Source organism: Oncorhynchus nerka, linkage group LG12, assembly GCF_034236695.1.
Source record: "Oncorhynchus nerka isolate Pitt River linkage group LG12, Oner_Uvic_2.0, whole genome shotgun sequence".
NCBI classification, from domain to species: Eukaryota; Metazoa; Chordata; class Actinopteri; order Salmoniformes; family Salmonidae; genus Oncorhynchus; species Oncorhynchus nerka.
In genome coordinates, this window is record NC_088407.1 from 61,855,620 (window position 1) to 61,999,440 (window position 143,821).

General features: G+C 45.0%; 5 protein-coding genes across 9 annotated transcripts; 3 read left to right on the forward strand and 2 right to left on the reverse strand.

The window, feature by feature from the left end:
* The first annotated feature begins 10,359 nt into the window (after window positions 1–10,359).
* slc35f4 (solute carrier family 35 member F4) lies at window positions 10,360–34,616 on the forward strand. Of its 2 annotated transcripts, none has more exons than XM_029675450.2 (7): window positions 10,360–10,690; window positions 31,313–31,613; window positions 32,123–32,342; window positions 32,477–32,602; window positions 32,715–32,907; window positions 32,992–33,081; window positions 33,682–34,616. In XM_029675450.2, the coding sequence occupies exons 1-7, from the start codon at window positions 10,468–10,470 to the stop codon at window positions 33,915–33,917; spliced, it is 1,389 nt and encodes a 462-aa protein (XP_029531310.1). In that variant the 5' UTR covers window positions 10,360–10,467; the 3' UTR covers window positions 33,918–34,616. The 2 variants fall into 2 exon arrangements, with proteins under 2 accessions (XP_029531310.1, XP_029531311.1); XM_029675451.2 differs by lacking the exon at window positions 10,360–10,690 and adding an exon at window positions 25,905–26,754.
* Window positions 34,617–35,689: 1,073 nt separating this feature from the next.
* On the forward strand, window positions 35,690–40,141 carry LOC115138532 (uncharacterized). Of its 2 annotated transcripts, none has more exons than XM_029675453.2 (6): window positions 35,690–36,386; window positions 36,484–36,575; window positions 36,806–36,868; window positions 37,013–37,111; window positions 38,937–39,054; window positions 39,277–40,141. In XM_029675453.2, the coding sequence occupies exons 1-6, from the start codon at window positions 36,164–36,166 to the stop codon at window positions 39,792–39,794; spliced, it is 1,113 nt and encodes a 370-aa protein (XP_029531313.1). In that variant the 5' UTR covers window positions 35,690–36,163; the 3' UTR covers window positions 39,795–40,141. The 2 variants fall into 2 exon arrangements, with proteins under 2 accessions (XP_029531313.1, XP_029531314.1); XM_029675454.2 differs by having other exon boundaries at window positions 37,013–37,096.
* A 999-nt stretch (window positions 40,142–41,140) lies between these two features.
* Window positions 41,141–44,515, reverse strand: LOC115138533 (N-alpha-acetyltransferase 30-like). Its single transcript, XM_029675455.2, has 4 exons — window positions 43,772–44,515; window positions 43,238–43,358; window positions 42,722–42,777; window positions 41,141–41,526 (listed from the first exon to the last, which is right to left on the reverse strand). The coding sequence occupies exons 1-4, from the start codon at window positions 44,123–44,125 to the stop codon at window positions 41,389–41,391; spliced, it is 669 nt and encodes a 222-aa protein (XP_029531315.1). The 5' UTR covers window positions 44,126–44,515; the 3' UTR covers window positions 41,141–41,388.
* Window positions 44,516–46,203: 1,688 nt separating this feature from the next.
* Window positions 46,204–49,728, reverse strand: ap5m1 (adaptor related protein complex 5 subunit mu 1). Of its 2 annotated transcripts, none has more exons than XM_029675449.2 (8): window positions 49,280–49,728; window positions 48,469–49,129; window positions 48,130–48,357; window positions 47,889–48,028; window positions 47,611–47,696; window positions 47,372–47,484; window positions 47,195–47,291; window positions 46,204–47,074 (listed from the first exon to the last, which is right to left on the reverse strand). In XM_029675449.2, exons 1-8 carry the CDS (start codon window positions 49,345–49,347, stop codon window positions 46,992–46,994), a joined length of 1,476 nt encoding a protein of 491 aa, XP_029531309.1. In that variant the 5' UTR covers window positions 49,348–49,728; the 3' UTR covers window positions 46,204–46,991. The 2 variants fall into 2 exon arrangements, with proteins under 2 accessions (XP_029531309.1, XP_064881786.1); XM_065025714.1 differs by having other exon boundaries at window positions 46,987–47,074; window positions 47,183–47,291.
* Window positions 49,729–49,995: 267 nt separating this feature from the next.
* Window positions 49,996–66,761, forward strand: exoc5 (exocyst complex component 5). 2 transcript variants are annotated; one of them, XM_029675447.2, is made up of 18 exons: window positions 49,996–50,128; window positions 52,498–52,592; window positions 54,420–54,567; window positions 54,798–54,992; window positions 56,355–56,419; window positions 56,690–56,718; window positions 56,820–56,929; window positions 57,155–57,199; window positions 57,331–57,471; window positions 57,564–57,646; window positions 58,136–58,345; window positions 58,960–59,107; window positions 60,702–60,810; window positions 60,967–61,087; window positions 63,869–63,955; window positions 64,064–64,172; window positions 64,336–64,551; window positions 64,708–66,761. In XM_029675447.2, the coding sequence occupies exons 1-18, from the start codon at window positions 50,102–50,104 to the stop codon at window positions 64,894–64,896; spliced, it is 2,127 nt and encodes a 708-aa protein (XP_029531307.1). In that variant the 5' UTR covers window positions 49,996–50,101; the 3' UTR covers window positions 64,897–66,761. The 2 variants fall into 2 exon arrangements, with proteins under 2 accessions (XP_029531307.1, XP_029531308.1); XM_029675448.2 differs by lacking the exon at window positions 64,708–66,761 and having other exon boundaries at window positions 64,064–64,250; window positions 64,336–64,422.
* The last annotated feature ends 77,060 nt before the right edge of the window (window positions 66,762–143,821 follow it).

Sequence of the window (143,821 nt, forward strand, 5' to 3'; positions counted from 1 at the left end):
TGCCTGCTTTTCTTGGGTGTGTCTAGTCGCCGGTTCTGCTACTCTCTGTGTTCTGAGTCTGTCCAGTGGCAGTTCCATCTCACAACCTAGCATGAGAGATGCCGGGGAGACCTGTGTTGTTGCGTGTTTTCTTGCTCTGTAGTGCATTAGCGTTTGGTTCAAAGCCGTTTGGAACGTGCACCGCTGGACCAGGTGCGCTCTGATGCTGTTCTTCAGCGTTTGGTTGAATCATTCCACCCCTCTGTTAGCTTGTGGGTTGTAGTAGGCCGTGCGGATGGGTTTGATTCCCTTGTTGCTGAGATAGGAGGAGAACTCGACAGAGGTTAGCTGGGGCCCATTGTCTGTGGTGAGGGTGAGGGGTAGGCCCCACCTTGTGAACAGGCTGTCTAGGATGTCCACGATGGCCTGTGTTGTGACAGTTCCGACAGGAAACACTTCTGGCCACTTAGAGGGGAGGTCATACGCCACCACCAGGAAGCTCTGATGACGAGGGACTGCGTGACCATGGATCTCGCCACAGATGTCCAGCTGGGTGTACTCCCAGGGGCGGGAAGGCCACGCGAGAGGGGGCGGGGTGGACGGGGTGGACGTTCCTGTTTTCCCACTGAGGAGGCATGCAGCACAATCCCTGACCACGGCTTCAATGTCATGGTCGATGCTTGGCCACCACAGAAGTTCTCGACATCGCTGCTTGACCTTCACTGTGCCCAAGTGACCCTCGTGCGCACGCAGGCCACTCGGGACCACAGTGCAAAACCCCCGAGAGACACAGACTTCTTCCCAGCAAGAAAGTGTGTGCTTCACCTGGAGAAAGTCACCAGCTCTTCCGACACACGTGCTGGCCATCCAGTGCGTATGTAGATGCGTAGGGTAGACAGTGTTGGATCCTGTCTCGATGCTTGCTTCAGCTCCTCCAGTGAGACGGCTGGCTGATGGAGAGCGTAGCGCATTTGTATGAGCTCTGTTTCATTGTCATTTGGCAAAACGGTCAGAGTAGGAGCATCAAAGGAGCGTGAGAGGGGGTCTGCCACCACGTTATCCCTCCCGGGAGTGAACTTCAGCTGATAGTCATACTGTCTGAGGCGGTCGGCCCATCAGTACAGTCGAAGTGGCTTGTGGCCAGTTCCTGATGCTGACAGTAGCATTGTGAGGGACTGGTGGTAAGTTCGGAGCATGAACAGCCGGCCGTATAGATAGAGGTGTCACCTTTCACATCAAATCAAATCAAATGTATTTATATAGCCCTTCGTACATCAGCTGATATCTCAAAGTGCTGTACAGAAACCCAGCCTAAAACCCCAAACAGCAAGCAATGCAGGTGTAGAAGCACGGTGGCTAGGAAAAACTCCCTAGAAAGGCCAAAACCTAGGAAGAAACCTAGAGAGGAACCAGGCTATGTGGGGTGGCCAGTCCTCTTCTGGCTGTGCCGGGTGGAGATTATAACAGAACATGGCCAAAATGTTCAAATGTTTACATTTACATTTACATTTAAGTCATTTAGCAGACGCTCTTATCCAGAGCGACTTACAAATTGGTGCGTTCACCTTAAGACATCCAGTGGAACAGCCACTTTACAATAGTGCATCTAAATCTTTTAAGGGGGTGAGAAGGATTACTTTATCCTATCCTAGGTATTCCTGAAAGAGGTGGGGTTTCAGGTGTCTCCGGAAGGTGGTGATTGACTCCGCTGTCCTGGCGTCGTGAGGGAGTTTGTTCCACCATTGGGGGGCCAGAGCAGCGAACAGTTTTGACTGGGCTGCGCGGGAACTGTACTTCCTCAGTGGTAGGGAGGCGAGCAGGCCAGAGGTGGATGAACGCAGTGCCCTTGTTTGGGTGTAGGGCCTGATCAGAGCCTGGAGGTACTGAGGTGCCGTTCCCCTCACAGCTCCGTAAGCAAGCACCATGGTCTTGTAGCGGATGCGAGCTTCAACTGGAAGCCAGTGGAGAGAGCGGAGGAGCGGGGTGACGTGAGAGAACTTGGGAAGGTTGAACACCAGACGGGCTGCGGCGTTCTGGATGAGTTGTAGGGGTTTAATGGCACAGGCAGGGAGCCCAGCCAACAGCGAGTTGCAGTAATCCAGACGGGAGATGACAAGTGCCTGGATTAGGACCTGCGCTGCTTCCTGTGTGAGGCAGGGTCGTACTCTGCGGATGTTGTAGAGCATGAACCTACAAGAACGGGCCACCGCCTTGATGTTAGTTGAGAACGACAGGGTGTTGTCCAGGATCACGCCAAGGTTCTTAGCGCTCTGGGAGGAGGACACAATGGAGTTGTCAACCGTGATGGCGAGATCATGGAATGGGCAGTCCTTCCCGGGAGGAAGAGCAGCTCCGTCTTGCCGAGGTTCAGCTTGAGGTGGTGATCCGTCATCCACACTGATATGTCTGCCAGACATGCAGAGATGCGATTCGCCACCTGGTCATCAGAAGGGGGAAAGGAGAAGATTAATTGTGTGTCGTCTGCATAGCAATGATAGGAGAGACCATGTGAGGTTATGACAGAGCCAAGTGACTTGGTGTATAGCGAGAATAGGAGAGGGCCTAGAACAGAGCCCTGGGGGACGCCAGTGGTGAGAGCGCGTGGTGAGGAGACAGATTCTCGCCACGCCACCTGGTAGGAGCGACCTGTCAGGTAGGACGCAATCCAAGCGTGGGCCGCGCCGGAGATGCCCAACTCGGAGAGGGTGGAGAGGAGGATCTGATGGTTCACAGTATCGAAGGCAGCCGATAGGTCTAGAATGATGAGAGCAGAGGAGAGAGAGTTAGCTTTAGCAGTGCGGAGGGCCTCCGAGATACAGAGAAGAGCAGTCTCAGTTGAATGACTAGTCTTGAAACCTGACTGATTTGGATCAAGAAGGTCATTCTGAGAGAGATAGCGGGAGAGCTGGCCAAGGACGGCACGTTCGAGAGTTTTGGAGAGAAAAGAAAGAAGGTATACTGGTCTGTAGTTGTTGACATCGGAGGGATCGAGTGTAGGTTTTTTCAGAAGGGGTGCAACTCTCGCTCTCTTGAAGACAGAAGGGACGTAGCCAGCGGTCAGGGATGAGTTGATGAGCGAGGTGAGGTAAGGGAGAAGGTCTCCGGAAATGGTCTGGAGAAGAGAGGAGGGAATAGGGTCAAGCGGGCAGGTTGTTGGGCGGCCGGCCGTCACAAGACGCAAGATTTCATCTGGAGAGAGAGGGGAGAAAGAGGTCAGAGCACAGGGTAGGGCAGTGTGAGCAGAACCAGCGGTGTCGTTTGACTTAGCAAACGAGGATCGGATGTCGTCGACCTTCTTTTCAATGTTCAAAATGGTTGACGAAGTCATCTGCAGAGAGGGAGGAGGATTCAGGAGGGAGGAGAAGGTGGCAAAGAGCTTCCTAGGGTTAGAGGCAGATGCTTGGAATTTAGAGTGGTAGAAAGTGGCTTTAGCAGCAGAGACAGAAGAGGAAAATGTAGAGAGGAGGGAGTGAAAGGATGCCAGGTCCGCAGGGAGGCGAGTTTTCCTCCATTTCCGCTCGGCTGCCCGGAGCCCTGTTCTGTGAGCTCGCAATGAGTCGTCGAGCCACGGAGCAGGAGGGGAGGACCGAGCCGGCCTGGAGGATAGGGGACATAGAGAATCAAGGGATGCAGAAAGGGAGGAGAGGAGGGTTGAGGAGGCAGAATCAGGAGATAGGTTGGAGAAGGTTTGAGCAGAGGGAAGAGATGATAGGATGGAAGAGGAGAGAGTAGCGGGGGAGAGAGAGCGAAGATTGGGACGGCGCGATACCATCCGAGTAGGGGATGTTATGAAATGTTCATAAATGACCAGCATGGTCAAATAATAATAAGGCAGAACAGTTGAAACTGGAGCAGCAGCACAGTCAGGTGGACTGGGGACAGCAAGGAGTCATCATGCCAGGTAGTCCTGGGGCACGGTCCTAGGGCTCAGGTCCTCCGAGAGAGAGAAAGAAAGAGAGAATTAGAGAGAGCATATGTGGGGTGGCCAGTCCTCTTCTGGCTGTGCCGGGTGGAGATTATAACAGAACATGGCCAAGATGTTCAAATGTTCATAAATGACCAGCATGGTCGAATAATAATAAGGCAGAACAGTTGAAACTGGAGCAGCAGCATGGACAGGTGGACTGGGGACAGCAAGGAGTCATCATGTCAGGTAGGCCCGGGTGCATGGTCCTAGGGCTCAGGTCAGTTGAAACTGGAGCAGCAGCACAGTCAGGTGGACTGGGGACAGCAAGGAGTCATCATGTCAGGTAGTCCTGGGGCACGGTCCTAGGGCTCAGGTCCTCCGAGAGAGAGAAAGAAAGAGAGAATCAGAGAGAGCATATGTGGGGTGGCCAGTCCTCTTCTGGCTGTGCCGGGTGGAGATTATAACAGAACATGGCCAAGATGTTCAAATGTTCATAAATGACCAGCATGGTCGAATAATAATAAGGCAGAACAGTTGAAACTGGAGCAGCAGCATGGCCAGGTGGACTGGGGACAGCAATGAGTCATCATGTCAGGTAGTCCTGGGGCATGGTCCTAGGGCTCAGGTCAGTTGAAACTGGAGCAGCAGCATGGCCAGGTGGACTGGGGACAGCAAGGAGTCATCATGTCAGGTAGTCCTGGGGCATGGTCCTAGGGCTCAGGTCCTCCGAGAGAGAGAAAGAAAGAGAGAAGGAGAGAATTAGAGAACGCACACTTAGATTCACACAGGACACCGAATAGGACAGGAGAAGTACTCCAGATATAACAAACTGACCTTAGCCCCCCGACACATAAACTACTGCAGCATAAATACTGGAGGCTGAGACAGGAGGGGTCAGGAGACACTGTGGCCCCATCCGAGGACACCCCCGGACAGGGCCAAACAGGAAGGATATAACCCCACCCACTTTGCCAAAGCACAGCCCCCACACCACTAGAGGGATATCTTCAACCACCAACTTACCATCCTGAGACAAGGCTGAGTATAGCCCACAAAGATCTCCGCCACGGCACAACCCAAGGGGGGGACGCCAACCCAGACAGGATGACCACAACAGTGAATCAACCCACTCAGGTGACGCACCCCTTCCAGGGACGGCATGAGAGAGCCCCAGTAAGCCAGTGACTCAAGCCCCTGTAATAGGGTTAGAGGCAGAGAATCCCAGTGGAAAGAGGGGAACCAGCCAGGCAGAGACAGCAAGGGCGGTTCGTTGCTCCAGAGCCTTTCCGTTCACCTTCCCACTCCTGGGCCAGACTACACTCAATCATATCACATGCCCAGACACAGGCCCGTGCTTCTCGTTCACCCACAGAGTACCGTTGTTAAGTGGGGCTCAGGGCCCTTGAGGCGAAGGCGACGGGCCTCTCAATGCCATTCTGCAGCTGTTAGAGGACAGCTCCTATTGCTCCAGCTGAGGCGTCACAGGTGACAATGGTGGGGCAGACAGGGTCAAAGTGAGCCAGAATTTGGGGCTGTGGTGAGCTGGCTCTTCAGTGAGCAGACCGTGTCTGAGCAGGCTGCCGTCTAGGCCCATGGCTCATCCTTCTTGAGGAGCTGGCACAGGGTCGCTGCGATCTGAGAGAAGTGGGGCAGAAACTGGAGGTGGTAGGATGTCATGCCCAGGTACTAGGCCACTTGAGAGGCTGAGATTGGTTCCGGGATGCGGAGGACGGCTTCAATGTTCGACATGAGTGGGGCAACGCCTTTGGCCGATAGGCGGAAACCCACAAACTCAACGGCTGAAGCTGCAACGGTGCACTTTCCACCGTTCAGGATCAGGTTGTTCCACATTAGAGCACTGAATACTCTGTGGAGTCGATGGTCATGGATGTGGAGGTCAGGGACGTGGACCATGATTTCGTCCAGAAAGACTGCCACCCCGGGTATTCCGGCGAGGATGGTGCTCATCACCTTCTGGAAGCAGCTGGGGGCAGAGATAAGTCCAAAAGGCATGCATGTATATCTGAACACGCCAGCATGTGTGACAAAGGCTGTGAGGTCTCTCCTGGCTGGGTGGAGGGGCACCTGAAGATAACCCCGACGCAGGTCAAGCTTCGTGAAGACCGTGGAGCCATGAAATTGTGCGGTCAGCTCCTCGGCTGTAGGCAAGGAGTACTTATCCGGGACAAGAGCCTTGTTCACAGCACGGACATCCACACAGGTCTGGATTCCACTTGACTTTTTGGTTGCCATGACCAAGTTTGAAATCCAGGGGGCAGCGTTGACTAGCTCAATGATGCCTGCCTCCAACTGTGGCTGGAGATCTTTTGTGACATCATCACGCAGTGCAAAGGGAATGTGCCGCAGGGGCTGCATGACTGCGGTCATGTCCGGGTTCACTAGGGGCCTGTGAGTAAAAGCTGTGAGGCAGCCCAGTCCATCATACAGAGTTGGCCAGTTCTGTTGCCATGTGCCAGTAACTTGGTGGATAGCTGACCAGTGTGATCCCCAAGCCTGTGAAGAGGTCGAGGCCCAGGAGGTTGGCACCCCCCTTTGCAATGTGAAATGTGAATGATGGCAGGTGCTTGGCGCCGTAGTGCACTGGGACCTGGAGGGTGCCTGCAATGTCTGTCTTGGATCTCCCATACCCACACAGGGCAGTGGAGGGCTGTTGGAGTGTTAGGTGACTGAAAAACTTGTAGTGAGATGCAAGGTTGAGCAATGAGACCGCAGCGCCAGTATCCAGTAGCAAAAGCAAACCCACCTCGCCCAGTTGCACGGTGCATGTCATGAATGACACATTGTTAGTGGAGATGATTCGGATTTCAGTGTGTTCATGTTGAAAATAAGGGTCTGTTCTGGGTGGAGCTAGTGGCTGGGGCAGAATGACACACTTTAGCAAAGTGATTGTATTTTGAACCGTTCTTGCATATTTTCCCACGGGCTGGGCAGTTTGAAGCCCTTGAATTGTGAGAGCTAGCCCCACAGTTGCCACAGCTTATTCTGTTTGTTTGTCTGTGTGCTTGCTGCACAGGCATGTCTGTGTCCATGCAGCTATCGACGTGGGACGGCGTGTGCTGCGCGTGATCGTTGTAGTGCGCTTGCTCGGGCTGAAGATGCTGTGTGAGAATGGCTGGGGGCCAAGTGTATCCTGCAGAGCTGGAGTGCTATTTTAATAGCTCCATCAAGTTGTAAATTATCCAGTTCCAAAATCAGTTTCTCCCTTGTCTTTTCACATGACGTCCCCTCTATCAGCTGATCCCTGATGATCTAGTCCTGAAGTGTCCTGTAGTTACAAGAGCTAGCCAAATTCCTCAGATTAGCCACATAGCTTTGAAGGGACTCACCCGGGCGTTGGTGTCTTTTCCATAGATGCTTTTCCATAACCGTTAGCGTCGGAGGAGCACTAGCTCTTTCCCGGCGAAGTGGTTCCGTAGGAGGCTGACTGCAGCGGTGAATGTAGGAGCAGATCCAAGCGCTCTGAAAATCTTCTGTACCGAGGCAGTGATGGAGCAGTGCTGTCCTTGGCTTGTTGGAGATTGAAGAAAATCCATAGCTTTGAGATAAGTGTTAAAACTTTCAAGACAGTTAACCTCCTTGGGACTGGAGGTTCGCCAGGCACAGCGAGGAATTATGCTGCCGGTGGTAAGCTGAGTTCAGCCATCTTCATCACCAATGTTATATCTAGCTTCGCTGATGTGAGGCAGAGTGGTAGGCCCCATCACACAGTGACTCACACTCTGTCATCCAGACCCAGCATTAGGAAAGCAATCATGCTGCTGGCTACAGAACATGTTAGCTGTGATGTGTGTCTGTCTACGGGTGGAGTGACGTTATCTCTCCTGTACCTTGATACATTTGGGAGGGAATTGCACTGGATGTATTTTCATGTAATTATTGGGGGGTTGAAAATAAATGTGATTTGTTAAATTAAATATACTCTACACATATATTGAGAGAGTGAGATACATGGTATTTCTGTCTAAACTGTATACACTGAGTGCACAAAACATTAGGAACACCTGAGCTGGGTTCGAATACTCATACTAACCACACTAAGCCTACTATTTGTGACGTGAATTGATTATATAGTATGCTTTTTGGTCATAGTATGGATATAGTTAGTATGCCAAAAATTCCCGGATGTAGTACTAAATTCACTAAAATATGAAGTATACATGCAGTGGACATGTATGGTGTACCACCAAAGGACATCCAGCTAACTTGACACAACTGTGGGAAGCATTGGAGTCAACATGGGCCAGCATCCCTGTGGAACGCTTCCGACATCTTGTAGAGTCCATGCCCCGACGAGGGCAAAAGGGGGTGCAACTCAATAATAGGAAGATGTTCCTAATGTTTTGTACACTCAGGCTATGTCAATCTAAACTTTGATTATACAGCCGGTCTGACTGCCCTATCAAATCCAGCCTCTCTTTTAATTCCACATCTAAAACCAGAAGCTATAAATAGAAGCTTAACAGTGTAATTGGTCTATTTATAGGTATTAGCTGTCCAACTGCCTGAAAAACATGTTACTGATAATAAGCATCAACTAACACTGCTGTCATGTAACCCCCACTGATGATGACGTGACACCTCATTAGAATAGGGTGGGGGACACAGGGTCAGAATGCTAATAGATTCAATCGATCGTAGGGCTAGAAGAGTACGCCATATGACACAGAGTTCAGCTTCATTGACAAGACTCGTAAGACCAGACCCAGATGGGTTAGCTGTGCCTGAGAAACATTAACCACCGTCATCTTCACAGAGACAAGATGACAGGCTGAGAATGCTAAGAATACTGAGCAGGAGGATGTAGAAGTGTCAGAATGCATCTTCATCCCTACATCCTCATGTTCTCCTTATTACTCAGGGTATGTCACATAACAGATTCGGAAATGTATTTATTATGAATAAATAATATTATGAATAAACCAGTCCCCATCCAAACTTGTGAAGACTGGACTCCGGTGGCCAATAAAATAATCACAGAAACAAAGCTTATAAAGCCTTTGAGGGAAAACACTTCTGGGCACTGGCATCTCTATGTCGTTGCAGCCATTAAGCTTTCATGTCCCTGCCAGGTAGTGGAGAGATAACTGTTCTGGAGAAAAACAACCAGAGACAATGGAACATGAGGTGGAGATTGGTTTAGTAAGTAAGAGAGGGAGATGAAACACTGCTGGCACCCAGGGGCATCACCACAACTCAGTGAGTGTCTGCACAACAATGCCAACAGGGGTGCAAATTCTCCACACTCTAGAAATCAATTACACACGAAGTGCCGAGGACTTGGACAAAGGCGAATCAGAAAGACATTGAAATACTGCAGCTTGTGTCCTTGAATTTGGAGCCGAATAGTAATCACTTTTTGGGCAGCATCTACAAACTAGGGGATCCTGTTAAGATGAGCTCCCCCTTCTTTCCAACGTCAGCCCTGGAACCTCTGGCACCACCTCAGCCAGCAGGAGAAAATAAATTGTTAGGGGCTTTACCTCACGTTTAAAGTTATGTCCTCATATTTTAATTAAAAACGTTTTGGTTGCTTATAGTTATACTAAAGAGTATGACTACTAACTCTGTAAGCTACTATATTGTAAAGTGCATGCTTTAACTATCCCTGACCTATGTTTATGTAAAATACCTTCTCCTGATGTAGGCCTAATACCCTGACAACTACCTTTGTCCTGCCACAAATCAACAACAAGATACCCCCTTTCCCTTCAATAAACTGTATTTGCAGAATCAAAGGTAGTTGAGGATATTAGGCCTACATTATGAGAAGGTATTTTACATGAACATAAGCCAGGGATAGTTAAAGAAAATATGAGAAAAATACCAGGAATTCAGCTAAAAATGACTTAAATTTAGGAAGTCTGTTTTCAAATACAATCTCTTTTTGGGCTGAGGCTAAATGCGGTCAATTTGCAGTGTACAAATTATTATAATGAATTTTCTTCCCCCCAAATCATTTGACCATTTATACCCTAACCATAACGCCAACCTTATACCTAAACCTAACCTTAATTACAAACGAAAACATAATTTTTGTTTTCATTAATATTTACGATATAGCCCTAGCTAATTTATACTTTGTGGCTATGCTATCTAATGGAAATCTTGTAAAAGAGAGAGTTATCGAGATCCAAACCCACATCGACCCTTTTAGGTCCTATAGCTATGCACTTGTGGAGATCTGAGCTGATTTAATTTGTAGGCTATAAGAAATATGGTTAAACTACCATGTAGGCTATTAAAGGGCACAGCATGGCGCTATTACCATATTGATTGCACCTGTCAAACACTCTCAGATTTCCAAAAGGCTTTTGGGTCCATTTGGGATCGGGCCAGAGACGAGCATACTACACATGAATTTAGAAGCGATAGTGACACGCCCCCTGGTGTACGATGTCTGTCATGCTCACCAAGTTCCAATAACCTTGCGCACAGTGTGGTGGAATGGGAAATGTGAATGTCCTTTCATAGCTGTTGATTGATGCCATTGATACTATCGTTCACATGGTGAGCGCGGAACACCCGAATTCTTTCCCTCTGACTGCCCGTTTTGACTTACGATGATCAGTACCGAAGGTGCTGAAAGTGGAGGGGACCAGCCCTGCTTTCGGCTGGAACCGTTGAACACGCGCCTACCCGGCAAAGCGGGTGACAGCCACCTTCTCTTCGGGGACATGGACACCACCTCCAAAGTGACGGCCAACGGTGTGCAAGACATTGAGGATAGAATTCTGCGGATCACTGGTTATTACGGCTATTACCCGGGCTACTCCAGTCACAGAAGTAAGTCATGAAAACGACATTTATACATCTTTTTTTAAACAGTCGGAAAAGAAAGTAGCCTACAGTAGCCAGCCTAAAAGTCAACTAAACGAACACGTAAAACTAAAGGGCATTTTTCAGACAATGGCACAGATCGTAGTAGACTATGTATGACCCGCATATTATAGAGGGAAAGAGCTTCGCTTCCCCATATTACATTCATGTTAACCATTTAACCAATAGGCCAACACATTATCTTCACTCACAAAATGAAATACAGTGATTGATGTTAATTATACTGGTTTCTACTGTTCTGTCAATCACTGAGTTGTGTTTAATGTCAGAAGTGGGCATTTGTTTTTCATTCTAAGCTGACAGTCGCTGACAGCGTTAGCTATGTCGACTAAGAGGAAGTAATGTTTCTCCTCACATCCCTATTGACTTTTGGTCTGAGACACAAACAATCAACAGCAGACAGACAGACAGTCAGCCGCAATGCAATATCGTAATGTGATGCAATGCCTCAGACATATTTATTACACATTGTATAGTGACTTGATGTCTATGCAAACCATTGTGCCTGTTACCATGACTGTAGTGTTTACTTAATCATTTAACAATCTAGATGAGGAGGAGTCAAAAGATGTTGAGGAATGTATTAGATGTTGGGTGCCTATTGAATTGTTTGTTGCTGGTCATGTTAATAGTTGGCACTCTATTAAAATAGTACATATTTTTCACGTAAACCCCCACCATTGTGCATGCATTGCAGGATACATTGGATATAATGTACTTTGTTTTTTTGCCACCTCAGAGTACTAGAAGAAGCTGCAAGCAGTATGCCTGGGCCACCCTTAATTGGATTGATCTTGATTTGCTATAAATCTATGTTTGCTGTGGTGAACCCATGGTTTGAGATGAACCTAGATTTAATTATATGGGTTGTTCATGGGATCTCTGTCTAGGAGCTCTGTAAAGTGGCAAAATCACCATATACATCCCCTTTACCAATGACAGCAGGAAGAAAGAAAACCCTTTGGCACTCCACAATGCAATTACTGCCAGCAATAGATATTACGTATAGCATATAGAGAAGGCCAGTATTCTTCACGTAAAATGCTACAGTGGTCAGAAATCCTATATACTGTAATTGGTCCATTCATTGTGGTATATGTGGGTGTAAATGTAAGGAAGATCTGATACTCTTGTTGAAGATGTCAGAGGAAAAATATCAATGATTCAGTGTCCCTGAGCCTGTTGCGTTTCAAACTCTGAAAGATACCCTACTGAATTTAATTTGACGTGTCACACAAGCTCCTTTGCATTTCCTAGACGTTATATGAAAGTTCATCTACATGAATTAGTTGTGAAGTTACTCAGACCTAAAGAGCAATACAAGTCAGTGACACACAGTATCACTCAGGGTGGATAACAAGTCTTTACCAGGATTTAGTGCATCATACAAGAGGATTTGAGATCTTATTCAGTTATACGAGGTAATCAGCTTTCCAGGTAGACGGGGAAATAACTTTCAGCATAGCTAGGGAATGTCTGAATTGATAAGATATTTTCTTTCACACTGTTAAAGCCACTCTGGTAGATGAGCATACCATGATTTCTGTGGTATATCTGCTCAAGGATTGTCATTCCATGAGTGCACCATAACCTATTGTGTTGGATACCTCACTGACTCTCTGGATTCCTCTGCTGTAGCAGTAGCTGCATCTGGGGAGGAACATGTATATCTCTCTCTTATTACATGGCTTTATTATCTTTGCTTCTTGGCATCACTTATGATAGTCTAACTAGGAAGGTAATAAACCATGTTTAAATGGACATTCCCACATGTCCCATCTAATAAGATGAAAGAGAGCCTTCTCTAAACCAACAGTGGCATAACGAACTCTTTGGTAATATAGCCAAGGATAATGAATGGATAGGACACCATCTGTGATGAAATTACAGGTGTAAGGAGCAGGTGTTTTCAGTGTGGAGGGGAATAGCACCCGCAGTCACGTTCTTATTACACTTCTTATGACAAACCAGATGTGGGTCTCACAGAGAAGCTTTATCTGACATCTAGTCTCTATGATGTTGATGTCTGAGGGCTGCCTACCACTTGTTCGTAAGTATTTGTTTCAATTTTGAATTCAGAATTGAGATGTTTCTTGAAATGTTGCATATCATTTACAAAGAGGTTGCTGTTGGGATGAAGCAAAAATACCACAGATATAGAACAGTCATTTCATCTTGCCAACGCCATTAGGTCATTCTAGTTTTGGCCTTTTTCTGTTGACATTTTGCTTTTGTTGCCATCGGCAGTGAATTAATATTATGCCTCCAAGGAGGATCATGGACTACATTTTCAGAAAGGTTGTGGGTTAAAGTTCACATGGTGGCTGTGATGACAGTGATATGACCAAAAATGTAACTGTTTTGCTGACATTAAGTGATAAGATAACTGGCTGAAGTTGGAGTGTTGCTTTGAAATGGTAAAAATGATATAGCTTGCTCTTAGCCCAGCACCAGTTCTCAGATCGATTCTGGGGACTCCTCATTGGCCCTGCTCAGCCAAATTGCCCAACAGTGTCCCTTGAACAAGCATTTTCTATATATTTTTTATAATTCGTGGTGTATAGTCTCATGCCTGTGAAGTGCTGAGGTGGCTTGTTCAGTGATCCAGAGGAGCTGGCTGGCTGGCACTGGCATCCCACTGGGCAGACTGGCAGAGGAGAGAGGAAGTGAAATGAAAGGCCTTGGCAACGTCTCTCAGCACCGGGCGAGGCTGGCAGCTCACATTAACATTGACATTGGAATAAGAACTCTGTTTGGAAACTCCAGAGACTGGAGTGTTCTCAGAACAAATATGACAAGGTACACTATGATACTTATAGCACTAAAAGTCTCCCCAGACACACAGACAACACATTCACATTTCTATTGAATCATTTAAGATGTTCCCATCCCTAAACAATGCTCCATATCAGTGCTTGTTGACATCAAAATACAGTTGAAGTCGGAAGTTTACATACACATAGGTTGGCGTCATTAAAACTCATTTTTCAACCCCTCCACAAATTTCTTGTTAACAAACTATAGTTTTGGCAAGTCGGTTAGGACATCTACTTTGTGCGTGACACAAGTAATTTTCCAAACAAGACAGATTATTTCACTTATAATTCACTGTATCACAATTCCGGTGGGTCAGAAGTCTACATACACTAAGTTTACTGCCTTCAAACAGCTTGGAAAATTCCAGAAAATGATGTCATGGCTTTAGAAGCTTCTGATAGGCTAATTTACATCATTTGAGTCAATGGAGGTGTACCTGTGGATGTATTTCAAGGCCTACCTTCAAACTCAGTGCCTCTTTGCTTGACATAATGGGAAAATCATTGTAGACCTCCACAAGTCTGGTTCATCTTTGGGAGCAATTTCCAAACGCCTGAAGGTACCACGTTCATCTGTACAAACAATAGTACGCAAGTATAAACACCATGGGACCACGCAGCCGTCATACCGCTCAGGAAGAAGATGTGTTCTGTCTCGTAGAGATGAACATACTTTGGTGTGAGAAATGAAAATCAATCCCAGAACAACAACAAAGGACGTTGTGAAGATGCTGGAGGAAACAGGGACAAAAGTATTTGTAACCACCATAAAAACGAGTCATATCTCGACATTACCTGAAAGGCCACTCAGCAAGGAAGAAGCCACTGCTCCAAAACCACCATAAAAAAGCCAGACTACGGTTTGCAACTGCACATGGGGACAAAGATCGTACTTTTGGAGAAATGTCCTCTGGTCTGATGAAACAAAATTAGAACTGTTTGGCCATAATGACCATCGTTATGTTTGGAGTAAAAATGAGGAGGCTTGCAAGCCAAAGAACACCATCCCAACTGTGAAGCACAGGGGTAGCAGCATCATGTTGTGGGGGTGCTTTGCTGCAGGAGGGACTGGTGCACTTCACAAAATAGATGGCATTATGAGGGGGGAAATTATGTGGATTTATTGAAGCAACATCTCAAGACATTAGTCAGGAAGTTAAAGCTTGGTCGAAAATGTGTCTTCCAAATGAACATTGACCCAAGCATACTTCCAAATTTGTGGCAAAATGGCTTAAGGACAACAAAGTCAAGGTGTTGTTGGAGTGGCCATCACAAAGCCCTGACCTCAATCCCATAGAAATTTTGTGGGCAGAACTGAAAAAGCGTGTGCGAGCAAGGAGGCCTACAAACCTGACTCAGTTCCACCAGCTCTGTCAGGAGGAATTGGCCAAAACTCACCCAACTTATTGTGGGAAGCTTGTGGAAGGCTACCCGAAACATTTGACCCAAGTTAAACAATTTAAAGGCAATGATACCAAATACTAATTGAGTGTATGTAAACTTCTGACCCACTGGGAATGTAATGAAAGAAACAGAAGCTGAAATGAATAATTCTCTCTACTATTATTCGGACATTTCACATTCTTAAAATAAAGTGGTGATCCGAACTGATCTAAGACAGGGAATGTTTACTTAGAGTAAATGTCAGGAATTGTGAAAAACTGAGTTTAAATGTATTTGGCTAAGGTGTATGTAAACTTCCGACGTCAAATGTATGATAGAACAACCTGCTATGTTGAACATATTTGTATTGGCTGGTAGTCAAACTACAAGCAGCAGGTGAATTGAATTACATTTTCACTCAGACATTCTTCATGTAGGCCGATGTCTGCACTCACTTTCCCCTTGTCCCTCTCTCAGTCTGCTATTTTTAACTAGTGTCTGATGGGTTGTGAGCTTTCTCTTGAACCACTAGCCCTCAGCTCTCTTGAGAATGGATAGAAAACAATGATTTATACAGTACCAGTCAAAGGTTTGACACACCTACTCATTCAAGGGTTTTTCTTAATTTTCTACATTGTAGAATAATAGTGAAGACATCAAAACTATGAAATAACACAAAAAAAGTTTTAAACAAATCAAAATAAAGTTTTAAACAAGTCACTACCCTCTGTAGCGCCTTGCAATCGGAGGCCGGGCAGTTGCCATATCAGGCGATGTTGCAACTAGTCAGGATGCTCTCAATGGTGAAGCTGTAGAACCTTTTGAGGATCTGAGGACCAATACCAAATCTTTTCAGTCTCCTGAGGGGATATAGACGTTGTGGTGCCCTCTTCATAATTGTCTTGGTATGTTTGGACCATGATAGTTTGTTGGTGATGTGGACACCAAGGAACTTGAAGCTCTCAACCTGCTCCACTAAGAACTTGAAGCTCTCAACCTGCTCCACTACAGCCCCGTTGATGAGAGGGAGGGCATGCTCGGCCCTCATTTTCCTGTAGTCCACAATGATCTCCTTTGTCTTGATCACGTTGAGGGAGAGGTTGCTGTCCTGGCACCACACTTCCAGGTCTCCGACCTCCTCCCTATAGGCTGGAAACTATGCAGTATTTTGTTTTTTATGTACTATTTCTTACATTGTTACCCCAGGAAATGTTAAATCTTATTACATACATCAGGGAAGAACTATTGGATATAAGAGCAACGTGAACTTACCAACATTACGACCAGGAATACGACTTTCTCGAAGCGGATCCTCTGTTTGGACCACCACCCAGGACAATGGATCGGATCCCAGTAGGCAACCCAAAACAATGGCACCGCAGAAGGGGCAGACAGAGCGGTCTTCTGGTCAGGCTCGCTCACCGCTCCTGAGTATACCACTCGCCAATGTCCAGTCTCTTGACAACAAGGTAGACGAAATTCCAGCAAGGGTTGTCTTCCAGAGAGACATCAGAGATTGTAACATTCTCTCTTTCACGGAAACATGGCTCACTCGGGACACGTTATCAGAGTCGGTACAGCCACCCGGTTTATTCACGCATCTCGCATCTACCAAGAGAATTCTCTTCGAATTCTCTTTTATTATCACAGCCGTGTATATCCCCCCCCAAGCAGACACCTTGATGGCCCTGAAAGAACTTCATTGGACTCTATGTAAACTGGAAACGTCATATCCTGAGGCTGCATTTATTGTAGCATGGAATTTTAACAAGGCTAATCTGAAAACAAGGCACCCTAAATTTTATCAGCATATATGGAATGCGCGACCCGGGCTGGCAAAATTCTGGATCATTGCTACTCTAAATTCCGTGACGCATACAAAGCCCTCCCTCGCCCTCCTTTCGGCAAATCTGACCACGACTCCATTTTGTTGCTCTCAGCCTATAGACAGAAACTAAAACAGGAAACACCCATGCTCAGGTCTGTTCAACACTGGTCCGACCAACCTGATTCCATGCTTCAAGATAGCTTTGATCACGTGGACTGGGATATGTTCCGGATAGCCTCAGACAACAACATTGATGTATACGCTGATTCGGTGAGCGAGTTTATTAGCAAGTGCATCGGTGATGTTGTACCCACGGTGACTATTAAAACCTTCCCCAACCAGAAACCGTGGATTGATGGCAGCATTCTCGCAAAACTGAAAGTGCGAACCACTGCTTTTAATCATGGAAAGTCGACCGGAAACATGACCGAATACAAACAGTGTATCTATTCCGTCCGCAAGGCATTCAAACAAGCTAAGCGTCAGTATAGAGACAAAGTAGAGTCGCAATTCAACGGCTCAGACACGAGACATATGTGGCAGTCAATCACGGATTTCAAAAAGAAACCAACCCTGTCGCAGACACTGATGTCTTGCTCCCAGACAAACTAAACAACTTTTTTGCTAACTTTGAGGACAATACAGTGCCACTGACACGGCCACTACCAAAACCTGCGGGCTCTCCTTCATCGCAGCCAACGTGAGTAAAACATTTAAACGTGTTAACCCTCGCAAGGCTGCCAGCCCAGACTGCAACCCTAACCGCATCCTCAGAGCATGCGCAGACCAGCTGACTAGTGTGTTTACGGACATATTCAAATCAATCCCTATCCTAGTCTGCTGTTCCCACTTGCTTCAAGAAGGCCACCATTGTTCCTGTTCCCAAGAAAGCTATGGTAACTGAGCTAAACGACTATCTCCCCATAGCACTCACTTCCATCATCATGAAAGTGCTTTGAGTGACAAGTCAAGGATCATATCACCTCCACCCTACCTGACACCCTAGACCCACTCCAATTTGCTTACCGCTGCAATAGGTCCACAGACGACGCAATCACAATCACACTGCATACTGCCCTAACCCATCTGGACAAGAGGAGTGTTGATTACAGCTCAGCATTTAACACCATAGTATCCTCCAAACTCGCCATTAAGCTCAAGACACTGGGTCTCGAACCCACCCTGTGCAACTGGGTCCTGGACTTTCTGACGGGCCGCCCCCAGGTGGTGAGTGTAGGAAACAACATCTCCACCCCGCTGATCCTCAACACTGGGGCCCCACAAGGGTGCGTTCTCAGCCCTCTCCTGTACTTCCTGTTCACCCATGAGTGCGTGGCCATGCACGTCTCCAACTCAATCATCAAGTTTGCAGATGACACTACAGTGGTAGGCTTGCTTACCAACAATGACGAGACGGCCTACAGGGAAGAGGTGAGGGCCCTCGGAGTGTGGTTTCAGGAAATAACCTCACACTCAACGTAAACAAAACAAAGGAGATGATCGTGAACTTCAGGAAACAGCAGAGGGACCAACCCCCTATCCATATTGACGGGACAGTAGTGGAGAAGGTGGAAAGTTTTAAGTTCCTCAGCGTACACATCACGGACAAACTGAAATGGTCCACCCACACAGACAGTGTGATGAAGAAGGCGCAACAGTGCCTCTTCAACCTCAGGAGGCTGACGAAATTTGGCTTGTCACTAAAAACACTCACAAACTTTTACAGATGCACAATCGAGAGCATCCTGTGGGCTGTATCCCCGCCTGGTACGGCAACTTCTCCACCCTCAACTGTGAGGCACTCCAGAGGGTAGTGAGGTCTGCACAACGCATCACCGGGGGCAAACTACCTGCCCTCCAGGACACCCACACCACCCGATGTCACAGGAAGGCCAAAAAGATCATCAAGGACAACAACCACCCGAGCCACTGCCTGTTCTCCCCGCTATCACCCAGAAGGGTCAGTACAGGTGCATCACAGCTGGGACCAGCTTGGCACTACCCCACCATTGTAAAATAAAGTTATGCATTTATTAATGCCATGTTTATTCTATTACATACTTTTAAATGATATTATGTGAGCTAAACTTAACGCTGCCTTAGGAAGTCTCTGCTAATCGAAACACGTTGCAATTGTGCATCCTGATGTACTATGCTAACTGCTTCTATATGTATTGTTTTGTCATTAGTTCACTAAAGTTAATTGGAACATACTGGCTGCCTACTTGTCTTCTTTCTTGGATTACCCACCATTTAGGGGCCTACCTTCCCACTGCCCTCATTTCACCTGTGAGCTAAACATAAAAATACACAATTACTTCTTAAAGTAACATATTTTGAAAGCCCTAATGTTACTGTCCCCACTACATCAACACCAATACATCAGAAATACTGTAGAATTCCACTCATTCCTATTGAGTAGTGCCAATCTGACCGAACGGTGGCTTCAAAGCCTCTCACTGGCCAATACATAGCATCAGCAATACAGGATGTACATGCATCATTGGTAAAAGCCCTACAAAGTCATTGGTGTAATATTTCTTAAAAATGGTTTAATAAGGAATCCTGTGTGTTTGCCAGTGTAGCAAACACACAAACATGGGAGGCAAATTAGGAATCTAGGTGCTTAGGATAGGTGATTAAGGTTAACTCAGCATACACTTCTTAAAAGTGTGCTTGACCACATATTCTCAGTGTTTGTGAGACTTTAGCAACAGTATAGCACAGTATAAAACAGGTGGAGGAAATGCATATACCTGCAATACCACACAGATCTCTACTCCATTAATGGATTGACTGTTAGAGGTGGGGGTTTCCATGCATTGTCCCCTCTCTCCTCTGGTCATTATTTTCCTTAGCTTACGCCAAATAGCAGCATAGTACCTTTTCAGTATATCCAGTCCTCCAGCAGTCTCATAGTGCCCTCTTGTGGTCTATTATCTAAACCTCAGCGTCAAGTCTCCTTCAGTCCTCCAATGAAATTACAGCTAGTAAAAGGGGAGCTGTGACTGGAAGTCTACTTAGCCTTATTACTACCTGCGTGTATAAATCAACATGGAGAGCTCCTTAAACCACACCCACTCTGACATCCATTAATTCCCTAGAAGAACCACTGAATAAACATAACATGGGCATATCTATGGCATATGGTGCTCCTTATTTGCATTAGTTAACAAATACTTAAGATGACCAAAGTCCTATTGGTACACAGTTACAGTTACATCATACAGAAAATAATGGGTAATGCTTCTAACTACTGCTCCTAGTCTGCTACTCTCCCTTATGCCCACTAGATGTCCCCCTCTTAACACTTGTGATTTCTTCATCAACAGATGATGGGCATTGGTTTTAATCATCAATCTTAGCTTCACAACCTCACACTATTTTGTATAGTCCTGTAATTATTGAATATGTTTAAGAACAATGTAGATGCAAATTCTATGCTTTGGTATAATCATATGGGTAGTCAGAATACTATTATACCACTGCCTACTCTAATAGGTTATTTCAGGAACTCTCTCTCCTCTCTGTCCTCTCGTCCTTTTCCTACTCATCTCTGAGACGTACTGATTAACAGAGAGATGCATAAAGACAAAGGGCTGTAATGGTGGCAGAGGGACATGGGCTAATCTGAATGACAAAGGCCCTGAATGGGGCTACTGCGTCAGTGTACTGGGCCAGAGCACACCAGAACAACGCCGTTGCTATGGAGGAGTGCTGAGTTTTTTGGGGGACCTGTGCCCTGGTCCAAGATGCAACAGCAGCACTGTGTTGGCCACGGATAAACCCTGGTCGGGGGTCTCTGGGGTTGTGATGAGAGGGGGAAGTGTTTGGTAGGTCTGAGGTGGAGATGTGTATCATTGGGATCATTGAGAGGGCTTGTCCCAGTCCTTATGGTCATCCCATCCCAGCACTAGGACTGAGAGTCACACCAGATGTTCCATCTCACCAGCTGCTGTTGTTGCTCTACTCTACCAACCTAACATGTGGCTGAAAGCAAACATCCCTCAGATGAATGAACATGTTTCAATAAGACGTTTAATAACAATGCTGGTTAGTTTAACTGTTTTGAACTCCAAACACAGATAGGACCCATGGAAATGCATTTGCTCAGGCATTAATCATGCAAACATTTTATTTATTTATTGTGGCACAGCATCAGTGGGATTTAAACCTATGCTATTCTGTTCTCTATCTATGGAATTAGTCCACTGTGCCACCAGGATGGAGCTAGTATGCCATTTTTTTGTATTCATTCAAAGCTGTTAATTTAAGTCTATTCAAACAGACCCCATTTCAAAGGAAACAAACACTCATTAAGATCAGGTGTGGCCAATTAGTGGGCGCTGCAACACACCTGAACACACTTAACAAGACAGAGGATAGGGAGAGTTTTGTTGATGCTGAAAGGAATGTATGTTTTTTAAATAACATTTTTAAAACGTTCTCTGAACGTTACTAAAGTTTTCTTGTGGTTTCGATGGAAAGTTTTCTTAATGTTTTCTGACAAATTTGAGAACATGACTTTAAATAGAACCACGAGGAAACCTGCAGGAAGCATTATGCTGAAGTACTGAAATTCCCACAGAAGAACGCTGTTTCTTAACGTTCTCTGAACTATTTGAGAACATTCCCAATGTCAAACCAGTTGGAGAACATTCATAGAACATGACCAAATTTGAAATGAAACGTAACCATGTTTGAACTTCTAGGAAACGTTCTGTTAAAGTAATGAAATACCAAGAAAATAATTTATTTTTGTCAAGTTCCTTAAAAGTGCACTATGCACCTTTCAATTTTGTGGGGAATAGTTTGCCTTATTTCAGTTTATGTGACAAAAGAAGCAAGTATAGTGTAGAGGATCATTGGAACATGTGAAATATATTTTCCATAACCAAAAATATGGTATTTTCAGCTGTTTGAAGCTGGTGTACAAAACCGAAAGTAAAAGCAACAGAAACTGAACTTAAGAACGGGAAGCATAGAAATAGTGCACATAGAACAGCTTCCTAGACTTGCTTTCAATGAGATTTGACAGAGCTCTTTACTCACATTTTTTGTGAATTTGGTCAGGTCGCCCCAAAAAGTTACATATTGCAGCTTTAAATGTGCAGAGAATGTTCTAAAGCCTAGCAACTATCCTGCACCATTCCCAGAAAGTTGTGGGAAGATTGTATGCAAAATAACCATAGGCCAACCACACTCTCACCAAACTCTAAGAAACATATGGTTCTCTGAATGCTATGTGCTAGCTGGGAAGCCAGCTCCAGACTCCACTTTTAAGGAACAGTGAAGCACTATGATCTGCCATGCTCTCTGTAGCCTTGCCAGGATTATGACTGATAAGAATAGGAGAGGAGAGACAGGAGAGCGGGAAGGGAGGTCAGAGTGACACTGATATAGTGACAGAGAGAGGCAGGAGTACACATTTCCTGGTAACTGTAATCAATGGGAAGGTGCTGCAGCACTGGTTCACTGCACTGTTGTTCACATCTCTGGTGAAATACTGCTCACTTGAGCAATACATAACTCTCATCCCCAGCCGGCGTTGATTTTACTGGCTTGGGAGTATGCAGGGTGGGGGATTTATATTACAGGGTGCTGAACCTCTGCTCTGTGACTCAACACCTCAATGCTGTAGTATGCTATTGATGTATAGGCCGAAGTGACAGCGAGGCCCATTAGAACGTTTGATTGTGAAAACCGCTGAGAGAGGCAGGATGACCGGGAGAGATTGCACTGTTAGATGGAAACTCCTGACCACACTCACATGGGCCATGAGTATGCCCTGAGCGCACACCTCTGCTGGGGCATACTGGGATACCTACAGGTGGTGTGTCTCCTCTCCTGTGAAGGATGAGCTTAATAAAACAGTAAAGCAGTGGGCACTCTCCTCAATCACTCTCCTCAATCAGAAACAATAGCATGAACAGGGAGTAAAACATTTCATTTCTGATACCCTGTTTTCCCCTATGATAATACTTTGCAGCTACAGTTTTTGTATCTGGTCCCTGCTCTCTCCAGCCCTCCTTTCTGTGGGCTGAATGTGGGGGTGTTGGAGAGAGGATGTACAGCCAGACTCTCCTCATCTAGACTCTGGGAGATTGTACTGCAGCAGATCTCCCTGTCGTGAGGTGTATTGAGGCAGCCTGGTCACATAGACTAGACGTAACATGGTAAATGGTAATGTTATGCTTGTTATTATCACATAAGACAAATGAAGGCAAAAACAAAAGTAGGAATTTGTGACATATCATACGTTTTGCAGATTCGTAACATATTGTATGAATTACAATAGAGCCCCACAGTGTGTCACAGTTTCTGTGTTATTTGATTGTTGTTTCCTTAGCTTACCGTTGGAGGGCACCTTTACACTGTTTTCTAGTTACCAGGTTACCCTGATCATTACTTATGGGATTCACCTGTGTTTAATTACCTTCTCTGGTCACCTGGTTGCCTTGTTATTTAGATTCCTCAGTTGGCCTGTATCTTTGCTTGGGTCTCATGTTTTATTAGTGTGCTCTTGTGCGGTTGCCTTTTTCTGTTAAGACGCCAAGGAAAAGTTCTGGATTTACCCTCACCTCTCCTTGCTGTGTTTCTCTGTGCCTGGGTTCGAGTTTGTACTAGCATTATTATTAAGGTAGACCTAACACTGCTATGGACCCAGCAGAGATGTTTCAATCGTCCCAGGAACATTCCGAACTCACCCACCATGGAACTGTGATTGGTCGCCATGAGGCGCGGCAGCAGACATTGTCGGATGATTTAAGAACTCTTGTGTACGCTCTGCAGACAGGACAGACGGGAGCAACGGCTGCTGCACCTGTGGCTGTTCCTGATACTCAACTCCCTACCAGCTCAGGGTCTTCCTCCCTTCGGGAAGCCTCATCTTCCGGCACCGGAGCGATATGAGGGGCATCCTGGGAGGTGTTGTGGATTCCTGCTCCAATGCTCGCTGGCCTTCGAGCTGCAGGCATCAACGTTTCCCGCTGAGCGTTCCAGAGTGGCATACGTAATCTCCTTGCTCTCATTACGGGCTCTGGCCTGGGCTACGGCAATATGGGAGCAGCAATCAGACATTTGTTTTAATTGGCAAAGCTTCACCCAGGAGATGCTGTTTCCAGTATTTCCGCTCTGGAGAGAAGGTGCAGGATTAACAAGCAATGTTGTCTTTACTGTGGATAGTCTGGACATTTCCGTGCCTCCTGTCCCGAGCTGACGGGAAAGGGGATGACTCGTCAGTAGATGGGAGAATACTGGCGAGTCAGATACAGTCTCCAGCTGCCGACACGGTACACACCTTGCTTCCAGCCAACCTGCGGTGGGACAATGGGCAGTTGGACATTCCTGCTTTCAATGACTCTGGGGCTACCGGCTGTTTTCTGGATCGCACATTAGCTCGCCAACAGGGACTGACTCTCACTAAGCTGGACATTCCATTGTCGGTCACTTCGCTGGATGGTCAACCCCTAGGGTCTGGGAAGGTGACGCAACTCACCATGCCTATTCAGCTGCGAGTTCTGGATTATCATGTGGAGTTTATCCAGTTGCATTTGGTGGACACTCCTGAGCTTCCCTTGGTTCTTGAACATCTGTGGCTTTCTATCCATAATCCTCAAATTGACTGGCCCTCGGGAAGAGTTCTGGGATGGAATCCTTCATGCGAGTCCACCTGCCAGCAACTCTCGCCACATCTTTCCGGCCCTGCTCGTCTGGAGGCTTCCAATTCTCCTGTTTCCCCGGCTGGGGATGACAAGCCTGAGACGAGTGGAAGACAGCGTTCAACACCCCAAATGGACATTATCAGTACCGTGTCATGCCGTTTGGACTTACAAATGCTCCGGCCATTTTCCAGGCCCTGGTTATTGATGTGCTGCATGACTTCCTTCACCAGTTCAGGTTGTGTACCTGGATGACATCTTCTCCAGGTCCATGGTTGAACACATCCAACATGTTAACCAGGTTATTCAAAGCCTCCTCTCTCATCCCTTGTTTGTGAAGGCTGAGAAGTGTGAGTTTCACATTCCTCAGATCTCCTTCCTGGGGTACATCGTGTCTCAGGGCTGTGTATGTATGGACTCCCAAAAGATAGAAGCGGTGGTCAACTGGCCGTGGCCCAGCACTGTCAAGCAATTCCAGCTTTTTTGAGGTTTTGCTAATTTCTTCTGGAGATTTGTGAGACTTTAGTTCGGTGGCTGCACCATTGACAGCGCTCACCAAGGGCTCGGCATGTAAGCTGGACCCCTGCTGTTGAGAAGGCGTTCCAGGACCCTTACCTCTGCTTGCTGTGTTTCTCTGCGCCTGGGTTCGAGTTCATACTAGCATTATTGTTACATAGTGGAGGTGTCATAATACCCATAAAACTTAGCGGTCAAACAGGGAAATGATTCCAGTAGTTTTTCCTCCATACATTTTTTCCCATTGGGGATTTTAGAAACACTTAAAATAAGGGCTGTGTTTTGTGTAGGCTTACCCTGGCATGACATTTTGATAACCATGTCAATCTCTCTAAGACAGGGTGAAGTTTATCAATATATTCAGTTTTATTTTTTGAAAAATATGTAAAAATGCTAATTAGCATCAAAGTAGATATCTTCCAAGGCTATAAATCTATAACTTCCTGCACGTCCTCTCTAGCTGACACCTTTGCTAACAGGTATGGTGTCAATTTAAAACTTGCACAATCTAACCAATTTATTCATTGCTACATTTAGCTAACATTAGATAGTTATTCCAAAGATTCTTACTTTTGCCAAATCGAGGCAGTCTTGTCCAGATCATCTTTTCATTTTGTAGTTCTTTATGATAGACACATTAGCAGCCAATTAGCATTTCATTTTTTTTTGGGGGGGGGGTAAATACAGGCAAATATATGGTAAAAGTCACCTTGGCCTCGAGCGATTAATACGGTTATCAAAATGACCTGACAGTGTAAGCCTACATGGAGCACAGCCCTTATTTTAAGTGTTTCTAAAACAAAATCCTATGGGGAAAATGAATGGTGGAAAAACAATTCGAACCATTTCCCTGTTTAACCGCTAAGTTTTATGGGTATTATGAATCCCACTGTGGTACTCTATTTGTAACATATCACATGAAACGGATGATGGGCGTCCACAAATTAATATATAACATACGAAACATAACATATCATACTAATTGGAGTTTTACTATCTTACGTCTACCCCAGGTTGAGTGAGTCCAGGTTGAGTGAGGAATTAGGGGTGGTGGGGGGACATAGGTAAGTCCTTTCCCATTCTCAGTTAAATTAATTTGTGTTACAGTGGCACACGCAACAGGACAGGACCTCTATAAATAATCTAAGACTGAAGGAGTAGTGAAGTAGGAGAGAAGTGCCAGCAGAGGAGCAAGAGGGAGAGAGAGAGAGAAAGAGAGGGGGGATGCTTGGTTACCTTCCAAACAAAGCATCTGATTTGCACAGCAAACGAAGAGGAGGGGAAACCAACAGAGGAGGAATGAAAGGAAAGAGATGAAGGGAGTGATTGCACGGTGCCACACACTTGAGTCTACCTTGAAGACAGTGTAGCGTTGGATCACGGCATGACAGCTCAACAGTAGTCTCCCCTCCACAGCACTTCTACTGAGCTCCACCACTGTCCAGAGAGAAAGACAACATCTAAGTAAGAAACAGTGAGGGAGTCAGCTCAACTGATTGTGAAGGAGGGAGAGACAGAACTAAAGAAGAAGATAGAAGATGCACATCAATCGACATTTAGAAAGAAGAAGCGGATAGAGAGCTAAAGCACGCTGCCTGTGGATGAGCCAGGAGCCCGGGGATGCAGAGGGTTTGCAGGAGGAACGTAGCAGCAGCAGCAGCCTAGCCAGGCGGACAGACAACATACACACATCCCAGAGAGGAACTGTTGGCTCTGCCCCCTAGTGGAGGATGAAGAAGCATTCAGCCAGAGTGGCTCCTCTCAGCTCCTACAGCTCCCAGGTCCTCACCTGCTCCATCTCCGAAGGTAAAAAACTCCTGATTGGGGGTAGGGGACAGGGAAAAGGGATGGAGTCTCACCCTAGGTGCCATGTCTCGGACATGTGTGTACATTTGTGTTTGCGTATGCGTGTGTGTCTAAGATGGGCAGCATTGGAAACTCATCAAACCCTTCTATAAGAGCAGAGATATGCGTGGTGATTACCATATATTTGTGCATTATTAATGCCTATAGCTAAACGACTCTGGCAGTTTTTCTGTTTTTACATATTAATACTTGTGTAATGGGGCTTGGTGTTAAGTGGTCGTTACATGGCTCATTAAATCAGCCCCAAAGGGCAGAGTATGAGAGGGAGAGAGAAAGAAGGAGAGAGGGAGGGAGGGAGAGTTAAGGTAGCTAAAACAAATTAGGATGTGTCCAGTCCTAGTATAATTGTGTGCTCTGGGCTTTCTTTGATTAAGTAAAGAGCACATGATGTGCCCTCCACAGAATAGTGCATGCTGGGCTTCTTGTTAAGTCCTATTAAATGTCACAATGGCATGAACATTATATAAACAGTATAAATTATGTAAACAATATAAAGTTATCAAGGAGACTATTATCTTGTGATTATTCAAAATCATACACAATCAGATTAATGATTATATTACCAATCAACTGTTAAGATTATTTCAATATTTTCACTTGAATGACAATGTATTACAGAACTATGAGAAACTTCCATGCCTTTGCTCTTCCCCATTCTTTGGGAGGGGATACAGAACTTATCGACAGGGACTGTGTTTAGTTGTCATTTGTCACAATGTCACAATTGATATTGACAATCCAAACAGGCTGACGGCTTGGCTGTTCTCACATCTTTTCCTTCTTGCTTACCTGTCTTGTATGTGATTAGTTTTAGGCAAACCCCATTTAGATCTGGACATGGGTACCACATCCTTTAAATGGTACAGGCCTCTCCACAGCCATACACTGTTTCTAAGGATTTGAGTTCCATACCATTGCCTTTGTGTCTATTTTGCAGAGATGAACAAAATATACACTTAATCAATGAATCCATGTCTTTTCGTCTCTCCTGGGATGGAATAAATGCACTGCCTGAGTCCTGTATACCACTGCATGCCATCTAGAAACATCAGTGTTTACATTTCTCACCTTTGCTTATGAGTCAACTCAAAACATAACTTTGGGCTTCATACAGGATGTATAGGTAGCTAGGTAAACACTTACTAAACAGCATTGCTTAGAGATATTCCTGTCCTTTGCAATACCTTAGCCAAATGATGCTGTCAAGTGTCCAGACTACAGCTTGTGAGATGCTGTAGGTTTCCTTTATAGTTTTGCTAAGCTATTCTTTGCTGTGCCATACCATATTGTCTGTTACAGAATCGCAAATGTAGCCAATACTTCAGCATTAATGAGGTGGAATGTGTAATTATAGTTTTGTTTTAATATCCGCATCCTGGCAAAGGATCACAGTGTGGTGCTTTTGCCTGGGGAAACAGGATGCTAGCAAGCCTACAATGTGTTGCTCTCCGCACCTAGCACCCATTACAGTACTGTACAGTGAATTATGTCCTCTCAGTATGGGCAAGATCTTTGAGTGGTTAATGAACCTCAGAGAGAGGAGGACAAAGAAATGTAGCTCAGCATACAACATCTACATCTAGACACGCTCATAGAAATGATGTTACGTCTGGTTTTAAATCATGCAGTTCTGGATCGTCTCCCAAACTCCCCTTAAGGTCTGGCTGTCTGTCCCCATCTGGGACAAAGTGAGATAAAAGCTTTAAGAGAAAACATGTAATCAATCTTTAGTTTTAAGGCATAAAACTCTATAAAAGATGTAAGTCCATGTGCCAAGTCTTACATTTCCTGGATATATATTGGAGGGGACATTTTCATCCAAAAGTAAAACTCTGCAATATTAAACTCTGCACTGTACGCCAAGATCCCAAACCAAATTGACAGAGTTCCAATTGCCAGTGAAAGTTAGCTACTGTATCTAATTGGGTGGCAGGTAGTTTAGCAGTTAGAGCATTGAGCCAGTAATCAAAAGGTTTCTAGTTTGAATCCCGAGCTGACTAGGTAAAAAATCTGTCAATCTGCCCTTAGTCCTAATTGCTCCCGGGTTGCCGTCAATCATGGCTGATCCAATACTGTGACCCCACTCTCAGTGGGCGTGGGATATGCAAAAAACACATTTCCATTTCACCACACACTTGTTAAGGTTACACATTGGTACGTGTGTGAAACAGGACAAATATAAGCACCCCCTATTTGACATTTTGAATTGTCACAGTAACCTCAGTTGCCACAGTAACCATGGAGCAAAGTGGGGCAGATATACAGTTTCCCTATCAAAATGATCTTTTAAAAACAGAAGTCAAACATCACTGACTGGAACTGATTCTAATGCACTGTCTGTCTTCATCATCAGCATTGTCTGTTTGTCCAGCATTGTCTTTTCGTGTCTCTGGAAAGGCACTCTTTGGATAGATGCAATGCTCAACTAATATTATGTAGCAACTGTAGGTGTATGATTGCTGTTGAATAATGGTGTTACTGTTTGGTTTTGTCATCATGAAGTTTATGTAGGAAACTAGCAGCATTATTGTAACTTAGGGTCAGACAGCATAGAGTGTCTTGGGTTTCAAGGACATTATCGTTCTGGATGTGCTGCCCGACGTCTTTCTTCCTACTTCTAAGGCCTTAAAGTCTAACAGAAACCAGCACACACACTCTTAAGCATCTATGACATGTTAAGCCAGCAATTAATGTTACCCTTGAAAGAGTTTAATCTCATGCATATTCCATTTCATTACACTCTGCTTTCTGTTTTAGAGAACCTAAAGGGAAGAGTCACGGTATGAATCGTAGTGGTACTTTTATAGTCTTGATTGGATTTTTTTGGGGGGCGGGCGGAAGACTGCTCTGAACCAACAGTTTTCTCTCTGGGAGCAGAGGGTCGATACCTAGTGGTGCACATAGGGGTTTTATTGGATTACTTAGAGGCACTGATTGTACTCATCTTGTTTCGAGCATTGCTAATGGCCCTCCTCAAAGGTCCAAGTAGAGAGGATCGAGAGAGCCTGCTGCTTCCTGCTATAATGTAATGTCTATAGCCATGGTGGAAATGGCTGGGCTGAACCCAGAGTGCTGAACCAGCAGTCTGAGAGAGAGCAGCAAACACCCAGCACATGTCTATTTTATTCCTGCCCTGGTGTAGGTTGATCGCGCTGTGGAGGCCTAGATAACGGATCCTGGATCTCCGGAAACGGACTCACATCATCTCAGTGACACACACATAAAACACACACGCGTGCACACACCATTCACACCCACAGTCCATTAAGGCAATGCACCAACCAACATTATTCTGCTTTGACTGCAAAATGACTGCTGCAAGGAATAACATTCAATATAAGTCCTTACATTTCTGTTCTCGATTCCTGTTTCTCAGTAGTAGTGGGTTTGATGTGCTCACAGTTAGCTTTACGGTTCTCCTTGCTCCCAGTCTCCCTGCGCACAGTGCACCAGTCCAAAAACCACCCAGTCTGTTCTGAAGCCACTGAATGCAGAAGTGCACACTCAGAGCTTTGGTAATCTAATCTCTTTACAGTCGCAAGCAACAAAAAAAAAGGCAGATCTGCTAAACTTTCAACAATGTTTTCTTGCGGTTGTAAAGATGTCAGCAGTCTACCATAGTGGCCCATATTATGTCCACTAGAGAGTCCGAGTGAAACATCTTGCTCAGTGCTCTAAAAGGAGTTTTGAAAAGTCTTATTCTACAATAGCCAGACCTCTGAACAATCAGTCCTGTCGTTTCTTTAGAGCACAATATAAGGAATGGTAAGAAACAGGAGGCTGCCACAATTGACAAGGTTGTCATGTCTTTCTAGAGACGGATGCCACGGGATTGGGTTTACACATACATCATGTGGATTCTTTTTGGGGGTCAGATTTCTGTGCATGTCTGAATACATGTCTATGTTAGGGCCGTATCCCTCGTGTTGTATAATGACTCAATGGTGCTATTCCTGACATGGGCAACCAGCAACCAGAATGCTAAGAACACATATTTTGATCAAAGCTATGCCTTAGTGCCTTTACAGCAGGTCATTCAAACTGGAGGACTGACTCACTAAGGACGAATTATCAATACTTGTTTACATATCTCAGTGAGGCAGCCAGGATAGCGTCATAGAATGGAGCTTGGAACCCATTGGTCTTTATGGAACAATCCACTCTAATTGTCTTTGTGAAAGCTGTTCCACATCAGCTTTATTTTCAAGTGCTATGTGTTTTATTGTGGAAATGGAACATTCAAATTGACCTGTTGCTATCAACCACACACTGGAAAAACAAATACTGAAAACACATGCTTATGGCTCTTTGTCCAGAGTGTCGCTGTCCACTGTGCTGAATGGGGTGCCACTGTCCATGGTGCTGAAGGTAATGCCACTGTCCATGGTGCTGAAGCATCTTTTGTTCAGCCACACCTACACCAATGCCTTTTGTGATGCAACAAGCCTACAGTACATATCCCTCCATACTTTAACTACGGATGTGTTTACCCCCACAGGAGAGGAGGGTTCTGAGTCTCATGCGGACACACCAGGCAGTGAGGCCAGTGAAGAGGGGAAATCGTACCAGACGTGTGCTAACACAGTGCTGAAGGTGCTGGGGGGCCTCCTATTGGTCCTATGTGTCTCCTCCTCTTGGGTGGGCACCACTCAGCTGGTCCAGCTCACCTTCAAGTCCTTCTCCTGCCCCTTCTTCATCTCCTGGTTCAGCACCAACTGGACCATCCTCCTCTTCCCTCTCTACTACGGAGGCCACGTGGTCACCACCAGGGACAAGCAGACGCCTATACAGAAATTCAGGTGATTGATCATGACAGTGGGGAAGGGCTTTTACAAGGTTGCACAGGCTAGGTACTGTAGCTCCTTGAGAAACCATAGACTCCATAGGCTGTAATTCCAGGGTATTGAATCAGTTGTAACACCCAGAAGTGTTTATGGGAGCTGCAGTAGTAGCTGCAGCAGATTTGTCAAATGCTTTCTGTTCAGTATTCGGGGGGTTTGATCTCCTCCAGTGCTGTGAGACGTTGTTTATATGACACACCCCTCCTCTAATTACCATGGGCACAGGCATGTGAAAGGGATATTAACTGCAACCATGAGAAATGGCCAGTATAATAATTTCAATGAAGCATTGCCTCTCAGCCGGAAGAACGGTTTTGACTTCCATCCAAAGTTTTGGAATTCCCATTTCCTCGTGGGTATAGGACTAATCCCATTGATAAGTTCTCTTACCAACAACAAATTTGAGAAGTAAATAACCTCTTCCTTTTCTCTATCCACTATTCCCTCTCTATAATTCCATTCGTCAGAGAGTGCAGCAGGCTTTTTGGGGAGGATGGGATGACCCTCAAGCTGTTCCTGAAGAGGACAGCTCCCTTCTCCATCCTGTGGACCCTGACTAACTACCTGTACCTGCTGGCCCTGAGGAAGCTGACCGCCACTGATGTCTCAGCCCTCTACTGCTGCCACAAGGCCTTCGTCTTCCTGCTGTCATGGATCGTCCTGAAGGACCGCTTCATGGGTGTACGGGTCAGTACTCTACCACTACTATTACTTCATTGGGCTTGGTCACACCGCTATCCAATGAATCATACAGGGGAGGGAAGGTAGGCAGGCACAAGTATTAATGTTGATTGGTTTACTTCCCTCATTCCTACCTGCAGATTGTGGCGGCCATAATGGCCATCACAGGCATCGTCATGATGGCTTACGCAGATGGTTTCCATGGGGACTCCATCATAGGCGTGGCCTTGGCTGTAGGCTCCGCGTCCACATCGGCTCTCTACAAGGTTAGTTTACTAAGCAGGTGCCTGTTTATACTGAAATAATTAGAATTCTTAATTAGTTTTACATAGAGTTCCATCAGTATAACATATCTAGACATTGTTTCCTCTGCTGCAGGTGCTGTTTAAGATGTTCCTGGGCAGTGCCAACCTGGGTGAGGTGGCTCACTTCCTCTCTACCATGGGTGTCTTCAATCTCATCTTCATCTCCTTCATCCCCCTCATCCTCTACTTCACCAAAGTGGAGCATTGGGGCTCTCTGTCCTCGCTGCCCTGGGGATACCTATGTGGCCTGGCTGGGCTCTGGCTGGGTGAGTGGAAACACACACACACACACACACTATTTGATCTTACTAGAAACAATATTTGTGTTAACATTGTCATTTCTCTTCCAGTGTTCAATATCCTGGTTAATGTTGGCGTGGTGCTTACCTACCCCATCCTCATCTCTATAGGGACATTGCTCAGTGTGCCCGGCAATGCAGGTAAGTGTCTGTGTGTGTGCGTGCATGTGTATCTCTGAAAAATGTGTAAAGGCCTCTTTATTCTAATGCATGCAGAGGTATTGTATTCAGACGTCAGCACTTGAGACCCCGGCAACAAACAGATTACACAGCAGGTCTCACTCTCTCACCTCGGAAACCCAATCATCATTGTGCCTTCAGACGCAGCAACTATCCGTCACAAAGGGAGGATCAGGTTGCTAAGGCGACAGTAAATGCCCACAGTTATTTTCCTTAACCACAGTGGCCTGTATGAAGGTCAGTGGGTTACTACAGCTTGGCGTGGTGCAGTGGTGTAGACCTTTAGAGCAGAGAGGACATAGTGGCCCACTTGTGCTGATTGTAAGCTGCATTGTTAAGCTACATACTGTATATCCCCCCATGCAGTTCAGTTCACCCCCCCACCTTTGTCCTGCAGTTTCTGTTACTTTACGTAATCATTCAGAACATCTCTCTCTTCTATTACCTTACTTCTGCTTAATTAATCAAAACATCTCTCTCGCGCCCTCCCTCTCTCCCTCTCTCTCCCTCCCTCTCTCCCTCCCCTCTCTCCCTCCGTCCCTCTCTCCCTCCCATCCATAGTGGTAGATGTGTTGAAACATGAGGTGATCTTCAGTGTGGTGCGTCTGGCTGCCACCTGCATCATCTGCCTTGGCTTCCTGCTGCTGCTGCTTCCTGAGGAGTGGGACTCCGTCACGCTGCGCTTCCTCGCTGCATTCAAGAAGTCTGAGGAGCATGGAGAGGAGCTGACTGATTCCAGCATCCACACACGCAGCCGCAGCCAAGCCAATGGCGCCGTCTCAATCCCTATGGCATGACTCCCGACCCTGTCAGCTCCCATGATCCTCCAAAGGCCCATCGAATCACCAACCCCTATCCTTGCACGGTTCTCTACATGTCCCATCTGGGAAGCATGGCAGGATGACTCCTGTGCTGACTACAGACCAGGAAGTCCAAAATCAGGAGAACAGGAAGTGTTTCTATGGCTGAGAGAAACTGTTGTGGAGTTGAATCTTCTCTGTCACTTTCTCCAGGAACTAATGGGGAGTTAAAAGAGAACCTTGCTGCTAATTTTACTGAGCGTAAAGTTGGAAAGTCTTGAACTCCTTGCCACACCCAGTCTTGCCCCTAGACCACATAAGCCCAACCTTGAACCTGCTCCACGGACTGTATTCTGTGAATATAAATATTGACAGGGCCAGTTTGGCTCAATCTTATGTGCATTTATTCAATTTACTCAGAGGTGTATCAATAGAGTATTTACATTTGACTTCTTATATAGTATTATATACAGGAATGGGTTGGGAAACATATGCTGAACATACAGGCTTTTTCTTTTTTAATAAAAGTCAAATAAAGACCAATAGCTTCTTGATCAGATCGTCTCATAAACACAACCTTTAAAAACATGCTATGTTCAAGACAGGAAAATTATTGAAATGGCTGTAAATGGATATTTCAGTTATCAATAGCCACTGAAGTGGATCAGGTCCACATTCGACAAAGCAGAGCTTCTGAGGTCTCTCTCCATAAAGCCAGGGCCTTCATATCATCCTATTACATCACCTCTGCATAAGCCACGTGCGTGGCACACAGACAGCAGGTTCATGTTTATATGTATAACTAACTGTTCAGTAGATCTGCTCACATATGTCACTACCATGTCTTCGGACCTGATTCATCTTAGTCCCAAACATATCCAGCAGTATGGAGTGTGATTCATCCAGTCTTAGTAATGATGTATTTAAGTAATTCTGCAGGGATGACAGACATTCCTCTCTCTACTCCCCCTGCTCACTTACAGAGATCTCTGGTAATTAGGTGATGAAGGCTTTTATGGCCCAGCAGCAGCCTAGCACTGATTCAGCTGCACGTAGCACACAGCTCCTCCTCAGCCAGTCTGTGACAGCTACCAGGCAAAACAGCCTTTCAGTGGGATAGAAATAGAATGAAACCAAAATGAAAGATGGAATAACTAAATTCATTTCAGGGCACTTGAATTACTTTATTCCTGGAGACGAAGTGCAGTGTGTTTGTTGGGAGTAATCTGTTCTCCTCTGAGGCTGTGAGACAGAGCTCAGTCCCCAGTCAGTGCTGTGATGACTGGTGTGCTGTCAGTGAGACATGACCTCTAATGAAGCGTTTGCTGAACTGACAGATTCAGACACTCTGTTGTGGATGCTGCCTCATTAAACCAAATGAGCGAGAAAAGAGGAGGTGAACGAATGTAGGGAGGGGTTTAAATCCTCATTACTGATGATTTTCACATCCACACACTGAGACAGAATAAAGTACAGCATCTCCATGTTATGCTGGTAGTCCGAACTCTCTTCATCATTTGAAAAGTCATTCTCAAAACTTTTACCTTTACTTCTATGTCCTGCTGTGAAGGACTTCCTTGTTGGAAACTGAAAGTATAGTGTATGTTGTCGAGGCAGATTCTGTAAATGATCTATTATTATGCCTGAACAGTTTGGAGCGTGGAGGGGAAGAGGTATGGGGCTAGAAAAAAAGCATGGTCTTTCAAGCATTAACTTGGAGTTACAAAGTAACCTGTAGGGAGAGTTGTCATAGAAACAGCTCATTATAATGAAAAGTATAAAGACAGGGATGGGGGCACAGACCTTCCATTTTAACCACAACTAAAACTGTTACCTCACTTGTACAGCTGCAACATACAGAATGGAGACCTGAGATGTATGCCACCACGACTGACTAGGGGAGTTATTGTGTAACTAAGGGTGTCATACCAACGGGCTATGCTAATTTATCAAGAAAGAAAAATAAACTACAGTACATCAAGAACCATAGCAGCTGGTGGCGGAGCATTAAACACCACATACAGCCAAACGAATGAGAGAACATGAGCGGAGGACTCAAAACAAGTGAGGTGAGACAAGTTCTTCTGATTTCAACACTGAAAGTAACTGAAAGACCGTCCGGATTTCATAATATTAACAAACCCAAATTAGAGTGTGATTGCTTGACTCATCAACAGACCTTCGCTAAAAGCATAGCATAGCATAGCAGCCTAACGGCCATAGCAGAGGGCTAGTGGTGGACTATGGGCTCTACAGGATCCAGGTCCAGGCTGAGTCAGGTGGCCCCATGTCACAGTCAGCCAGAGGGAGACCTGGACCAGCAGGCCAGTCATCCCACCTCACAATGGACCATCTCTGCTGTGCCAACCCCACTGGAGCCACAACATGGGCCCCTAGGACATAGGACTATCCAGCTGCCCCCACTGAAACTGGAAAACTCTGCAAGCTTCCCCCCACTATCTACAGGTCAGTAGACAGATTATTTTGTCTCCAAATGTGGTTGTCATCATCACGAAGGCTTAACTGACTTGTGTGTCTATGTGTGTATATGCATGTGTGTAAGAATCATCATATGTAGCAAGCAGCCTTCCACAGAGTCAAAGCAACATTTGTGGACCAAGCATCATTCATTCTCATCCACCACGAAGACTACAGGTCAGAACAGTATAGCTTTCGCTACCATTTTACTACAAACTGTCACAAACATTCTTGTTCAAGTGTTCCTAAATTCCTACTTTATTTTCCTATCTCTGTGAAATAAATTGTATTTCAATTTAGTGTCTCGGACTTCACATTGGGGGAAGAGTGGCTGTGTTATTGCATTGACTGTTGTGATGTACTGTACTGTGTACCCATGCAGACCTCCCATCATTCTCTCTCCTCAGGCGTTGCAACCACTGGCCCCTCTTAGTGCAGGCCTCAAGGTTACTGCCAATCACATGGCCATGGTAAAAAAAAAACATACAAAAACATCAGTGGCATTTTGTCTCTGTTTGTGCTGTGTTGACATGTATACAAAGCCTTTGTCAATTTTGAAGCTGTTTATATGACCTTATGCTTGTGTTTGGTTTGTTATTTTTCTCTTGTCACAGGGCAGAGACTGGAGAGATGGGGGTGTCCTCCACTTTTCTACCCCCAGCCAGGGTGCACACGATGGCACCGGCCGCCATCCGCAGGTGCAGATAGAGAATGTAATGGACTTACAGTGCCTTCAGAAAGTATTCACACCCCTCTACCTTTTCCACATTTAGTTGTGTTACAAAGTGAGATTATAATGGATTTCATTGTAATTCATTGTCCACAATCTACACAAAATACTCTGCAATGTCAAAGTGGAAGAAAAATTCAACAACAAAAAATATACTAAATGGAAAAAATAAAACATGAATATATCTTGATTAGATAAGTAATCACCTTTGGCAGTGATGATATTTGTGTCTTTCTGGGTAAGTCTTGAAGAGCTTTGCAAACCTGGATTGTACAATATTTTCCCATTATTCTTTTAAAACAATTATTCAAGCACTGTCAAGTTGGTTTGCTAGACAGCCATTTTCAAGTCTTGCCATAGATTTTCATGCCGATTTAAGTCAAAACTAACTAGGCCACTCAGGGACATTCAATGTTGTCTTGGTAACTAACTCCAGTGTATAATTGGCCTTGTGTTTTAGGTTAAGGTGGATTTGTCTCCCAGTGTCTGTTGAAAAGCAGACTCAACCATGTTTTCCTCTAGGATTCTGCCTGTGCTTGGCTCTATTCATTTTCTTTCTATCCATAAAATCTCCCTAGTCTTTGCCGATGACCAGCATACCCATAACATAATGCAGCCACCACCATGTTTGAAAATATGAAGAGGGGTCTCTGTAGTGACTGGGTGTATTGATACACCATCCAAAGTGTAATTAATAACTTCACCATGCTCAAAAGGATATTCAATGTCTGCTTTTTTATTTAAAATGTGCAAACCCATCTACCAGTATGTGCCCTTCTTTGCGAGGCATTGGAAAACCTCCCTGGTCTTTGTCTTTAAATCTGTGCTTGAAATTCACTGCTGGACTGAGGGACATTACAGATAATTGTATTTGTGAGCTACGGAGATAAGGTAGTTATTCACAAATCATGTTCAACACTATTATTGCACACAGTCCATGCAACTTGTGTGTATATGCACATTTTTACTCCTGAACTTATTTAGGCCTGCCATAACAAAGGGGTTGAATACTTACTGACTCAAGACATTTCAGCTTTTCATTTATTTGTTTTTACATAATTCCACTTTGACATTATGGGGTATTGTATGTAAATCAGAGACACATAAGTCAGAGCACAATTGGCCCAGCGTTGCCCAGTTTAGGGGAGGGTTTGGCCGGGGTAGGCCTTCATTGTAAAATTAAGAATTTGTTCTTAACTGACTTGCCTAGTTAAATAAAGGTGAAATAAAAAAAAACACAAAATCGAAATGATCAATTTTAAATTCAGGCTGTAATACAACAAAATGTGGAAAATGTCAAGGGGTATGAATACTTTTTGAATGCACTATACATGCTTATGTTCCTCAGTCTCCAAAACAATTACATGGGATTTGATTTAGTCAGGAATGTTGTTATGAGAGGTAATTTACCAGAGAGCGAGAGCAGCTGGTGAGCTGTGAGGCTGGGCCCCTTCTGTCCCAGTGGGCCTGATTAAAGCGCTGGTGGAGTGGAAAGTGGGGTGGTCTACAGCTCTGACTGGCCCTCAATGGGATGCGCTTTCAGGGTACAGGGAACAGGAAAAACCCCACTACCAGGCAAAAACACACGTGCGCGCACACACTCCCTCAAAAACCAACATACTGTATATAACAATTTGTACATTTTCATGTTTCATTGCATAGGACAGGATCTAGGGATCAACATTTTATCTGTAGCATACCATTGATGCGTTGTGTATTCCATGACATGTGACTATATTATATTTTAAACTACCATTTGGTGGTGACTCATGCATGGTCTCTCTGGCTGTGTGGGTTGGGTTGTGTAGGGAGGACTCCTGGAGGCACAGATGGTCCTCAGTCAACAGGCCCAGCGAAGAAGGAGAGCCCACCAGAGACGAGTCCGAGAGCAGCGGGTCCACGAGAGGACAATCTACATAGATAATGGTGAGACTGGAGACATTTTGTTAATCTGGCTGACACCAAACTCAAAGTCTTCCTGACTGCAGTGTCACAGCTCTCCCTCGCTGTGTACTACATGGGTCGCATCAGCCAGGCTAAAAAAAATGTACCACCAACTTGAACATGTTCTAAGTGATGCGTACAATCCATAGGGCTGCAGTACTTAAATAGATTGTGTACTTTGTCTTGCTCCCTTGGCCTCTGTAGTTGAAGCACCAAGCAGCAAAGGGATACAGAGACTGCATCTGCTAAACAGGCCAACCCAAAGGGACATATTTTGGGATGAGATGACAGGAGAGAGTCTCGACCTCAAGGAGATCCTCCAACCAAGCCCCCTTCCCCTGGAGCAGGGAGAGAGACAGCAGTCCCAGCCTGGACCACCACAGTGCCTGTGTAGGGATGAAGAGCTGATCAACAGAGACTTGGCATGGGGAGGCCTCAGGAGTCCTCACCGGAAAACAAATACTCTCACAGACAGAGTGGAAGGGGAGACAGACGGTGGACTGACCATGAGGAAAACCTTACCTTCGATGCTGGACTGGAAGACAGAGAAACAAAGAGATACAATTCCCAAACACTTGAGCTCTTTCGGGGATAGTGAGAGGGCTAGTAGGAGGCCTCTGAGAGGCTGGCAGAGAGAGGGCATTAGAGGTCTATGTCATGGGGAGAGAGGGATTTGGGAACCTGACCTGGAGCTGTTTGAGAGGTTTACTAATCTGGATTAGATCGGATCTTCAATCTCAGTTTGCGAAATGCTAATGGTGTATAGGTGGTCACTTCATTTTGAAAAGCAGAAATTGTAGCTCATGTCTTTTAAACTGTTAGCATTTTTACTGTATGATCACATGGCAAACTAAATATTGGTTTGTCATAACCAAAGTATTTCAGAGAATGTGTCCACCACCAGTATTAAACTATCACCTGAATGTATTCATAGGATTGCTTTATTAAAATAGCAGCTGTGGTTAAAGTCTAGGATTGCTTCATTAGAATAGCAGATGTGGTTAAAGTAAGTCTCATTGTGGGAACAAATCTGTTTTCCATAACAAATAAATGTGTTTATGAAAGTGAATCAGTGTGTTTTTATTCCAGCCTGTTTGAAGGCAGTGTGTGGCGCCCTCTAGGGATGATAGTGATACTACAGGTGTGGAAAGGTCTAAAATTAGCTTGATGTAACACCAGCTTAATGTTCAGAAGGTGAGAAAGCACATTTAAAAAATAATACATTTGGCTTTTTGATCTTATTTCCATCATGATTAACAATACATGGTACTTATATAGCGCTTTTCAAGGACCAAAAGTTACTTTAATTTTGTTACTCAATCTTAATCTCTAAAACAATGGAAAATGGACAGACAAAATCCTACCACCAAAAAGTACAAAATCCCAGCAATGAATTACCAAATACATTACTTTGTCCATCTTAAATTGAAAGGTGTCTTGCGATACACTTTTGAACGAAGACCCATAAAAGATATCTGACCATATTTTGTTTCACGTCTTCAAGACCTCTAGACACAATGGTACAGAGACAAAAATGGGTACGTACAAATGGTACTAAATAATTTCCCTCAATGACCGTTTAATTTAGCTTCAAAGATAATGTATTTTCTAAATTATCTTTGAGGCTGAGTTTTTGTTTAATGAGAAGCACACTGAAGACCTCTTGTGCTCCACAATTCCCTTCAACATTGAAAAGATATATTGCACTTCAGGGCTCCTTTTACCCTAACAGGAAATTGCTTATTGCAGCAATCCTCTCCACCTTTATGAAAATCCTGATGGAAGCTCTTAGCAGGATTAGAGAGAGAGTAGAACTGGCCAGCTACCACACACCTGGGGCTACAGTGAACACACAACAAGACAAGGGACAGCTGCATTTAGTTCTTGAATCAAGTGAGAGGTATCCTCTTTTCTTATGACGTCTGAAGCATTTAGGCTGTATAGCTCTTATAAATGGCTTTATGAAAACATTCAGTTTCAATAGTCTTACTCTTCTTCCCAACTTGTGTTTTCGCCATGTTTTTTTGTCCTCTAAATAAAAATAAATAAAAAGGACAGAGGCAAGCTGTTGTTTTGTTTGTAATTGATTTAGTTTGGTCGAGGTCAAGGGCGTGGTTATTTTCAGTTCATTTCCACTGGCCACTAAAATGCCACAAGTACTCCCAATTCAACAAAGAAAACTGTGGTACCGGTCTCCAATTTTCCTTCCTGATCTTTCTGGATTTGATGTGGCTTTGATGTTTCCCTCGTAGGGAAGACGTTTGTTCCTGAGACTGGGAGAAAGAGGTCTCAGAGCCAGACACACTGACTGTATTGCTACCGAAGCCACAGTTTGAGCCGTAGAGCATCCACTCCATTTAAATAGTATTGGAAGAGCCTCTTGTCCCTTACAAAGCCCAGGTTCTCATACAGTTTCTGGGCTGATTGGTTGGTGATCTCAGTCTCCAGCACCACCTGTTTAAAGTTAACAAAACCAAGTAATTTGTAAGAGATTGTTACCTCTATCTCCATACTGAATACTATACAAAATGGTATTCAATGGCATTTTCAGATTCAAATGTGCATTGGTGTAATGAGATTAGAATCAAGCTTAAACTTGTCACTATTTATGGTAAAGAGTATGGCCTGTTATCTTCTAGCTAAAATGTGGCCTAATGTAAGGTGACCAGAAATTATTTTGTTTTTGCGTGGGGAGGGTGGGGGGGGTACTGTTTGAAAATAAAAATGCCATGGAACTATATTTAACTATCAATTTTCGCTATTGTCCTTTAAAAATACTTCAAACACAGAAATGGAATAACCCTCCACAGTTCTTAAAAGCCTAGCTAGTCATCTTTTAATCACCCAGGTTTGGTAGCCTATGCTGTTGCATGTACTTTCTGGCCATGGTGTCTTCATGTTTTTATTTTTATTTAACCAGCCCATTGAAACCCAGTCTCTTTTTCAAGGGAAACCTGGCCAAGAAGACAGCAACATTCAATATATTACAGAATTAAAACATACAATTCAACAACATGATCCAGCCTAAAAAAGCATTTTACACTCCTCCATAACAGAGTCTCCCACCAACATTTTAAATTAATTCAGTGGTATGCCATGCCTCTGGTGTACAAGACGAGAAAGGCAGTCTTGCCTAATACTGTAAATGTCCTGGGGACTTTAAGTAGCAACCACCGAGCAGACCGGGTATGGTAACTGCTGGTGGTGAAGGAGACCAGACTACAGAGGTAAAGAGGGAGTTTACCAAAAAGGGCCTTGCAGATGAACACATACACATGTACGTAGCTTCCTGCACATATAAAGTGAGGTCCAACCCACCATTTGGTATAAGGTGCAATGGTGGGTGAGTGACTTGGCATTTGTAATAAAGTGCAAGGATGCATGATAAACAAAGTCCTGTCTCTGTATCACTGGTCAAACGTTCTCATAAAAGGTCCATGGCAAAGCCTCGGGAGAAAACGAGTTTGGCAAAGGGATTGATATATGCAAATCTGATTGGACAGCATTTGATTATTTAACGATCAGCCCCAATTTAACTTCAATATTACTTTTTTCTTTCTAATGGCTAATCAGGGACATTTTCGGGGACGTCTGGCCACTCTTGTCTAATGTCTTCCAGGGTAGATATGATTATGTAAAAGAAACATACCTCATCACAGTCCTCATCCATCATAGCATAGATAGCCTTTTTGACTAGATATGTACCTGAAATGACAGGAGTGATGACATGTTAGAAGTAAACATGAAACTTTATAACACAGTCTTGCAGGGGTGGGTATAATTTGTGGAATGTTCCAACAGGACTCTGTTCCAAAATCTTCGTAAAGTACAAGGTTGCCAACAAACATCGCATACAAAGTAACATGATCAATACACCTAGCTAACTAGCTGCCGAATAGGCATCAACTCACCATGTAGCTTATTCTTAATGTTTGTCGATGGGCTACCAGTGTGAGGACAGACATTTTCAGGAATAAACATGGTGAGTGAAGACGTAATTAAATAGCCTACTCCCTACCTGGTACCTTATTCTGCCGCTATACAACTTTGTATGGGTTGTTTGATGGCAACCTTGTTATTTACAAAGTTTTTGGAACAGATACCTTTTGGAATGTTCCACTCATTTTACCCACCCATCTTGGAGATCCTCCTAATGCCCACTTACCAATTCCTTTCCTCCTGTATCTGGAGTCCACAGCCAACATGGCAATGTAGCCACGGTGAATCTTCTTGTGCATATCCAGTTTGCACACAATGGCACCAACACAATCCTTGTCCACCATCGCCTGTGGCACAGAGAGGTAAAACATTTTATTATCTACTGGCTGGCAGGTGTGTAGGCTTTTCTCCAGCCCGAACGCACCATATTCAGCCCTGAGCATAGGCTGGTAGTGGCAAACTACAAAACATGATCAGTTCCTAAAATGCATACAACTTTATATCCGATTAAACGCAACTCCACGATTTACGATGGAGTTGAGTTTGCGACTACTGTGGGCGTACTGGAGATCCGACGCCACATATAAACGTCATTTTTTGTGTTTTTTTTACTCTCGATTTCAGCACCCAAAATAAATAATTGCCGGCAAATTACACACGACATTGTTATTTTATGTGATGTTGGCGCTCCAGTCCGCCCACACGCAACTCCACCATAAATCGTTGAGTTTAGTCAGCTAGCTAACAACTTTAGACGTACCAGGAAGCAGAGTTGAGGCCAGTTATGAATGAAATACCTATATGTATAAATCGAATAAGGCTCTGACAAGTCCTTGGTAATAAGCCTTTTGATGTCTGACATTTGCAGTTCAGACTCGTATGGTACGTATTCCACGTCTCCCTCTATGTTTGAACATAACCCAAGCCTTCTCAGTTCTTCCACAATAACTTGAGAGGTGATAGTGGCAGCAAGCGCGGATGCCACCAAATCTTCTTCAGCGCACAGCGTCCCGAGGTCTTCCCTGTCTCGGTCCATCACCACCACTTCTTTGCTGCATGTTAGCACCCCGTCGACACTGCTGGAATCTATTTCAGCCATTCCCATGGTTGGCATGTTGTTGTTGATTTCGTTATTGTTCGCATGCAGACAGTGCGTTTAACCAGCTAATGTCCGCTAAAACGGAAGAAAAAAAAGTCGCTTGCACGGTTAAAGTTGCCACCAGTTGCGAATCAGTTTTTAAATTATATAATGTATTTTCTGTAGCTAACCCAACTAATGTACTGTAGCTAACTAATAACTTCTAAAGTTTGTTGCTAGGCTAGCTTCTGCCTGTCAAAATTATTGCTACCGTAAAGCATTTACTGTGCGAAAAACAACTTTACGACACTCAAAGTCGATTAAAATCTTAGGAACAGTGTTGTTGTAATATCAAGAACAACAAGTTTTAAAAAATGATGAAATAATTTAATGAAGAATATGACATCTATAAATCCAATTTAAGCTGTTTTTATAGTGCGACAACACCGACAGAACTCAACATGTTCTCTAGCCCTACCACTGGATGTCGTAGTATGCTTGACAGTGTGAGGGAAAGGACATATGTCGATCAGTCTTGGTCCCTGGGCCAATGATTATTCATGTATACATATATATTATACCATTATATATTGGTCATTGATCACAAATTGATTTTTTTGTGAGCAAATCAATGTGGGGCTCCTTTTCTTGTGTTCTGTTTAGTATTATGTGGGTTCCACAGGTGAACACAAAGATGATCAAAAGACAAAAACCATGGTTGTTCATAAACCTAGTAGACTTACTATTCGATAAACAAGTCAATGTAGCAAATCAATTGCTTCAAAACATCTCCCGAAATTCAGCATCTCAATTTAGTTGTATGATATGTGGGTTCAAGGCATTCTAGCAGAGGCTCGTTAAACGTGCCCATTCATTTAGCAAGCCTTATTTAACAAACAATGCCACGTCTGCCAGTACAAACCCAGTGACTGCACTGACTCCAGGAGCCAGGCTGACAACAGGCCGGGATGCTCAAGAGCTTTGGAGCAGTCTGCCCCTTCCAGTTCAGTACACACACACTGGGTCTTAAAACCAAATCAATGTGGAGGGTGGGTGTCTGCCACAGCATACTGCTACATAAAAAGGTGAAGGATGCCGTGTGAGCAATTGGTTCCAATTGACAGAGGATTGGTCATGGTCAGTGGATTGGTCATGGTCAGTCTTCTGGGTGGAAATCCACATTAGAACGATTGCACCAGCAAGGAGGGCAAGAGAGGCCAGTACTGGACAATAGAACACTCAGAAGAATCTGGCTGCAGTGGAACACACTCAAAGTGGATCACAATCTCTACCTGCTTTAACACTTCAACTACCAGATGTTCACATACTTAGCAGTGTATATATGACCAATATACTGTATTCCTTTCTTACTAAAGACAGGCTGTTGTATGTCTTGGAAAACACAGCTTGGTTAACGTGAGGACACTTAGAAATATCATCCAGATGTCTGTGCCGGGAAATAGTCTAGGCTAGGGCTCTTAAAATGTGTTTTGTAGACACTTACATGCATACCTATGCATTTTCTTTTAATTGACAGGACTTTCTTATCATGGTCATGTGTGGATGAGCTGTACTCTAACCAAATTGCATTTATTTGAATCTGACCCTTATGCTGAACCAATTTTTGTCATGCAATATTTAAGGTGGCCACCACACCGTTTCTCTTTACAAGTTTTTCTCCACATAGCCAGTCATCTGGCCAGCTGGGGGTGGTGGAGGCCTCAACTTTTTAGAGGGTTGTTCAGTGCTCCATCTCAGGCTGGAGAGGCTGGGTATTTGAAGAGGCCACTGGCTGACAGGCAGTGGAGTCAGAGGGGGGGGACCAGGGAGACCTGCCAGTTCTCCTGAGAGGCTCTTTGTGGCACAGACGCTGCCCGGATCAGCCTACCCTTTCACTTCCCAAGCCCCATCTCCCACAGGACCTCAGCTCCAGCCGACAACAAGGCCCCAGCTGCTAATTATCTGGCTGATGGAGAGGCACTGAAGTGGGACTGTCAGACTAGGGGTGGCCCCTCTCTCTAAAGAGATGTGGCCAGTGGAGTGGGATGTCCAAACATTTCCAAAATATAGGAACTGGCAGCATCAATAAATAAACATGTATACAAATGCAGACATTATTGTATTAGTCAATATTTAATTGCAATAATTCAATATTTTCTCTTTCCAGTACTAATACTCTTGAGTAAGATTCAGTTGAATAACCATTATCTGTATTTAAAGCTAGAATCCTTAGTAGCTACATCCATTTTTGGACATACATTAAGGATATATACATTTATACCCATTGATTCTTGAAGAATATAACTTATAAATGACTTAATTCAACAGTCATACCCCATTAGAACCAAAAATATAAGATTGTTTTACTCCAATGTTTGTGAACAATGTAAAACAAAAAGCACTGTATAGCCTCAAAACATAGTTAAAACTATAATGTTGATATCATGGATAGTCAGTCCTTGCAACCATAGCTATGTCTATGATTTTGGGAGTGGTTACATTTCTAAAGACCCATCCCTCAGCTTTATACCAAAACAGAGGTGGGGTGGACACTTTGTTGTTGTTTCAATGAAGGATTCTAGCTTGAAGGCATATTATTTCACTGAAAATTGATTGGTCTGTTCAGTACGGATAAGAAATTGCATTTTGCGTCTTAGATGAGACCAAGGCTGTCAGAAGAACAGCATATACAAGCCATTCAGTTACAGCACTTTGACCATTGTGTTCATAATGTTGGATGCTGTTTGTTACACAGATTCAAACCTTGTCAACAGAATCAAAAGCAGTGTCTGTTGTCCAGCAATGATCTTATGCTCTGGAGATCCATCATGTGTTTGGCCCATCCCAGATATGGATGAAGTAGTAATTTCCTTGATGCTGGTCTATACTGTAGAGTTCCATCCTACAGCATCATGTGTCCGGAGGACACGGGTGCAGTTCCAGTTGAGTTCCAGATAAAGTATTCTGAGGATAACAACTCCCGGGCTGCAGAGAGAAGAGAGAGCAGAGCGCACATTCAGGCTTCACAAATACATATTTTTCATAAATATATTTTCATAGAAAATAATTAAACCAGCATTAGAACCCACTCACTCTCTCACTCACATGTGACTATACGAGGTTTTGCAGAGGAATAGACCTGCACTGAATGCTGGTCCACACAGCATCCAGACAGAGTCAAGTCTGGCACTCGGAAGTACAACTGAAAAACATGAAGGAATGGTTTTTCTGGTATGTTTAGTTTTAGATGCATCTCCAATGTCTAGAAAGAATCTGACTTACTTTGATGTAGGCTGTAAGGTCTGTGCAGAGAGGATCTGTAGGTCCTGGGAGCTCCCCTGAAAAACTCACACTGCCCTCTAGTGACACCTCGCGGGACTTGGGGAACTTCTGGCCTAAAGAGTGGCAAGGCAGAATATGCACGTTGTTTTTCCATAAACAAAGGGTATTTGAAACTTAAATATGTGGTAAACTGGGTCATTGCACAGTGTAAATGTTGTCCCCAGACCAATGAGACGTACCGAGGACCCAGACCAGCAGGTTCTTCTCCTTGGACACTTCCAGCTGTCCTGCGCTCACTTTCACATCCACACTACCCATCTGGTCCCTGCAACAACACAGAGGTTCAGAGGTTAAACGTAACCTCAAGTCGAGATGTGTTTCTTTACAAGATTCCAGAAACACTGCATTTCAAGCAACACTAGAAGGGATGATTATGTGTAATAAGCTACTATATTGACATCAGGAAGTGCATCATCAATGTGAGATGTTATGTATTGTTTATATGTGCATAGGTTACCTGTTAAAGAACGGCAGATGTGCCTCACAGTACTCGAAGCTGTTCCTCACACTCTCGTGAAGTTTCAGACTCACAGTAATACGCAACTGGTTGTCATCATCCTTCAGCTGATAGGTGCCTAGGATAGGAGGCACGGGAACCTGAGAAAATACATAATTCAATCTGACGAGATGAAGACAGCAATGTATGAAGGAGTGAATGCATGTATTTAGCTATTTTTACAAGCTCTGGACTTGTGTACCTGAGATGTGTAGCTGCAGAGCCTGAAAGGCTCAAGAGGAGGGGAGAAGGGGAACTTGTAGGGGCCAGAGAAGGCAGAGCTGTCACAGTCCTCAACACTCATGGCAGTCAGAACACTGGCATCCAGTGAAGACACACAAGGGTGGACCAGGACATCCATCAGTGGTGAGCCATTGGGTGGCAGTGTGAGAGTGACCGTCACATTGGGAAGGACCCCTTCCACTTCACACTGATGACACAAAGGGAAAAAGCACAAATGGGTTAGAGAGAATGAGTAGACAGCAGAAGGTAACAAGAAACTTCAGTATTACATTACCATAGACAGTATCACTGTGCTCACCTTGCAAGTCACTGTGCCATAGACATCCCAGAGGTCCTGCCTGTTTCGGTTTCCATACTGCATGGAGCGCACCATCTCCGTTAGAGCTACATTCACCAGAGCCCGACCACGGTGCACCCCTGTTTTCCAGGCTGGCTGTTTCTGGGTCCCTGCAGGAGTGGGCATTGCTGATGCCGATGAGGCCCCTGGCTGAGGGATGTCCAGTGGGGTCCCGAGGGGGCAGATCTGCAGGAGGATAGAGGGCATCATGGCCAGGCGAGAGGTCAGCCCCTCTCTGTCAGGCTTAGTCCCAGACCCACAGAGGAAAGCCTGCAGGCCCGCCAACAGTGTGAGACCCTGGGAGACAGAGAACAAGCTAGCCAGAGGAGGCCGGGGATCAGCGGGGGCATCCACCACGGCCAGACAGGCCAGGATCAGAGTCCCCTGGGAGATGACCAACATTGGCCAAAGAACCCCTCCACTGGGGCCTTCTACATGGAGCTCCAAGGCTGGTGAGCGCTGCTGGTGGAGACAGTCATCTCGTAGAGCCATGTAGGGTTTGTCAGAGTCAGAGAGGCCCAGCTCAGTGAGTAGGAGCTGGAGCACAGTGCCATCCTCTGGGACAGACGCATACAATGAGCCGGCCATACACTTAGCACGCTGCTCCACTGTTGGGTATCGCCTGTGTGAGGAGCCAACACTTTTACCAACTATGCACATAGCCAAAACAGCAATACGGGACAGGTGTGAATTAACATACATACATACATTCATATACACACACGATTACATTACATTTTACACAAACAATGGAAGGAAAAACATTACAAACCTGGAAAAGCGCACTGCTACAGACTCTCCCCTCTCGTAAGATATAATCCACAATGCCCTCACACTCATTTTATCCAGAACAAAATGCCTGTGATTGACAGGTTATGCATACATATAATAACCACGTTTCTTCTGTGATAGATCTATGAGGGAAATCTTAAAGTAGTCCAACAAAGGGGGACATAACATTTTGCCTCATTTTAAACTTGCACGACTGAGTTTTCATCGATATTCTGTTCTGTTTTCGTTGCAAAATTAACTTCCTATTTTTACAATCATGTGACAGCCTGAACCAATCAGGATACTTTTGCGCGTGTGTGTTTACGCAGTGTACCTTCCGGGGTGTCACTAGTTACCACAGCCACAAAGTCAACATTATTTTTTATTTATTTTTTACATTTTGGTATTCATTTAAGGTTAGGCATAAGTTTTGCAGTGTGGTTAAGGTTAGGTTTAAAATCAGATTTTGATAAGAGAAATTGTAGGCGGGGTTTAGTCATAATAATGGACACGCTCGACATTGCAGCCGACTTTAAATGCGAGTCGAGACTGACTGATTTACAAATTCCCTTGCATCCTAAATAACTGCTCAATATTATTGATCGATTAGTCAGTCAGTCACAATTAACCCATGATACACCACGGTTTTGACGTTCTCGAATACGGCCTAAGGCTATGGAAACTAGTGACGACCCGGAAGTAGAGCTGTTAAATGTATCAACAAAGGGCAAAACATAAATCCAGCTGATCAGTTAGTCGGCTGTCATACCCGAATGTTAGTTTGCCTAAACTGCAATTTGTACATTGCAGATATAAGTAGAACATGGCAACGACTCCTCAACTATTCGAGGTAAAATAAACTGTATGTTCCCTTGGCCTAGCTGACTGCTAACTTTAGTGGTAGCTTAATAGCTAGCTAGGAGGATAAGTATGAGCTAGATAACCCCCTGTTTAAACGTTAGATGAGTAGCGTTAGTTGAAATGTCTTAATTTAGGCTAACTAGCTAGCCAGATATAGCTATAAGGATTGGAAATTGTGCCTCAGCTAGGAAGTTGCCTTGTCAGCAGATCCGACCCGCTTGCTTACAGCTGCACTAGGGTCGGATAGGCTTCCTCTGTAGGTTAAGACCCCACTGAGCCAGCGCGAGGTAAGGCTCGGAAAACGTACTTCAAAACAGGGATGAGAAATGCGGTGTACTCCGAATTGTCCCAACAGTTACACCGAAAAAATTCGGGAGTACAACGCATTTCCCAGGATTGAGGTACGTTTTCCGAGCCATATCTCGCGCCGGCTCCGTGGTGTCTTAATCAACACAGGAATCCTATCCGAACCCTGTCCTAGCGCAGCTGTAAGCAAGCGGGTCAGATCTGCTGGTTAGGAAGTTGACCGGCTGTCCATTAGCTAGCTACGTTACCATTTGCTAGCTATTTTGCACTGACAGCTAGCTAACAAAGCTAGTTACTGTAGTGTTTACCCAGGCAGATGTTGACGATGTGATCATTTGTCAATTATGTAAGTTGACTAGAGGGTTATACTACAAAGTAGGTTCAGTGAGTTAGCCAGCTAACTTGATAAACAACCAGAAATAGCCGATTTTTGTTGGTTAATTAAGAAAGCTAAACTCATGTGTTTTAAAATGCTGAGCCCATTTCAAGTTATTTTAGAGCATTTAGACAAGTTAGCTGGTTAACTCATTGAACCTGATTTGTAGTATACCCCCCAGCTGTACCTTAACGATTTGTGATTGTTATCAAAGTTACTTCTATCTTGGGGGGCAAAGTGTATCCATCCCACTGGGCACTTCAATCTAGCCCGCAAGACGTATTACATTTTATGATATATTTATTTTTTGTTAAAAAAAATTATCCCCAATTTCATGGTATCCAATTGGTAGGTAGTCTTGTCCCATTGCTGCAACTCCCGTAGGGATTTGGCCCAGCCCGCCACAGGACATCTCGGCCTGTCAAACCTTCTCCTAACCCGGATGATGCTGGGCCAATTGTGCGCCGCCTCATGGGTCTCCCAGTCACGGCCTGCTGTGACACAGCCTGGGATTGAACCCGGGTCTGTAGTGACGCCTTAAACCGCTGCGCCACTCGGGAGGGCTCCGCAAATTGATTGCATCCCTCCGTTGAATTTCAAAATCCCGATGTGTTCCTCGAGCCAAAACGTTTGCCCACCCCTGCTCTGTCTTATGTTATTGCCTAAGTTACTGGTTTACAGTAGCATTGGCTAGGTAGCTTGTCACGCCCCTAGATATCAGTGTTTGGGAGTAGTGAACTAGCTACATTGTTCAACTAGTGACTAGTCATTTAATGACTTTTTGCAATAGCTTGGTGGTGGTTGAACTAAATTCAAATCTTGGTAGTTAATTATTTTTTGCCATGTTTTGGTGTAGCTAACTACTAACTGCACGCTACGTTTTGGCAAAAAGAAAAGATGGGTGAGGGAAAGAATTTCCTTGATTTTTTGGCATCAAACCTAGCTAATTCTCACTTGAAACACGTTGTGTGCCTAATTCTAATTATTTGTTAAATAGGCTAAATCATACATTCTGTTAACATCTGACTATAGGGATCTGTTCTTGCAATTTGTTGTATATGACATTTCAGATTTAGATGTTATTTTTTTCACTAAGTAGTTTGGAAGAAGTTAACTTCTTGGTAAACTTTGCAGCGGTCTAAGGCACTGCATCTCAGTGCAGTCCCATAGGGCGGCCCACAATTGGCCCAGCGTCGTCCAGGTTTGGCCGGAAAGGCCATCATTGTAAACAAGAATTGTTCTTAACGGACTTGCCTAGTTAAATTTTAAAAAAATAGCAACTATATTTTCAGAGTAGCTTCCCCAAAACTGCCAAAAAAGCATTGAAACCATGTAGCCAGCTAGCTACTTGAGTGCACCTGTAATCAATCATTGACAATTTGACACAATAAGGGTTAATGTATGCCATGGTCTAGTCAACTAAACTCAACGATTTACGATGGAGTTGAGCAGCGCCTAGTGTGGGCGGATTGGAACTCCGACATCACATAAAATGAAGTTTTTATTTTAAAAAACTACCGATTTCAGCACCCAAAGATTAGCCCACAATTATACAGTCGTTGAGTTTAGTCGGCTAGCCAGGTTCCAGTATTGCTCATGTCACATCCCATGCTCACCATTTATCTAAGACAGTCTTGACAGGACAGAGATTGACACTGTGTGTGCTTGATCCACAGGAGCCCTTTGATGCAGATGAGTACATAGAGAGGTTGGCCTGGAGAACCCCTGGAGGAGGGTCCAAAGGCGGAGCTGAGGCATTCGACCCCAAAAGGTAGTCTTGTTCTAAAGACATGGCTTTACTGAAAGTTACCGTAATCATGACTCTTGACCTCTTTTCAAAAGACTAACTAACCCTAACACCTACCACCAGCCTAATCTTGATCAACCAGCAGCCAATCCCCTGTCTTATTGCAGGTCCTTGTGCTTCCCCTTTTAAGACCCTTACCTTTGTTTCAGCCTTATCCCCCTTTCTTAAAGCTCTAGTCCCAAACATACAACAAGTTCTATTTAAACCTCCATTGAAGATAACTCAGAGGCAGTGTGTAATGGGAGGCCACCGAGCTCTGAGTCATACAGTAACTGACAGCGAGGAAATGAATGTGCATTGGGAAGGGATGGGAGATGTCCCTAAGCTGAAGCCACTGCTGCGGGAATTAGAGATTAAATACTCATCATTTTGGGACGTTTCCTAGTCTGTTAAATATGGTGCTGACTTACAACATTTGCTCCACAGTCCTCACTTTAAATGCAGCTGACGTAGCTCCCAGTTTGTAGAGCTTCGTAAATGTGGGGACCCAATGATTAAGCCCTCAATACTATGTATAAATATTAACTGAATGAGTGTAAGGTTAGTACAGTGGTCACCAACCGGTCGATCTCAATCTGCAAGGCATTCCTAGTCGATCACCAAACATTTCTGAAGAAAAGTCAATGATAAAACCTTGCACTCCTATATATATATATTTTTTTTTTAATTTAGAAGGCTGAAGGCATCTTGCTCTGTTGGCAGTAGGTTCATTTGACTCAGAAGTTCTGCATGTTCCCACTTTGAACTACATTTCATTGTCTGGCGGGACAAACTCTGCCTACCCGGCAGACCAGGAAAGTTAAATCAAGTGTGCCCCTGTCCAGTCTGTTAGCTAAAATCACTGTGCATACAGCTTCCACAACCCCACAGCAAAGTTTGATATTAGCCTAGGTGAGATTTCATAGCTTTTAAAACCTCGACCAGAGAGAGACTGTCAAAGAATATAGAAAAGAGCTGGTGTTTTTATGAGTGAGTTCATGTTTCTGTTTTTATTCAACCCCTTTTCAAAACATAAATGTGCTTTTCCCTACTTCCACTCGCGCTGCAACTCCAAGGAATGAGTATTGATAGACCTGCGTCTTTTATTAATTGCTCATTGTGTCAAGGAATATTTCACTTTTTCTGGTCATATGCACAAATTCATGTTGTTCCTGAGGCAGAAATCTCTCTGGTCAGTCTCACCGGAGGAAAGGAGAGAGCAGGGACCATGAGAGGCAGACCCCTCTGCTGTGCTCTCCCTCTGCTGAGACTGACCATCGGATGCAGGGACCATCACTCTAGTAAAATAAAAAAGCCAATTATTTAAATGTATTCTCAGCTGTACCTCGAAAGTGATAGAACTTATCTATCTTGTTATCAAACCTCAAGTTTTGAAATACAATATGGTCTGAGAAGAACAATATTGGCAGGCCAGTCATATAGCCAAATGCTGTGATTATGTACTAGGCCTACGGCACAAACCTCATTCCTACAGAAGTTTTTTTTTTATTGCATACAGACTTTTTAAATCATGTTTTTTTTTTAAATCTGAGTGGTAGATCTTGGCTTGCATTTTGACCCCGAATGTGATCTTGACTCGTGACGACTGAGTTAGTAGGACAAATCCAACCCTAAATGACTCACCCATGCTAGTATACTAAAGCATTTTGTCTACCCTTTGTTTGCTGTGAACTTATGGCTGTAGCTCAAGTTGAAGGCCAGCTTGTAAGTGAACTCATGGCTATGGAGAGTCTAGACCAATGTGAGGTAGGCCTGCAGTCTTTTAAAGCCCTTGTCCTGCTTGCCTCCTAGGCTGCTGGAGGAGTTTGAGAACCACATAGAGGAGCTGAAGCAGCTAGATGAGAAGATCCAGCGGCGGGTGGAGAAGCTGGAGCACCAGTGTCACAGAGAGGCCAAGGAGTTTGCCCACAAAGTGCAGGACTTACAGAGGAGCAACCAGGTCAGTTTCACAACCCACTGGACCCACCACAACCTCAGATCCCCAGCCTTTTACCCTGTAGACAGGCACGTTTTGAAGAGAATGTCAGAATCCAGTGTAATATAAAAGCATTATGACCCTTGCTACATTTTGAAAGCCCTGCCATCATGCAAGATTATGTTTATCCCCATTCATTAATCATGTCACACAATGTGCAATTTCTTTTTGCACAACTCTCTGTTTCCATACAGGTAGCCTTCCAGCACTTCCAGGAGTTGGACGAGCACATCAGCTATGTGGCCACCAAGGTGTGTCACCTTGGCGACCAGCTGGAGGGCGTGAACACGCCCAGACAGAGGGCGGTGGAGGCACAGCGTCTCATGACCTACTTCAATGAGTTCCTAGATGGGGACCTGCGCAGTGATGTCTTCAACCACCCAGAGAAGGTCATGATACACACATTACCATCCACCCTCGTGTATTCTTAGAGATTGACCTTTTTTATGTTTTTCAAAAATGAAAAAGATTGACCCTTGAAAATAACACCACTACAGCAGTGAAAGATGTTCAGAACTGAAAAAAGTCAATGAACAGGATTGAGTTAACCACACATTGTAATTTGTGGAATTGATCCCTTTAGTTGGATCCCTGAGCTAATTTGGATTAATCAACTGGCCTTTACTTTTTGACAATAGCTAGAGGATTGACTACCATGGATGTCAACATGCTCATGTCTGTCTTAATCGCATTAATTGCAAGGTGTGAGAGAGAGACTTTTTTTGTTGTTGCTTTTGACGGTCTTGGTCATCACCATTTTCTCCTACTACAGCTAAATGTGGCATGGGAAAGCACATCAAAATATATTTCTTATGGGAGAAAACTGGGCCTAATTAATCTACGTTTCTGATAAGAGTTCAAAGCCATTTGAGTGACCTCACTATCAACCCTCAAAAGTTTGATTGGGGATTGTCAAAACAGTTTAAGAGCGAGTGGGGAAACCGTAATCAAAGCGGGCGGAGAGTCTGGAGGTCAATCTCAGAGACGGGACCTGGAGATGGGATGGGAATGCTTCCGGAGAGGCATGGTGGGAATATCGGACGGATCCCTTTTCCTGAGCATACCTCCAGATGAGGGGGAAAGAGGAAAGCTGCGAGTGAATAGCTGAAGGGGGGATGGCTTTGCTAATCCTTCTGAAAGGGAGGGCTGGGCCGCCAGCGAGGAGACAAGTGCTGCTAAACCCTGACTGCAGAGAGACGGCTACATTACTTACATGGGATTTAGCTAATCTTAGCTGGGGGACAGATACTTAGAAAACCTTTGCCGCGCAGAAAGGCTGGATCCTCCTCATGGGAGCGGAGTAATGATGTTAGCTGAGGCAGGCATCTGCGGGAACAGAAGAGTTGCGGACGGCGGGCCTTTACTAGGTCTGGGGTTTTCAGCCAGCATGTATGTCAGGGGGAGGGGAGTGGCGGGTTCTCGACAGGGCCCATTTTTTAAGAGATATCCCTGGCCGGACAGATTATTGAAGGCGATTTAGGCTGCAGTGGGATTAGAGCCCATTCAGAGGAGGCATGCCAATAAAGAGTTAGATATGCTGCTAACCCAGGGCTGCTGCTGCGGATGCTGTTAGCCAGGTGAGCGGCGGCTGCTTGTTATCAGCTCCATGGTGTACAGGGAAGAGGAGGGCTGGTTTAACATGATCTCCTAAGTGGAGATGCTGCTACTGTTGGTCTGCTCTCTGTTTGGGTGTCCATTTCTAATGTTTCTCTCCCTCCCGACTCCTTCCCCCCTATTTCTCCCTTTCCCAGATTAAGGAAGCTGCTGATATCATTCAGAAGTTGCATCTCATAGCGCAGGAGCTGCCGTTTGACAGGTGAGTCGTCCTGCAGGCAGCTTTACACGAGCTCTGTGGTACAATGTAAACAGTATCGGTGCTGCTACTCTGTGCCTCCAACCCAACCAGACTAGTTTTGTAAATGTTATGTTGCATTAACTAGTGTTTCTGAGTGAGAGAATACATTTCACTTCAAGAGGGACTACAAATGTCACACGTGCAAGTTTACATTGACATCATTTTGAGTTTGAGTCTTTTTAATCTCCGATATCCTCTTTGGTGAATGCCTCTATTCTTGTCCTCTTACAGGTTTGCAGATGTCAAGGCCAAGATTGCAAGTGAGTGGTTGCACTCAAAATGACCTTTGTTGCTGATTGATCAACAAATGATTGCACAGCCATGCTAAGAAAGGCAACTCAATCTGAATGTGTCTCTCTAGGTAAATACCACGACCTGGAGCGCCAGCTGGTCCAGGAGTTCACGGCGGCCCAGCGTAGGGGCGAGATTGGCCGCATGCGGGAGGTCGCCGCAGTCCTCTTACATTTCAAGGTGACCCACAAACACTGGACTGTTTTGATACGTCTCCATATTAAAGAAAGATTAGTGTTATTGTTTGAGCGGTGTATGTGTAGTAGTAGTGCATATTGTAACTTACAAATATGCACTTGTATCTCATTTAGCGTCTATACAACCATGATTCCAGTTTGTTCTTTGGAGATGTTGGATTGTGGTAATGATGCAGGTGTGATTGTGACATGTCTTTGTTTCCTGCAGGGCTATGCGCACTGTGTAGATGTTTATATCAAGCAGTGTCAGGAGGTGAGTGTGCAGTGTTCAGTTGAACATGAACCCTTTCATAACAGTTTAGTATAGAGTACCTTTCCGCTTCTGTTGTAGTCTCACCACAAGTTGTAGTCCTGAGGTCTGTAATTAACTCTGTGTGTGTTCAGGGAGCGTACATGCGTAGTGATGTGTTTGAAGACACGGCCCTCCTCTGCCAGCGAGTCAACAAGCAGGTGGGAGAGGTCTTCCAGAGCCCCGAGACCGTCATGGCCAAACTCATCCAGAACATATTTGAGAACAAACTACAGGTATAGTGAACAATATCTGCCACTAGATTTGTCAGACAATACCTTCTCTGACCCAGTTCTGTTGGACTGACTGAGCAGCTTTGTGTTTCCAGGCTCACGTGAAAGAGAAGCTGGATGAGACCCGCCGCTCTGACATAGAACAATACCTCAAAAACCTCTACGACCTCTACACCAGGTAATGTCTGTTCACCTTTGAACTCTCACTCTTAAAGGTCCAATGCAGGCTTATTTTTTTTTATCTCGATACCAAATAATTTCTGGCTAACAATATGTACCTTACTGTGATTGCTTTAAATTAAAGCAATTTCTCAATCAATAATTTTGCTAGGTCTGTCTGGGAGTGGACTGAGTGGGGAGGGGAAAACTGAAAACTAGCTGATATTGGCAGAGAGGTTTGGAACTCTAATTGGTCTATTATCTTATTTACCACCTGGTGATGTCAACAGGCAAAACTCCATCCCACCACAACAGGTTGACATTTCAGTCAATCTTTTCAAACAGCTCTTACTAAAAGGGAATTATCATTTTCACAGTATTTTTGCAACATCATAGTGTGGAAATATATATAAAATACAGGAGATCAAGTTTTTGACTGCACTGGGCCTTTAATACCTCATACCCTCCAGTCTGACCATTGGTAATCTTGGCAACCCTGTGTCTCCAGGACGACAGCCTTGGCTGCCAAGCTAACAGAGTTCAACCTGGGCTCAGACAAACACACGTTCCTGTCCAAGCTCATCAAGAACATCTTCTCCACCTATCTGGAGAGCTACATTGAAATGGAGAAAGATTACCTCCGCACACGCAGCGCCATGATCCTGCAACGCTACTACGACTCCAAGAACCACCAGAAACGCCCACTGGGTGGGGGCAGGTAGGAAGTGACTGACCACCTCTACCCTAGAGCCCCCATGACCCTCCCCTCTCTACTCCGTCTTCTCCCTTTACCCTGAACTTCCTTCTCCACCTTGGTGTCAGACCTGAGTTGGATTAAATAGTTAAATGGCTTTAAATAGTACATCCCTCATCTCTCCACTCCTCATATCAAGGTCCTGTCTTTGAGTTCAGACTCCTCCCTTTTCCTTAATGGTGTAATGGTGAGGGAGTTCTGTTAATGACCCGGGTATGGTGAAGCCGGTTAGTGTTGAATGCATTCGTTTTAGAACCGTGCTGCCTCCCGGGTGTGAGCCAGGTGCCCTGTTTTGGCTCAAAACAAAAGTGGCGTAGTTTAGGCACTTGGAGTAGTGAGTAGGATTCTGTGTTTTCAAGTGCAAACATGATTGCTTTTGATGAAAAGGCTTTATCTGCCTTCCCAATGAATTTTTTGAAAATTGAAGCATTTTATGGAGAAATAAGAAAGTGGTGTTTTTCTGAATGATGCACCATGCTGCTTTGTTGACGACATGACAGAGGTGCAGATTTCGGGCACTCCTCCGTTCACGTCACGGGCCATAGCCCGGTGCACTTAATCAACCCCCCCCCCTTCAGTATCCAGGAGCTGAAGGAGCGGATCAGACAGCGCACCAACCTGCCATTGGGGCCCAGCATCGACACCCACGGGGAGACCTTCCTGTCCCAGGAGGTGGTGGTCAACCTGCTGCAGGAGACACGCCACGCCTTCGAGAGGTGCAACAGGGTGAGGCTGCTATGCTGCCCCCTACAGGAGAGACAATAACACTGACTGCAGTGATGTCACAGTCTGTACTGAATTATCATAACAGGATCCTTTGTCACAGTGATCATACAGTTGAAATCGGAAGTTTACATACACTTAGGTTGGAGTCATTAAAACTTGTTTTTCAACCACTCCATACATTTCTTGATAACAAACTGTAGTTTTGGCAAATCGTTTAGGACATCTACTTTGTGTATGACACAAGTCATTTTTACAACAATTGTTTACAGACAGATTATTTCACTTATAATTCACTGTATCACAATTCCAGTGGGTCAGAAGTTTACATACACTAAGTTGACTGTGCCTTTAAACAGCTTGGAAAATACCAGAAAATGATGTCATGGCTTTAGAAGCTTCTGATAGGCTATTCATCTGTACAAACAATAGTACGCAAGTATAAACACCATGGTACCACGTCATACCGCTCAGGAAGGAGACGCATTCTGTCTCCTAGAGATGACCGTTCTTTGGTGCGAAAAGTGCAAATCAATCCCAGAACAACAGCAAATGACTTTGTGAAGATGCTGGAGGAAACGGGTACAAAGGTATCTATATCCACAGTAAAACGAGTCCTATATCAACATAACCTGAAGGCCGCTCAGCAAGGAAGAAGTCACTGCTCCAAAACCGTCATTAAAAAAAGCCGGACAACAGTTTGCAACTGCACATGGGGACAAAGATCGTACTTTTGGGAGAAAAATACTCTGGTCTGATGAAACAAAAATTGAACTGTTTGGCTGTAATGACCATCATTATGTTTGGAGGAAAAAGGGGGAGGCTTGCAAGCTGAAGAACACCATCCCAACCGTGAAGCACGGGGGTGGCAGCATCATGTTGTGGGGGTGCTTTGCTGCAGGAGGGACTGGTACACTTCACAAAATAGATGGCTTCATGAGGAATACAAAATTCTGTGAATATTTTGAAGCAACGTCTCAAGACTCAAGTTAGGAAGTCGCAAATGAGTCGTCCAAAAGGACATTGACTCCAAGCATACTTCCAAAGTTGTGGCAAAATGGCTTAAAGACAACAAATTCAAGGTATTGAAGTGGCCATCACAAAGCCCTGACCTCAATCCTATAGAAACTTTGATGGCAGAACTGAAAAGGCGTGTGTAAGCAAGGAGGCCTACAAACCTGACTCAGTTACACCAGCTCTGTCAGGAGGAACGGGCCAAAATTCACCCAACTTATTGTGGGAAGCTTGTGGAAGGCTACCTGAAACGTTTGACCCAAGTCAAACAATTTAAAGGCAATGCTACCAAATACTAATTGAGTGTATGTAAACTTCTGACACACTGGGAATGTGATGAAAGAAATAAAAAGCTGAAAGAAATAATTCTCTCTACTATTATTCGGATATTTCACATTCTTAAAATGAAGTGATTATCCTAACTGACCTAAAATAGGGAATTTTTACAAGGATTAAATGTCAGGAATTGTGAAACTGAGTTTAAATATATTTGGCTACGGTGTATGTAAATGAGGCCTTTGCAGTAGATCCCTGTAGAGTGCTGCGAGGAAATCAGGTCCTGTCTCTGTGTGTTGTGAACCAGCTCTCAGATCCCTCGGACCTGCCCAAGAACGCCTTCTCCATCTTCCTGCTGCTGGTGGAGCACCTGTGTGTGGACCACATTGACTACGCACTGGAGATCGGCCTTTCCGGTACACTCAACTCTCACTAACTGTCACTAACACAGTAAAGGTCGAAAAACCTTTTAGAAACATTGAGTAAATCCTTTTTACGTGTGGGTGTAAAATTAATCTTCTCTTGTGCCTTTTTAAATGGAAAGTGTTTGTTTCTCTCGCCTCTCTCTACAGCCATTCCATCAGCTGATGCCAAGAATGCCAACCTTTACTTCCTGGATGTAGTTCAGCAGGCCAACACCATCTTCCACCTGTTTGATAAGCAGTTCAATGACCACCTCATGCCTCTTATCAGGTTAGCATAGGGCGTGTCCTGTCAATCACACCTATCCCCCCCTGTCCCATACTGCAGTCAATTGCTAGCACAGACTGGATTATTTTCCGAGATGTCTCCGATGGCGTTGAGTACACCACATCAGTCATTGGCTTCATCAATAAGTGCATCGACGACATCGTCCCCACAGTGACCGTACGTACATACCCCAACCAGAAGCCATGGACTACAGGCAACATCCGCTGTGGTGGAATTATTGTAATCAAAGGGAGACTTTTTGATTTCTTCAAAACAATAAAACTGTATTATTTAATTACTGCATTAATGGAGCTGGTCGGTAATCACACCTGGAGGTGATCACTGAGAAACCAATGAGCGGATTTGAGCCACAGCATTTTATAGCAAAGTCCATCCTCCTGGATGTTCATGACAAAAAACAGATGTATGGAATGGGTCACAAGGTTAAGATTTGTATGAAAGATACTGTCTGCTGTTAATTATAAGTATCTCATTATGTAGAGACCAGGGTCTGGCTCTGGAGTCGTCTCTCCCTGGTACCTTATCGAACTCATGTTCTGGAATGCGGTATCCCCAAGGACATCCTATATCTCCTGGCAGTGTTATCTCCCAGAGGCCCACTTTCAATTCACACAGACACAATAGAGTTATAAGAACCCTCTATTTTGTTGCATAAAACAACCGTTTGATGCAATAAAAGTATTATAACAATCTTGCAATTTTGCTCTCACACTGCACTGAGCTAAAGGTTAGACCTGTCGCTTTCAGCTTTCGCTTTCAAGGAGCTGTCTTTAAACAGGTCAACATTCACAAGGCCGCAGGGCTTACCAGGACGTGTACTGCGAACATGCGCTGACCAACTGGCAAGTGTCTTCACTGACACTTTCCACTTCTCCCTATCCGAGTCTGTAATACCAACGTGTTTTAAGCAGACCACCATAATGCCTGTGCCCAAGAACACTAAGGTAACCTGCCTAAATGACTACCGACCCGTAGCACTCATGTCTGTAGCCATGAAGTGCTTTGAAAGGCTGGTCATGGCTCACATCAACAACAGTATCCCAGAAACCCTAGATCCACTCCAATTTGCATACCCAACACCAGGCAATCTCTATTGCACTCCACACTGCCCTTTCCCACCTGGACAAAAGGAACACCTATGTGAGAATGCTATTCATTGACTACAGCTCAGCGTTCAACACCATAGAGCCCTCAAAGCTCATCAATAAGCTAAGGACCCTGGGAATAAACACCCCCCTCTGCAACTGGATCCTGGATTTCCTGACAGTCCATCCCCAGGTGGTAAGGGTAGGTAACAACACATCTGCCACGCTGATCCTCAACACAGGGGCCCCTCAGGGATGCGTGCTCAGTCCCCTCCTGTCCTCCCTGTTCACTCATGACTGCACGACTCCAGCACATTCATTAAGTTTTCCGATGACACAACTGTGGGAGGCCTGATCACCGACAATGACGAGACAGCCTATAGGGAGGAGGTCAGAGACCTGGCAGTGTGGTGCCAGGACAACAACCTCTCCCTCAACGTGATCAAGACAAAGGAGATGATTGTGGACTACAGGAAAAGAGGACCGAGCACGCCCCCATTCTCATCAACGGGGCTGTCCAGGCACACCAAGACAGATATGAAGAGGGCACGACAAAACCTATTCCCCCTCAGGAGACTGAAAAGATTTGGCATGGGTCCTCAGATCCTCAAAAGGTTATACAGCTGCACCATCGACAGCACTGGTTGCGTCACGGCCTGGTATGGCAATTGCTCAGCCTCCAACCACTAGGCACTATAGAGGGTAGTGTGAACGGCCCAGTACATCACTGGGGCCAAGCTTCCTGCCATCCAAGACCTCTATATCAAGTGGTGTGAAAGGAAGGCCCTAAAAATTGTCAGACTCCAGCCACCCTAGTCATAGACTGTTCTCTCTGCTACCACACGGCAAGCAGTTCCGGAGTGCCAAGTCTAGGTCTAAGAGGCTTCTAAACAGCTTCTACCCCCAAGCCATAAGACTCCTGAATATCTAATCAAATGGCTACCCAGACTATTTGCATTGCCCCCCCCACCCCTCTTTTACACCACTGCTACTCTCTGTTATTATCATCTATGCATAGTCACTTTAATAACTCTACCTACATGTACATATTACCTCAACTAACCGGTGCCCCCGCACATGGACTCTGTACCGGTACCCCCTGTATATAGTCTCGCTACTGCTGCTATTTAATTACTTGTTACTTTTATTTCTTATTCTTATCCGTATTTTTTTTTAAACTGCATTGTTGGTTAGGGGCTCGTAAGTAAGCATTTCACTGTAAGGTCTACCTGTTGTATTTAACATTTCACTGTAAGGTCTACCTGTTGTATTTAACATTTCACTGTAAGGTCTACCTGTTGTATTTAACATTTCACTGTAAGGTCTACAGAAATATATTTATTATATGAAAATACAGCCTTTGTGAAAAGTGTGTGTTTGAGCTTGTTCACGCTTAACAGTCCAGTAGGCTGCTGAGCCAGCTGTGGTCAAATGTCTTAACTTTCCACAGTTCCCTCTCTTGGGCTGTTGTATTCAGCTCATGTGACAAATAAGATTTGATTTGTACTGTACACTATTACTGCCTCTTACGGTTTGATAGCCTCCCGTTGTTGTTGTTATTATTATTGTTATTCACTAACAGGTAGCGACTCTGTAGCAAGCTTCATGTTTTCCAGATAGTTGTTCTGTGCTACTTTGTATTACCGTTGACCTTTTATGGACCTTCTCTCTCCACCAGCTCTTCTCCCAAACTGACAGAGTGCCTGCACAAGAAGAAGGAGGTGATTGAACAGATGGAGGTGAAACTGGACACCGGCATAGACAGGTCAGTAAACCACTGTTTTTTTATGTTCTCAACAACATCATGGGAAATTAGTGAATGTATTATATTAGTGTGTGAGGGGTGGTTGTCATGGTGTTGTCCTCTCTGCAGAACGCTGAACTGCATGGTGGGACAGATGAAGCACATCCTGGCTACGGAACAGAAGAAGACAGACTTCAGGCCTGAAGACGAGAACAACGTTATGATCCAGTGCACCGCAGTAAGGAGTGAACTGCACCCAGCCTCCACCCCTTGTCTCATATGCCAAGAGAAACTGTAGTCGGATGAGTTTTAAAAAGTAAAAAACAAATCAGTGCCATTTCACTCGACCTGTGACTCCCAACCAGACGGTCTGATGTCCCCTTCCTGCCTGTGCTCCCCAGGCCTGCTCCAAGGTGTGTGTGTACGTAAGTCGGCAGGTGGAGCGTGTGCGGAATTCCATGGACGGTAAGAACGTGGACACAGTGCTGACGGAGCTGGGCGTGCGTTTCCACCGCCTCGTCCACGAGCATCTGCAGCAGTACAGCTACAGCTCCATGGGAGGCATGCTGGCCATCTGCGACGTGGCCGAGTACCGCAAAAGTGCCAAGGACTTCCGGGTGAGAGGTCACACCAGAGTTAGCATTACAGCTGTAGCAACAATTTACATCATAATATTAAGCGCTAGTAATGCTACCGAGTTAATGCTAGCTAGCATACTGGCTTGGGTTGGATGTCGTAAAAGTTCTGTGTATGGTTGACTGTCTGTCCCGCAGGTTCCTTTGGTGCTGCAGCTCTTTGACACGTTCCACGCCTTGTGTAACCTCCTGGTGGTTGCCCCCGACAACCTCAAACAGGTTTGCTCTGGCGAGCAGCTTACCAACCTGGACCGGAACCTTCTGCACGCCTTCGTCCAGCTGAGAGTGGACTACCGCCAGGCCAGACTGGGACGCCACTTCAGCTAATGGACCCGGTCTATGGGTCACTGTCCAGCCCTCTGTCTGTCTGTCCATCCATCCAATCACCAGGCCCTATGATTTCACAAGATTCACCATGGAAACAGAATTCAGCCAACCTGGATGTTAGTCTTTCATTCTCATCTGCAGTAGCACCTTTTGCTTGTTTGTCCGTCTTAGAGGCCAAGAAAGACCACCGCCTTTCACAGTTGGGCTACCTGCATTTTGCCCTTGATTTCTGCAATGCAAAGATATATTGACTGAGCTCTCTTGTTTCTAAACACTAATCAACCAAACCACCGTAGAAGATTTTGTCATATTGCCGGTAATATGGACCTTGATTTCCAAGATTTCTACTTTAAAATAAAGAGACGTTTTGTTTTGATTGTGCCAAATATATGTTCTGTGGCTGCACTTGTCCACAGGAACAAACTCTAAAGCTGCAGTATAGAGAAGGTTGAACTCTGCATAGCTCAGGCATGTCATGGCAATGACTGACTGGAAACAGCCACCCCTCATAGAGAACTCCCAGAGGAATCTAATTTACTCTCACCACCACTACCATCTCTCTCATATCGCTCTCCCTTATCTCTCTCATACACTATATGCACCAAAGTAAGTGGACACCCCTTCAAATTAGTGAATTCTGCCATTTCAGCCACACCCGTGGCTGACAGGTGTATAAAGTTGAGCACACAGCCATGCAATCTCCATAGACAAACATTGGCAGTAGAATGGACTTACTGACAAGCTCATTGACATTCAATGTGGCACTGTCATAGGATGCCACCTTTCCAACAAGTCAGTTTATAAAATCTCTGCCCTGCTAGAGCTACCCCCAGTCAACTGTAAGTGCTTTTAGTGGGAAGTGGAAATGTCTAGGAGCAATAACGGCTCAGCCGTGAAGTGGTAGGCCTCTAGACTATTCTGTGCTTCCAACTTTGTGGCAACAGTTTGGGGAAGGCCCTTTCCTGTTTCAGTATGACAATGCCCCTGTGCACAAAGCGAACTCCACACACAAATCGTGTCTTGATATCGGTGTGGAAGAACTTGACTGACTTGCACAGAGCCCTGACCTTAACCCTAGCGAACACCTTTGGGATGAATTGGAACGCCGACTGCCAGCCAGGCCTAATCGCCCAACATCAGTGCCTGACCTCACTATTGCTATTTTGGCTGAATGAAAGAAAGTCCCCGCAGCAATGTTCCAACATCTAGTGGAAAGCCTTCCCAGAAGAGTGGAGGCTGTTATAGCAGCAAAGGGGGGACCAACTCCATGTTAATGCCCTTGATTTTGTAATGAGATGTTTGATAAACAGGTGTCCACATACTTATGGTAATTTAATGTATCTCTCCATATCTATATCTAACCAAGCCTGGTATAGAGCTCCGCTGTGCCTGGCAGATAGTCACATGACCACCTCTCTCTGACCCCTGACCTCAGGGCAGAGGTGAGGGGTCATCACACTGAGCTGTGATCCCAGCCGTAAGCATGTCTGAGAACCACTCAGAGGTCCTGGGTGGTCTGTCTGTGGCTGGGATGATGGGTAATTGCCTAGATCGACACCTGTCCACAGGGGCTTACGATCCAATCCATCCTTTGTGGCCTGGATCAGTCCTGAATCAGGGTCAGGACACAGTGAAATGTTGCTCTTCAGTGCTTAAGGAGATAATGAGTGAAAGTTAAGTGGACTTCACAGGGAATACGGGAGGCCAGGGAGGGTCAAGATCATTGTGCCTCGGCTCTCACATGGTGGTCATTGACTGTCAGTGTCAGTTAAGATCAAACCTGAAGTTCTATTGTCTTATGATGCTGTTCCCAGTGTACTGCTCTTGACCTTAATCAATGATTCATAAAAAAACGTTTTGTTTAATTAGCGTCTTTACTTCTAGCACAACCTTACTGGTTCATTTTCATAAACAGTCAGTTGAGTTTGAGATGTTAGTACTGTTATTTATTTGTACTATTTTCTACATTGTAGAATAATAGTGAAGACATCAGAACTATGAAATAACACATATGAAACCAAAAAAAGTGTTAAACAAATCAAAATATATTTTATATTCTTCAACGTAGCAATCCTTTACCTTGATAGCTTTGCACACTCTTGGCATTCTCTCAACCAGCTTCACCTGGAATGCTTTTCCAACTGTCTTGAAATATACATATGCTGAGCACTTGTTGGCTGCGTTTCCTTCATTCTACAGTCCAACTCACCTCAAACCATCTCTATTGGGTTGAGGTAGGGTGATTGTGGAGGCCAGGTCATCTGATGCAGCACTCCATCACTCGCCTTCCTGGTCACATAGACCTTACACAGCCTGGAGGTGGGTATGGGTCATTGTCCTGTTGAAAAACAAAAGATTGTCCCACTAAGTGCGAACCAGATGGGATGGCGTATCGCTGCAGAATGCTGTGTTAGCCTTGCTGGTTAAGTGTGCCTTGAATTGAAATCACACCTCCTCCATGCTTCACGGTGGGAACCACACATGCGGAGATCATCTGTTCACCTACTCTGAGTCTCACAAAGACACAGTGGTTGGAATCAAAAATCGAACATTTGTACTCATCAGACCAAAGGACAGATTTCCACCGGTCTAATATCCATTGCTTGTGTTTCTTGGCCCAAGCAAGTCTCTTCTTATTATTGGTGTCCTTTAGTAGTGGTTTCTTTGCAGCAATTCCACCAGGAAGGCCTGATTCACGCAGTCGCCTCTGAACAGTTGATGTTAAGATGTGTCTTCCTTGAACTCTGAAGCATTTATTCGGGCTGTAATTTGAGGTGCAGTTAACTCGAATGAACTTATCCTCTGTGGCAGAGGTAACTCTGGGTCTTCCTTTCCTGTGGCGGTCCTCATAAGTGACAGTTTCATCATAGTGCTTGATGGTTTTTACGGCTGCACTTGAAGAAACTTGACATTTTCCCGATTGACTAACCTTCATGTCTTCAAGTAATAATGGACTGTCGTTTCTCTTTGCTTTTTGAGCTGTTCTTGCCATGATATGGACTTGGGTCTTTTACCAAATAGGGCTATCGTCTCTATACCCCCCCTACCTTGACACAACACAACTGATTGGCTCAAACGCATTAAGGAAAGAAATTCCACAAATTAACAAGGCACACCTGTTCATTAAAATGCATTCCTAGGTGACTACCTCATGAAGCTGGTTGAGAGAATGCCAAGAGTGTCCAAAGCTGTCAAGGAAAAGGGTGGCGGCTTTGAAGAATCTCAAATATAAAATATATTTTGATTTGTTTAGCAAGTTTTTGGTTACTACATGATTCCACATGTTATTTCAGTGTTTATGTCTTCACTATTATTCTACAATGTAGAAAATTGTTTTGTTTTTTAAGAATGAAGAAAAACCCTTGAATTGAGTAGGTGTGTCCAAACGTTTGACTGGTACTGTACCTCTATGAGTCATTGGGTATTCTTAACATGCCAGACTTTCTTCCTGAAAGAGTACAGTTCTCCTCTAGTCTACAGGAACAGAATTTGTTCGAGGGATTAGACATCTAGCGGTTCATGAAATGTGTGCAGTTGTCATGGACTGGAGAGACAGGGCGAGATAGAGATGGTTGAGAGCTCAGCCACAGCTCCGGCTGGCTAGTGTTGTGTAGAAAGGTACACAGGGTGCTGAGTAAAGTCAAACAACACAATTAATTAGGCTAATATTAATATTATCAATGTCACTGAAATTCAATTCTCCCAGCCCTAATCACAACTACGTAGCTTGTAAAAATGATTTTGTTAGGCCACGGCGCAAACACTGGGCCTTTTCCAAACATTTGAAAACTATTTGTTTTTGTGGCGATTAATACATGCTGCCTGGGGAAGGGTTGGGGTAATGGGCCCCAGCCGGGGACGATAACTGGAGAGGAGTTGAAGGGAGAGGCACAGGCTGCCCCCAGGGATGCCCCGCCTGGGCAGATGGGAGGGAGGGATGTTGTTTTGGGGGAGTGTTTGAGCAGGTGGAGGGGATTAGTAACACTGTCAATACTGGAGAGCTGGATAAGACTGTTCCCTCTAACTCATCAGCTGCCACAGTTTGAGCAGTTCCTGCATAGACACACACATCCAGACATGTTTACACACACAGGGTTATCTGTCTGGAGAGGGAGACAAAACACGCTTGTTCTTCTACGTTGTCAAACCTCTGGTTGAGGAAAATATATTTCCTGCTGCTTTTTCTTGTGCCTATTACAAGGCAGTCCAGGATCTGGATGTAGAGTACCGTATGTAACTTCTGAAGACCTAACACTGCCCATGTTTTTTTTTTCTATCAATCATCTTACCTTCCAACAAGGAAATCCAAAATATTTATCCAAACCCATTCACTTTCCCTCCACTCTTTCCACCTCTCTCCCTCTCCTCTCCTCCCCCTTGAGCTAGATGCTCACCCAGCAGGCTCAGGTAGAGCTCAGCCAGCTAGTACACCTGTATTAGTGCCCGACTACCAAACCTTCCAACCTGCAGTGTCACCAGGATAATTATCTGTCACACCCTCAGGAAGGGGGATGTCTCCTTGTCAGTCAATTTGTTTGCGGAGTGCGTTATTGTATTCAAATTCTGTTTCAGACTCTAGACTCTCGAGTGCTCCACTTTCTATGTACAACTGCAACAACTCTTAAAACTCCTTTCATTGTCTGTTCTGTTAAGAGGAAGTTTGATTCCTCCAGTCCTCTGCTCTGTCCGTCAATATCATCCTTCTCTCCTCAAGTCATATTCTCCCCCCTCATCCACACTTAAGCACCAGTCTTCCAGCCACCCCCTTCTCCACCCTCCGATGTCATAGCACTTTCAGTTTGTCCGCTCTGTCTACGCTACGAGCCCAACTAGTCCTCCAGCATCCCACAAATCCCTGCTTTCGGCGTCTCCGTAACACGCCGGTCCTCCCTCTGCCTCCTGGAGCACTGACAAGTAAAGCATTACGGCAGTCAATCCATGTCAACAACAGCTTCGCTTAATTCCTGCTAAACACAATTTAAGCTAAATCTTCAGCTAATGATCCATAGTGATTAGCACTTGCTCTTTCGTCTGCCGGCAGCTTGTATCAATTTCACTTATATATTTGATTTTCCTGCCATCATCAGAGAGATGACTCAGGTGTGGGAGTTGTGGCAACCAGGCTTGGGAGGGGGTTAAGGATTCCCCTTCAAATTAGTCACCAAGTAATTAACACTTTGTGTTCATGCAACACCCCTCATTAGAATATTTTACGTGGGAATCAAGAGTAATGATGCCAGAGCCAGCAATAACTGGTGCTATTCAACTGCCTGTTGTCACCAACTACATTTCATATCAGACATGTGTCACTTGGCATTTAAGGCTTAGAAGGAGGGAGTGGAGATATACAAAAGGAGTCATAGTGCATAGTAGTCAAACGGGAAGTTGGATACAGCTATGATAGGGGTTGTAAATAGGGTGCTATGATAGGGGTTGTAAATAGGGTGCTATGATAGGGGTTGTAAATAGAGTGCTATGATAGGGGTTGTAAATAGAGTGCTATGATAGGGGTTGTAAATAGAGTGCTATGATAGGGGTTGTAAATAGGGTGCTATGATAGGGGTTGTAAATAGGGTGCTATGATAGGGGTTGTAAATAGGGTGCTATGATAGGGGTTGTAAATAGAGTGCTATGATAGGGGTTGTAAATAGGGTGCTATGATAGGGGTTGTAAATAGGGTGCTATGATAGGGGTTGTAAATAGGGTGCTATGATAGGGGTTGTAAATAGGGTGCTATGATAGGGGTTGTAAATAGGGTGCTATGATAGGGGTTGTAAATAGGGTGCTATGATAGGGGTTGTAAATAGAGTGCTATGATAGGGGTTGTAAATAGGGTGCTATGATAGGGGTTGTAAATAGGGTGCTATGATAGGGGTTGTAAATAGGGTGCTATGATAGGGGTTGTAAATAGGGTGCTATGATAGGGGTTGTAAATAGAGTGCTATGATAGGGGTTGTAAATAGGGTGCTATGATAGGGGTTGTAAATAGGGTGCTTTCCATTTGAAAGAATGGGTTGTTGTTCATGTGCTGACCCTTCCAAAAGCTATTCTCTAGGATGTCACTATGTGAGGGGCTTAGAACAGGAGTCGGGAGGTGGGCATCGTGCCATACCCCCACTTACCCGCCAGGCTCTCGATGTGCTGCAGATGTTGCCCCGGCCTTGACCTGCTGCCCAGAGTGTACCAGCCAGGCCCGACATGGCACAGGTTTCATGCCACCTTCAGTCTTGGGCAGCCTGGAGCAGCACTAGGCATGGTGCCATTGGTCTCCTCCTTCCCTCTGTCTTGTTATACCAAAGGCTGAGTCCACTGTGGCCCAATTGAGCCCTCCCTTAAATCATTTAGTCATACCATCCTTTTGATAATATTAAACCAATGTGCCATAGTGTGCTTCGTTCTCCCCGCTCCTTCCCTCTATTCCATAAAAAACTCTATTAATACTATGTTATTGTGGAGGGTTTTCTGGAGCTGCTGCCTGGCTTGGTGCCTGGGCTGTGCACGCTCTTGGCTGGACTCGTCTGTTTGACTGCTCCACAGGAACAGACTGGCGCTCTGACTGAGGGCTCTGTCTCCTAGGCCTGCACACACAATCAGCTAAGCATGGCTCTGTCTCTGTCTGTGATAAACAGGTTTGTCTTCTTACAAGAAATCCCAATATGAATTGTCTCATTGCAAAGGGCTTGCGCTTGTCAATAGATAAGAGTTTTCGTAGCTAATCTGCGTCCCTTAGAGACACGCGCACACACACACAAAGCAATAGCTAGGTTTAATAGCGCTCATCCTACCCAGGGATGTGAGCAGTTAGGTGTCTGGATCATGGGATTGGGTTCTTTTCAAATAGAAACATCTGCAACATGCTCCTGAATGTGGCGCAGTGGTGTAAGGCACTGCATCTCAGTGCAAGTGGTGTCACTACAGTCCCTGGTTCAAATCCAGCCTGTATCACATCTGGCCGTGATTGGGAATCCCATGGGGCGGCGCACAATTGGCCCGTGTCGTCTGGGTTTGGCCGGGTTAGGCTGTCATTGTAAATAAGAATTTGGTCTTAACTGACTTGCCTAGTTAAATAAAGGTTAAATAAATCTGTGTGGCCTGTGCTGTGCCAGCACACTTGGCAGAGAGAAACAATTGAGCTACATCTCCTCGACTGAGGATGAAACACTACGTCAACACATGCTTTTGTTTCATTAAACATTTGCCTCCAGGGTAGATCAAATGTAAATTAATGTGTTCTGTGCTCACCTCGTATTTTTCTATGTGGAATGAGTATCCGTGCTGCTGTAGTAGAATGGTTCACTACCTCTAAAAGACAAGCAGGGGGCAGTAGTGCACCAGTATTACTCTCCTCCCTTGACAAACCCTCTCTTTCTCAGAGCTACTCACAATGGGGATCTGCCTGAGGAGGGAAATGTTGCTTTTTTAGGTCTGTAAGCCCATATCCCTTAATCCTCAACCATGATTGACAATCATGATTTAGGGTATATGGTATCCCATTCTAATCCACAAGCAATGATTTCATTTGCATACCTTCTGTGCGTGGCCTCATTTTGGAGGAGGAATCCGTTGCCTTTGTAAGTGATACAGAGAGAGAGAGAGAGAGAAAGCGGAGGAGACAGTGTATGAGAGGGAGAGAAAATGAAGAAGAGAGCATGGATGGGGGAATGTTTGTGATTTTTGCCAGAAGGGGAGATGATAGCAGTCTCCATGCCTAACAATACCTTCCCTTTGCAGTCTCCATGCCTAACAATACCTTCCCTTTGCAGTCTCCATGCCTAACAATACCTCCCCTTTGCAGTCTCCATGCCTAACAATACCTTCCCTTTGCAGTCTCCATGCCTAACAATACCTTCCCTTTGCAGTCTCCATGCCTAACAATACCTTCCCTTTGCAGTCTCCATGCCTAACAATACCTTCCCTTTGCAGTCTCCATGCCTAACAATACCTTCCCTTTGCAGTCTCCATGCCTAACAATACCTTCCCTTTGCAGTCTCCATGCCTAACAATACCTTCCCTTTGCAGTCTCCATGCCTAACAATACCTTCCCTTTGCAGTCTCCATGCCTAACAATACCTTCCCTTTGCAGTCTCCATGCCTAACAATACCTTCCCTTTGCAGTCTCCATGCCTAACAATACCTTCCCTTTGCAGTCTCCATGCCTAACAATACCTTCCCTTTGCAGTCTCCATGCCTAACAATACTGTCACGCCCTGGTCTAAGTATTTTGTGTTTTCTTCATGTATTGGGTCAGGCCAGGGTGTGGCATAGAGTTTTTGTATTGTGGTGTGTTTTGTCTTGGGATTTTGGAATGTGTGTATAGTGGGATTGTAGCTTAGTGGGGTGTTCTAGGAGAGTCTATGGCTGTCTGAAGTGGTTCTCAATCAGAGGCAGGTGTTTACCGTTGTCTCTGATTGGGAACCATATTTAGGCAGCCATATTCTTTGGTTGTATGGTGGGTGATTCTGTAACGGCTTTCTAATGGTGAAGGAGAGTCGGACCAAACTGCAGCGTGTCTATTGTGATTCATCTTTAATAAACCAACGTAACACACAACAAAACACTAACACTACAAAACGAAAACCGAAAACAGCCTGTCCTGTGTGTCTTGATGTCCTGGTTAGAGGTTAGTAGACACTTGTATAGGCTGTTTTCGGTTTTCGTTTTGTAGTGTTAGTGTTTTGTTGTGTGTTACGTTGGTTTATTAAAGATGAATCACAATAGACACGCTGCAGTTTGGTCCGACTCTCCTTCACCATTAGAAAGCCGTTACAAATACCTTCCCTTTGCAGTCTCCATGCCTAACAATACCTTCCCTTTGCAGTCTCCCTCTCCAGCAGCATGTTCCTCTGACACAAGCATACACACACAGGCAAACAGAAACACGCACAACGCGGAGACACACCACAAACATAACAGAAACAAACAGACACCAGAGCATAGAGACACAAGGGGACACAGAGGAACACACAGAGATGCTCCCTCACACGTTGCAAAACTAAATTGGTATTTGCTCATTTTACATCCAAGTCAGGCTTAATTATAATCATGGGAGTTTGGGAGTTACCGTATAATCTCTGGAAGGTATTAAGAATTACCCAGAACACACCACAGCAAAAAAATAAACAAATACAAATACTTACAATTATTTTCCAGTTATAATACCAGAGGGACTCGACATGAAGTAACACACTCTGTTTGGCATACCTTCAGAGAGTAGTCATCCACACGGTATCAATGAGAGTGTTGTACAGAGGGAGATTACCTGATCAAGGGGTTGAGGGTCAATGCCTAGGCTTACTGTACTACATGTGTATCAAAATGACAATTGGTTTGTTTATCTAAATATCCCGTGAATGTATAGGATGCGATGAGGAATACATGTTTTTTTATGTTAAAATGAGAATATCTCACTGTCTCATATGAAACACTGACTGTTGTTTCATGTTCATGATGTATGGATGAGGATGCTTTTGATATACACTGATTTGAAGTGGATTAAACAAGTGACATCAATAAGGGGTGATAGACCGACCTGGTGAATCCAGGTGAACGCTGTCATGGGAAGAGCAGGTGTTCCTACTGTTTTGTTTTATTTCATATAATTGTGTAATTACAGCATTCGAGCACGTTCAATATTCTACCATTATAGTAATTATTGTAATTGTAGATAAATGAACATAAGAAATGCCTATGTGGAAGCAATATTTGTTTGCGATGTTAGTGCTACACATGCAACTACTTACACATAACACACTTAGACATGGAGAAATTACAGTAGAAATATCTATATTCTAAAATACTTATTCATGTTATTATCATATTGTATTAGTAGATGTCTTATAGTGCATACGAGGCAAGCTTTTTCTTATGGGACATTTTCACTGCAGTTCAAACATTTTCAATATTACAGCAGAGGAGGCTGGTGGGAGGAGTGATATTAGGATGGGCTCATTGTAATGACTGGAATTGAATAAATGAAGTCAAAACACATCAAACCCATGTTTGACTATGTTCTACGAATGCCATTGCAGGCACACAATAAGCCCGTCCTCCTATAACTCCCCCCACCAGCCTCCTCTGTATTACCGTATACATTTATTTTGAAAAGAAACCTGTAAAGTGACCTTGAACATATCATTCTCACACTTTCATAATGGTTTATTAATCTTTGACTCAATCCCTGAGAGACCCAAGTTATCTAGGTTATCAAGTCTCAATAGGATTGAATAGATGTTCAGGTATCTCTTCCCCTAATGAATCTACCTTTTAGCGAGACCACCACATTTAGCTATTAACTTCCTTACACTCTTGACTGACTGAGCCTGGCCAAGCCTTTGTGACAGACTACTTCCCTTTGAGGTGGTAACTGTGTGATAATCGTCTCTTATCTCCAGTAGTATAATGTCTGTCTGGTTAACAGGCGGTCTGTCGACAGGTGTAGATGTTTCCATCCTGTAGCGTCAGTGTTTGTACTAGCCTGGAGAAGATGGGACATAGTGAGACACACTGACTACAGCAGATAATCTGGACACGACAGTTCACACAAATACAGGAACATATTGTTTAAATACAAGGATGAACATATTGTTTAAGTGGCTTAAAATTATCCTATTTTTATTTGTAAAAATAACCGAAAATAAATGCAGTAACATAAAGTAATTAAAAATATTCCATATTAAATGATCAACTTCCCTTCCATAGACTGGCTCATTGCAGTGAACAGCAGCAAACATACCTGACAGTCCTAGTCAGTGCTACTTACTGTATCCACCATTGGTGCCTGCTGGCTACCCAGCCCCAGCCTCACCCCAAACCCAGCCCCACCTTATCCTCAACCTTAGCCTGACCTAGACTGTCAATGTGGGAGGTGCAGTGTGATTAGCACGCCTGCAGCAGGGCTGTGTGTATTTTAACATAGTGCCCCCATCCCACCTCCTTGTGCCATCCTAACATCCCAACCCCTCTGCAATCAACACTATTTACTGGCTTAATTGATTCCTTTGCTTTATCTCTGTACCTCGTTAGTGTTGTGAGTGAGTGAGTGAGTGAGTGAGTGAGTGAGAAAAGCTCCTCTTTTACCCCATTTTGAGAAATTATACTCTTGTACTTGATCCAGCTAACAGGATTTTCTTAAATTACTTTATAAAAGACCATCTTTTAACTTCTCTTTCTCGCTCTATCCATTCATTAGCAGGTCTGCCTCAAGGCCTGTTCACATCAATTGGTTGGGTTAAAGTTACAAAGTTAGGCAGCTCAGCTCAGCGTTCACGGTGGTTTGTGGATGAGAGGGGGTGGTTGGGGTGGGGTAGAATTAATCATTTCTGAAGTATAAAAAAAATAAAGAGATTGAATTAAGAGTATTGGCCCTCTGTTATCCAGCACGGGGAGCCTCAGGGACCTAATGTGGTGGAGGACATTATGTTAATGCTCTCTCCCGTTCCCCGCTATCTCTCTCTCTTTCCATTTCTCTCTCTCTCCTCTCCCACAACCTCTCTCAGTCAATCTCTTCTCCCTCTCTCTATAATCTCTTCCTCTGCCCCCCTGTCCTGTCCCCGTCTCTCCCATCTCTCTCACTTTATAATCTTCATCAGTCTGCAGAGGCAGAGAGTCTGGGGAAAAGACAAGCTGTCAGAGTCTCCTGTCATTACACTTCCCTCTCTTTCCCTCTCGCTCGTTAAGTGCTGATTGCATTACAAAGATTTCCAAGAGCAAACCAGAGGGGTTCTGTCTCTCTGTCGCGACAGCAATGTCTCTTTATTCCCTCATTGTGATGTGTATGATAGTAGTAGTCAGAAGATGGAGATCTTTATTCAAGGGGATCTTCGCTCATTTACAGACACTGTTCACACTCTGGTGATCCTCCTGCCCAGATCATTCCTCCTATCAGGTCATCATATACTGCAACTGCAGAAACTATACATAAACAGCAGTTATCCCCGAGCCTTCACTGTTTCCTTTTCAGTGGCCAAACATTGCTATGCCACACTGATGAGCCCTGGTCCAGTTAATTAAGACTCCATTAGGAGATGATGGAACGGTGTGGGTGATAAGGCGAGGATGGCCAAGGGGGAGGAGAGTAGGAGGGGGAGGAGAGTAGGAGGAGGAGGAGGGCAGGGAGACGAGGAGTCAGTAACAGTGCCAGTAATCTCACAGCAGGAGGAGAGAGACTCCCAGCAGCACCAGTGACACGGGAGCCACAATAGACAGGTTTGAGGTTTGCAAATATTAGCTTTGTGCAAGATGTATGGGTTTCTCTTCCTTTACAAACTCATTACATATTCAGAAGCAGATGTTGAAACGGGAGTAGAGAGGATGAGGATGAGGAGGGCGGGTGGCCAAATGAAAGGATGGGACGGCAGAGTTGCTGTCGGAGAAGCAAGTAATTGGCCCCTTGGCGATGGCGGTGGCAGAGAGGCACTTGCACCCCCTGCTCTCTCATCTCCTTTTCCTCTCCCCAGATCTGATAAAGGTAAACGTGGAGCAAATGTGTCATTTGATGAGGGAGGATTTCTACAAACAGAGCTGACATGATGAGCCTGTGATCTGCCTGTATGAGTGTCAGCAGGGGCCCAGGCAGAGATCTCAATCCTCCCTCCTCTCTTTCTGCCTCTCACACACACACAGCTCTGTGTGCATGGAGCCTCAGTAATTGCTGCCTGCCATCCATATCTTGCTCTCTCTCTCTCACTATCTCTCGCTCTCTCTGGCTCTTGTTCACTCTCTTTCCTCCTCAGAGATTTCCTCTCCTCTACTCCTCCTTTCCCATCAAATAAAAACCTTGGCAGTCACTTCTGCACCTCATTCAATGTCTGACTCTCACACTAATCTCTAGTCTCCATGTCTTGAACAGAGAACTGTATGTGAAATCTGTAGCATGCACCTTTCTCACATTTAAGCATATCATCTTGAAATATTCCAGGCCCACAAGACCACAGACACACAGGACAGACCAGAAAGATAAAGTTAAAACAATTAAAATGATAAATACCAACTTTAAAGAACAACATGGGTGTGTATCTGAAGCCCAGGACCAGAATGATCCAAGACCAGCTAAACGTATGGGGACTATACCAATTTTTGGGGATTTAAACCTGCACTTCTCTGGTCAACAGTTCATTTATCTCACCATCAAATCCAAAAGAGATTTCATCTTCTAAAGAGTTCATCAATGACCCTTCAAAAACCGATCATGAGTCTCTCAGACCAGCAGAAATACATCTTCCTCATTCTGCTCCACTTACAGTAATTTGTTCATCTGTTCAACTGCTGCAGGCTTCATTCTATCAGGCAGTCTTTTCCTTTCCATCTGAGAGAGAGTGAGTCCTTCGGTTTGAGCTCCTTTACTCAGGGGTAATGGTCCTGCCTGGTCCCATGACTGGTCCCATGAATAAAAATAAATTCATGAACTTCTTTGAGGAAAAGATCATGATTATTAGAAAGCAAATTACGGACTCCTCTTTAAATCTGCGTATTCCTTCAAAGCTCAGTTGTCCTGAGTCTGCACAACTCTGCCAGAACCTAGGATCAAGAGAGACACTCAAGTGTTTTAGTACTATATCTCTTGACACAATGATGAAAATAATCATGGCCTCTAAACCTTCAAGCTGCATACTGGACCCTATTGCAACTAAACTACTGAAAGAGCTGCTTCCTGTGCTTGGCCCTCCTATGTTGAACATAATAAACATCTCTCTATCAACCGGATGTGTACCAAACTCACTAAAAGTGGCAGTAATAAAGCCTCTCTTGAAAAAGCCAAACCTTGACCCAGAAAATATAAAAAACTATCGGCCTATATCGAATCTTCCATTCCTCTCAAAAAATTTAGAAAAGGCTGTTGCGCAGCAACTCACTGCCTTCCTGAAGACAAACAATGTATACGAAATGCTTCAGTCTGGTTTTAGACCCCATCATAGCACTGAAACTGTACTTGTGAAGGTGGTAAATGACCTTTTAATGGCATCAGACCGAGGCTCTGCATCTGTCCTCGTGCTCCTAGACCTTAGTGCTGCTTTTGATACCATCGATCACCACATTCTTTTGGAGAGATTGGAAACCCAAATTGGTCCACAGGGACAAGTTCTGGCCTGGTTTGGATCTTATCTGTCAGAAAGATATCAGTTTGTCTCTGTGAATGGTTTGTCCTCTGACAAATCAACTGTACATTTCGGTGTTCCTCAAGGTTTCGTATTAGGACCACTATTGTTTTCACTAGATGTTTTACCTCTTGGGGATGTCATATGAAAACATAATGTTAACTTTCACTGCTATGCGGATGACACACAGCTGTACATTTCAATGAAACATGGCGAAGCCCCAAAATTGCCCTCGCTAGAAGCCTGTGTTTCAGACATAAAGAAGTGGATGGCTGCAAACTTTCTACTTTTAAACTCGGACAAAACAGAGATGCTTGTTCTAGGTCCCAAGAAACAAATAGATATTCTGTTGAATCTGACAATTAATCTTAATGGTTGTACAGTCGTCTCAAATATAACTGTTACTCTGGACCCTGATCTCTCTTTTGACGAACATATCAAGACTGTTTCAAGGACAGCTTTTTTCCATCTACGTAACATTGCAAAAATCAGAAACTTTCTGTCCAAAAACGATGCAGAAAAAGAAATCCATGCTTTTGTTACTTCTAGGTTAGACTACTGCAATGCTCTACTTTCCGGCTACCCGGATAAAGCACTAACTAAACATCAGTTAGTGCTAAATACGGCTGCTAGAATCCTGACTAGAACCCCAAAATTTGATCATATTACTCCAGTGCTAGCCTCCCTACACTGGCTTCCTGTCAAGGCAAGGGCTGATTTCAAGGTTTTACTGCTAACCTACAAAGTATTACATGGGGTTGCTCCTACCTATCTCTCTGATTTGGTACTGCCGTACATACCTACACGTACGCTACGGTCGCAAGACGCAGGCCTCCTAATTGTCTCTAGAATTTCTAAGCAAACAGCTGGAGGCATGGCTTTCCATTTTTATGGAATGGTCTGCTTACCCATGTGAGAGACGCAAACTCGGTCTCAACCTTTAAGTCTTTACTGAAGACTCATCTCTTCAGAGGGTCATATGATTGAGTGTAGTCTGTTCCAGGAGTGTGAAGGTGAATGGAAAGGCTCTGGAGCAACGAACCGCCCTTGCTGTCTCTGCCTGGCCAGTTCCCCTCTTTCCACTGGGATTCTCTGCCTCTAACCCTATTACAAGGTCTGAGTCACTGGCTTACTGTTGCTCTTTCATGCCGTCCCTACGAGGGGTGCGTCACTTGAGTGGGTTGAGTCACTGATGTGATCTCCCTGTCTGGGTTGGCGCCCCCCCTTGGGTTGTGCCGTGGCGGAGATCTTTGTGGGCTATACTTTGCCTTGTCTCAGGATGGTAAGTTGGTGGTTGAAGATATCCCTCTAGTGGTGTGGGGGCTGTGCTTTGGCAAAGTGGGTGGGGTTATATCCTTCCTGTTTGGCCCTGTCTGGGTTATCATCGGAAGGGGGCACAGTGACCCCCACCCCTCCTGTCTCAGCCTCCAGTATTTATGCTGCAGTAGTTTATGTGTCGTGGGGCTAGGGTCAGTTTGTTATATCTGGAGTACTTCTCCTGTCTTATCCGGTGTCCTGTGTGAATTTAAGTATGCTCTCTCTAATTCTCTCTTTCTCTCTTTCTTTCTCTCTCTCGGAGGACCTGAGCCCTAGGACCATGCCTCAGGACTACCTGGCATGATGACTCCTTGCTGTCCCCAGTCCACCTGACCATGCTGATGCTCCAGCTTCAACTGTTCTGCCTGTGGCTATGGAATCCTGACCTGTTCACCGGACGTGCTACCTGTCCCAGACCTATTATTTGACCATGCTGGTCATTTATGAACATTTGAACATCTTGGCCATGTTCTGTTATAATCTCCACCCGGCACAGCCTGGTTCCTCTCTAGGTTTCTTCCTAGGTTTTGGCCTTTCTAGGGAGTTTTTCCTAGCCAACGTGCTTCAACACCTGCATTGCTTGCTGTTTGGGGTTTTTGGCTGCATTTCTTACAGCACTTTGAGATATCAGCTGATGTACGAAGGGCTATATAAATACATTTGATTTGATGACTCTCTAATCCAGGGAAACAGTGGCTGAGCTACTGCTCTGTGCTGCTCAGTACCCTCTGTGTATGGGCAATGGTCTCTCTCCCCCTTTCAACCTATAATCAACCCCTGGAACTATTGTTTTGATTGCAACACCTGAAAAATCCCCCCCCCCTGTAATAAAGCACCTTATTTAAGCCAATGCAAATGCTTTACTGAATCAGTAGTCATCGTAGTCAGGACTGTAACTCTGGCCCTATATTCACCACACTCAGATTCTGCTCTACTGGGAACAGGTCCCCAGCCTGTTTGTCAAAGCACAGCTCCCTGGGACGTCATTAGAAAGAGATGGCCTGCCTCTTATGAGAAGGCTGGTGTGGAGGGAGAGGAGGTTGGTGTAAGTGAGGAGGAGGGAGGCGGGCACTGAGGAGACCTGAACCTTTGTTAATGGACTGTTTCTGTGTGCGAGTCACCCAGCTTTGAAAGCCAAGCCCCCTGGGTGAGGGCTCTGAAGCGCCAGAATCAAACATGCACAATCAGTTCCACTCTTTAAATCTCCTTTAGAAGCATATCTATTTGAACAGCCTTTCCTTAATTTGTTTCTCTATCAGTTAGTGGGTTGTGATCTGGCGGAGTGCTTCGGCAATATGAGGCACGGTTGAATGGTGAATATGGAGATGGTTCTCTCTAACCTCTCTTTTTTTCTGCTGTCTCTCGTTTCCTCTCTCACCAAACGTCTGACAGAAGGATGCTGATTCGTGTCGTATTAAGTGTGTTTGTGTGTAGCACATGGGGATGTGTGAAATTACTCTGTTAAATAGCTAGCCTTTCGCGTGGCGCTGATGGTAAGATGCTTCAGGAGGGTGGTCAAGTGTGGTAGCAAGGCAGAGTTCTTGGGTTTGAGCCTCATGTGAGCCGAATCAGGAGGAATTGGTGATAAGCAAGCAGTGTTGCATCCTTTACATATGTGCCTTTTCAAGACCATTAATCATCTGTTTAGTTTGTCCAACCCAGAGCAATAGATGTCATTAGGTGGAAATAGTGAAAGGTACTTGTCTTCCAAAACATACCTTTGGCATCCAGAAAACATTAGGCATCCTATGGACTAGGACCCTTGGATAACTAACTAAGATTGGCCAAGGGGCCATGGACTGTGCCTTGGCTAGCATGGCTGTGGGTGTGTGGGTGCCGCGTGCATGCATCCACGTGGCCTAGCTGGAAGCGGAGCGGGAGCATTGAGTCGACAGCTCTGGCCGTCCAGTGGCCCACTCCGGAGGTCACCCTGTTTGACTTTTCCTACAATCCCCTGGAACAAAGGCGTCATTGACATGAGGAATGTGCTAGGCCACCATGGCTGCCCCCCGTACCCCTCCATGCCCCACAAAACCTCCACCCACACTGGACTCACCAAGTGATTAGTTAGGGATTAAAATATTTGCTGTGCAAATATCTGCCTTGGCTGTCTGACCCAACACCGTAGTTCAAAGACATGGGCTTAACCATCACTTCTCCTAACTTCACAAACATCACAGGCAACCCTAGACACCACCCTTAACATCTTCAAACTCACTCTCCTTATTAGCAGGCAGAGTTGACTTGCTTGAAAGCTTAGGGGAGAAGAGATGTTGGTAACGGTCTCGTACAACATTGTGAGCAAATGAACGTCAGGGCCTATATGTGCATGTGGTGAGATGGCTTGTTATAAGTGTATCATGTGAGGTGCTGACATGCTGAACCTCCTGTTAGCGATATGGCCCACTGACACTGGGGTCAGACATGGGAACCAGGGCCTCTTCAGGGTGAAGGGCAAAAATGCTCCAAAAATGGAAGAATATCGACTGACAAATGAAGAGGACTCATGGAGGACCCATGCTCACTGTTAGAGGTCCATTCTGTGTCCAGCATCTTAATTATTATTTATTTAAGGCTGGCTAATTTAGCATCAAATTTGGTTTATAATTTCCTTGGGGAATGGCTCTGGACATGCTTCTCTTGAACGAAAAACCATAAAGGGTTTTTATTAAGAGTACTGTATATTGTGTATATTTCTTTTCAACGTTTTTAGGAAAGCTTTAAAGTGCTGAGTAGAGTGGAGGAGAGGAGAGGAGACGCTGCCAAGTGCATTATTGCCCCTCCGGGCCAGAACAACATGCATCCCTGACGCCTTACACCCCTCAGCAAATTAAGAGCTGGGCTTGTGGCTGGGGCCTTCCACCTTAACAGCCTCCACCTCGCCACGGAACAATGAGACCCGGTGGCCGCCACAGTGCATTCATCTCAGCTCTCTGCCTGGTCTTGTTATTCCTTTATTATGAGCCCGGTGACTCAGGGGGCTATTATTGTTTTGCTTCCGACAGTCATTTGGCACAGAGTGTTCTTAATTTCTCGCGCCCCCGTCTCCATCGTACCTTTCCTTTGTGGTGCGTGGGGGTGGGGGCAGAAAAGGCACGTTGGTGGAAAGCAAAGTTTTAATTACTTTCTGTTGAATTAATTAAGGGGAAAAACTTGTGGGTCCCTGGAACAAAAGTGAGGCTGGTTGCAGGCGGTGGTCTGGGATGGATGCAGGGCGGGGGGAAAGCGTCATAGCTGGCTGCCAGATTCTGGGGATTTAAATTAAAGTGGGTGCCCCGGCGGGCCCGTCTCCCAGGGCCCCATATGGACCTCTATATGGACCTCTCAGAGGGCCTTATTGGTACCAGGCTCACAGCCATCCATCACTGTCAGGCCACCCTGCATGTCCCAGCCGACAGGGCCTGGAGCTGGGGCGAACCACACCAACACTAGTGAGTTGTGAAAATGATATGAAGCACCACTGCTTCTCTAAACAAATGAAAAAATGAGCTTTGTGGTATTTGTCTGTATTTGTCTGTATTTGTCTGAAGGGTTAGAGGGGAAACAATGTTATCAGTGGTAATAGGAGGAGGGGGCTGGAGTGGAGGTAGGGGGACAGGGAGGTTGAGTCAGAAGCAGTGCCTGAAATGGGGCCACTGCGTAATGCCTATTTATGGTCCTGGTCCAAACATTTCAGGACTGCTATTCCCCTTTCTCTCTAATCTGGATCCATCAGTGCTCTGTTATGCTGCTCCACTGTGTCCCTCACACTCATTCATTCCCAATCTGCAATTGCTTTGTTTGATGGTTTTGTTGTGGCTTTTAGTCCCCCTGGTCTTTTTGTCCCTCACCATGCCTTCATCACATAGGATGTGTTAGTCTTGAGGACCAGAACTGCTCATCCAAACATGTCAAATATGATCAGGAGTGGTGTTAAGGTTCACTAGTGGAGTGCTGTATGTGTTTGTGGCGCTGTGATGGGGGGAAGGGAATGTTGGTTGAATACAACATTAAAGTGTGCATGACGGTGATATCACCAAATTAGATGTCCCTAATCCCCCAGGAATTTGAATTAGACAGGAATGAATCAGTTCTGGAATGAGTAGGTGTTTTCAGAGGGGAAGCATTGCTGTGATGTGAGCTCTAGCCAGTAAAACACTATTCACAATGAAAATACAAAAATTAAGGAAAGTACTTATAGTGGAACTGACAGCATTTTAACTACTTTGCAGATATGAAACTAACAGACAATCATAATAATCAGTCCAAAAAAATCAAATTCCAGGTTTATGCTACAAAACTAACTTTGGGTCTGTTCGTAAATTCAATCTGGAGTGCCAGAGTTCGCTCGCAGTGTGCTCTGGGCATTGGTAAATTCAGAGGTTGTCAGATTGTCCATTCATAAATTCAGAACGTTTCACTCTCGGAGCGCACACTGGATGAGGAGTAGGGTTGATCAGAGCATTCGGACCAAACAACGGCAGTCAAGCACCCAAGCTATCTGGCTAACGTTGGCTAGCTTGCCAATTGCTCATTCGTTGGCTAATTCACCAATACTTTTCTTGGTAGTCCAAAAAATGTTGCTATCAGGTTGTAAATCACAGCTGGCCTGGTAAATTGTTTGCTGCCTCCACCCATATGGGATGCACTGTTTCAGTTTTAATGACTCAATATTTTGAACAAAAACTGACAACTAAAAGCTAAGGCTGGGAATGTCAATACAATCAAAATAGCATGGGCAATGATCACAAGTCAGTCATAACGTGGCTAATAGGCTAGCGTTTCCATTCATGTAGCTCTTTATTTAGCAAGATAAAAACACAGAGCCTAACGTTAGCTAGCTAGCTGCTGGGTGGATGTCATGTCATTGGAGGAGTGTGTGAGTGATCTACTTTTTCCCCTCATATCGTTTTTCGGTGGCTACAGCTAGATGCAGGTGTAATTTGGTTAGCTAGCAAAAATAATGTAGTCGCTTTGCAAGCTATACTGAACTTGAACAACTGTTATCCAGTTAGCATATTTCTTGTGTTCATAAATTCACCCTGGCTATCTACTCTGATTCAGAGCAAACTCTGAGTGTGCCAGAGCACAGAATAACTGATGAATTTACGAACGCGCAACACCCGCTGAATATAACTGGTGTCAGTGAACATAGGCCAAAAAAGTAACAGTAAGTCAGGAATGCTCTAGATAACATGTAAACAGCCTAGCTAACCAGCTCTGCTAGGGTGAGTAAAATGGTCAGAGTGAAATGTTCTCTCATTTGTGTCTGGATGTATCTAGCTAGCAAGCTAGCCAACTTTAGCCAGTTAGCTTGGGTGCTTGACTGCCGCTGTGAGGAATGCTTGGATCAACCCTACTCCTTGGCCAGAGCATCCAGCGTCAATCATGGAGTCAATTTATGAACGTACCGTTAGCTAGTTGTCAATCAAATGTATTTGGCATTGATGAAATGGGCGGGCAGGTAGGCAAGTTCCCATTCATTGTCAAAACATGGGTTGGGATGCTTTGGCAGGCAAGCTGCATCTCATCTCGCTCTGGCATTAGTTGTGATCTTGTTGTTGTTGATGCACATAACTAAGGGAGAGAGAACTACCTTTTCATGGTTGTTTGATCAATAGGACTGTAAAGTTCACAAATGTTAGAGGACTCTAGTGGTGTTTATATATTTGCAGAAATCCATTCAGGCGTATTTTGTGGCTTTTGACGAATGTGTTCTAATGATCTAAAGCCACGCTGTTGCTAGTGCCTGTAAACACACAGTCCAGTGCAAAGTGAATGATGACAGGCCCTACTGCCTGTAAACACACAGTCCAGTTCAAAGTGAATGATGACAGGCCCTACTGCCTGTAAACACACAGTCCAGTTCAAAGTGAATGATGACAGGCCCTACTGCCTGTAAACACACAGTCCAGTTCAAAGTGAATGATGACAGGCCCTACTGCCTGTAAACACACAGTCCAGTTCAAAGTGAATGATGACAGGCCCTACTGCCTGTAAACACACAGTCCAGTGCAAAGTGAATGATGACAGGCCCTACTGCCTGTAAACACACAGTCCAGTTCAAAGTGAATGATGACAGGCCCTACTGCCTGTAAACACACAGTCCAGTGCAAAGTGAATGATGACAGGCCCTACTGCCTGTAAACACACAGTCCAGTGCAAAGTGAATGATGACAGGCCCTACTGCCTGTAAACACACAGTCCAGTTCAAAGTGAATGATGACAGGCCCTACTGCCTGTAAACACACAGTCCAGTTCAATATGAATGATGACAGGCCCTACTGCCTGTAAACACACAGTCCAGTGCAAAGTGAATGATGACAGGCTCTACTGCCTGTAAACACACAGTCCAGTTCAATGGGAATGATGACAGGCCCTACTGTCTGTAAACACACAGTCCAGTTCAAAGTGAATGATGACAGGCCCTACTGTCTGTAAACACACAGTCCAGTTCAAAGTGAATGATGATAGGCTCTGCTGCCTGTAAACACACAGTCCAGTTCAAAGTGAATGATGACAGGCTCTGCTGCCTGTAAACACACAGTCCAGTTCAAAGGGAATGATGACAGGCCCTACTGCCTGTAAACACACAGTCCAGTTCAAAGGGAATGATGACAGGCCCTACTGCCTGTAAACACACAGTCCAGTTCAGAGTGAATGATGACAGGCCCTACTTCCTGTAAACACACAGTCCAGTTCAAAGGGAATGATGACAGGCCCTACTGCCTGTAAACACACAGTCCAGTTCAAAGGGAATGATGACAGGCCCTACTGCCTGTAAACACACAGTCCAGTTCAAAGGGAATGATGACAGGCCCTACTGCCTGTAAACACACAGTCCAGTTCAAAGTGAATGATGACAGGCCCTACTGCCTGTAAACACACAGTCCAGTTCAAAGGAAATGATGACAGGCCCTACTTCCTGTAAACACACAGTCCAGTTCAAAGGGAATGATGACAGGCCCTACTGCCTGTAAACACACAGTCCAGTTCAAAGTGAATGATGACAGGCTGTGTGGCAAATGGGTTCTTCTTCTTCTGTGGGTTTTATGACAATCCAAAAAGGTGTATTTCTGCCTGGACGGATCGAAACCAAAACAAGGTAAAAAAGAGAATCTATGTGATAGGGAAACTAACTTAATTCACCCAAATAAAAATAGTACATTGACAGAACAAAACTCCCACTCTTTCAATTCTCCATATCTCCCTTCTCGGGCTCTAGGACCTGAGAGGGTGGTACAGCTTGTGACAATATTCCATGTAACTCCTTGGCAGAGAAATCTTTCAGCCCCAGGAACCGCTCTGCCGCTTCCACAATTATTTCTATCTTCCTGGACCTTGTCTCCACCTTGGCTGTGCCATTTATCACATTGCTATAAAGGCCACAAAGTCCACCTTCTTAACATTTACAATGTCAGGATCCTGCTTCTGAAAGGCAACCCCTGCAGCCTGCGGTCAAGGCCTATCTACTAGTGATGGGTCGTTCACGAACAAGTCGGCTCTAAGAGCTGGCTCTTGTAGGTGAACGTTGGGAGCCGGCTCGCATATCAGAAGAGCCAAATCTATTTATAAAAATCTAAAAAGTTAAAATCAAGATTTAAATGAATAGAATTAACTAATTCAAAGAACAAAACATTTTTAAAAAATAATATAGGCCTAAATGACGTTCGTTCTGACTGTCTGCTCAGACTAACAGCCTCACCTGTTGTTCCTGTCAATCAGACATGCAGTGTCAACCAATGAACCAAAGATGCGTCAGCCAACTCTCTGTCACACACTTAGCAGCCGAGGAGAGAGAGGTAGGACAGCTGGAAAATGAGTCGGAAGCACAGTGGCATTTGGATGCATTTGAATAATGTAGAGCACAGTGTCGAATTTTCCAAAACAAAATCTCATATTAAGCCGGTTCTATGCACAACCTACACCGGCATATGAGACTTTGCACCAACTGTGAAGCTAGCTGCAGCGGAGCTTCGAGAAACTAGCGGGCCTGCTAGTGATAGTGGTGGAGCCAGCACCTCCACACGTGGAGATGTTTCCACTCAGTCAAGTAGGCCTACTCCGCAACCCACAGCAACACAGTCTTCTATGGACCAGTTTAAAACAAGGCCAAATTGATATTGCATTGGCTAAAATGATTGCCACCGATTTCCAGCCAATTTCGATCGTGGAGGACAGAGGTTTTCAAAATTATAGCAATAGTCTAAATCCAATGGACACAATTCCAAGCAGGAAAACCCTTTTAAAATCACTTATTTCACAACTGTACCAGAGCACACAGGCTTCAGTGCGGGAAGAGTCCATAAAGCTACTGCAGTTTGCCTTACCAATGACTGCTGGACATCAAGGGTAACCACTTCTTACATGTCAGTTACATGCTACTTCATTGAAGATTTATCGATGTCTAGCTGTCTCCTGGACTGCTTTGAGTTCAGCGACAGACACACCTCAGAGAACTTGGCAGAGGAACTGTTGAGAGTGGCCAGAAAATGGCAAGCAGATGGAAACATGGTCGGTTGTGTTAGCGACAATGCAGCTAATATAACCAAAGCCATGAAAATGTTTAAATGAACCCATCATCCATGTCTTGCCCACACAATCAACCTGATTGTAGGAGATAATCTGAAGGTGATGAAGCCCACTGTGGACAAAGTGAAAGCAGCTGTGGAATACTTCCACAGGAGCACAGTAGGTGCTGAAAAACTCAAGTCTACACAACGCCAGATGGGGATGCCTGAGCTGAGGCCTAAACAACACTGCACTACAAGGTGGAATTTAACATTTTATATGTTGAAGCGGTTTCTTGAGTCAAAGGACTCCATCATCTCTACCCTGGTTATTGTCAATGCACCTGTTGATGCTCTGACCCAAGAGGAATGGGAGGTGGAGGAGGAGGTGTGCAGAGTCCTGGAACCCTTTGAGCAGGTCACTGTGGAGATCAGTGGAGAGAGGTACAGTAAGCAGTTATTACTACATCATTATTTAATCCAGTATTATATATGTATATGAGCAGTAGATGAGAATGTGGTATCAGTAGATAAAACATGAACCTGAACTAATAAGTTACTGTTCTCTCTTTTCAGCTGTGACAGCCTCAAAAATGATACTCCTGTGTAAGCATCTGCAGCGAATCCCAGCCAGCCGCCAGAGAGGAGCAAATGTAACCACAGGACATGTGACAGAGTTGATGGACACCCTATGTTCATCAATGGACAGAAAGTTCCACAGAATGGAATATAATCACGTACTATCAGAAACCGCTGCACTTGACCCCAGGTTTAAGAAGTTAGCCTTCAGTGATGCTAGAGCATTTGATGTGGCTCTTCAAAGAATAACCTCAGCAGCAGGATGGGACAGCCCCAGCAGTCAGCTGGCTCAGGCACCAGGAAGAAGAGGGATCAGATGGAGCAGAAGCACCAGCAGTAGTGCCACAAACGTCTGCTGTTTCAAATCAAATCAAATTGTATTTGTCACATACACATGGTTAGCAGATGTTAATGCGAGTGTAGCGAAATGCTTGTGCTTCTAGTTCCGACAATGCAGTAATAACCAACAAGTAATCTAACTAACAATTCCAAAACTACTGTCTTATACACAATGTAAGGGGATAAAGAATATGTACATAAGGATATATGAATGAGTGATGGTACAGAGCAGCATAGGCAAGATACAGTAGATGGTATCGAGTACAGTATATACATATGAGATGAGTATGTAAACAAAGTGGCATAGTTAAAGTGGCTAGTGATACATGTATTACATAAGGATGCAGTCGATGATATAGAGTACAGTATATACGTATGCATATGAGATGAATAATGTAGGGTAAGTAACATTATATAAGACATCATTTCCCATCAATTCCCATTATTAAAGTGGCTGGAGTTGAGTCAGTGTCAGTGTGTTGGCAGCAGCCACTCAATGTTAGTGGTGGCTGTTTAACAGTCTGATGGCCTTGAGATAGAAGCTGTTTTTCAGTCTCTCGGTCCCAGCTTTGATGCACCTGTACTGACCTCGCCTTCTGGATGATAGCGGGGTGAACAGGCAGTGGCTCGGGTGGTTGATGTCCTTGATGATCTTTATGGCCTTCCTGTAACATCGGGTGGTGTAGGTGTCCTGGAGGGCAGGTAGTTTGCCCCCGGTGATGCGTTGTGCAGACCTCACTACCCTCTGGAGAGCCTTACGGTTGAGAGCGGAGCAGTTGCCGTACCAGGCGGTGATACAGCCCGCCAGGATGCTCTCGATTGTGCATCTGTAGAAGTTTGTGAGTGCTTTTGGTGACAAGCCAAATTTCTTCAGCCTCCTGAGGTTGAAGAGGCGCTGCTGCGCCTTCTTCACGATGCCGTCTGTGTGAGTGGACCAATTCAGTTTGTCTGTGATGTGTATGCCGAGGAACTTAAAACTTGCTACCCTCTCCACTACTGTTCCATTGATGTGGATAGGGGGGTGTTCCCTCTGCTGTTTCCTGAAGTCCACAATCATCTCCTTAGTTTTGTTGACGTTGAGTGTGAGGTTATTTTCCTGACACCACACTCCGAGGGCCCTCACCTCCTCCCTGTAGGCCGTCTCGTCATTGTTGGTAATCAAGCCTACCACTGTTGTGTCGTCCGCAAACTTGATGATTGAGTTGGAGGCGTGCGTGGCCACGCAGTCGTGGGTGAACAGGGAGTACAGGAGAGGGCTCAGAACGCACCCTTGTGGGGCCCCAGTGTTGAGGATCAGCGGGGAGGAGATGTTGTTGCCTACCCTCACCACCTGGGGGCGGCCCGTCAGGAAGTCCAGTACCGAGTTGCACAGGGCGGGGTCGAGACCCAGGGTCTCGAGCTTGATGACGAGCTTGGAGAGTACTATGGTGTTGAATGCAGAGCTGTAGTCAATGAACAGCATTCTCACATAGGTATTCCTCTTGTCCAGATGGGTTAGGGCAGTGTGCAGTGTGGTTGAGATTGCATCGTCTGTGGACCTATTTGGGCGGTAAGCAAATTGGAGTGGGTCTAGGGTGTCAGGTAGGGTGGAGGTGATATGGTCCTTGACTAGTCTCTCAAAGCACTTCATGATGACGGAAGTGAGTGCTACGGGGCGGTAGTCGTTTAGCTCAGTTACCTTAGCTTTCTTGTTTGGATGCTGTTTGACGAGAGAGCTCATTGCCTTTCACCCTTGTGGGGCATTAGGAAGACGTGGCTTCATGCTACCCACCACAATTGCAACATGTCAAATTTTAATCACTTTCACAACACATAATATGATATTTTCCACAACATGGACATCTCGGGTTCTCCCTTCTGCAAAAACTTGAAACATGACCAAAAGCTTTACAATGATCACACTCCGTTGGTATCGAAATAAGTGCTCTGACTCTGTAGTTAACATCAAAAAACTAAAGAACAGATAGGACTCATCACTTTTTGTTCATTCACCACACGATTCATCCAACGTGCATCAATCACATATTTTTAATCTCTTCAACATCTACTTCCCACGAGATTCCAGATATAACCCCCTTGTTCCTAAGAGACACACACGACACTTCAAACGTATCAAATCAAGGTGAGACGCAACACACGTTTCATCTGATCCGCAGAAGCACAAAAAAAATCCAAATCAGCCTGCCTCTCGTGATCCTTATAGCCTTCATTCTACCCAGCACTCTCTCCACCAGTTTGGATATGTCAAATGGATTCCTCAAGATTGGTAATTCGATCAGCTGCTCCTCATTTACAAACCGTACTCCTACTTGATACGAAGTGACATTCTCATTACTGTACTCTACTTTGCTCCGTTTTCCTTTCTTTTGGACAATATTCCAATTCTCATTGATTCTACCGCCATTAGATTCAGAATCCACTTAATCGCTTCTGCCATCTTTTTTTCACAAACTCAGCCTCCCAATGGCAAATGGGTTATTTGCATAAAGGCCTACTGTAGCTCTGATTGGCTATGGCACACCGGTCTGTGTAGACTCCGGTCCTGGACATGACATGTTTTTATTCGATTTTATTTACTGCCGTGTCTATTAATTGTCCAAACGCACAGCTGCTTTTCCACTCTCTATTGCTGTAAGAATATTCACAAATGCCTTAGTATACCTCATTCCCAAACATTCTAAGAATTTATGAACCTGAAAATGACCGTATCTAAACGATCGCTTATCAGAAAAAAAGTGTCATATTCTTCCTGAGAGTGTATATGAACAGATTTGAATAAGATTTCATATTGCATAAACGCAGTTCCACTTTAAGCAAGGCAAAACTACAAGCCAACGTGATCTGAGAGACATAACGTATGGTAAAATGTATTGTGACAAACTGGGGACTGAGAAGACATTTTCTCATTTCTACTTACCTGTGGGTTTGTGTGAGAAACATTCTTTACTTGCATGTGAACTCAAAAACATCACACTGATTAGGCACAAAAGCAGAAATAAACACTGTCGCACCAATGCAAATTATTTCCTCATCAAAGCTTTCAACTACAGCAGCCTATGGCTTTACCTCTGTCAGTAGAGCTGTGTCTGAACTAATGACTACCTTTCACTGGAGTGTGAAGTAACAGCTACTGGGTGGCCAACCGTCCTACTGCTCTGTCTCTGCCTCATGCCCACCCACGGTACAGAGGTGTTCAAATCAGCATAGGGAGGAATCTGCAATTCTACATCTCTCTGCCCCACGGCACACACACACATACTGTACGCTCTGCTCTGATTCACTCCAGCGCTACGCCTGCTAACGGTGGCGGCAGCAGCAGCATTATAACGCGCTGTGCTACCTTTACAGATGATCCTTTTCATGAGCAATTAAACACTTCTTGGGGAAAGCACAACACTGAGAGGCTTACCATACACACAGGCACACACATGCACAGACACACACACAGCATCAAAACACAGAGAGTGCTGAGGAGTGGAGACTGACTCCCTGCCAAGACTCTGCAGCCACGCTAATGGATTCCCAATAAAAAAAAACACTGTAGCGTGGCCTGTATCTGTAAGTGTGCACTGTTTTAGAGGCACCGTCTCTCATACTATCTAGTTGAGAGATCAATAATGCTTAGTGATTAAGCTGCGTTTTATTTTCGGGGGGGGGGGGGGGGTGGACGCAGTGTACTCTGTAAATGTTCTTATTGGCACATGTGAATTTCTTTGCACTCAAATTAAGCAGGATTAAGGCTTGGGGGGACAGAGGGGGAGCAGTGGCCTCTCCAGGCCCCAGCTCATGTGACAAAAACTGAGTGGGGCTCAGTGTGGCCAGCTAGACTGTGTGTCCAGATTCAGTAGCAGATCCAGGGGCAGCCAGGCCTGAGAGAAAGGCTGCCTAGCCCTCCCTCTGTCAGCCCGTTGGGCTCCCCTCTCACTCCACTAGGGGTTTCACATGGTCTTCAATACCTTTCCTATTGGGGATTCCCTGTTTTCTTGATACCCACCAGTTATTTGAGATAAGATGGTAATCCTTCCTTTCTTATTGAGGATTCACAGTATAATAACAAAAGTAATATAATATAATATCATTGATAATATCATTGGTCTCTCTCTCTCTCAATTCTGTCACACTCGCACACGCGCACACAAACTTTTCTTGATCACGTTAACTGAAGGCGAATGAAAACAGTGAAGCCCAGAGAATAGATGAGGCCACGGCCATCCTTAGTGGGAGGAGGGAAAGGGCCCCAGCAAGCTGAAATAGCTTAGGCTCCCAAAGAAATGAAATCCAGGCACTTATTTGTCAGGCTGTCTGCCTGCTCTTTCCCCGTCTCTGCACTGTGTGAATATGCATGAGGATTTGAGAGGTATAAATAGCGGAGGTGTCCATATTGCCACTGCGTTTTCCATCAGCACAGAGAAAGGCTTTAATGGGCTTATTATGAACAGCATTACATCACCAACGGCCAAGTAAAAATTCCTTAAGGGAGAAGGAAAAGGGGAAGCTTACACTTGCACAAAGTTTATACAGCTGACAAGTCACCTACCCCTCCGTCTGAGGGTGAGAATACTGCACTGCTCTATAGGGCCATACTCATTCCCTGGTTCTGAGGCAGGAGGTTTGTTACTTCCTATCACATTGTGTTATTGGTGAATAGGATGCCACTGTCTATTTCTGAGTGGTGTCTTTGCTTTCAGTGTCTACAATATATTTCTCTAGCAGCACACACCCTGTCTTCTCTTCCTCCCAGTCAGTGTTCTGTCCCATTCCTCCCATGGTCCCCAGTGGGACCTCTTCCTCCCAGTCAGTGTTCTGTCCCATTCCTCCCATGGTCCCCAGTGGGACCTCTTCCTCCCAGTCAGTGTTCTGTCCCATTCCTCCCATGGTCCCCAGTGGGACCTCTTCCTCCCAGTCAGTGTTCTGTTCCAGTTTCTCCTCCTCCAGATCTGACCCAGTTATATTTACTTCACAAGGCTGTTCCTCTCTGAAATCCCCTGAAAGATGTTATGTTATTGTCTACAAAAGGGACGAAGGATGGAACAGTTATGTTAAGATAGAAACCAATGGGTAACACTGTACAATTTATATACTGGGTCAAATCACATGGTAAGAGGTTAATGGTTAGGGGCACTCAGGGAGAGCAAAGAGGGGAATAACTGGAGTACCCCCTGTATGGCTAAAGAGAATGACTACAGCTGTGGGAGATTGACAAGGTAGATAAGACCAGGCTGACTGACTGTAGAAGAGAGGGAGACAGAAAGATAGAGCAGGCAGGATGGAGGGAGGGAGGAAGGGAGGGAGCTGAAGCGGTGATCTCATGATAAGCCTGATAGAGAGAGAGAGAGGGCTCAGAGCACTCACAGAGAGCATTAGACAGAGGGAGGCAGAGACAGCAGGCAGCACACTGGACACCCCCTCCATCAGCAGGACCCCGCTCTAACCGGGGCCCAAGGCTGGGTAGGTGCCAGTGCAGATGCAGACGGGCAGAGCTGAGGAGAGAAACAATTGGGCAGGGGGCATCAGGCTGGGCGTAAGGGGAGGGAGATAGAGGGAGAGAGGGAGTGAGTACCATCCCCGCCGCTCTTTATCGCAGCCATTGATCATGGCGTGTGTGCATTGATCCAAGTCGACCATCTGCTAGCGTTAGATAAGCATGCGAGGGCCTGGGCATTGTGCTGTCACTCACTGAGTGTGCACTGAGACAGAGACAGAGACACAGAGAGCAGGAGAGAACGAGAGAGAGAAGGGGGAGTGGTGATGTTGAGGAAGGAGGGGTGCGTTTGGCTGCAGGGAATTATGGGGGTAGGATTAGCCTCTTCACTTGCAGGAAACAGAATTTTAAACGGCTGTCTCCTGGCTCTCCCTCACACAGACACACGCACCACCCCCTTTCCATGTCTCCTCTACACCCAACCCAACCCAACCCCGCCCTGTCTCACCCTAGCTCCTCTCACACAATTACAGGTTGACTTCATCATATCCATAACAGTGTACGGTGGCGTGCGTACCCCGGACGCCACAGCGTGGAGAGTCATTACTCTGGTCTTAAGGCTCTGCCTCGATGCTTAACCTCCTCTTTTTTCTCTGTTCACTCTCCTCTCACCTCTATTAGTCTCCAAATCCCCATTCTGTCAACTCTATCTCTCTTTCCCTCTCCTCCAATATCCTCTCTTTAGATGCATAGCAGAACACCAGAACCAAGGAGAAATGCAGGCCCAACTTTCAGTATCCATCTACTGTTCATACTATAATTATAAACTGGGTAGTTTGGGTCCTGGATGCTGAAAATATACCAAAGGTTTGACGCAAAAACACTTGTTTACTGTTATTTGTATGTTGGTAACCTGTTTCTAATAGCAATAAGGCACCTCAGGGGACTGTGGTATATTATCCAATAGAGCACTACTAAGGGCTGTATCCAGGTCCTCCACCTGTATCCAGGTCAGCCTTACTCTCTGTTGAGCTTGGAATCATCATCATTATCATCATCGTTATTATAGTTGTCATCATGTATTCTATGCAAAGTCCAAATTCCTTTATTTTTGCCCAAATAGTTCTAATTTATCAAAGAACGTAATAAAATGAGACATGGGACCTCACATTTTGATTTGCGTGCATTACATGATTAACAAAAGTATGTATCCTCAATTAGACATAGAGCTTTGGTAGATGATCCAGTCTCTGAAATGAGAAAGGAAAACCAAAGCAGCCGTGTAACAGTCATCTGTTAATCACAGTGTGAGAGGATGGCATGGCGACGTTTGTTTCCATACCAGTTGATGTAGAGTTGGCAGAGGAACCCGTCCTGTCCCCTTTTCCTGTTTTGTGGGTTTAAATCAGAAAAATTGATACAGAAGATCTGGGGAATATTTTGGTTACCAGGGAGACCCACAAAAGAGCAACAGCAACAGGGGCTTGGTCTGAGGGGGTGAGTGGCAGGAGAGAGAGGGTGTGTTGAGGGGCCAGAGAACCTGCCATTCCCCCACCTCACCCTCGCCACAAAGCTCTCCCTATCTTCTGTACAACTGTCTTTATGTCCATTCTACTCTGTTGTTGCAACTTTTTCTTTGCTCCATTTTCCTTTTTAGAATGTGCACATTGAGGTCCAAGTCTGGGGCCTGCTGCATTGTGGGAAGGTGGGGTGTTTTAGATGTGGAGGCGAGTGGGTGTGGGTGGATTAGTGGGCCGGTTGGATCATTTTACAGCCGCCGACCCCCCTAGACTCCTGGACAATGGGGATTAAACTTCTCTTATTCTTCACCCAGAAACGGCAGGATGACAAAGACAGTATTCCTCTGGGTCTTTTAACACCGGGCTTCACAGCTGAAGATGTGGACAAGGTGGGGGGTGGGGCATGAGCAGCCTTCTTACACAAAATTAATCCTATGGAATTTTCTCCTCATTGCAAACAGAGATTTGCAGCTTTTGCCTTGCTATCTTTTCCAATCCACACAAAACACATCAATGTCAGTCAATCGAGGATAACAGTGGTGGCCAGTGTTAGTGTTTACATCTGAGGAACCCAGGGGCTGCGTGGAAGGCAGCGTTCATTCAGAGAGCTGATACTGATCTACACAGCAGTGCTGCGGCTGCCTGCATCAAAGGCAATGTGTCAGTAGCTCGTTTGGAATTGATGTGATAGATTCATTATATTTCATTTACACCGGCCTCCCGCTGGACATCCTCTAAGCCAGTTTTAAGGCCCAGGCAGCCAACATATCAGCACCACCACATTCATCACTTCCCCACCATTTCACCTAACAGTGGAGGACGAGTAATTGTTAAATCAACAGTGGACTTTGAGTGGGTGTTCTCATCCGAAATGGATTGTGTGATTTGTTAATAGCATTGTTGTGATCATTTCAGTACACATAACATTTGTCCTATTTATGCCTATAAGTGTTTTTGTAATGCATCTTAGAAGGGGACATATGTTCAACCATTTCATAATCCTCATTATAGAACACTTTGAACACAATGGTTTGTTTATTCCTACAGACACCAACTACTGCACATGCATGTGTTCCTCCTAATCTTGAAGAACATTGTTTAAACCATGTTTAAGCCATCTGAGAAGCTCTCTGTTTCCATTGCTGTATAGTGTACCACTGGATAAGAGTGTATAGTGCTCATGCAGGCCTGACCCTGTAAATGAGGCTGTATGGTGTTTGTGTAGCCGTTATTGTTATTTGTATCCTAATTGAGACTATCCGTCTAACTATCCTTATTATTGACCAGCGAAATCATTCAAGAAAAAATGTAAATGTGTGTTGTTATTTCTTATTGTTGTCCCATTATTGAGAGGGAACCTGCAAGTCAGCATTTCATTGCAATGTGTACACCACGTGTATCGTGTGCATATGACAAACAAACTTGGCTTGACTATAAGTGTAACAACTTCAGTAATGACCCATCTCTCAACCTCACACCTGTGCCCGAACACGTCATCACAAATACAAGTAGAGAATCTCCATTGAAAGGCCGGAGCCAGCTTGCAGCAACCTGCCACTACTCCAGCATACACTACTGCTCTCAGGATGACAGAGGTTGTCTTCAGACACTATTATTGGGTTTCTAACTCATCACTCTGTGTTGTGTAGTTGTTGTTGGTTTTATCCCACCAGAGGAACTTCACAATGTCATTCCGTTCTCTTTCAGAGATAAATTAAATGAGAAATGCGGTGTTGTCTTTGGTGGTTGGCGCTGAGCAATCTCCAACTACAAATGATCCCCTCATCATCATCCTCTCGAGTCTGTAGCTAAATTATTTCCCTAATAAAAATGCATCTTTCGATTGGGAGGGTGGGGATATTTTAAATATATGCATATTATCTTTCTCTCTTTCCCCCTACCCTCGCTCAACCCCTCCCTCCTATCACTCTTCCTCCTTCCCCCTCACTCACCCTTTTCCTCTCTGTCTCTTGCTCTCCCTCTCTCTGCAGTAAATAAATATGAAATGAGTGTTCTAAAAACACAGACTGGTCACCAGAAGATAAATGTTTCTGCTGTGTTTACTGTGCGTGAGTGTTCTCTCTTTTTAGTCCTTTTTTCTTTTCATTGTGTCCATAATTAAAATTCCTTTATTTTCAAAGTAGTTCTAAAAGAGGGAGCTAAATGGCCTTTTCTGTGTTTATATGTTGTGATTATCCCACTGTTGTATTTCAGGAAGAGGAGAGCAGGGGGAGGGAGACAGCACCAATGTCCTTGGGCTGGATGGGAAGATCAACTTTGTTGTGTGTTTGTGTTTGCGCATGTGTCTGTGTGCATGCATTCCCTGCAAAAATGTTGAAATAAAATCATATTCTCTATGGAATACAAAGTAAATCAAGTTTGTAAATAAAAATGAATTTGTTGGCTGTTGGACTAATCCAATATGTCCAAATTTATCATTATTTACAAATGAGGTGTTGATAGATCTAAACAACACAAAATATGTAAATTAAAATTAAAAGACCTATTCTGACACCTTATAATGAACACCACATATTTTTCGAAACACAACCACACAAACACAGAAACAGAAACAGAAACATGCTTATCTAGCAGCACAACAGAAACACATTTCCGGGAAGCGTGGCTCTTCATGCACATTGATGAAGTCAGCCCACATTGATACCCACATTGCAACCCCCACCACCTCCCCACTCAACCCCAAAGTCTACACGTCTTCATGGGGCAAAAGCAGAACTGAGAACAGATCTGATGATCAGGGACCTCATTAGAAAAAGGTGACAATGAGGTTTTATAACTCAGAATTTCTACCAGCCAATCTTCCACATCTGTCTTTGCTACTCAGGGCACGACCAGGGAGGCTGACATGGGTGGGTCCTGAATTGACACGAGGACGCAGAGAGACAGAGTGTGGAGATCCTTTGCCCCCTCTGCCTGTCGATGGGGTTCAGGGCCCTATGGCCATCCCATAAGCTTTCCTATAATTAATCTGCTGGACTGAGACCATCTCATGTCCAGCTATGCTCATATTCATGCACGCACGCACACACAAGCACACACTCCTCTCTCCACAGCATACGATGCTATCCCCCTTCTGCTTAGCCAGGCACCCATAATTGAATCTCAGGTTGGGATTAATTCTAGGAGCTGCACTTGACTCGGTCAAAAACAACTATTACAGGGAGGCAATGTTGTTGTTTTTTTACACAGCACTTCACATTGATTAGTCAATGTGCAGCGATGAGAAATGCATTGGATTCTAGATGACTGTCATTTGCATTAAATGAGGAGTTTGCCACTTCCAGGGGAAGGAGACCACCTGCCTGACAGCCATCAAGCGGAACAGAACAAATATCACTTTTTATATTGTACTGGGAGAATGAACACACACACACACACACAATACAAGCACATACTGATAAAACACAGGACAAATGTATGATGACTTTCCTCGCAAGATGTTGCCGTGTTCAAATCAAAGTCGGGAACAGTCTATCAATGTGAAAATTGGCAACAGCGGGCATTACAAACACACAGTAAAGAAGTCAACTATCATTTGAAGAGAGACCAATGTTCTATGACATAATAATCACTCAAGGTCAAGGAGAGGATCATCCAGGACTCAATCACATGATGTGAGCTCTGGAGATGGAGAGGGATGGGAAGAGAGAGAGAGAAAGAGATGGTCATAAACACTGAAGTGGACGGTGAGTATGCTTCAGGTTTGGTGCTTTAGTAGAGTGATGTCAAGAGCATTTAAACCTGCTGGATGCTCAAGGATGGGCTCAATCTGAGACCCAACTAAAATGGGGATATTATTTTAGGGGATAAGGAGAGAGAACGACAGAAAGACTGGCGGAGTAATGTTGAGAGATGTACAGATGTGAAAGAGCAGGAGAACACGAGAGGGATACAGAGAGGAGAACGAGAAATATGGAGGGAGAGTAAAGGTCCTTTGCCCCAGTCTAGTCTCAAGGGAGATGGTCCAGGGAAAGCATGGGCCTATTTAATTTCAGAGTGAAAAGAGGAGAGGCAGGAAGGAGGAGGGGTGGAGGGATGAGGTAAAGGAGGGGGCTGAAAATGGCCCTCTTTCAGTTTTGAATGAAAGAAATAAAACGTTTTTCTTGCCTCCTCCCGACGCGCTGTCAAACTCGATCAACGCTGAGTGCCGGTGACGCTGCTCGCTTCCCAGACTCCCCCTTTGCACAATGGACTCTGTGAGGAACCACCATGCATTTCACATTCAATTTAGCCCTCCCCAGGACATGGCTGTCAGGGTCATCACTGGCTGGATAAGACTGGGGGGATGGAGGGCGATGTCCTGGACTGAGGTAGGTTCTGGAAGAGGGGGCTATTGTTGACAGGTTTGGGCAAGCAGGTCGGAAAGGGGGTGCTGCTGGTTTGGTAAGGTGGGGGGGTGGGGGGGGGTCAGCGGGGACTGGGATTTGGGGGAGAATGGAGAGAAGATTTGGGGTGAAAACAGGGGTGATGGAGGGTGGCCTCTTCCCCATAATAAAAAAAAAAGTCTGGCTGAAAGGTCTGGCTGGAGCCTTTCTTCCACAGAGCTTATGCTGTTTTCCATGGGGTCCTCAAAAGGAGCTAGGAGACCATTACCCCACTGAAGCCCATTAGCCAGCATTAGGAGCGTCCACACACACACCCGCACAAGGAGATTTGAGACAAGCCCCAAACAGCCCACAATAACCGCGAGGTACAAGCCCTGAGCCTTAAGACCTCGACTCGCCCCAAAAGAGCCCTGAATAGACGCGCCCCAAATCATGTTGTTGAACAAATCAGGTATTAAGGAGAGAGGAGTTTGTCCGAATATACTTTCCCTAAAGACTTTAGTTAAGCTAGTTACTGTGGGGCTTTAGTTAGGCATGGACCGCATGTGTGTAGAAGCGTGTGTTAGCTTGTATGAGTGCGTGTGTATGAGTGTGTGTCGAGGGGGCCATCATTCTCCGGACATCTACACTGTGCCCCCCTCGAACATAAACCCCTCCATCCCTCACCCCCTCACACAGAAACACACACACCCAGCCTGAAGTCTGTGTTTACCCCTCCTCCCTCACCCCCTCACACAGAAACACACACTCCCAGCCTGAAGTCTGTGTTTACTCCTCCCTCCCTCACCCCGTCATACAGAAACACACCCAGCCTGAAGTCTGTGTTTACCCCTCCCTCCCTCACCCCCTCACACAGAAACACACACACCCAGTCTGAAGTCTGTGTTTACTCCTCCCTCCCTCACCCCGTCATACAGAAACACACCCCACCTGAAGTCTGTGTTTACCCCTCCCTCCCTCACCCCCTCACACAGAAACACACACACCCAGCCTGAAGTCTGTGTTTACTCCTCCCTCCCTCACCCCGTCATACAGAAACACACCCCGCCTGAAGTCTGTGTTTACCCCTCCCTCCTTCCCTCACCCCTCACACAGAAACACACACACCCAGCCTGAAGTCTGTGTTTACCCCTCCCTCCCTCACCCCCTCACACAGAAACACACACTCCCAGCCTGAAGTCTGTGTTTACTCCTCCCTCCCTCACCCCTCACACAGAAACACACCCCGCCTGAAGTCTGCGTTTACCCCTCCCTCCTCAACCCCTCACACAGAAACACACACTCCCAGCCTGAAGTCTGTGTTTACTCCCCCTCCCTCATCCCCTCACACAGAAACACACCCCGCCTGAAGTCTGCGTTTACCCCTCCCTCCCTCACCCCCTCACACAGAAACACACACTCCCAGCCTGAAGTCTGTGTTTACTCCTCCCTCCCTCACCCCTCACACAGAAACACACCCCGACTGAAGTCTGTGTTTACTCCTCCCTCCCTCACCCCCTCACACAGAAACACACCCCGCCTGAAGTCTGTGTTTACCCCTCCCTCACCCCCTCACACAGAAACACACACTCCCAGCCTGAAGTTGGTGTTTACTCCTCCCTCCCTCACCCCCTCACACAGAAACACACCCCGCCTGAAGTCTGTGTTTACCCCTCCAAACAATAGGCTGCTATTGGCAATTAAATTAAATTTGGTGATCCGGGGTGCAAGTTAATGGTATTACTGTTGCAATTCATCTCCTGAATGGTGGAAAGGATTTGCTCCTCACCAATAAAACACTACTCACCATCTTACCAGCATTACATAGCTTACCTTGGTCTTATGATTCACGGCTCGTCGATTACCATTTGAATATTTATTTTTCACGAGGACGACACGGATGTAGTTCAGGATTGGCGGGATCCATTTATTTCCTGGTGCTGGGCCCACAGCTCTCTGTGAATCAGCAGCCTGGACCTCCCCTAGCCTATAGACTCCATCACTTGACAATCATACAGGTAGCTAGGCTACACTCTCTCTGCTCCCACTGTTGTAAAACATTTGTCACTCAAACTCAACAGAACATTGAGCCATTAAGCCAAAATTTCAAGCGTGAATCGGGCGGTCTATAGATTTCCCAGCCTGGCCTCAAAGGCGTAACATAGTAAATATAAATCTGTGCACCTCAAATTAGTATGATATGTTACGTTTGGTCTGGTTACATTAAATCAAATAAGAAATCTAATTTAATTTGTCACATGCTTCGTAAACAAAAAGTTGACTAAAATGCTGACCAGACCAACCACGTAGCATGTGCAAGCGTTGCAAAATAAATGTACATTTTATAATTTATCATTTCATCCCAATTACTCGCGGGCGTCTGCATAGCCAGGTGCAAATATTTTAGATGCTTAATGCTCTGAAAGTCCCACCTCTCCCATCTACTCAATGGTTTTTACGAGCATATACCCATGTGGATGATTGAAAGATGAACGCAGTCCACACTCCAGTCCAGTTGGTGGTGGTAATGCACCCTAAACTTGGTTGCCAACCACCATATAAAGTCCAAAGAAGAAGAAGATAGGAGAGATTAATCAAAGAAAACAAACAAAAACTAACTAGGTTTCCACTTTTATCTGTGAATTAATTGTTGGAGTAGAGAACACATGATTTTGTGTTCCTCAAAATGGGTCAAACTTCTACAAAAATCCAGCAAAAAAATTGACCATATGCATTTCAGGTAAAATAACCCCCAATGTTTCAATTTTCAAGTTTTAATGTCACATGCACAAGTACACGGAAATGCCATTCTTGCAAACTAAAAAAACAACAATGCAATTATGAATAACAATGTAATACTAGAAGAAGAAAAAAAGAGAAATAAGAACAAAATAAGTAACTAAGTAAGAATACTATACAGGGTCAGTTCCAGTACCATATTTACAATGTGCAAGGACACTGGAGTGATGGAGGTAGATATGTATAGGGGTAAGGTGACTAGGCAACAGGATGTAAGATAAACAGAGTAGCAGCAGCTTTTATGTGAGTGGGTGTGGTGGATCAGTATAAATGTACAGTGCCTTGCGAAAGTATTCGGCCCCCTTGAACTTTGCGACATTTTGCCACATTTCAGGCTTTCAAACATTAAGATATAAAACTGTATTTTTTTGTGAAGAATCAACAACAAGTGGGACACAATCATGAAGTGGAACGACATTTATTAGATATTTCAAACTTTTTTAACAAATCAAAAACTGAAAAATTGGGCGTGCAAAATTATTCAGCCCCCTTAAGTTAATACTTTGTAGCGCCACCTTTTGCTGCGATTACAGCTGTAAGTCGCTTGGGGTATGTCTCTATCAGTTTTGCCCATCGAGAGACTGAAAATTTTGTGCACATGATGTGTGAGTGAACAGATGATGGAGTGAGTGTTTGTGTGTGATTGGGTAGGGCCCTGTGAGTATGCTTAGAGGGCCATGTGAGTATGCTTAGAGGGCCCTGTAAGTATGCTTAGAGGGCCCTGTGAGTATGCTTAGAGGGCCCTGTGAGTATGCTTAGAGGGCCCTGTGAGTATGCTTAGAGGGCCCTGTGAGTATGCTTAGAGGGCCCTGTGAGTATGCTTAGAGGGCCCTGTGAGTATGCTTAGAGGGCCCTGTGAGTATGCTTAGAGGGCCCTGTGAGTATGCTTAAAGGGCCCTGTGAGTATGCTTAGAGGGCCCTGTGCCCTATAAAGATACAAGGTTAACTCAGATAGTCCATGTAGCTATTAGCTATTTATCGGTCTTATTGCTTGAGGATAGAAGCTGTTCAAGAGCCTGTTGGTGACAGACTTGATGCACCGGCCTCGCATGTCGTGTGGAAGCAGAGAAAATAGTCTTTGGCTTGGGTGGTTGGAGTCTTTAACGATGATGTCAGGGAGCTCGGCCCCAGTGACACGTTGGGCTGTCCGCACCAACCTCTATACTGCCATGCGATCGAAAGCGGTGCCTTTGCCATATCAGGCAGTGATGCAGCCAGTCAAGATCTTCTCAATTGTACAGCTGTAGAATGTTTCGAGGATTTGAGGGCCCATTTTTCAACCTTTTGAAGGGGTAGAAGCGCTGTCACGCCTTTTTCACGACTGTGCGCATGTGTTTGACCCATTTTAAGTCTTTAGTGATTTGGAGCTCTCGAACTTGAAGCTCTCGACCTGCTCGACTGCAGCTCCGTTGATGTGGATAGGGGCATGCTCAGCCCCTCCTGTTTTCTGTAATCCACGGTCAGCTCCTTGGTCTTATTGACGTTGAGGGAGAGGCTGTTGTTCTGGCACCACACTGCCAGATCACTGACCTCCTCCCTGTAGGCTGAATCATCATCACTGGTGATCAGACCTACCACCGTCGTGTCGTCAGCAAACTTGATGATGGTGTTGGAGTCGTGCGTGGCCACTCAATCGTTGATGAACAGGGAATACAGGAGGCACTAAGCACACATAAGGAGGTGTTCAGACCCAGAGTCCTAAGCTTGATGACGAGCTTGGAGGGGACAATGGTATTGAACACTGAGCTGTAGTCAGTAAACAGCATTCTCACATAGGTATTCCTCTTATCTAGGTGGGTGAGGGCAGTGTGGAGAGCAATTGAGATTGTGTCATCTATGGATCTGTTGGGGCGGTATGCAAATTGGAGTGGGTCTAGTGTATCTGGGATGGTGGAGTTAGTGTGTGCTACAACCAGCCTCTTAAAGCACGTCATGATTACATATCTGAGTGCTACAGGGTGGTAGTCATTGTGGCATGAAGCCTTAGAGTTCTGGGGACAAGAATGATGGTGGTCATCTTAAAACATGGAGATTACAGACTGGGACAAGGAGAGGTTGAAAATTACCATGAATATGCCTTCCAGCTGTTCTGCGCAGGCTCTGATAACGCACCCTGGAATACCGTTGGTGTCCCACAGCCTTACGTTGATGACCTGATTAACCTGTTACTCCTACCCCCTACTTTTTCGAACATTCTGTTAAAAATCGCGCAACATTTCAGCGCCCTGCTACTCATGCCAGGAATATAGTATATGCATATGATTAGTATGTGTGGATAGAAAACACTCAGACGTTTATAAAACTGGTTAAATCACGGCTGTGACTATAACAGAACGTGCGTTTCATCGAAAAGCGCAGGAAAACCTGATCACTGAAAATGGAAATAAATATCCTTGCGCTACTTCCAGGAATTGTTCAAAGTGAACCGAATTACATGAGACCGAGGTTTCAGTGCCTACAGCTTCCACACAATGTCTAGAGTCTTGTCATTTGATTCAGCTTTGATTCTTGGTCAAACGATTCAAGGGAACCAATTCCCTCGGATGTTTTGGTCGAGCTCTCTCCGGACATTTTTTCGAAACGGACAGCTAAAGAATTTACATCGCCTTTAGTTTAGCTCCAACCTCGGTGTTAATCTCAATGTTTATCTCCCAGGACAAATTAGCTAGCAACAGCAAGCTAGCTACATGTCCATGAATGTTTCATATGAGTTTCGACCTGTCCCCAAATTAAATCGCAGTTGGTTTTGGTATTTTAACCTGCGTGTCATGAATGCGTCTGATAGACAAAATCAACATGCACGACATACACACAGCTGGTTACCGGTCCTTTTTCAACAATGTTAAAGATTTTTAAAAATGTATTAGCTATTTAGCAGTCTTGTTTAGCAGTCATGTCTTGGTGTAGAAGCTGTTCAGGGTTCTGCTGGGTCCAGACTTGGTGCACTGCTACCGCTTGCCATACAGTAACAGAGAGAGCAGTCTATGGCTTGGATGGCTGGAGTCTTAGAAAAAATGTTGGGCCTTCCTCTGGCACTGCCTGGTATAGAGTTCCTGGATAGCAGGGACCTTGCCCCCAGTGATGTACTGAGCCAAACTCACCACCCTCTGTAGCCCCTTGCGGTCGGGTGCCTTGCCGTTTCCGCGTACCAATCGGTGAAGCAACTGGTCAAGATGCACTCAATTCTGCAGGTGTAGAACCATTTGAGGATCTGAGGGCCCACGCCAAATCTTTTCAGCCTCCCGAGGGGGAAGAAGCACTGTCGTGCCCTCTTCACAACTGTGTGGGTGAGTGTCATGCCCTGATCTGTTTCACCTGTCTTTGTGATTGTCTCCACCCCCCTCCAGGTGCCGCCCATCTTCCCTGTTATCCCCTGTGTGTTTAGACCTGTGTTTTCTGTTTGTCTGTTGCCAGTTCGTCTTGTTTGTTCAAGTCAACCAGCGTTTTGTCTCAGCTCTTGCTTTTCCAGTCTCTCTTTTCTCGCCCTCCTGGTTTTGACCCTTGCCTGTCCTGACTCCGAGCCCGGCTGCCTGACCACGCTGCCTGCCCCTGACCCTGCCTGCCGCCCGGTACCGTTGCCCCACCTCTGGTTTACTGACCCCTGCCTGCCTTAACCTGTCTATTGCCTGCCCCTGTTGGAATATTAAACTATTGTTTATTCGACGTGGTCTACATCTGCGTCTTCCCTTCATACCTGATAGTACAAACTGGCCATGAATGACCCAGCAGACCCGGACCAACTGTGCAACGCCATCTCATCCCAAGGAGCCTCCATTGGTAGGCACGAGAAATTGCTTCGTGGGCTGATGGAGGGGTCCAAATGTTGGCTGAGTGCCATGACCGGGCGTTGGACATACTGCTGGAGCAATTCCGCGTGTTGTCTGGGGGGCAGCCTGCCACGGTGGTAACCCCACCTCCCCTCGGCAACTCGGCAGTTAGCAGTGCTGCCCCACCGGCCACTCCACCTTCCCGGGAGTCCCAGTTACCTCCTCCGGAACGCTTTAATGGAGAGCCGAGCACCTGTCGGGCGTTTATAGCTCAGTGTGCCCTCATTTTCGAGCTTCAGCCCTGCTCCTTCCCCTCAGATCGCTCCAATTTGGCCTACATCATGCTGATGTCTGTAAGGGCTCTCACCTGGGCTACCGCCATATGGGAACAGCAGCCGGCCATATGCGCAAGCCTGGAGGGGTTCGTGGGAGAGGTGAGGAAGGTCTTTGATGCCCTGTTCTCTGAGAGAGAAGCTACCAGGAGGCCAATCCAGCTACGGCACGATGCCTGCGCTGTGGCCGACTATGCAGTGAATTTCTGTACGTTGGCAGCGGAGAGTGCATGGAACCCAGAAACACTGTTCGACATGTTCCTGCACGGCGTCTTGGAGTAGGTTAAGGATGAGCTTGTGGCTTGGGAGTTACCTACAGATTTTGACTCCCTCATCGCTTTGACCATCCGCATCGATGGGTGATTGCGGGAATGACGGATGGAGAGGAAATTCGATTTCACTTTCACGTCCAGGGAGTCCACCTCGCCCTCCGAGTCATCCCGGAAGTCCCTGATGGTACTGTAGCCGAGAGCACCCAAGTTTTTCCGACCTTCCTAGAAGAGTCACAGAGGAGGGCCAAGGCACTGTTTTCTGAGCCCATGCAACTAGGCAGGGCTTGGATGTCGCCAGCGGAAAGGCAACACCGGACCAGCGCAAGGAGTGTGTCTGTATTGCGGGAATTTTGGTTATTTTGTGTCCTCGTGCCAGGTAAAAGACCAAGCTCACCGGTAGGAGTGAGTATTCTGGAGGGCCATATGGGGAACTTTCTGCTTCCCTTACTCGCACAACTTTTCATGTCATTCTGCTGTGGGGAATCCAGTCCAAATTTCTTTGGGTCCTCATTGGCTTTGGGGCCGATGAGAGCGTTTTGGACGCCACACTGGCTTCTGAACTGAACATTCCCATGAATGTTAGAGCACTCTATAGGTCAGGTCACCCTTAACATCACTCCCATCAACCTTACGTGTGTCAGGGAATCACAGAGAGACAATTCAGTTTCTGCTCATGAAGTCCCGCCAGATCCCCATGGTTTTGCGATTCTCCTGGATCCAGCTACACAACCCACGCATCAGCTGGTCTACAGGTGCCATCAAGGGCTGGAGTCCGTTCTGCGACACCCATTGTCTGAAGTCGGTGCAACCTGCCCCGAGACATCTTCCTGTGTCCTCGAAGGTGGTCTCGGATCTCTCTGCCATTCCCGCGGAGTACCAGGATCTCCGGGGTGTTCTGCAAGTCCCGGGCCACTTCCCTTCCGCCACACCGCCCCTATGACTGCGCGATTGACCTTGTCCCTAGCACCACGCCGCCCCGGGGGCGTCTGTCTTCGCTGTCGGGACCTGAAACCTAGGCTATGGAGGACTACATTGGGGAGAAGAAAGACAAGACCCTGCGCCCGCGCATTGACTACCGGAGACTCAATGACATCACTGTAACGAGCCGTTATACGCTACCACACATTTCCTCTGCCTTCGAGCCGCTCCAGGGGTCCACTGTGTTCTCCAAGCTGGATCTACGTAAAGCCTACCACCTGGTGCGGATACGAGAGGGGGACGAGTGGAAGACCGCCTTTCAACATGGCCAGCGGCCACTACGAATATCTGGTCAAGCCCTTTGGCCTCACCAACATCCCTGGCATGTTCCAGGCTCTGGTGAATGACATTCCATGCGACATGCTGAACCGGTTTGTCTTCGTATACATTGATGACATCCTCGTCTTCTCCCACTCCCCCCACGAACACATGCTCCATGTCCAGCAGTTTCTCCAGCGCCTTCTGCAGAACAAGTTGTTCGTTCAGTTGGAAAAGTGCGAGTTCCATCGCTCCACCATTCCCTTTCTGGCCTACATAATCTCTGCTGGGAGCGTCAAGATGGATCCCGAGAAGGTGAAAGCGGTGGTGGATTGGCCTCAGCCTAAGTCCAGGGTGCAGCTGCAACACTTCCTGGGGTTCGCCAACATTTATCGCCCCTTAATCTGGGGTTACAGCACCCTGGCATCCCCCCTGTCTTCCCTCACCTCTATCAAGGTTCCGTTCACGTGGTCCATGGCCGCGGACCGGGCGTTCCGGGACCTTACACACTGCTTCACCACGGCTCTGATCCTGGTTCATCCAGACCATTCCCGTCATTTCTTGGTGGAGGCCGATGCTTCGGATGTCGGAGTGGGGGCTGTTCTGCCCCAACATTCTGCCATGGACCTTAAGCTGCATCCCTGCGCCGCCTTCTCCCACCGCCTCACCGCCACAGAGAGGTATTACGATGTGGGGAATCGGGAGCTTCTTGCGGTGAAGATGGCATTGGAGGAACGGAGGCACTGGCTCGACGGGGCGGAACATCCATTCATTGTGTGGACCGACCACAAAAACCTGGAGTATCTCCGCACCACCAAGCGCCTCAACTCCAGGCAGGCGAGATGGACCCTGCTGTTTACCTGGTTCAACTTTTCCATCTCCTACCGGCCGGGGTCCAAGAATATCAAGTCGGATGCCCTGTCTCGCCGCTATAACCCCACGGATACCACCCCGGAGCCCGAGACCATCCTTCACCCTCATGCCTGGCGACGGCACTCAGCTGGGGTATCAGGAAACAGGTCCAGGAGGTGCAGGGGTCGCAGCCGAACCCTGGGGGTTTCCTGTATAATCGGATGTTTGTGCCTGACGCTGTCCACGGTCCTGGAGTGGGCCCATTCCTCCAAGTTTGGAACGGAAATGGCGCCACACCAAACTGGAAGTCTTCCGACTAGCTTGGAAATACAGTACCGTGCAGTATCGAAGAGCCCTTAATGCTGCTCGATCATCCTATTTTTCCAACTTAATTGAGGAAAATAAGAACAATCCGAAATTCCTTTTTGATACTGTTGCAAAGCTAACTAAAAAGCAGCATTCCCCAAGAGAGGATGGCTTTCACTTCAGCAGTAATAAATTCATGAACTTCTTTGAGGAAAGGATCATGATTATTAGAAAGCAACTTACAGACTCCTCTTTAAATCTGCATAGTCCTTCAAAGCTCAGTTGTCCTGAGTCTACACAACTCTGCCAGGACCTAGGATTAAGAGAGACACTCAAGTGTTTTAGTACTATATCTCTTGACACAATGATGAAAATAATCATGGCCTCTAAACCTTCAAGCTGCATACTGGACCCTATTCCAACTAAACTACTGAAAGAGCTGCTTCCTGTGCTTGGCCCTCCTATGTTGAGCATAATAAACGTCTCTCTATCAACCGGATGTGTACCAAACTCACTAAAAGTGGCAGTAATAAAGCCCCTCTTGAAAAAGCCAAACCTTGACCCAGAAAATATAAAAAACTATAGGCCTATATCGATATCTTCCATTCCTCTCAAAAAATTTAGAAAAGGCTGTTTGCGCAGCAACTCATTGCCTTCCTAAAGACAAACAATGTATACGAAATGCTTCAGTCTGGTTTTAGACCCCATCATAGCACTGAAACTGTACTTGTGAAGGTGGTAAATTATTATTATGATTATTTTTTAAATGGTAATTTTACCCCTTTTTCTCACCAATTTCATGGTATCCAATTGTTTTTAGTAGCTACTATCTTGTCTCATCGCTACAACTCCCGTACGGTCTCGGGAGAGACGAAGGTTGAAAGTCATGCGTCCTCCGATACACATACCAACCAAGCCACTTCTTAACACAAGACGCATCCAACCCGGATGCCAGCTGCACCAATGTGTCGGAGGAAACACTGTGCACCTGGCAACCTTGGTTAGCGCGCACTGCGTCCGGCCCGCCACAGGAGTCCCTGGTGCGCGATGAGACAAGTATATCCCTACAGGCCAAACCCTCCCGAACCCGGACGACGCTAGGCCAATTGTGTGTCGCCCCACGGACCTCCCGGTCGCGGCTGGTTACAACAGAGACTGGGCGCAAGTAACCACTGGGCCACCTGGGAGGCCCATGGTAAATTACCTTTTAATGGCATCAGACCGAGGCTCTGCATCTGTCCTCGTGCTCCTAGACCTTAGTGCTGCTTTTGATACCATCAATCACCACATTTTTTTGGGGAGAGATTGGAAACCCAAATTGGTCTACACGGACAAGTTCTGGCCTGGTTTAGATCTTATCTGTCGGAAAGATATCAGTTTGTCTCTGTGAATGGTTTGTCCTCTGACAAATCAACTGTAAATGTTGGTTTTCCTCAAGGTTCCGTTTTAGGACCACTATTGTTTTCACTAGATGTTTTACCTCTTGGCGATGTCAAATGACAACATAATGTTAACTTTCACTGCTATGCGGATGACACACAGCTGTACATTTCAATGAAACATGGTGAAGCCCCAAAATTGCCCTCGCTAGAAGCCTGTGTTTCAGACATAAGGAAGTGGATGGCTGCAAACTTTCTACTTTTAAACTCGGACAAAACAGAGATGCTTGTTCTAGGTCCTCGGCATTACTCTGGACCCTGAACTCTCTTTTGACGAACATATCAAGACTGTTTCAAGGACAGCTTTTTTTCCATCTACGTAACATTGCAAAAATCAGAAACTTTCTGTCCAAAAATAATGCAGAAAAAAAAATCCATGCTTTTGTTACTTCTAGGTTAGACGACTGCAATGCTCTACTTTCCGGCTACCCGGATAAAGCACTAAATAAACTTCAGTTAGTGCTAATTACGGCTGCTAGAATCCTGACTAGAACCAAAAAAATGTGATCATATTACTCCAGTGCTAGCCTCCCTACACTGGCTTCCTGTCAAGGCAAGGGCTGATTTCAAGGTTTTACTGCTAACCTACAAAACATTACATGGGCTTGCTCCTACCTATCTCTCTGATTTGGTCCTGCCGTACATACCTACACGTACGCTACGGTCATAAGACGCAGGCCTCCTAATTGTCCCTAGAATTTCTAAGCAAACAGCTGAAGGCAGGGCTTTCTCCTATAGAGCTCAATTTTTATGGAATTGTCTGCCTACCCAAGTGAGAGACGCAAACTCGGTCTCAACCTTTAAATCTTTACTGAAGACTCATCTCTTCAGAGGGTCATATGATTGAGTGTAGTCTGGCCCAGGAGTGTGAAGGTGAACGGAAAGGCTCTGGAGCAACGAACCGCCCTTGCTGTCTCTGCCTGGCCGGTTCCCCTCTTTCCACTGGGATTCTCTGCCTCTAACCCTATTACAGGGGCTGAGTCACTAGCTTACTGGTGCTCTTCCATGCCGTCCCTAGGAGGGGTGCGTCACTTGAGTGGGTTGAGTCACTGATGTGATCTTCCTGTCTGGGTTGGCGCCCCCCCTTGGGTTGTGCCATGGCGGAGATCTTTGTGGGCTATACTCGGCCTTGTCTCAGGATGGTAAATTGGTGGTTCAAGATATCCCTCTAGTGGTGTGGGGGCTGTGCTTTGGCAAAGTGGGTGGGGTTATATCCTTCCTGTTTGGCCCTGTCCGGGGGTATCATCGGACGGGGCCACAGTGTCTCCTGACCCCTCCTGTCTCAGCCTCCAGTATTTATGCTGCAGTAGTTTATGTGTCGGGGGGCTAGGGTCAGTTTGTTTTATCTGGAGTACTTCTCCTGTCTCATCCGGTGTCCTGTGTGAATTTAAGTATGCTCTCTCTAATTCTCTCTTTCTCTCTCTCTGGCAGGAGCTGAGCCCTAGGACCATGCCTCCTCAGGACTACCTGGCATGATGACTCCTTGCTGTCCCCAGTCCACCTGGCCGTGCTGCTGCTCCAGTTTCAACTGTTCTGCCTGTGATTATTATTATTTCACCATGCTGGTAATTTATGAACATTTGAACATCTTGGCCATGTTCTGTTATAATCTCCACCCGGCACAGCCAGAAGAGGACTGGCCACCCCTCATATCCTGGTTCCACTCTAAGTTTCTTCCTAGGTTTTGGCCTTTCTAGGGAGTTTATCCTAACCACCGGGCTTCTACACCTGCACTGCTTGCTGTTTGGGGTTTTAGGCTGGGTTTCTGTACAGCACTTTGAGATATCAGCTGATGTACGAAGGGCTATATAAATACATTTGATTTGGCCGCCACCCGAGCTCTGACCCTTGCCTTCGTGCGACAACGCTTTGGTGGCCTACTATGGTTCTGGACGTCGCTGCCTTTGTCACGGACAACTTTAGAGTTGTATCTAATTAGCAAGTTTGCAACTACTTACTACTTTTTAGCTACTTTCTTTGTTAGCTAACCTTAACCCCTAATTAGGGAACTAAAATGATTTTCCAATTGTTTCCTTCTGAACGGAACCATTATTTTTCATTTGTTCCGTTCCACTTTCCGCCCAGCAAAAATAAAGTTCTGAACCAGTTCAAACAAAACAAAGGTTATGGTTTATATCGTTCCTTTCTGTTCCCTTTTAAACCTCTGAAATCATAAAAAAATATATTTAGCTTGACATTAAATTACTTCACCAATCTGTGCGGATAGAGCAGCTTGCTATGGAGCGGGCAAGCTATTTGCATGCATTGGACAGACATGTGTAAGGGCGCGATGTATCAGGAAAGCTTGTTGTTATGATATGCGTTATCTGAATTAGGCCCACATAATTATACCTACGGAGGAGCAGCTTCTATAAAGGAACTTTGAGGTCATTGAACTTCAGAAAGTTACCCTAACGTTGGACCAGCTAGCTAGCTAGCTAACAAGCTTGTGTGTGCAGAGCAGCACCCGAATGAAAATAAACTCACTTTTTTTGTAGTTAATAAATCCAATGTGAAACGTGATAAGTATAGTATTCTTAACTAGCATTGAAAATGTTATTGAATAGGTCATTCTCAAATAAAAAAATGTATCTCCCTAATTTCTGAGTCACACTTGTAACGTCAGTAGGTTACTAGACTATACTTCGGAGAGGAGGGGCTACACACGCACACACACTGGCAAAGATTTTCAGCTGGCAGGCAGACCCTAGAAAAAGAGTGACAGAATGAGGGCTTTGTATAGGGTCTTTGATGTGCTTTTTTAAATGCCCGGAGCATAAAATAAGGTCATTAACTGGTTCCCATGCTTTTAAAATAACGATTTTTTTCCAGAACAGTATAGAGCTCTTTCATTTGCGGTTCTGATTCTGTACATCAAAAAATATATGTTTTCTAGTTTTTGATTCTGTTCCCTGAACCGGTTCCAACCCCTGACCCTAACTCATAAACCCTAACCCCAACCCCTAGCTTAGCTAACATTAGCCACTTAAAATCAAAATCAAATCAAATTTTATTTGTCACATACACATGGTTAGCAGATGTTAATGCGAGTGTAGCGAAATGCTTGTGCTTCTAGTTCCGACAATGCAGTGATAACCAACAAGTAATCTAACTAACAATTCCAAAACTACTGTCTTATACACAGTGTAAGGGGATAAGGAATATGTACATAAGGATATATGAATGACTGATGGTACAGAGCAGCATACAGTAGATGGTATCGAGTACAGTATATACATATGAGATGAGTATGTAGACAAAGTAAACAAAGTGGCATAGTTAAAGTGGCTAGTGACATAAGAATGCAGTCGATGATCTAGATTACAGTATATACATATGCATATGAGATGAATAATGTAGGGTAAGTAACATTATATAAGGTAGCATTGTTTAAAGTGGCTAGTGATATATTTACATCATTTCCCATCAATTCCCATTATTAAAGTGGCTGGAGTTGGGTCAGTGTCAATGACAGTGTGTTGGCAGCAGCCACTCAATGTTAGTGATTGCTGTTTAACAGTCTGATGGCCTTGAGATAGAAGCTGTTTTTCAGTCTCTCGGTCCCAGCTTTGATGCACCTGTACTGACCTCGCCTTCTGGATGATAGCGGGGTGAACAGGCAGTGGTTCGGGTGGTTGATGTCCTTGATGATCTTTATGGCCTTCCTGTAACATCGGGTGGTGTAGGTGTCCTGGAGGGCAGGTAGTTTGCCCCCGGTGATGCGTTGTGCAGACCTCACTACCCTCTGGAGAGCCTTACGGTTGAGGGCGGAGCAGTTGCCGTACCAGGCGGTGATACAGCCCGCCAGGATGCTCTCGATTGTGCATCTGTAGAAGTTTGTGAGTGCTTTTGGTGACAAGCCGAATTTCTTCAGCCTCCTGAGGTTGAAGAGGCGCTGCTGCGCCTTCTTCACGACGCTGTCAGTGTGAGTGGACCAATTCAGATTGTCTGTGATGTGTATGCCGAGGAACTTAAAACTTGCTACCCTCTCCACTACTGATCCATCGATGTGGATAGGGGTGTTCCCTCTGCTGTTTCCTGAAGTCCACAATCATCTCCTTAGTTTTGTTGACGTTGAGTGTGAGGTTATTTTCCTGACACCACACTCCGAGGGCCCTCACCTCCTCCCTGTAGGCCGTCTCGTCGTTGTTGGTAATCAAGCCTACCACTGTTGTGTCGTCCGCAAACTTGATGATTGAGTTGGAGGCGTGCATGGCCACGCAGTCGTGGGTGAACAGGGAGTACAGGAGAGGGCTCAGAACGCACCCTTGTGGGGCCCCGTGTTGAGGATCAGCGGGGAGGAGATGTTGTTGCCTACCCTCACCACCTGTGGGCGGCCCGTCAGGAAGTCCAGTACCCAGTTGCACAGGGCGGGGTCGAGACCCAGGGTCTCGAGCTTGATGACGAGCTTGGAGGGTACTATGGTATTGAATGCCGAGCTGTAGTCGATGAACAGCATTCTCACATAGGTATTCCTCTTGTCCAGGTGGGTTAGGGCAGTGTGCAGTGTGGTTGAGATTGCATCGTCTGTGGACCTATTTGGGCGGTAAGCAAATTGGAGTGGGTCTAGGGTGTCAGGTAGGGTGGAGGTGATATGGTCCTTGACTAGTCTCTCAAAGCACTTCATGATGACGGAAGTGAGTGCTACGGGGCGGTAGTCGTTTAGCTCAGTTACCTTAGCTTTCTTGGGAACAGGAACAATGGTGGTCCTCTTGAAGCATGTGGGAACAGCAGACTGGTATAGGGATTGATTGAATATGTCCGTAAACACACCGGCCAGCTGGTCTGCGCATGCTCTGAGGGCGCGGCTGGGGATGCCGTCTGGGCCTGCAGCCTTGCGAGGGTTAACACGTTTAAATGTCTTACTCACCTCGGCTGCAGTGAAGGAGAGACCGCATGTTTTCGTTGCAGGCGTGTCAGTGGCACTGTATTGTCCTCAAAGCGGGCAAAAAGTGATTTAGTCTGCCTGGGAGCAAGACATCCTGGTCCGTGACTGGGCTGGGTTTCTTCTTGTAGTCTGTGATTGACTGTAGACCCTGCCACATGCCTCTTGTGTCTGAGCCATTGAATTGAGATTCCACTTTGTCTCTGTACTGACGCTTAGCTTGTTTAATAGCCTTGCGGAGGGAATAGCTGCATTGTTTATATTCGGACATATTACCAGACACCTTGCCCTGATTAAAAGCAGTGGTTCGCGCTTTCAGTTTCACGCGAATGCTGCCATCAATCCACGGTTTCTGGTTTGGGAATGTTTTTATCGTTGCTATGGGAACGACATCTTCGACGCACGTTCTAATGAACTCGCACACCGAATCAGCGTATTCGTCAATATTTCCATCTGACGCAATACGAAACATGTCCCAGTCCACGTGATGGAAGCAGTCTTGGAGTGTGGAGTCAGCTTGGTCTGACCAGCGTTGGACAGACCTCAGCGTGGGAGCCTCTTGTTTTAGTTTCTGCCTGTAGGCAGGGATCAACAAAATGGAGTCGTGGTCAGCTTTTCCGAAAGGGGGCGGGGCAGGGCCTTATATGCGTCGCGGAAGTTAGAGTAACAATGATCCAAGGTTTTACCACCCTGGTTGCGCAATCGATATGCTGGTAAAATTTAGGGAGTCTTGTTTTCAGATTAGCTTTGTTAAAATCCCCAGCTATAATGAATGCAGCCTCCGGATAAATGGTTTCCAGTTTGCAAAGAGTTAAATAAAGTTCGTTCAGAGCCATCGATGTGTCTGCTTGGGGGGGATATATACGGCTGTGATTATAATCGAGGAGAATTCTCTTGGAAGATAATGCGGTCTACATTTGATTGTGAGGAATTCTAAATCAGGTGAACAGAAGGATTTGAGTTCCTGTATGTTTCCTTCATCACACCATGTCTCGTTAGTCATGAGGCATACGCCCCCCCACTCTTCTTACCAGAAAGATGTTTGTTTCTGTCGGCGCGATGCGTGGAGAAACCCGTTGGCTGCACCGCCTCGGATAGCGTCTTCCCAGTAAGCCATGTTTCTGTGAAGCAGAGAACGTTGCAGTCTCTGATGTCCCTCTGGAATGCTACCCTTGCTCGGATTTCGTCAACCTTGTTGTCAAGAGACTGGACATTGGCAAGAAGAATGCTGGGGAGTGGTGCGCGATGTGCCCTTTTTCGGAGTCTGACCAGAACACCGCCTCGTTTCCCTCTTTTTCGGAGTCGTTTCCTTGGGTCGCTGCATGCGATCCATTCCGTTGTCCTGTTTGTAAGGCAGAACACCGGATCCGCGTCGCGGAAAACATATTCTTGGTCGTACTGATGGTGAGTTGGCGCTGATCTTATATTCAGTAGTTCTTCTCGACTGTATGTAATGAAACCTAAGATGACCTGGGGTACTAATGTAAGAAATAACACGTAAAAAAAAAAAAACTGCATAGTTTCCTAGGAACGCGAAGCGAGGCGGCCATCTCAGTCGGCGCCGGAAGTAACAAGAGTAACTTAGACACCTAGTTAACGTTAGCCACAATAAAGTGGAATTTGTAACATATCATACATATTGCAAATTCGTAATATGTACGAAATGCAATTTGTGACATATCATACAAATTGCAATTCGTAACATATACTTTTAAAATTAATACCATACAAAATGTAACATATACTAAATGGAGGGAGACACATTTACTTTTACTATGTTACGTCTATCCCTGAGTCCAGATTGCAGCGAATGCCAGGTCTTTTCAGTGCTGTTACAGTGTAAGTAGCTATAGCTTTCCAACACATCATTGATGTGTCTACTACTGAGAGAATTTTGAGGTGTGTAATGCAAATACAAACCTTATTAACCTAAGAATTTGATGTTATCTCACTGAGACTGTAATTCAAAGACCTAACTGTGAGTAAAGTCATGGCATAAAAACAGTGCAGACCTTCCTGCCCACTTTTTCCTAAATAAAATACTGACTAGATCAAACTATCTATGGATAAGGTGAGAGAGGGAAAGAGAGATGGGGGGGGCACGTTTCCCCCTTAAGAATAGCTAAATAATTTGGGTGCAGTAGTGTCTGCATCTCTTTCTCACTCTCACTTGGCTCTTGTTTGTCCAGAGATCCAGTTCTATGAGTGGCCTGTTCCATGGACAAGGAGCTTTGAGAGGAATATGAAAAGGCAGATTTAAAGGTGAAGGGTGGTCAGAGGGGAGGGAGAGAGGGGTCCTTGTTATCAGAGCTATGTGGCTACATTTAGAAAAAAAACTCCCCCCCCTCAACCCTCTGGTTAAAGGAACTAAGGAGGAGATGGCGAATGTAACAAAGACCCAGCTTAAAAAGGTCTAGTCCCAAGGGGAGAGGGATAAAGTGATGAAAAACTGAAGATAAATATATAAATATAATATTTTTTTATTCTGATCTCTATCTTGATCATATATGATACAGCATGAAAAAAAATATTGTTCAAACATGCAATTTCTATAATTTAAAAAGGTTAAAACAGGCTAAAATAGCAATACCAAACCTGAGAGGGGGGCCGGGGACTAAATCCAAACTGCACACGTCTCGTAGTGGGGGCAAATTCAGTAATTATAAGAGCAGGGATCATCAATGCCCGAGGACAATACTCAGATCCGACCCAGATCTGAGTCATTTAGCAGACGCTCTTATCCAGGGACTTCCTTGTTATCAGAGCTATGTGGCTACATTTAGAAAAAAACTCCCCCAGCTCAACCCTCTGGTTAAAGGAACTAAGGAGGAGATGGCGTTCTGGAATTGTAACAAAGAGCCCAGCTTAAAAGGTCTAGGACCTCCCTTCCTGTGTGAAGGGGAGATGGGATAAAGTGATGAAAAACTGAAGATAAATATATAAATATAATATTTTTTTATTCTGATCTCTATCTTGATCATATATGATACAGCATGAAAAAAAAATATTGTTCAAACATGCAATTTCTATAATTTAAAAAGGTTAAAACAGGCTAAAATAGCAATACCAAAACCTGAGGACTGTTGAAAACATCTTCTTTCTGGTGTGTGGGCCGGGGGACTAAATCCAAACTGCACACGGTCAGGGACTCGTAGTGGGGGCAAATTCAGTAATTATAAGAGCAGGGATCATCAATGCCCGAGGACAATACTCAGATCCGACCCAGATCTGTAATAGATGTTGTACCTCTGTGCACCAACGTGGAGAAGGGGGAAAGGAGAAGATTAATTGTGTGTCGTCTGGGATCACGGGTTCAGGATGATAGGGGAGAAGAGCCATGGAGAGGTGGTGATCCGACAGGCTCCACAACCTTCACAGAGCAGACAGATCACAGAGAGAACCAAACAGAACAGAGTAGTGGCTGTTGATTCTGAGGATTATGGGAACGTCTGTTTGCCCCCACACACACCATGTTGCCCACCAGCCAAAAGCCACAAGATGCCTCCAGTCTGATTCATTTCCACTCTCCTCGTCAAGTGTCTGTGGCATCCGCAGTCACTATGAGACCTTCACTGGGGGATTCAGACAGATATTCACATTTAGCTACTGTGGCTTTTCAAAATATGTAACTGCATGTTTTAAATATTTTTTTGTAGAAACATTAAATTCCATTATTTTTCTGTTATTATATCATTACATTGATTATTACATAATGTTTTTCTTACTGATGCCTTAACCTTAAATAAATCCACATTTTTAAAGTAATTCTGGGCCACCATGTGGGCAAAATGTAATCAAAATAACATAGTATGCATACATTGATTCCTAATGCATGATCACCCCCTCCATAAACGCAAAGAAAAGTAATATGCAATCACACGTCCTGCACCCTTAACCCTCCCCCTTATGCCTGCCACTGCTCTTATCTCCTAATGTGTGAATTCATGGGCTGGGGAAAGATGTCGTCTAACTGGCATTATGCTGCCTCTCCTAGGACCTGACTCCTATTGCTGTGCAGTTTAAGCCATTTCAGCCAGAGCTATGATCTTAATTAGCTACACCTAAAGCTTGTCTCTCCCCAGACAAGTCTAATTAAGCTCAGCACCTTCCCTGGCCAGGGCCCCTCTGTTGGCTAGAAATCAACTCACAATCTCTTGTCCAAGGACTACAACCTGGGATACATCACAAGTAATCATCTGCCCCACTACCACCAACCCGCCACCACATACCCCCCTTGTCGGCCCAGTTAGCACCCCCCTCTGTCAATCCACAGTCCAGCACAATGGCATTTTTCCCAACTAATTTGCTTTGTATATTAAATAGCCTCTTCACCCCAGTCAAAGAGAATCCTCCTCCTCACAGGACCCTTAATAAGTCAGTGGCAGAGAGAGGGGCTTACTCACTAACTCTCTGACTGGCTGACTGACTAACTGACTAACTGGCTGACTGACTGACTGGCTGACTGGCTGGCTGACTGGCTGACTGACTGGCTAACTGGCTGACTGACTGACTGACTGACTGTGTATCAAAGAGCAGTCTTACCTCTATGTTGTGGTGGTCGCTCAAGCTAAACGCCTGCTTGTTAGTGTATGGGGGGGGGTGTAGTTCTCCTGCATTTGTACACATTGTCGCTTGCCTCACTTGTTGATCCAACTTTTTGTGAGAGAATCCTCTTAATTGCATAGTTTCCTTTAACCCTTTTAAGGACATTGAACTTATATTGTAAGCCATCACCACTGATAACCCTGTCTGCCCATCACCACTCTGATATTCGCCATTGCTAGAAATTTGCTCTGTGTCATCATGTCAGCACCCTAAACTCCTAAGTGTTAGTGTGGGCTGGCTCAGCCACTTAGCTAGGATAAGCCCTGGCTAATGTCATAATGGCCATGAGGATTCCTCTGAGCCCTCCTGGGTTATGTCAATTCATCAGGGGGAAATGAACTGCCGCAATTAACAGAAATTAGCTCAATGCAATTGAGCAACTGTGGATGTATGAGAGGAACGAACGACACCCTCATCAATACAGACTTATCAATAATATGTATGATACCACAAGCTAGACTCATCAGCTATTCATGCAAGCCATAATGCTGGCACACTGAGGATATAGGCAGCACAACCAAATAGCTAGCTTGTCAATATCCAATAAGGGGGCTGTAGTAGTAATCTCTCCTCAGGTTGCAGACCTGTGCCTGGTAAATAAACCCTGCAAGAAAAATAACACACTGAAGCTCACGGCCAGGCCTCACGGCTCCGAATAGGAATGATAGGTTTACAAATAACTTATACACACAATAAAATAACTTTAATCTTATGTTAATATGTGACAATGTAAAATGAAATATTAATGCCTCCTCATAACATTACATGGTTGGAGTATAATGTCTCATATGGATTTCACCAGCAATAGAAATGGCAGCAGTGGATGAAAAATGATCCCCTGTGTTACGGATGCCCACGACCCTCACATCCTCTTATCACGCCAAGATAAACAATCTTTTATTTTGCCTAGATTCTTTTCTCTCCATATTATGTCTATCTCCGATAAGCTACCCAGAACAGGGCTGAGGATAGCCCATATTAATATATGTAGCCGTAGAAATGAGGTTCATCAAATCAATAACTTGCTAACATCATATAACATTCATACACTGGCCATCTCTGAAACTCACAGATAATTCCTTTGATGATACAGCAGTAGCAATACAAGGATATAACATCTGCAGAAAAGACATGAATGCCTATGGGGGAGGTGTTGTGGTACCTGTTCAGAACCAAACCAAGATAATTGACATAAAACACAATGGAAAAAGACTTGAGAACCTTAAATGCAGTGGTGGAAAAAGTACCCAATTGTCATACTTGAGTATAAATATAGATACCCTAATGGAAAGTTACTCAAGTAAAAGTGAATGTCACCCAGTAAAAAAGTACTTGAGTAAAAGTATTTGGTTTTAAATATACTTAAGTATCAAAGGTAAATGTAATTGCTAAAATATACTTAAGTATCAAAAGTAGAAGTAAAAAAGTATAAATCGTTTCAAATTCCTTATTTTAAGCAAAGCAGATGGCACCATTTTCTTGTTTTTAAAATTCACGGATAGCCAGGGGCACACTCCAACACTGACATTATTTACAAAAGATGCATTTGTGTTTAGTGAGTCCGCCAGACCATAGGCAGTAGGGATGACTAAGTGTTCTCTTGATAAGTGCATCAATTTCACAATTTCCCTGTCCTGCTAAGCATTCAAAATGTTATTAGTACTTCGGGTTCTCAGGGAAAATGTATGAAGTAAAAAGTACAATATTGTTCTTTAGGAATGTAGTCAAGTAAAAGTAGTCAAAAATATAAATAGAGAGAGAGAGAGCATACTTAAATTCACACAGGACACCGGATAAGACAGGAGAAATACTCCAGATATAACAGACCATTCCATAAAAATGGAGCTCTTTAGGAGAAAGTCCTGCCTCCAGCTGTTTGCTTAGAAATTCTAGGGACAATTAGGAGGCCTGCGTCTTGTGACCGTAGCGTACGTGTAGGTATGTTCGGCAGGACCAAATCGGAAAGATAGGTAGGAGCAAGCACATATAATGCTTTGTAGGTTAGCAGTAATACCTTGAAATCAGCTCTTGCCTTAACAGGAAGCCAGTGTAGGGAGGCTAGCACTGGAGTAGTATGATCACATTTTTGGGTTCTAGTCAAGATTCTAGCATCCGTGTTTATTAAACTGATGGAGAGAATTGTGTTTGACCAAACACTATTTTTCAGAAAACAAGTTAACGACTGACTTTCAGCATACATATAAAGAAGGGCCCTCAACTTGTAATGCACTGACTCAGATGACAGATGGTTCAAATAAATGGATAATAAGATGAACCAGTCTTTCCTGGTTGGGGGTTGATGAGAGCTTAACTGCTTATCTTCTATTTGTTATGAAAGGTATTACTGTAATGAAGATTCAAGACAGTCTGCATAATCAAATAACATCCAGCTCAGACACCCATACATACCCTACAAAACATGCCACCAGAGGGCTCTTCACAGTCCCCAAGTTCAAAATGAATTCACAGCAACACACAGTATTATACAGAGCCACCCCAGTGGGCAAAACCTGGTTGAAAAGATGTTCGTATGATGTCTTTTTATGATGTCTTATTCTGCTCGCAAACAGTTTGAAAATTTGTTTTTTTACAGACCAGAATATGGCGTCTTTTTCTGTCCACCATACGACCAGTTGGTCATAATTCTGATCCCTATAGAAATGCGATGATATTATGTGCTATATTACGTAGCCTACTGGCCATAGTTAAGACCTCATCATAACCTGGTAATGAACACCTGACTACAGCTTATTACCTAGTGTAAACATTATTGCAGATTTTATTTCATTGCATTTCTATTTGTTTCCATAGTCACCAATTAAATATGCAATTTCCTCATATACATACTTTGCGTCCTACTCCACCACGGCGGTCAGGGGCATATTTTAGGACTTTCCAGAGGGCCCACATCACATCAACATCCTGAGTTGTCTGGCTTTTCATGACACTTACTATTACATAAAAAAATAAGAAAATAAAGTAGCGATTGGCATAATGTGGAAATGCATGCCATGAAGAGTAAAGCACAGTAAAATATCTTTAACAGTCAGAATCTACTAAAAATGTCTCATTGTCTATGCCAAATGTCTCATTGTCTATGCCAAATGTCTCAATGTCTATGCCAAATGTCTCAATGTCTATGCCAAATGTCTCATTGTCTATGCCAAATGTCTCATTGTCTATGCCAAATGTCTCATTGTCTATGCCAAATGTCTCATTGTCTATGCCAAATGTCTCAATGTCTATGCCAAATGTCTCATTGTCTATGCCAAATGTCTCATTGTCTATGCCAAATGTCTCATTGTCTATGCCAAATGTCTCAATGTCTATGCCAAATGTCTCATTGTCTATGCCAAATGTCTCATTGTCTATGCCAAATGTCTCAACTGCTCACATTTACTTACCAACTACAATGGAGACATGTTTGCTCCTCTGTTCCTTCACATTGAAGTGGAACATAAATTCATTGCTTATCAATCTGAAACATTTTAAGAAAGAGGATTAGACAGTAGTTGGATAATGACCATTTTTAACTCATCTCTAAATGGTGATGTTTTGCTTAATCCAAATACATGTTGTAATATTCAAAACAACCTTTTCGAAACACACTGCTCCATAATCGTGAGGACATTCTCCCAGACAAAGGTTCCCCCAATTAAGGACAGCTTGGCAGTCTTAAAAAGAAAGGGTACATGCAAAAATATAAGTATGTGTAGAGAAGCAATAAAGAGACATTACAAGATCTGTCATATCAATCCTGCAACAAACATGGGTAGAAATGGGTGTAATTGGCAAATGTCTTCCTCTTCTCTGCAACGGAGCATGTGTGTGAGTTTGACTGAGCGACAGGGAGAATGAGCAAGACAGAAATGGGAGAAACTTTACATGACTCATCACACAATATGTTAATTGCTTAAAAGTTTTAATGGAAAATATAATAGTTATATTTTCAGGGTCATATAAAAGGTGCAATAATTTGACTAATTACCGATGGAAATAATGAGCTAATACAGACAAAAGACTACCATTAGAAGCCAACACACACAGCAAGCTACCAGATACCATTAATTACACAACAATTATTTAATTGTACTGCAGTTTTACTGCATTTTAACAGCAGTGAATTTTTCTGTTTCGTAACTACGAAAAACACTGCCATAGCCTGTAGTAAAAGCAAAAGCATTTACAGCATTGGAGATTCTCTACATTGGGGATAATCTCTGATAGCTATAGGACCGCAGTGACTGACACAAATTTCTGCTTTTAATGACATAGCAAATTCAATGAGGTGAAATACATTACATGACCAAAAGTATTACATGACTGCTCGTTGAACATCTCATTCTAAAATCATGACCATCAATATGGAGCTGGTTACCCGTTGCTGCTATAACAGCCTCCACTCTTCAGGGAAGGCTTTCCACTAGATGTTGGAACATTGCTGCGGGGACTTGCTTCCATTCAACCATAAGAGTATCAGTGAGGTTGGGCACTGATGTTGGGCGACTAGACATGGCTCACAGTCGGCGTTCCAATTCATCCCAAAGGTCTTCAATGCGGTTAAAGTCAGGGTTCTGTGCAGGACAGTCAAGTTCTTCCACACTGATCTCGACAAACCATGTGGCTGAAATAGCCCGAATCCAGGGCCTCCTGAGTGGCGCAGCGGTCTAAGGCACTGCATCGCAGTGCTTGAGGTGTCACTACAGACCCTGGTTCGATCCTGGGCTGTGTCACAGCTGGCCCGTAACCTGGGAGACCCATTAGGCAGCGCACAATTGGCCCAGCGTCGTACGGGTTAGGGGAGGGTTTGGCTGGCCGGGATGTCCTTGTTCCATCACGCTCTAGCGACTCCTTGTGGCGGGCCGGGTGCATGCACACTCACTTCGGTCGCCAGTTGTACGGTGATTCCTCCAACACGTTAGTGCGGGTGGCTTCTGGGTTAAGCAAGCATTGTGTCAAGTCACTTCAACCATATCTACATGTACATACTACCTCAATCAGCCAGACTAACCGGTGATTAGCCTCACTTATAGCCTCGCTACTGTATATAGCCTGTCTTTTTACTGTTTTATTTCTTTACTTACCTATTGTTCACCGAACACCTTTTTTGCACTATTGGTTAGAGCCTGTAAGTAAGCATTTCACTGTAACTGTTGTATTCGGCACACATGACTGTTACGCACGCTTCTGTGAAGAGGGAACACAACACCCTGCTACAACTCAACTCCCCGTGAAGTGAAAGAGGTACGGACTGTTGGTGCGAGTAAGGATGACAAAAGGCAGAATGTGGTACCGTTTACTAGGAATTTATTCCTTCACACGGTAATATGGGGAAAAGGGGCTGGACGGAACCAAAGCAAAGAAAGTAAATGTCAAAGGCCCCCTCTCCTATCTACCCTCTCTAACCTGCCTACCCTCTCCCTATCTAACCTGCCTACCCTCTCTACCCACTACTTATCCTCTCCCTATCTAACTACCCACTACTTATCCTCTCCCTATCTAACTACCCACTACTTATCCTCTCCCTATCTAACTACCCACTACTTATCCTCTCCCTATCTAACTACCCACTACTTATCCTCTCCCTATCTAACTACCCACTACTTATCCTCTCCTATCTAACCTGCCTACCCACTACTTATCCTCTCCTATCTAACCTGCCTACCCACTACCTATCTAACCTGCCTACCCTCTCTACCCACTACTTATCCTCTCCCTATCTAACTACCCACTACTTATCCTCTCCCTATCTAACTACCCACTACTTATCCTCTCCCTATCTAACTACCCACCTGCCTCTCCCTATCTAACTACACTACTTATCCTCTCCCTATCTAACTACTAATCCTCCTATCTAACCTGCCTACCCACTACTTATCCTCTCCTATCTAACCTACCCACTACCTATCTAACCTGCCTACCCACTACCTATCTAACCTGCCTACCCACTACCTATCTAACCTGCCTACCCAACTTACCCTCTCATATCTAACCTGCCTACCCACTACTTATCTAACTTAGCACCACCTGGTGCGCTAACCAAAATACAGGGGGTGGTCCGCCCAGGTCTTACCTAGTGTGCCTAGACAGTGAATATACTACGGGCCTCTTGCCTAAGCACTCCCTAGGTGCCTTCCCCTTTCCCCCTGGGAACAAATGAAACAGAATATTAAACAATTTCACAAACAAACTAAATAAGCTCTATCTGATAATGCAATAAACTAACACAGTACATACCAACTGCCTGTATCACTCTCAGAAACAACATAATATGACCCTCAGCCTCCTCTCTCAGCCATGATCTCTCTAAATCACAATCAATCTTTCTGCAATCTCTCTTCAGAACAGAACACTGGCTTTTATTTAGCTTCAGAAGGAATGGGTAATTGGAGACAGCTGCGTCTTGACGAAGGGGCGGGGTCAGCTCTCCATTTAGCCATGGAGTCGACCAATCAGCTGCTTGAGGGATTTCAGGAAGCCATTTCCTGAAATACACACATGCAAATACACAAACTACAACACAGAAACTGGGGAACGTAACAAACTTTGATTTGATTTGAAGAAGCAGTAAGGCTTGGCAGGGTCATATTTTGGGGGACGCATGGCTCTCGACCTCTGCCTCTCCCATACAGGAGTTGCAGCAATGGACAACAATGTAACTACCAATTGGAAATCCTGAAACTGGGGAGAAATAGGGGTCAAATGTAATAATAATGTGTTTTTTTTATTTTTATAAAGAACAATTGGTGAATCCATTAATTTTAAGGGGTGTTCACGTACTTTTGTAAATTGGTATTTCATCACCTGCTGAATAAAAACCTCAAATGGCCCTATTCCTGAAAAAGTTCATCGGGCCGGATAAGCTTACGTGTACTCGGCCTGAGTACCACTAGCCGGAGTCCAGAGTAATATGACTCTGCCGGACTCTGCCGGCCTGCATGAAGCCCCCCGTGTTGATTGGGTACAGCATGCCACGAGATCCTAACCCACTTTGGTGCGCTCTGCTAGCTGTTGTTTTCCAAGTATGCGCTACAGAATCATGCAAACCCTGCTGAAAAAGAACATTACTCAAATGTTTATAATTGTAAATGTTCTAGTGTGTTATATACAGTTGAAGTCGGAAGTTTACATACACTTAGGTTGGATTCATTAAAACTCATTTTTCAACCAATCCACAAATTTATTGTAAACTAACTATAGTTTTGGCAAGAATATCTACTATATTTATGAGTCATTTTTCCAACAATTGTTTACAGACAGTGGAGTGGGTCAGACGTTTTATATATATATATATATTTTTTTTTTTTTAATTTTTTAAATGGTATTTATTTATTTATATATAGCCCTTCGTACATCAGCTGATACATTTACATACACCAAGTTGACTGTGCCTTTAAACAGCTTGGAAAATTCCAGAAAATTATGTCATGGCTTTAGAAGCTTCTGATAGGCTAATTTACATCATTTGAGTCAACTGGAGGTGTACTTGTGGATGTATTTCAAGGCCTACCTTCAAACTCAGTGCCTCTTTGCTTGACATCATGGGAAAATCAAAAGAAATCAGCCTCAGAATCTTGGGAGCAATTCTTGGGAGCAATTTCCAAATGCCAGAAGGTACCACATTCATCTGTACAAACAATAGTATAAAGAGCATGGGACCACGCAGCTCTAAAACCGCCATAAAAAAGCCAGACTGCGGTTTGCAACTGCACATGGGGACAAAGATCGTACTTTTTGGAGAAATGTCCTCTGGTCTGATGAAACAAAAATAGAACTGTTTGGCCATAATGACCATTGTTATGTTTGGAGGAAAAAGGGGGATGCTTGCAAGCCGAAGAACACCATCCCAACTGTGAAGCATGGGGGTGGCAGCATCATGTTGTGGGGGTGCTTTGCTGCAGGAGCGACTGGTGTACTTCACAAAATAGATGGCATCATGAGGAATTAAAATTATGTGGATGTATTGAAACAACATCTAAAGACATCAGTCAGGAAGTTAAAGCTTGATGACAAATGGGTCTTCCAAATTGACAATGACCCCAAGCATACTTCCAAAGTTGTGGCAAAATGGCTTAAGGACAACAAGGTCAAAGTATTGGAGTGGCCATCACAAAGCCCTGACCTCAATCATATAGAAAATGTGTGGGCAGAACCGAAAAAGCGTGTGCGAGCAAGGAGGCCTACAAACCTGACTCAGTTACACCAGCTCTGTCAGGACGAATGGGCCAAAATTCACCCAACTTATTGTGGGAAGCTTGTGGAAGAATACCCTAAACATTTGACCCAAGTTAAACCAGTTAAAAGAAATACACTCAATTAGTATTTGGCAGCATGTAAACCTCTGACCCACTGGGAATGTGATGAAATAAATCAAATGAATAATTCTCTCTGCTATTATTCGGACATTTCACATTCGTAAAATAAAGTGGTGATCCCGAACTGACCTAAGACAGGGAATGTTTACTTAGAGTAAATGTCAGGAATTGTGAAAAACTGAGTTTAAATGTAGTTGGCTAAGGTGTATTTAAACTTTAGATTTCAACTTTACAATGGGTGCATGCCCCACAAACCCTTTGGACATGTTTATATAGATTGGTGTCTGTTAATTAAGTAGCATTTAGATAACTGGCCAGATTTCAACAACAAAAACAATATCAACAATATCAATAAGACGTATTTTTCAATGATGTCAAAAAGACGTAATCTGGGCGTGATTAGGTTAGAAGACTTTCCGACCAGATTTGAACCTGTAAAAAATTACAAAACATTTACTGGAATGGCAGGGACTGTGAGGACACATGCACACACAAGTACAGACACACTCAAAAACACACCCACAATTTTTTGTTGTTTTGTTCGTATTATTAAAAAAATAACAAAATTGTATTGGTTTTATTATGTTGTATTTTAAAATGTGTGTGACTGTCCTTGTCTATCAGTGTACCAGTGTTCTGTTACTTGTTATGTTTTGTGTTTTTGTGGACACCAGGAAGAGTAGCTACTGCCACAAACAAATGCTACTGCACATGCAAGTATCTCAATAGGCTCTGTACAATAGACCTCCAAGGCTGGGGGAGTTTCAATATCGGGCTCCGTGTTAGAAGTGAACGTAGTGCACTCTTCATGCTTGCTCACAGGGGGGACTCTGAAGAAAGTGAGGATGACAGAGAAAGACAGAGCAGAGGAGTGTATGGGGATCTCCTCGTCGGAGGCTAGCCATGGGTGATTCTCGGTGAAAGCCTATTTGTGGATGAAAGTGCAGCAACCCTGGAGTCCACTCGCATAGAGAGGCACAGAGATGCGAGGCCAGTGATTAAGGAGGCGTGAGGGCAGGACAGCCCTTTAATTTGGACTGAGGGGGGTGGGGGCCGTCTCTGGTGTATCTCTAGCAGACAATGGCGATTACCTTCCTCTTTATCTGGCGGAGAGGGGGTTTTGAGAGAGCAATCTGAGGAGCAGAGGAAATGGCACGACACAGGATTAGTGGCACAACAGGATGGTAAATTAAATGTTGGAGATGAAAGAATGAGCCTCTGACATGCATCAATAGAGAGCATTCGCTGAATTCTAATAACAGCAGCCGAGGAGAAATACCTGCAGAGATTAGTGGGAGAGAGGGAGAGAGATGGGGAGAGATGGAGGAAGGGAGAGGGAGAGAGATGGGGAGAGATGGAGGAAGGGAGAGGGAGAGAGATGGGGAGAGATGGAGGGAGGGAGAGGGAGAGAGATGGGGAGAGAGGGAGAGAGATGGGGAGAGATGGAGGAAGGGAGGGAGAGAGATGGGGAGAGAGGGAGAGAGATGGGGAGAGAGAGAGATGGGGAGAGATGGAGGAAGGGAGAGGGAGAGAGATGGGGAGAGATGGAGGAAGGGAGGGAGAGAGATGGGGAGAGATGGAGGAAGGGAGAGGGAGAGAGAGGAAGAGAGAGGGAGAGAGAGAGAGATGGGGAGAGATGGAGGAAGGGAGAGGGAGAGAGATGGGGAGAGATGGACGAAGGGAGAGGGGGAGAGATGGACGAAGGGAGAGGGAGAGAGATGGGCGAAGGGAGAGGGAGAGAGATGGGGAGAGATGGAGGAAGGGAGAGGGAGAGAGATGGGGAGAGAGGGAGAGAGATGGAGGAAGGGAGAGGGAGAGAGATGGGGAGAGATGGGGAGAGAGGGAGAGAGATGGGGAGAGATGGAGAGAGATGTAGGAAGGGAGAGAGGGAGAGAGAAGGAGAGAGGGAGTGAGATGGGGAGAGATGGGGAGAGATGGATGAAGGGAGAGAGGGAGAGAGGGAGAGAGACGGGGAGAGAGGGAGAGAGATGGGGAGAGATGGATGAAGGGAGAGAGGGAGAGAGGGAGAGAGACGGGGAGAGAGGGAGAGAGATGGGGAGAGATGGAGGAAGGGAGAGAGGGAGAGAGAGGGAGAGAGGGAGAGATGGGATAGAGGGAGAGAGATGGGGAGAGAGGGAGAGAGATGGGGAGAGATGGAGGAAGGGAGAGAGGGAGAGATGGGATAGAGGGAGAGAGATGGGGAGAGAGGGAGAGAGATGGGGAGAGATGGAGGAAGGGAGAGAGGGAGAGAGAGGGAGAGAGATGGGGAGATATGGAGGAAGGGAGAGAGAGGGAGAGAGGGAGAGAGGGAGAGAGAGGGATAGAGATTGAGGAAGGGAGAGGGACAGGGGAAATACACAATACAATAAATGACTTTGGGTGTCTGATGTCATGTGACAACCCATAGCAAGGAGCAACAAGGTGTGTGTGTGTCTCTGGCTGCCAAACCGTTACAATAAACATTGGCACAACATTAACTCTTTAATTGTGTTTTAACTGACTGTTAGAACCTGTTTATATCTCAATGTTAGGATAATAATAAGTAGGTACAGCTATGACCTTCGGCCCCCAGCCAGCCCACCTGGAGACTTCTCTTTCTAAGACTGGAGGGGACGTGTTCCTCCATGTGCCCTCCTCCTCTCTATCCCTGCTCTGCCCTCATGACTCATCTTATTCTTCATGACAGAGCGTTAAGTGACTGCCACGAATTCTCTTCAGCAATAAATGTGGCTTTCACCTGTTTGACAGTGTTGACATGGTCAAACTGGGCATGTGTAGCAGATGGTGGGATCTGTAAAACTCACTCCTCAGCCTGATGTGCCGTCCCTTGTGCCATTGAAGGCCATTTTCGGTGGAGCAATGGGTTGGATTGCTTTAGGTGTGACTATTACACATGCACATTTTTTACATAGTTAAGACAAACTTCAAGTGACTGTTACAACCTCTAAAACCCACCCAGATTAACCACATCTAAATCCTTGCAGGAGCCAGTAGTGAAAGTTATCAGTCCAATGCAACATAATAGGCATCTGCAAACAAACAACTAATAACACCCATCTCATTTACAGTACTATATGTTCCTTCATTAGCGACAAACACTTGACACGGTAACCATAAACAGACTCATTAGTCTAGATTCTTCTGATTGGCAGGTATGACTGAGAAATATAGGGAATTAAAGAAGAAAAAGAGAAAGACATAATGAGAGAGAGAGAAGAGGAGATGGAGAGAATAGAGGTGGTTGATACAGCGATGACAGCTGACAAGGCTGGCAGGAGTGAGAGACCGAGGAGAGGAGAGCGGCCCAGAGATGATTCTATCAAAGTGTTGCTTTATCAGTCTTATTACTACACTGAGGCAGGAAGATGAAGAGGGAACATGAAGAGGGAACATGAAGAGGGGTTTGCCTGAATCTCAGCTACAATGGAGGGGGGAGAAAGCACACTTACAAGCACTATCAGCCATAAATATCAAATCAGCTCTCGCTGCACCTAATCCGGCTAGACAGACAGACAGACAGACAATGCTGTTGATTCCGTTAACCTGTGGTCAGGCATACACCTACCGTCACGTGTTTGTATGCCCACAGACACACAAACACGCCTACCTATATACAAATAGATGGGAGCCGTTTCTCTTCTGTAGGTGATGGTTATTTTCTGCTCATATGGTTATATAGATGTTATTCAGTGTGTGTTGTGCTTTATGCTTCCACTATCATGTGTTGTGGTGTTGGCCAGATAGGCCACCTATCTCAGGAGCCATGCCGCCACACATTGTGCTCTATGACCCCACTGAACACCCACGTGTTCTCACAGCCATGTCAGCAGTAGCGGTGGTGGAAGGACATCGTTGCCTTGTCTTGGATGCCACTTGGCAGACAGAAAAGGACACAGCCAACTTCATTATCCCACAATAACAGGCTAATTAATGTGTTTGTTAGCAACAAATCACAGTACAACAGACAGCATGTCCCTGTCCTGTTTTGAGCATCTTAATTACTTCCTCCCTCCCTCTCTCACCCTCTCTCTGTTGCCGCTGCTGCTGTTGTTATTTTGCATATAAAAGGCAACAGCTAATTGTCTGGTCTATAAATATTCAGCATGCAATTAGCATCCTGTCCTGCCTTTGCGCGGCGTTATCAAATCGCCGTTTGGAGCGCGGTGCGGAGCGTACACTCAATTCTCTGTATCTAATGGGAGTTTGATAGCAGCACAGACCCTTTTGCTTTCGTTGAACTCTTCCGGTTAGCTTTGAGCAACGAGCACATCTGCACCGCACTTGAGAGAGGGAGAAGGCCAGGGTTAATGCGGCACAGATGATACCTCTGGAGGAGGCTGAGGTGCGTTGAGCATGGAGTGCTAAAGGTCGTCTCACTGATCTACTCTGTCTCTGATGAGACGGGGAGCATGACAGTATATCAAACTGCTGAGCCTGAGGCTATGCCGCTGCGGCTGCCTTTCCACATGGGCTGTTTAACTACATTGAACTCCCAAAGCAGATTAAGTAAATACTTGAGCAACTCAACTTATGACTTGAATTTTAAAAGGCAATGCTCCCACGTTCGCACCCAATGGGCACACACTGGTTAAATCGATGTTACTTCCATGTCAATTCAATGAAATTACGTTGACCCAATGTGGAATAGACATTGAATTGACGTCTGTGCCCAGTGGGCAGAGACTGCATTCACGGTAAACGTTGCATACAGCATGCCGGCTCAATACGAAATTAATTTTACATTTCAATCGCGCTGTACTAGTACAGAATAGCGATGCGTATCGAATCGAGCCCTTAAAAATATTGTTTTGCTAGATTTTTAAAAGTATCTCTTAGAAGCTGGGAATTGTGAACTTATTGCCATCCCCCACTGGCATTGTCCTGTACAGAGAGGGCATCAAGGAAAATAAGAAGTAGGAGGAGCTTGAGAAAGGAGTGTTCTAGGCCAGAATAGGCTGCCACACTCCACCTCACTTAGAATCAAATCGATGGAGAAAGACAGGGAGAGGAGGAGAGGGGTGGTGGGAGGCTGAAGAAGGGAGACTTCACGAATGATTGCAGCCCAGTTTGAGCTACTAAAGTGCAGACGTGAGCCTCTTTCATCTCCCTTCGGGGTCACTGTCCATGGAGGGAATGAACCTGTCATCTCACTCTCATTTTGCCACACCAACCTATCCCACTCCCCAACCTTCCCACATTTTCCCCCATGCTTCACCCCCCAGCCGCCCAGTTGACCTCTGCCCAGGGCTGGGAAGGAGCAGCACTATGCTATGGGCAGCAGGGTGTGACGGCATCACACAGGCCCTGGCAGGTCGCAGAGAGACAGAGGCCCCATTCACCCCGACTGAGATCAGGGGAACCATGGAGAGAGGCACTTTGGGAAAAGTCACACTGACTTCAACGTGCATGGTTTGAAGGGGAAGGCCCAAAAAATTGCAGAGTGGAGAAAAATGTGGAACAGGGGGATGGAGAGTCAGTGAGAAAAAGGAAGAGAGGAAACAGAAGATGGATCAGAGGAGGAACAATAAAGGAAGCAGTTGAGGAAAAAATCAGAGAAGAATCAGAGAAAATGTAGAAAAACTGTGGAGAGGCATAGTTAAGGAAACCTAAATCATGAAAGGAATACACAGAGAATAGAAGAGGTGGAGTCTGAGTTGAGGGAGTCTGTGCTGACCCCTGTCTGGCTGGAAATTCTAGCTGGAGCCTAGAGGTTTGTTAGAGGCAGTATCCACAGGGCTCCTAATTGGGACGAATGGGGCCATGTAGTCTGGTCTGGTCTGGAGAGAGAGGAGAGGGGAGTCAACCGCGAGAGAGATTTCAGTGGTGAAGGGAGCTTTCCAAGTCACATGAAAGTTTGTGAGGATGAATGTACTGTAATTAGATTAATAAGTAGCTTAATTTATTGCAGCAGAGGATATCAGTTGCTCCACATTAGAGGCAGGCCAGAAGATTAGCCCTGATCGGAGTTTCCAAAACACGATTACCCCCCCCCCCCCCGACACAAAGACCAGGCTCTTTCACAGGTTCCTACCCAAAGGCCCCAGGATTAGATTAACATGTTGAATAATCAGCAGTGGCCCTGCATGCTCCTCTCAACGCTGCACTGGTCGGGGGAAGCACTGCAGAAACCTATGTTTCCCTGTGTTTCCCTTTAGCCAGCAGTATACGACCCTGCATCCCACTGCTGACTTGGCTCTGAATCTAAGCAGGGTTGGTCCTGATCGGTCCCTAGATGGGAGACCAGATACTGCTGGAAGTGGTGTTGGAGGGCCAGTAGGAGGCACTATTTCCTCTGGTCAAAAGGAAATAGCCCAATGCCCCAGGACAGTGAAGGGGACATTGCCCTGTGTAGGGTGCCGTCTTTTGGATGGGACATTAAACGAGTGTCCTGACTCTCTGTAGTCACTAAAGATCCCATGGCACTTATTGTAAGAGTAGGGGTGTTAACCCTGGTGTCCTGGCTAAAATTCCCAATCTGGCCTTCATACCATCACGGTCACCTAATCATCCCAAGCTTCAAATTGGCTCATTCATCCCCCATCCTCTACCCTGTAACTATTCCCCAGGTGGTTGCTGTAAATGAGAATGCGTTCTTAATCATTTTACCTGGTAAAATAAGGGTTAAATCAAATGTAAATGCCCTGTGTTTCTATGCTGCCTTGTATTTTCCTATGTTGCCATGTGCCATATGGTTCAACACACTGTACACCTTTCTGAGACTTCACATTCTCCACACTGCTTCTTGTTCCTTGTTCCGTGCTCCATGTATCCCTCTCCCCCTCCCATGTAAAACCTTGTCACTTTGAGTAATGACAAATGCATAATGAATGAATAATAATGAGTTACTAACAGTCTCTAATCAACCAATTCCGTTAAGAACCTTTAACAAATACACCCCCAGTGACAGCTGACTAAGGAGTCAATCCCAGTCAATCACTGTGTTGGTGAGTGTGTGGCCACTAAATAGGCTGGTTAACCGGTGGCCCTCTGGGACAAACAGCTTCATGGCTAATTGATTGTCTCCTCCAGAATGCCAATAAAGATCCCAGCATATGTTCCCCACAGTCCCTGACACATGCGGAATGAATGCAGCTTTCCTCTCCTCACTAAGTTTTAAATCAATTGATCATTTACTTCCTGTACATTCGACCTTTAAAAAAATAACACAACTGGCCTTAAGCCAAGAGCTTTATAGAGTAGGCCATTTAAGGTAGGAGGGTGATGTGTATTATGCCACATACTGGTGAAGTATTCTTCAGGGATACCTATTGGGTTGGCCAAACAAGCTCACCTCTCATGATGGCTGAATTCTATGGTGTTCATGGACAGCATTGAGGTATCCATGCAATTCTGAGCCCGCATCTGTTTTACTACAGATATAACAAGTCAATCATCTTGCATTCACATGTCCTGTGTCCTGGTCCCAGTCTAAAAAGGAGATCTAGAGATCCAGTCATTAATATGTACCCCTTGTTCACCAGCTAATGTTTATAAATTGCTCAGCTGTTGCCACCTTGCCAGAAAGACGAGCCCTGTTTACCCTTGAAAGCCGGTAACTTTGACATTTCCTGCTGCTGTGCCGCCACCGTGTACCGATCATCCTGTGTGACTATGCAGCTCCATGGATTGGTGATAATATTCTCAGAGTCAACATGTCCCACAGACTGAGCCCGCTGGCTGGTGCAGGCCCCCACCCTTCCCCTTGACCCCCATCCACTCAGGCCACTGACATACCTTGGTGGGGTCTACAGAAGCTGGGGTGGGGGGGGGTTACAGAAGCTGGGGGGTCTACAGAAGCTGGGGGGGTCTACAGAAGCTGGGGGTGCTGGGGGGGTCTACACTGAATACGAGGCATTGGTCTCTCTCTCTCTCTGTGTGCATGTGTGTGTGTGTGGAGATCTGCAAGTCACACTCACTCACACAGTCCTTTGTGATTAACATACTCTGCGCCAGCTACTTCACACACACTGGGTGGAAGCACCTCACACACACTCACACAGTCCTTTGTGATTAACATACTCTGCACCAGCTACTTCACTCTCTGCTCACACACACTGGGTGGAAGCACCTGACACTCACTCTGACCCTCTCTATCCCTTTCATCCAGGTACCTTAACTACATACCTGTTGTATAGCCCTGTTTTTGGTATCAGAAAACAGAGAAAATAGTCAACCTAATTAAAAATACAATTCAAGACAGAACACAAAAATCAGGTGTGTAATAGTTATTCAACAAGGTTGAAACAAGTGAACACTGCCACTAAGCATCAGAAAATGTTGAGTAGAAGGATATGTTTCAAGGTTTTATGTCACGTGCACAAGTACAGTGAAATGCCTTTCTCGCAAGCTCCAAACGCAACAATGCAGTAATCAATATCAATGTAGCACTAAAAATACCATGAGCTAGTACAAAAACTCACAACAAATAAAAATAAGAACACGAAAAAGTAAGAAGCTATACACACATGGTCAGTTCTAATACCATATCGGGTAAATGAACTGTCAGCAGTCAGTTATCAGTCCAAATAGCCACATCCATCTGTTTCTGATCCACTAAACTCCTATGCAAACCTCTATAATACACCTCAAGTTCTTTATTCTACTATATTAGTTCAAATATAGTCCTTTGAGTAGAAATAAAGCTTAAAGGGGCTTTGAAAAGTTGTATCTCAAACTTAAAGTACCATGTATGGCATCAGATAGGGAGATTTAAAGGGGTGGATATAAGTGTGAAAAGGTAAGGTACTTACCCTGGGAGGACCACAATTTCCTGGGGTGAGAAGTAGGTGAGAATGGGAAGTTGAGGCTTGAGTGCAAACTGTCAGTTGCCATGTTATACCATTGTCCCAGGAAAGGAAAGGAGTGGCTCTAAAAGCTTCACATTGGCACAACATCACGTTCTGACCAGAGAGAGACGATACCAAGACAGCTAAACCAGTGTCTTCGTGTCAGCCTCTTCCTATGTGTGCATATCAGTGGCGGTTGATGCCGTTCAAGATGAGAGAAGATGATTTAAAAATGATTTTATGAGAATGGCCTTATTTCTATTACAGTATATTGGATGACTATCATTCATATTCCGTTCATCCAGCTCAATGTAACATTGATCGGTTTAAGCTACTATATGAGGTTGCTACAACCCAACCTACGAATTAAAGTTTACAATGTAGGTGCACAGGTCGAGAGAAATTACAGTAAACAAGGTGACAGACAGTGACACATTCAGAACCACCTTCCACTCTCTTGCCTTCATCTAACTGATCTAGCTGATCACACGCAAACACAGACCGAGCAGCCACATGTAAACAGCATGATCACTTTGCTTGTTGTATATATATATAATTCCTTCTCACATCTACAATCTCTCCTCCTATCACCTCTTCCCTTTGCTTGTGAACTTCAGTGCACAATACAACAGCTGTCTGTGACCAGGCGAAAAAACCTTTCCAAGCCAAGCCTTCATACCTTAAACGCTAACCGCTACACATGGCCTACATCGTTTTCACCATATTAACGTCATAGTCAACATATCTACTTGAACTAACGAGGTAGTAAACCCGCTACAATCATGCAGTAGTGTACAGAAAGCAATTTAGCAGTTCCACCGGCCCCCGGTGGAATGGTTCCAGTGTTGGATCGCCAGCCAGCTAGCTAACAGAGCATCCCTCTGGTTTAACCTGGTGTTTGAGTAGGCTAAACTAACTAGCTGCATTCACTAGCCAGGTACAGCTCCTTCAAATAGTATTCAGACCCCTTGACTTTTTCCACATTTGGTTACGATACAGCCTTATTCTAAAATTGATTAAATAGAAAATGTCCATCATCAATCTAAACACAATACCCCATAATGACAAAGTGAAAACAAGTTTTTGGAAATGTTTGTCAATGTATTAAACATTTTAAACTGAAATACCTTATTTACATAAGTATTCAGACCCTTTGCTATTATACTCGAAATTGAGCTCAGGTGAATCCTTTTTCCATTGATCATCCTTGAGATGTTTCTACAACGTGATTGGAATCCAACTTTGGTCAATTCAATTGATTGGACATGATTTGGGAAGGCACACTACTGTCTATATAAGGTCACACAGTTGACAGCGCATCTCAGAGCAAAAACCAAGCCATAGGGTCGAATGAATTGTCCATAGAGCTACGAGACAGGATTGTGTCAAGGCACAGATCTGGGGACGAGTACCTAAACATTTCTGCAGCATTGTAGTTCCCCAAGAACACAGTGGCTTCCATCATTGTTAAATGAAAGAAGTTTGGAACCACCAAGACTCTTCTTACAGCTGGCCGCCCGGCCAAACTGAGCAGTCGGGGGAGAAGAGCCTCGGTCAGGGAGATGACCAAGAACCTGATGGTCACTCTGACAGAGCTCCATAGTTCCTCTGTGGAGATAGGATAAGCTTCCAGAAGGACAACCATCTCTGCAGCACTCCACCAATCAGTCCTTTATGGTACAGTGACCAGATGGAAGGCTCTCCTCAGTAAAAGGCACATGACAGCCTGCTTGGAGTTTGCCAAAAGGCACCTAAAGATTCTCGCACCATGAGAAACAAGATTCTCTGGTCTGATGAAACCAAGATTGAACTTGAATGTACCTGTGGATGTATTTCAAGGCCTACCTTCAAACTCAGTGCCTCTTTGCTTGACATCATGGTAAAATCAAAAGAAATCAGCCAAGACCTCAGAAAATAAATTCTAGACCTCCTCAAATCTGGTTCATCTTTGGGAGCAATTTCCAAATGCCTGAAGGTACCACGTTCATCTGTACAAACAATAGTATGCAATGATAAACACCATAAACACCAAAAAAGGGAGGCTTGTAAGCCAAAGAGCACCGTCCCAACCGTGAAGCACGGGGGTGGCAGCATCATGTTGTGGGGGTGCTTTGCTGCAGGAGGGACTGGTGCACTCCACAAAATAGATGGCATCATGAGGAAGAAAAAGTATGTGGATATATTGAAGCAACATCTCTAAACATCAGTCAGGAAGTTAAAGCTTGGTCGCAAATGGGTCTTCCAAATTGACAATGACCCGAAGCATACTTCCAAAGTATTGGCAAAATGGCTTAAGGACCACAAAGTCAAGGTATTGGAGTGGCCATCACAAGCCCTGACCTCAATCCCATAGAAAATGTGTGGGCAGAACTGAAAAAGTGTGTGCGAGCAAGGAGGCATACAAACCTGACTCAGTTACACCAGCTCTGTCAGGAGGAATAGGCCAAAATTCACCCAACTTATTGTGGGAAGCTTGTGGAAGGCTACCCGAAACATGTTACCCAAGTTAAACCATTTAAAGGTAATGCTTCCAAATACTAATTGAGTGTATGTAAACTTCTGACCCACTGGGAATGTGATGAAAGAAATAAAAGCTGAAATAAATAATTCTCTCTACTATTATTTTGACATTTCACATTCTTAAAATAAAGTGGTGATCCTAACTGACCTAAGACAGGGAATGTTTACTATAATTAAATGTCAGGAATTGTGAAAAACTGAGTTTAAATGTATTTGGCTAAGGTGTATGTAAACTTCCATCATCAACTGTATGTAAATGTGATATTTCAGTTTTTACATTTGAATACATTTGCAAAAATGTATTAAATACCTGTTTTTGCTTTGACATTATGGGGTATTTTGGGATAGATTGATGAAGGGAAAAAACAATTTAATCAAGTTTAGAATTAGGCTGTAGCGTAACAAAATGTGGGAAAAGTCAAGGGGTCTGAATGCACTGAAGTGAAAGTAAAACAATATAGACTACCTGTTAAAAGTTTTAGAACACCTACTCATTCTATTTATTTATTTTTAAACCATTTTCTACATTGTGAAGTTATCAAAACTATGAAATAACACATATGGAATCATGTAGTAGCCCAAAAAGTGTTAAACAGATTCTTCATAGTAGCCATCCTTTGCCTTGATAACAGCTTTGCACACTCTTGGCATTCTCTCAACCAGCTTCGTGAGTTAGTCACCTGGAATGGATTTTAATTAACAGGTGTGGGTTGTTAAGTTAATTTGTGGAACTATTTTCCCTCTTAATGCTTTTGAGACAATCAGTTTTGTTGTTACAAAGTAGGGGTGGAATACAGAAGATAGCCCTATTTGGTAAAATACCAAGTCTATATTATGGCAAGAACAAATAAACAAAGAGAAATTACAGTCCATCATTACTTTAAGACATGACGGTCAGTCAATACGGAAAAGTTCAAGAACTTTGAGCATTTCTTCAAGTGCAGTCACAAAAACCATCAAGCGCTATGATGAAACTGGCTCTCATGAGAACCGCCACAGGAATGGATGACCCAGAGTTACCTCTGCTGCAGAGGATAAGTTCATTAGAGAGTTACCAGACACAAAAATTGCAGCCAAAATAAATGCTTCACAGAGTTCAAGTAACAGACACATCTCAAAATCAACTGTTCAGAAGAGACTGTGTGAATCAGGCCTTCCTGGTCGAATTGCTGCAAAGACACCACTACTAAAAGACACCAATAAGAAGAAGAGACTTGCTTGAGCCAAGAAACATGAGCAATGGACATTAGACCAGTGGAAATGTATTTGGTCTGAGATTTTTGGTTTGAGATTTTTGGTTCCAATCGCCATGTCTTTGTGAGACGTGGTGCGCATGAGCGGATGATCTCCGCATGTATATTTCCCACCATAAAGCACGGAGGAGGTGTTATGGTGAGGGGGGGCTTTGTTGGTGACACTGTCTGTGATTTATTTCGAATTCAAGGCACACTTAACCAGCATTGCTACCACAGCATTCTGCAGCGATACGCCATCCCATCTGGTTTGGGCTGAGTGGGACTATAATTTGTTTTTCAACAGGACAATGACCCAACACACCTCCAGACTGTGTCAGGGCTATTTTATCAAGAATGAGAGTGGAGTACTGTATTTGATGACCTGGCCTCCACAATCCCCCGACCTCAACCAAATTGAGATGGTTTGGGATGAGTCAGACCGCAGAGTGAAGGAAAAGCAGCCAACAAGTACTCAGCATATGTGGAAACTCCTTCAAGACTGTTGGAAAAGTATTCCAGGTGAAACTGGTTGAGAGAATGCCAAGAGTGTGCAAAGCTGTCATCAAGGCAAAGGGTGGGTATTTGAAGAATCTCAATATAAAACATATTTTGATTTGTTTAACACTTTTTTGGTTACTACATGATTCCATATGTGTTATTTCATAGTTTTAATGTCTTCACTATTATTCTACAATGTCGAAAACATTTTAAATAAAGAAAAACCCTTGAATGAGTAGGTGTGTCCAAACTTTTGACCGGTAGTGTATATACAAAAGTTTGGAGTCACTTAGAAATGTCCTTGCGTTAATTTATTGTCCATTAAAATAACATCAAATTGATCAGAAATACAGTGTAGACATTTTTAATGTTGTAAATGACTATTGTAGCTGGAAACTGCAGATTTTTTATGGAATATCTACATAGGCGTACAGAGGCCCATTATCAGCAACCATCACTCCTGTGTACCAATGGCACGTTGTGTTAGCTAATCCAAATGTATAATTTTAAAAGGTTAATTGATCATTGGAAAACCCTTTTGCAATTATGTTCGCACAGCTGAAAACTGCTGTTCTGATTAAAGAAGCAATAAAACTGGCCTTCTTTAGACTAGTTGAGTATCTGGAGCATCAGCATTTGTTGGTTTGATTACAAGCTCAAAATGGCCAGAAACAAAGAACATTCTTTTGAAACTCGTCAGTCTATTCTTGTTCTGAGAAATGAAGGCTATTCCATGTGAGAAATTGCCAAGAAACTGAAGATCTCGTATAGCGCTGCGAACTACTCCCTTCACAGAACAGCGCAAACTGTCTCTAACCAGAAAAGAAAGAGGAGTGGGAGACCCCGGTGCACAACTGAGCAAGAGGACAAGTACATTAGAGTGTCTAGTTTGAGAAACAGACGCCTCACAAGTCCTCAACTGGCAGTTTCATTAAATAGTACCCCCAAAACAGGATGCCATGCCATACCCTGTGGACTGCGCTTAATTGAAGCC

What these genes read in the sequence shown, in the direction of transcription:
- slc35f4 (XM_029675450.2), top strand. Translation starts at nt 10,468, where the DNA reads ATGATCAGTACCGAAGGTGCTGAAAGTGGAGGGGACCAGCCCTGCTTT. An exon ending in GGGCTACTCCAGTCACAGAA is followed by an intron (nt 10,691 to 31,312) that starts GTAAGTCATGAA and finishes TTACCCCCACAG; the next exon opens with GAGAGGAGGGTTCTGAGTCT. An exon ending in CCACATCGGCTCTCTACAAG is followed by an intron (nt 32,603 to 32,714) that starts GTTAGTTTACTA and finishes CCTCTGCTGCAG; the next exon opens with GTGCTGTTTAAGATGTTCCT.
- LOC115138533 (XM_029675455.2), bottom strand. Translation starts at nt 44,125, where the DNA reads ATGCCAACCATGGGAATGGCTGAAATAGATTCCAGCAGTGTCGACGGG. An exon ending in GGCCTCAACTCTGCTTCCTG is followed by an intron (nt 43,359 to 43,771) that starts GTACGTCTAAAG and finishes TCTGTGCCACAG; the next exon opens with GCGATGGTGGACAAGGATTG. An exon ending in ATACAGGAGGAAAGGAATTG is followed by an intron (nt 42,778 to 43,237) that starts GTAAGTGGGCAT and finishes CTGTCATTTCAG; the next exon opens with GTACATATCTAGTCAAAAAG.
- ap5m1 (XM_029675449.2), bottom strand. Translation starts at nt 49,347, where the DNA reads ATGAGTGTGAGGGCATTGTGGATTATATCTTACGAGAGGGGAGAGTCT. An exon ending in ATGGCACAGTGACTTGCAAG is followed by an intron (nt 48,358 to 48,468) that starts GTGAGCACAGTG and finishes TTGTGTCATCAG; the next exon opens with TGTGAAGTGGAAGGGGTCCT. An exon ending in ACCTTACAGCCTACATCAAA is followed by an intron (nt 47,292 to 47,371) that starts GTAAGTCAGATT and finishes CATGTTTTTCAG; the next exon opens with TTGTACTTCCGAGTGCCAGA.
- LOC115138532 (XM_029675453.2), top strand. Translation starts at nt 36,164, where the DNA reads ATGGGCTCTACAGGATCCAGGTCCAGGCTGAGTCAGGTGGCCCCATGT. An exon ending in CTGCCAATCACATGGCCATG is followed by an intron (nt 36,869 to 37,012) that starts GTAAAAAAAAAA and finishes CTCTTGTCACAG; the next exon opens with GGCAGAGACTGGAGAGATGG. An exon ending in CGCAGGTGCAGATAGAGAAT is followed by an intron (nt 37,112 to 38,936) that starts GTAATGGACTTA and finishes TGGGTTGTGTAG; the next exon opens with GGAGGACTCCTGGAGGCACA.
- exoc5 (XM_029675447.2), top strand. Translation starts at nt 50,102, where the DNA reads ATGGCAACGACTCCTCAACTATTCGAG. An exon ending in CTGGACACCGGCATAGACAG is followed by an intron (nt 63,956 to 64,063) that starts GTCAGTAAACCA and finishes TCCTCTCTGCAG; the next exon opens with AACGCTGAACTGCATGGTGG. An exon ending in AAAGTGCCAAGGACTTCCGG is followed by an intron (nt 64,552 to 64,707) that starts GTGAGAGGTCAC and finishes TCTGTCCCGCAG; the next exon opens with GTTCCTTTGGTGCTGCAGCT.